General features: G+C 33.9%; 4 protein-coding genes and 1 long non-coding RNA gene across 22 annotated transcripts; 3 read left to right on the plus strand and 2 right to left on the minus strand.

Moving 5' to 3' along the window:
• The first annotated feature begins 4,768 nt into the window (after positions 1–4,768).
• Positions 4,769–39,873, plus strand: LOC143246436 (uncharacterized). The gene is made up of 11 exons (XM_076493148.1): positions 4,769–4,895; positions 12,467–12,756; positions 15,087–15,213; positions 16,765–16,892; positions 18,326–18,452; positions 20,325–21,056; positions 25,094–25,216; positions 26,491–26,700; positions 29,917–30,016; positions 31,091–31,166; positions 33,514–39,873. The coding sequence occupies exons 1-11, from the start codon at positions 4,893–4,895 to the stop codon at positions 33,536–33,538; spliced, it is 1,941 nt and encodes a 646-aa protein (XP_076349263.1). The 5' UTR covers positions 4,769–4,892; the 3' UTR covers positions 33,539–39,873.
• Positions 34,946–36,334, minus strand: LOC143246439 (uncharacterized). The gene is made up of 2 exons (XM_076493159.1): positions 36,052–36,334; positions 34,946–35,076 (listed from the first exon to the last, which is right to left on the minus strand). Exons 1-2 carry the CDS (start codon positions 36,332–36,334, stop codon positions 34,946–34,948), a joined length of 414 nt encoding a protein of 137 aa, XP_076349274.1.
• A 956-nt stretch (positions 39,874–40,829) lies between the features above and the next one.
• Positions 40,830–91,284, minus strand: LOC143246440 (uncharacterized). 10 transcript variants are annotated; one of them, XR_013025963.1, is made up of 4 exons: positions 53,292–53,400; positions 47,971–48,025; positions 47,523–47,583; positions 40,830–43,126 (listed from the first exon to the last, which is right to left on the minus strand). It is a non-coding gene; the product is annotated as an uncharacterized LOC143246440 (long non-coding RNA). The 10 variants fall into 10 exon arrangements; XR_013025968.1 differs by lacking the exons at positions 47,523–47,583; positions 53,292–53,400 and adding an exon at positions 90,978–91,284; XR_013025970.1 differs by lacking the exons at positions 47,523–47,583; positions 53,292–53,400 and adding an exon at positions 82,827–83,021.
• LOC143246435 (uncharacterized) lies at positions 64,176–77,329 on the plus strand. The gene is made up of 2 exons (XM_076493147.1): positions 64,176–64,377; positions 74,639–77,329. Exons 1-2 carry the CDS (start codon positions 64,364–64,366, stop codon positions 76,443–76,445), a joined length of 1,821 nt encoding a protein of 606 aa, XP_076349262.1. The 5' UTR covers positions 64,176–64,363; the 3' UTR covers positions 76,446–77,329.
• LOC143246437 (aquaporin-11-like) lies at positions 83,790–102,590 on the plus strand. Of its 9 annotated transcripts, none has more exons than XM_076493149.1 (6): positions 83,790–83,957; positions 95,914–96,097; positions 96,666–96,867; positions 98,464–98,548; positions 99,364–99,517; positions 101,225–102,590. In XM_076493149.1, the coding sequence occupies exons 2-6, from the start codon at positions 95,926–95,928 to the stop codon at positions 101,404–101,406; spliced, it is 795 nt and encodes a 264-aa protein (XP_076349264.1). In that variant the 5' UTR covers positions 83,790–83,957; positions 95,914–95,925; the 3' UTR covers positions 101,407–102,590. The 9 variants fall into 9 exon arrangements, with proteins under 9 accessions (XP_076349264.1, XP_076349265.1, XP_076349268.1 ...); XM_076493150.1 differs by lacking the exon at positions 83,790–83,957 and adding an exon at positions 86,945–87,106; XM_076493153.1 differs by lacking the exon at positions 83,790–83,957 and adding an exon at positions 88,870–89,370.
• The last annotated feature ends 3,833 nt before the right edge of the window (positions 102,591–106,423 follow it).

Consider the following 106,423-nt stretch of genomic DNA (forward strand, 5'->3'; position numbering starts at 1 on the left):
TGACCATCAATCCTACTATTCGTTGGAAAAAGAGTAACCCAAGAGTTGACGGAGGATGGTGATGATCACCTGCATTCTCTCTAGTCTTACCCTGCTAAATTATGGACGGTTATCGCAGACAGCTCTCGTGTAGCTTTGCGTGAAATTCAAATACAAATCAGTACAGTAAACAACACAGTATTAACGTTCATGTGTACAAAATAATTTTATTTATATAATGGTGGAAAACACACTCTACATGCTTCAGTGGATAATATAATCCTCCATCTTCAAGAGACAAAGAAAGACACGTGAGAGTCATTTATGTGCTGGATTGTTTCGTTGTTTTAAAGCAAAACCACATTGAACGATTTACTGTGTCCAAACTCCAGATTTTAGTGTTGTAAGTCCATTAACTTTCCGCTGCTTCACCGGGGCATATGTACTGGAGTAGTTGAACGTGTACAATTAGAGTTCACAAAATGCAATTCTAAAAATTCACTCCTGTGACATCTGGCCCTAAGCCTTTATTCAAAATGATAAATTTGTTTAACAATTTCTTGTTGTTTTTTTAAGGCAAATAAATGCTGGACTATCTGTTTTGCCTGTCCCGGAGAATCAAGCCTTGGTTTTTAAGATTCTATATTTAAATTTACCACTTGTCCACAAAACTATTACGGGGAATCGAACCTCGGATTTTAACATTCTGAATATAAATTTACCAGTGGCCCACGGAGAGAATAAACAAATTCTAAAACTTTCTAATATTAAACTCGTTCTATAAATATTCCCATTTAAATAATTTCACATTGGCGTAGTCAATAGTGCCTGAAGAGTTAGCCACGTGTTTAGCCAAGGCTGAATAGTTCATTTTCAATTTGTCAATTTATTTTTGTATTCTCTTATTATAAATTTCAAATTTCTACACGTCTGCCTAATATATTAGAAACAACAATTACGTAAAATTGTACGTATTTTACATTTATACTGAAGCTTAAGTTTCTCCTTCAATCCATAAATCACATTAATTAACTTTATTTAAGGCTTAAGAATTATTTGACAATCTGTTTAAATCATGAAAACAATACCTACTTGTATTGACCATGGTGGAATACGTGGCAAATATATTCCTTCTCTGTTTTCCTTTTTGTGTGTTTGTGACTCAGTAAACGTAAATACTTATAATTTGTTTTATCCTCTGTCATTCGTTATATATTTTTAAAATAATTTAATTCTAATATTACATCATCCTTACACGAATAAACATTACAAAAATACACTGTCACTGTTTTTACAGAAATTTACAAATCATCCGTTCACCTCAGCTCCTAAAGTAAATTGTATCGTAGGATTGATAAATTAAATGTGATCCTTAAAATAAATCAGCTTGTTATTACCACACCAGAAACCTGTCATCCTCGTATCTTATCTATATGTTGGGTTTCTATCCTGTGTTTTTAGTTTTAATATAAAACATGAATATTTCCTCTAGAAGATGGTCCCCCAGAGACAAACGTTTATTTTGTCTATAACTTTCATTTTTCACCCTGAAATAATTATTAGTTACACCTACAGTCTTGTTGCGTTTATAATAAAATATCAGATATTTCTAAACACAAAAATAATTTACCAACAGATAGTCTATATTTAAAACTATGTAAAGCGTCCTCTTCTGGTATATTCGTGAACAATAATACTTCAGCAAAAAAATAATAATAACAATGATTGCCGATCGTTGTTTCAGTATTAATATTCTCAATCTTATTCAAAAATTTAGATGAATTTTTAACTGTAAACATTCTTCAGTTTGCTGAAAACAAACATTTTCTAAACAGTGAACTTGGCAACTAAATGCGACTCTATGTTATCGATAATTAGATAGAACGGTAACAGCCTTCTGGATGGTATAAAAACTAGGTAAAACAAATTGAGCTATTGTATTTATTATACAACGAAGTACCACACTTTTTAACGAACTGTTTTTACTTTATTCTGTACTACATTCGTTTGGTTTGTTTTGACTTTCGTGCAAAGCTACGCGAGGACTATCTGTTAGCGTCCCTAATTTAGCAGTGTAAGAAGAAAGGGAAGGCAACAAGCCATCAATGCTCACCGCCAACTATTGGGCTACTCTTTTACCAAAGAATAGTGGGATTGACCATCACATTATAATATCCCCACTGCTGAAGGGCAAGTATGTTTAGTGTGACGAGAATTACGAGTCGAATGGTCTTTCTTTATTTCAATATATGAACCATCGTTTAAAATATCATTGTCGTAATTACTTGTATCTAATCGTTATGTTTGAGAAAGTGCAAGGTTCTTATTTTTAATTTATTGAAGTTGTTTAACTTCATAATTATACAAATTACATTTTTATCTAATCAGTAACAAAAGTTAAAATATTAGTGTGTTTGTTTTCTTACAGCAAACTACTTCAGGCTATTTGCTAAATCCACCAAGGGGATCGAACCCTTTATTTTAGTGTTGTAAATCCGTAAACTTACCGCTGTACCAGCGGAGGACTAGAATATTAGCAACTGCAGCTACTGAAGCTCTTGAATTTTCTACAATATTAACTTTAAGTTGTTTCAAACTAGTTTCGATCTAAATAATTAAATTTTTTCCCCGATTAAGAATGCTAGTTTCTTTCGTTGTAAAATTTTCCTTTAAAACAGTATTATTTGTATGTTATTCAGAAATATTTTTATTTACTAAGGAGTTGGTAAGTTTGTCAATTCATTTTAGAACATTTATCTTTCTTTATCAAGTTATTCAGTTTCTCTTTCAAATTAATATGTTGTTTAAGTTTGTCATTTTCCCGCTTCCACCAGCTACCTACTTCAAATGTATCTCTTATCAAACTTTGCACCTTACTAACTAATTTTGAATGGGCATAATATAGTTTAGCGTCACTTTCTGCTATTACCCTTAACAATAGCTCTGAGAGTTGTAAATCGAATTATTTTAATAATATCCGCCTCCAGTGGCACAGCGTTATGTCTGCGGACATACAACGCTAGAAACCGAATTTCGATACCAGTGCTGGACAGAGAACAGATAGCCCATTATATAGCTACGTGGTTGACTTCAAACAAAGAAAATAATAAACTTTATTATTTGTTCAATTTAATTTGATTTTCTTACTATTTCCCATAATTCTTCTTCCACTAAAAATATGGTTGGTTGTCTTCTATGTAAACGTCTACGCTTATTTGAAACTCAGTCCACTTTTCTCCATCTTCCGCTAGTCACTCCAGTTATTAATGGTCGCTTCAGTCTTTCAAATGTTGTTGTTAGTTATAACGAGAAAGAGGTTTCTTAACTATGTTATCCCAAGTTGTCCAGGTTTTATACAATTTGACGTCATGACAGTGTTCTAGATTCTATGTACATTTCGGATTCTTCTGTACACTTCCTGTTTTGATGCTGTCGTACACGTTCGTTAATAGAAATACTGAACTCTTGAGGTTGAGAACAGTTGTGCCTTTCTTCAACAAACATCGCGATATCAACGTTTCTACATAAGCAATAATGTTATTTGTATATTGTAAAAACAAAACACACTTTATATGTTTTGTTTTATAATTTAATCTACAGTTTTCAGGAGACATAAACAAACCTGAAGATGATGGATCATGTTGTTCCTCGACACATGTGAAGTGTGTTTTGTTTTATAATTTAATCTACAGTTTTCAGGAGACATAAACAAACCTGAAGATGATGGATCATGTTGTTCCTCGACACATGTGAAGTGTGTTTTGTTTTATAATTTAACCTACAGTTTTCAGGAGACATAAACAAACCTGAAGATGATGGATCATGTTGTTCCTCGACACATGTGAAGTGTGTTTTGTTTTAACATAACACAAATGAAATTATTGTCCATGTAGAAACATTGATGTTATGGTGATTTTTGAGAGTTTGTACACGTGATTTCAAAATAATATGATTAATAAAATTCGGGTTTGAAACAGACATTTTTTGTTCCTGCACGAACAACAAACCGAGTATTATAAATAATATATCCTTATGTTACCTATAGCAGAATATCAGACACTGTGAACAGTCTCAAAAATACTGATTTTAATTTTAATTATTTGTGATTTTAAACAACTGTCCGGGAACAATTTTAAAATAAATTAGTTAATTAAAAGTAGCATACAATTTAATTATACAGGGTGTTCGGAAAGTCACTGTGCACTTATATATTTATTAACAGACATGTTTCAATATAGAATACAGGAGGTAAATATGAAAGACAATTATAAACAATGTCGAAAGTGACCCAAGTTGGCATCAACACAAGCCTGGATCCTTCTTATTTTGTTTCTAAACACCGCTATCAGTTGCTGGCTTGAAATAGACTGAATAAAATATAATTACAAAACTACACAGTGACTTTCCGAACACCCTGTATATATATTTTGACGTTTCAGTTGTGAATAGGAACAGTGCTTACGATTTATTAAAAGGAAAGTAAAACTATTTATATATTCTTCAAATCTGAAATATTATAGAAATGTAGCTTAATTCTATACATGATCAGAATAAACAAACTTTTCACCAAACACAATTACCAAATGTTTTGTGCCATACAGTGGGATACTGAAATAGTTCCGATGCAAAAAAACAAAACAAAACAACAAACGCGATACTGGGGAAATAACACAAATACCCAGAAATACAGTTTTAATATTTGCTGACAATCTACATTTCATGACGACGTAACTCAATTCTCAGTGTTGTTTGTACATGATTATATTAGCGCAGCAAGTATAAACCGGTTTCTATTATTATTGTCCCTCGTTCTGTCTAAAATACATTTAACTAGTAAGACAAGGTCTATTTCTTCACTCCGCCAAATCGCCTGGACGTATTTCATCTCAGATCCAGCTGCGTTATATCCCAAGATGGTATGTTTGTGTATTATTTAATATTTTCTAGAAAAGGAAGCTCCTATCAGTAGTCTTTATTAACATTTTTTTATTATAAATATTGATATCTAACATAGTAGTAGATTTTGAAAGCTCTGCGGCTATTTTTTGTATATATATATTTTAATAATTTTCAGCACATAAAGCTACTCACTTGATTTCAGTTGTCGCAAACTAAAACTACACAATATGTCTCTTCTTCAAAACATTTACAAACTAAGTAATCATTAAAAAAAACATGTTGGTAGTTAAACGATGTTTATTTTTCTTGCTTATAAACGTGGCTACTACGTGGCGAGACACGTTTTTTACCAGGTGTTGTTTTTTCACGCACTGCTCATGAAACACTAACTTGTAACAACACGGTAAGTTAATGAATGCCGTGGTCATGATAACTTTGGTTAATTTATTGGATGTGAAACCTTTCTTTGTCTCAGTATGATAACGTTAGTCAAGGCACAAGTTGTGAAATATTTACTCATATTAATGTGATAACGTTGGTTAATTTATTGGTTGTGAAACTTTGCCTGATTTTAAAAAAATGTATCTCAGAACGGCTTATATGGGTATTAACACTTTTAACGCCCATGCTAGCCGTTCTGTGATATATTTTCATTTCAGTTGGGTTTCTCGTCATCCAAGAATTGCCTTGTTTTTATATGATAATGTTAAAGTATGGACCAAGTAATTATTTTACTCTAACGCTTCATGTGGTGATTCAGTGCAGAGCATTCTTGACGTTCATGAACTAAGAAAGTTAAATTTAAGTGCTCAAATACATTATATTAGTACGTAGATTATTGCTTTTATTTCAAAAACATTATATGTTTTCTAAGTAATATGTATGCATACGTGTTTTAGTGTATAGTTTTATCTTTAGATAAAGTCACTTTGTTAAACACAATCTTCATAAAGCGCTGAACGTTTTTCTTGTTTATTTTAGACAAACGTATAAATTCCTTCAGTAAAATTTCAAAGATGGCGTTAGAAACTGCGTTGTATGTGTAATACAACGATGTTTAATTATTTGTAAAGAGTTGTTTTACCATGTGGGCCATTATTTGAATGCATAAATGTTCTATATTCTTTCCCGAAAGTTTTCATCTGTTTAGAATTTTCGCGCAAAGCTACATTTGTCGCTAACTTTGGAGCTAATTTTGTGTCATAGAGACGCGAACCCTTAAATACAAGGATGCGCTGCGCTTGTTCCTCTCGAAATTTACTGAATTTTTCTGAAAGGTATGTTGCCAAGCATACAAAATAATGTTATAATATAATAATCAGTGTCTTTAGATTATACCTATCTTTGAGGGATACTTTAGTGATCAAATTTTATAATTTGCAGCTATGAGTGCAGTTACGTCATGAGAGAAAGTTGCAGTATTACTTATATATAATATTACGTTTTTCACACAGCTGTCTCTGCGTTTATAACGTTCTAATTCGTAATCTTTCCCATCAACATTTGGTTTGTGATATACATTTATTGTTTTCAAACTTTAAGGAAGAAATGTTTATAACATTACTTCTTTCGTTACAATGTGAGCCTGCAGATAACAACATTGCATTTTATGCTCAGGGAGTGAAAAAACATATTATCAAGACATGAAAATATAGCCATAAACACTATTCACATAGTGAATAAACACATCACTAGATGATGAAAGAGCAGTATACTAGTAGTGTGTACAAGGGGCCAACTCTTCATCATAATTAGTGACATTCAGAGACATCGATTTTGATACCTGAATAGAGCAAGCTGTAGGTAGTTAGAAAGTCCCTGTTTTGTTTAAAATAGTAATCAGGTTACATCAGTAAGTATTGGTGCATGCCTAATAAAGTATTAAATGTACATGTGTGAGTGTTAACTGAGCATATCTATGAGGTTTTATCATCAAGTTTTACAGATTTCTGTTATTTTCCTGCACCTTTGGAAAAACGTTTTAATAATTATTTTTATATTACTGTACCACAGTAAAATCTCTCTTTACTAGATTCCTTTTATTTTCCTTGACCAAAGCAAAAACATTTTAATCTATTCCTTTAATTTTCTTCTGTCTCGGTAAAATCTTTTACCAGATTTCTTGAGTTTTCCTGAATCATAACAAAAACGTTTTTCACTAAATTCCTTTTAATTTCCTGTACCGCAACAAAAACGTTTTATTGGAGTCCTTTTATTTTCCTGAATCATAGCAAAAACGTTTTTCACTAAATTCCTTTTAATTTCCTGTACCGCAACAAAAACGTTTCATTGGAGTCCTTTTATTTTCCTGAATCATAGCAAAAACGTTTTTCACTAAATTCCTTTTAATTTCCTGTACCGCAACAAAAACGTTTTATTGGAGTCCTTTTATTTTCCTGAATCATAGCAAAAACGTTTTTCACTAAATTCCTTTTAATTTCCTGTACCGCAACAAAACGTTTTATTGTCCTTTATTTTCCTGAATCATAGCAAAAACGTTTTTCACTAAATTCCTTTTAATTTCCTGTACAGCAACAAAAACGTTTTATTGGAGTCCTTTTATTTTCCTGAATCATAACAAAAACGTTTTTTACTAGATTCCTTTCAACAAAAACGTCTTTACAAGATTCTTTTTATATTCCTGTACCACAATAAAAACTTTATTACTAGATTCCTTTTATTTTCCTGCATCATAGATAAAAAGTTAATTTTAACAAGTTTTTTTACTTCGCCCACAGTAAGAACTTACTGCTTTCGTTTCATTAACTCTTCAACAAATGAACAGGAATTGTCTAAAACATACAGTTATATGGAACTTACCATTTGATAAAAGTATCTCTGTCTATTAATGGTGTATGTAGTTGTGCCAGTTTTCTCTCACAGTTAGCTCTATATAACTCTATCCAAGATAAGCTCATTCGATCGGTTGAAAACGTTGTGTTCCTCAAGGCAGTCCACCGATGGTACAGCGGTAAGTTTACGGATTCACAACTCTAAAATCATAGGTTCGATTCCCCTTGGTAAACTCAGCAGATAGCCCAATGTGGCTTTGCTATATGAAAACACACACACCCTCAAGGGGGAAATATTGTTTAGGAGGAAGTTTTAATAAGTTACTCTTGCATGATGAATTTCATGGCTCATAGTTTTAAGTTGCTCGTCAAGTAACGCAACTTCCAGTATTCTGTCGAACATGTACATGTATTTATAGTTTATCACTAAATAGTGTTTTTCTTTTTTTTCATCCCCTCATGCCCTTAAGTCGATTAAAATTTAGCATGCCACTTTCTACCACTGTTAGCATGCCACGTTCTACCACGGAATCCCTTTCTTTTTCATTTACTTGTATAATTTCCAAATTAAGATCACAAAATAATTTTAAAGGGTTAATTTTCAAATTCTTGATATAACTTCATGCGCAAAATATCTATGTATATTCATCTTTTCGTATTTTCCACGCGCAAAAGACGAGCTAACTGCACTCGGTACTTGCTGTTGTTTCGTGGTAGTTACAAAGAAGTTAACAACACGTTTTCTATGCATGTACAATCGCATGTGAAAAGTGTAAAGACGTAAAGCTAATTCCTAATCTAATGCTCCTATTGTTATAAAATCTAAGACAAAAGCTGAAAGTTAGTTTGATTAAAAATATTATCTTCAACTGTTTTTTACTTTTCATTTTTATGTAATAAAATGAATTTAACTATAAAATATCTTATACTAAATTTGATAAACAACAAGCTTTCATTTACTTACTTACTATTTGAGTTTTGTTCAGTTTAAACCAGATTATCATGGTTTTTCTACTGTGTTTTCCACAAGAAATCGAACCCTGGAAATCTCACAGTATATTTATCATCTTTTCAACTATATTTTCAATTACGCCTCACAGTTGATAACTCGTGTAATATACGTTTGTGTGTTTTTTCTCTTATAGCAAAGCCACATCGGACTATCTGCTCAGCCTACCGAGGGGAATCGAACCCCTGATTTTAGCGTTATAAATCCGGAGACATACCGCTGTACGTTTGACACCTGAAACTTTCTACGTTGTGTTGTATTAAGAAGTGTTCTACTACAAATATATTCTTTAGACTTACTAATCAGATATTAAACAAATGAATTAAATCAGTCTTTCAAAATCAGTAAAGTAGTTTGCTTAGAAACGTAAATACTAATACATCATTAGAAAAACAAGTTTAAAGGTAAATAAGAGAAACGATATCAAAGGTAAACTAAACCAACTACACAACGTTTTCAGACTATTATACAACTAGAGAAACTTTGTTCAAGGTTGTTTTTTTATACCTACATTACTTTTATTTGGGCCACATATTTTTCAACAAGATTTTTTAAAAGAAAACGTCTTGCTAGTGTAACTTAAAATAATATCAAAATTACCATAATCTCTTTCTATATGTATGTATGTAGAAATCCAACCCATTCGTCAGTTATAAAAAAGCCAACATTTTAGCGATATAAACTAATGGCGCTTTTCCATGTCCTGCAGTAAATACTTTTCAAACTAGTTTTGTTGTTCACGCATGAGTGAACAGTAAGTGATGAGACCTGGTGTGTTGAAAAGATTACATCTAATCTATAATCATTAAATTTTCTAAAATGTTAATATTGTATGGAATATACCAAAACGTGTAGAATGAGAGATACGTCCAAAGTCAAGGGTTAAGATGCTATTGAAATCGTGAAACCGCTTAGAAAAAAGATAAAGTTGGATGAAAATGTTTTAACTGCTGTAGGCAACCTTAAACACATTATCGAATTAACGATAAAGTGCTCGTTAACTGTGCTTTAAAACATGAAGTGTGTGTGTTTGTGTTTTCTTATAGCCAAGCCACACCAGGCTATCTGTTGAGCCCATCAAGGGGAATCGAACCCCTGATTTTAGCGTTGTAAATCTGTAGACGTACCGCTGTACTAGCTGGGGGCAACATAAAGTGTCAGAGAAAATGTTATTACATATAGTGGTTTGGAATGACCTTCTACAGTAAAATGCATAACAAGTTATTTTTTAATTCGACCCTTGTCTCAGGGAGGATTTGACTTTTTGGAAATGCGAAACGGCAAGTTTTAATGGAAGACACATAAAACAAACCCTTTTATTTTTGAATATTAGTGATCACATTTGGTGCTACTTGCAATAGCAATTACATTCGAAAGGGAAGTAATCTTTTTTGTCGTGAAACATTTTATCAGAAGAAATTATGAAGGAATCTATAGTGCTGAAAAGTAGGATGTACACAGCTCAGACCCGAAACTGGAACAGTACTGTATTCTATTACTTCCAAATATATCTCGTGTAATAGATTTTGAATGTAACCTGAGGTTGTACAAATTTGAACAATAAAACCTTGTCAAGGTATGCAGGCATAGCGTGATATAGGCGTAAACTAGATGTGAGCAAGAATAGTTAACAATATACTGGAACATTCACACAGAACAAATGTTCATTATCGCACTGTAATAATAAGAGTGGCTGTCAGCGAAATAGAATGGACGTTCGCTTCCTAAGTTTCCTAACTGTTTGACAGTCATGCAGCTTTAAAAAATGAGAACTCAAATTACTGTCTTACTGCAATCACCAAAGACCGATTATATTGAGTTCTTGCAAACCTTTACAATCTATATACCTTACCATTGCTGTTAACAAAGTTAAAAATGGGTTAATTTGGGTATGTATGTGCAGACAATATGACACATGTTCTAGGTTGGTGTTGGCACATCCACTGTATGAACATATTCGGATGCTAGATAAATCTCTGTGAATGATATTATGCGACAGAACTTTAATTTATAAAACACATCAAGAGAGAGGACTTAATTTTTAAGTACGTAAGCTTGTTCGGAGGTTGTTTGTAGGTGATCGATGAGTATCCATACTTGTTGTTGATACAAGTACCTCTAAGTCGAGAAAAGTAACAATTACAAGTTCCGATACAGTAGCTACAAATCGATACATCTCCAATATCTTGAAACACTCTAGCTAACCAATAACTAGAACAATGATGCCTTAGCCTTAAAAAACCGTAATGTCACCAAAATCTAACGTTAAGGAGTAGCTTTAAAAGGGCATCTCTTCTTTGTATCAAGGTTCTGAGAGAGATATTTCTTCATTGTGGATCAAGGTCCCAAAAGAACTTTTTTTGTGTGTGTGGATGAAGATTTTATGGCAAAATAGTATTCTTGCAATAAATGAGTTTCAGAATGAAAGTGCCAGATTTCCTAAAAAAAAGGGCAAAAATAGCATTCAGAGAATATAGGTAACAATTTCGAATGGCGATAAAGGATAGATAGGTTGTTGATTCTATAAATACAATACCTAAGTAAGAAAAATCCTACTTCGAATATTTGTTACCCTGGAGATTATGCCAGAATTATTTTCGCAATGTGAATGACATTTAGCAACATCTATAAAGGAGAAGAAACTTTTAGGTGAAAAAAAGCTTTCATTTAATTCAACTGAGCTGCAGGAAAGGGTTAAGCAGAACAAACTAACAGTAAACTGTGCTGTATGACAGTATACTAATTCTACTGCATCTCTGGATCTTTTTTTTCATATCTTAAAGAACTATATACGTAACTTAATCATCTGACATACAAAGTCTACAACCAAAAATCCTCTCTGGAATTCATATCTACCATCCTTTCATCACAATAATCTATTGTGTACCAAACTCTAATGATCCAAGGTCTAGTCACTGTGGTACAGCATCTGTGTTTCCTAGAGCGTAACTTGAATCGACACTGTCGTCCAGAGATGAGGACAACAGATTGGCAGTGTTGGCTAGGACAAGGACAGTGGAATGGAAGTGTCGCTCAGGGAAAGGAACAATGGATTAGTGTCTTCACGATTAAATGCATTTACATAGAAAAACTATCTGCAAATATTCCAATTCATTTAACTAAGCAAAAGACTAATATCTGTTCTATTTTTAAATAGTTTCGATTTCTTTGTTTTAATGCAGAGCTACTCAGTGGTCTTCTATGCTGTGTCCACTGCAGGGAACGAGCAACAAATGTAAGCATTTAAGGCTATCGAGCTTTACATGGAACTTATAAGTTACTAGTTTTTTTGGTTCTTTCTTTCCGTAATCAACATGAACCACGTATAACTTGACATTAAAATACAGCATTTTTATGTTTAATTTCATACTCTTACAAAGTGGTGGCCCGGCATGGTCAGGTGGTCACGGCACTTGACTCGTAATCTGAGGGTCGAGGGTTTAAATCCCCGTCGCGCCAAACATTCTCACCCTCTCAGCCGTGGGGGCTTTATAATGTGACGGTCAATCCCACTATCGTTGGAAAAAGAGTAGCCTAAGAGTTGGCGGTGGGTGGTCATGACTAGCTGCCTTTCCTCTGGTCTTACACTGCTAAATTAGGGACGGCTAGCGCAGATAGCCCTTGAGTAGCTTTGTGTGAAATTAAAAAAAACTTACAAGGTGGTTTATCAATTTCTGGTTTGCTTAATATATCTCCTCATTCTTCTGTAGTAAATAATGTATAAAATGAAGTGTTAATCTTATGTACGCATTTCGACGTTTCACATCTCCTAAGTTTTTTTCTTTAGGCAAACTTACTGGAGAAAATACGAAAATGCAACAAACAAGGAATGTTGACCATCTTTGGAGGGTTTTTGATCCACGTAACTCTTGGTCATTACCTCACCTTTGGCAATATGAATACATATTTGACGTCATATATAAAACAAAGGGTTGACAATAGTTTTAATTATGGACGATCTATGTGGATCCAAACCTCTTGTATTATTGGTAGAAGCATCCCAACCATGATTGGAGGTTTTCTGTTACAGAAAATAGGACCTCGTTGGACTCTCACAATTGGAAGTGTTTTATTGAGGTTAGTTAACCTGACAAATATAGATTATTTTGAAACAAGACCTAAGTAAAGCCACTGTTACCACTTTAGTGCTAAAGTAATTTAACAAATACATGAATATTCGTTTTTTTGTAGAACCTCTTTACTTGTTTTTAAGTGTAATGATACTGTACTTACACACATATTGGATAATCTGAGGGTCGCAGGTTCGAATCTCCGTCGCACCAAACATGCTAGCCCTTTCAGCCGTAGGAGCGTTATAATATCGCGGTCAATCCCACTATTTGTTGGTAAAAGAGTAGCCCAAGAGTTGGTGTTGGGTGGTGATGACTAGCTGCCTTCCCTCTAGCTTTACACTGCTAAATTATGGAGGGCTAGCGCAGATAGCCCTCGTGAAGCTTTGAGCGAAATTCAAATACAAACAAACACACCTATTGAAAATGAGCCTTCATACCATTCATCTAAATTGTGCTGTAAAATTTTTTTTCTTCATCGAAACCTCTTTAAAAGCTATCATATCATACATAAGCCATTCACAACGTGTTGATAATGGCGTCATCTGAAAAATAGAATATTACGAGGTTCATAAATGATTTTAGAAACACTCATGGGAATTATGAAAAAAGTCACTTGTCAAGATGTATGTGAAGAGCTTAGAAATAAAATATATAGTTTTGCTAATTTGCTGTACAACTGTCTAATCAGGAAAACGAAACGAAATAAGTAAATTAGGTTTTAAAATTTACCTATAATGAGGGTTCTAATTTTAGGTTACGATCACTGATTAGTTAATTAAAATTTGGAATTCTCTACACGTCTATTAAATTTCAGTCGTTAGTACATTTGTATTTGTTTTCATATTGTTGCCAAATAATGAATAAATACGTGTATGTGCATAACCTCTCTCAACTGTAGGTGTTAACCTGATTCTTGAGCTCTTCCAACAAATAACAGCCAAGACACAATGTCATATAGAATCCACAAGATATTGGAAAGTGATCACGTTATTCTTCTTTATAAATACTTTAATACTGCATGCAATTTATGGTGCTAGATAGACAGTTGATAATGATGGTGGATGCGTCTTCCCCGTTTGTCCCAAAGATTCTCAACTGAGTTGAGATTCAGGAACTTTGGTGGCATAGAAGATGCCTAAGGTCTCCGTTATGTCCCTCAAACCGTGTACACACAATGTGGTCAAAGTGAATGGAAGCACTGTGGTCTTGGAAGCAGATGACCCATAAGTACACACATGAAGCATCGCTGGATACACTTGATCAGAAATGATGTTCATGTCATTTATTCGTCATTCTAAAAGAACCAAAGGTATTAGCTACGAAATGATGTCTCGCACAATGATTCCGTGATCGCAAGTTGAACTTGTAGAACCACACAAGATGGAAGAGTTATTCTTTTGTCCTTTTGCAACTCTTTCTTCTCACGCTTGTATAAAAAATGTAGGTAAAATTTGGTTTGTTGAATAGTGTCATTTTTCAATTAGTCCATATTAGATCAATGTGTACACTCTATACATCAATTAAGCATTTTTTGTTGTTGATAAATGTGTCTAGCAGTTTGTACAATGGACAAAATTCTCCCTCGTACCAGAAATTATGTTCAACTTTATCTACATTTATTAAACTCCGAAAGCCAATGTCTTGGAGAAGCTTACAAATGAAACCGTCTTGACCATTGTAATACCCAGTAGGCATTCACTCATTATCTTGTCTCTTTTTAACGCTGCAATATTTTGGCTTTCACCCCATGCCTGTTAGACTGACTATATATGTGCTTACCAAAACCAGTATTTTCGAACTGATAATACACAGTCCTTCATCAGGGATAACAGGGCTCAAAGAATCAATTAGATAAAGCAACAAAAAAGTCATCGTAAAATCTTACTAAATTATTGTTGAATTATTATTATTTGTATAAATAAGCGTCACTATGTGAGTGTATCTTTTTCTTATATATATTTCCATATATTATATATTATATAATTATATAATATATATAAGTCATATATAAAATATATATATATATTATATGACTTATATTTTTATAAGTCAGCACCAAACTTGACACATTTCTACAAGGTGAAATGAGAAAGATCATGAAGGGGGTTGGACTCCCATTTAATTGCATATTGATAGAATTATTGAAAGCAATATGCCTTTCTTTTTGCTTTCGAAGCTTCTGTAATGTCTGTACTATCGTAGTTTCTTCAACCGTAAATACATTTAGCAAACACAATATTTTAAATATATTCTTAAGCCTAATTTTTTTACAAATATATCCTAGTTATAATGTTATAAGAAATTTTAAATTTTGTTCACATCTCTGCTATCTAGTATATCCGTTATTTTGACGGCTTGGACCATCAATGCTGGATTCGAAGCTGTGGTTATAAGCTACGGATTGTTGCAAGGAGTCGGACTAGGAATAAATTACGTACCCCCTCTTGTGATGCCATTACAGGTATGCAATAGTCTTGTTATCAGGAAACACTACTTAATACACTTATATTTCACCTCTGAAAACAGAATCGTAAGCAAACTGGAGAACTGGGGAAAGCACGTTTAATTAGGCATTACCTTTCACTGGCACGTTAAAACAAACATCTGACACAACAAAGTTTAGAAAAATATTTTTTTATCTCTTTGTAGAAGTGGTTATTACAGAATTAATTAGTTTTACATTTTTGTTTTCTTCTTATTTCGTGGAAAGCTACACGAGAGCCATCGGCGCTAGCCGTTCCTAATTTAGTAGTGTAAGACTAGAGGGAAGGCAGATAGTCATCACCACCCACCGCCAACTCTGGGGCTACAGTTTTACCAACGAATAGTGGGATTGACCGTTACTTTATAACGCTCCCACGGCTGAAAGGGCAAGCATGTTTGGTGCGACGGGGATTTGAACCCTTGACCCTCAGATTACGAGTCGAACGCCTTAACCCACCTGGCCATGCCGGGTCAGTTTACATTTTCATACTGCAGCTTACGATGCTCCAGTGGATAGTCCAGCATGACCAAGTGGTCAAAGTCCCCGACTCCTCATCTGAGGAATACGAGTTCGAATCCCTGTCATATCAACCATATTCACCCTTTCAGTCGTGGAGGCGTTTTATGTGACAATCACTCACACTGTTCGTTGGTAAAATAGTAACACAAGAATCTGCGATGAGTATTATTAACTAGTTGTCTTCCATCTAGTGTTACACTGCTAAATTAGGGACGCTAATTCTGTGTTTCGATATCCGTGGTGGAAAAAGCACGCATATTCCATTGTTCAGCTTTGTGCTTAATTTGGAACAAAGAACAATAAACAAGCAAATTCAACTTGCTTCTAGACTACCTGGAATTTTATCTCGTGTTCACATCTAGACAACCTCTCAAGAAAAACAAATGCATACAATGTGATTCCGATAAGGTAAATAAGAGTAATGTTAATAATGTTTAACTACTGTCAAAAAGAACATCATTAGTGTTACAGGCTTTCAGCGTTTTGGATAAAAAAACTAAAATTTTCAGAAGATATACATAATGATTTAGTTCAAAAATTAAAAGGTATTCATTTAAAATCCTCGATTGCTATATCAACACCATCTACTGATTTTTTTTAAATGCAAATATTTTTAGTTGTTTTTATAATTTTTAAGAACCAGCAGATGTTAGTTTTCCATATTTCGGAAAAAAAAGTTGTTTTTAATTATAAAAGAAAAATAACATATAAATAACAGTAAATTTTATAAAGCACTAAACCAATCGAATACATCTAGAATTATTTCTTTATGTAAGTTAGTAGAGCCAGTTAAATCTAAGCGACGTTTTTATACAAGCACTTTATCATTTTTCTTTACCCTAAAACCAGATCAACAGAATTCAAAATGCCTAAAAAGGCTTAAAAACGGAACACTTCAAGTTATCTTCTTTCGCATTATGATACATAAAAATGTTTTTAAATATTTATCAGTGCTAATTAGAGTAAGAAATGTTGTAATGTTAGGACTTTCTTTTTCTGGGCAAACAGTGGTTTCCTCAAAAGGTTGGACTTGCAGTATCCTTTGTTTCTTGTGGTTTTGGTGTTGGTCCTGTTATATTTAACAACGTTATAACATCTTACCTTAACCCTGAAAATGTTTCTCCGAATAAAGATGGGTGAGTTTTTAATTATTCAAAACTATTCTGGTGTTGAAATATTTTGTTTTAAATTCTAAAAAGAAAACTTTCTAAGCGTGTTTATTTTTCAGTTATAATTTTAAGCATGTACAAGAAAGTAGTATATGTTTTTTTACTGCGACATCTTGAAAATAACATAATATCATGAACTATACATATATATACATTTTCCATATACATAAGTCATTTTGCTGTAGCTGACCGATTTACAGCACTACTTATTAACTTCGAATCAGGGAAAGTGAGAATTGGTCTTCGCAAGCCAAAGTTCTCGTTTCGTTTTGTTTTTCTTTTTTGGCTTCAATATCCGATCCCTATTATGGTTTTTTCAGTTAGCCACCAAGTGGCCTTGCAGCAAGCCTGAAGGCCTTAATGCTAAAATTTGAAGGTTTATCTCTGCTGGAGGGCACAACTTAAGTAGTACACAGTACATCTTAGCGATTTATAACAAATTCACTATTATAAAAAATAGAAAATAACAGTATATAATTAGTCTTCCAATTACATTACTTCGTACAGTATCGATAATCCCAAAACCAAAAGCTTAGATGGTCATACTGTCGTCTAATCCATGAATATGTTTCTTATTATATTCCGACATTTTAATTTATACTGTTCACACACAGACTGAAGTGAAAACAACACCTTCATTTTTTTTTTGGTTGAACGTAATAAAACTTATATAAATGTACTTCAACTATCGTATAACTTATTAAAAGTCGTACTCAAAATCATATCAAAATTGGTTTCGCATAGCTGCTGTAATAGTTACACCATCTAGTAGACCTGAGAGAGGGACTGTTACTTTTAGAGGTTGCTGATCACTTGACAGAATCCATACGCTGTATCTGTACATCTTAACATTTAACAGCTACGTAGATGGTCTTAATCATGACATCATAAGAAAATTCACCAATCGTAACGAAAGAAGTTCTGGTAAGGATGTTTTATGATCTAATGATCTAATATCAAAATTTCTCGTTGGGATAGCGACAAACTTTAAATGCTTACAATTCTAAAATCCGAGGATCGCTTCCCCACGATAGCCATAGTAGATAGCCCACCTAATAGATAGCCCAAATTGACTTGACTCTAAAACAAAGAAAAAGATTATTCTCTTGTGTAGGTAACGAGTTATGATGTATAGCAGTGATTATTAGATTCTTATTTTGAACAAAAGCTGAGAAAAATTACCTTTACACTCGGGATAAAAAAAAGAACACATTTTCATTTAAAACTAACGTTTCGCTTTTTCGGCTTATTCAGGATTGATGTGCACTTGACATTGGAATATTATATATATAATAAAATATATAGTGTACTACACATTTTGAAAGACTAGATTCTTAAGCCTATATATATATATATATATATATGTACTATTCTTCTTTTTTTTACTTTTTTTACTGCAGATTTTTTACTGATGAAGAATTGTTAGATAGAGTTCCCACCGTCATGTACATTCTGACTGGAATCTATGTGTGCATACAAGTTATTGCATGTATACTTATTAAGTCTCATCCAGATTTTAAAAAAAAGGTGAGTGTTTTTTTCTTTAGGCGGAGAATTCATGATGAAACTTACTTGAATGGACAGCAAATGCCTGTTGTACAAACACAGTTGTACAGGACGACGTGTCGTATGTATTCCTCGTGTCGTCTTCAGTTGTATAAATGTATGGGAAATATTATGCATAACTTACTCATATTATTACAAGCGTGCAAACGTTTTACAAGTTTTTTTTTTTTTGTTATACGTCGTTATTAAAATAACCAAGCAGCGCCATCTCTTAGTAAATTAATCTTTTGATAGATCAAAATCTTACGCCTTCAAAGTTAAACTGGCCGTAAAAAAGTCTTCGGAGAGCTCAAATATCGGAGTTAGATTCTCACGGAAGACTTTGTGATAAAACAAAAACTTACTCACAACTGCTTGTTTGAAGTACAAAATTTGTAACTTATATAGATTGTGTGTTTGTGTTTTCTTATAGCAAGGCCACATCGGGCTATCTACTGAGTCCACCAAGGGTAATGAAATTCCTGATTTTAGCGTTGTAAAATCCGTAAGCTTACCTCTGTACTAGCGGGGGACCTATAACTGATATAGTTCAGGTGGTTAGGGCGCTCGACTTGTAATCTGACACGTGGGAGTGTTATACTGTTAAGGTAAAACCCACAATTCGTTGGTATAGAAGTAGCTCAAGAGTTGGCAGTGAGGACTAGCTGCCTTCCCTCTAGTCTTACATTGCTATATTAGGGACGGCTAGCGCAGATAGTGCCCGTGTAGCTTTGCGCAAAATTCAGTTATTACACATTATATTACTTTTGTATATTTGTTTTGAGAAAGAACACTGTGTGTTGCTGTTGTTGTTTTGAAGTAAGCTACTCAATGGGTTATCTGTGCTCTGCCCACCACGGGTATCGAAACCCTGTTTTTAGCGTTGTAAGTCCGCAGATATATCGCTGAGCCACTGGGGGGCAACGCTGTGTGTATCAGTCTTGTGGGCAAATATCATAAATTTGATACATATTGACACTTAATCAACTTCTAAATCTAAATTATCATTTAACTAAGTTTCATACTATTTAAAATTGTAAAATGTAACAAATAAATGTTAATAAATGACAATTTCTTTGAGAAGGCCCCAAATGGTGAGAAAATATATTTTTGTTGTATGCCTATATCTGTTCTTACTGCATATGAGAAGCAAATGTTTTTCTATGTAATTTTAACTTAAAGAGAGAAAGCTTGTTGGAAACTGATCATGCAGTTACACAATGGGCTGTCTATACTCTGACCACCATTTATATCGAAACCCGGTTCTTAGCGTTGTATGTCCACAGACATATCCTTAGCAATAATTTTTTCATAATAGAAAAACATTTTTAGTAAAATAAGTTGTGATATGATAACACAGATCACAGAGATGGCAAAATAATAAAAGAAACTGACTAAAATATGGCTAGGGTAGTATCTTTAGGTATAGCGCTTTCTAAAGAGACATCACATATTTCAGCCACGAATATCTTAGTCTTGCTCTGATTGATTGGCAATTATTGCAGTCTTTGATATATAATTTAGAAGAATCAGTATTTTGTATTTACGGCAAAGAAACTAAGGTTTTCTGCTCTAACTTGAATTATAATGGCCAACGGAAGGCAGCGAGATAGCAACAAACCTACCATCTACTTTAATGAGCTGGTTGTTACTGTTATGTTAATTAAATTCTTACCTATACATTTTCTGAGCTGAGCTGTATTAGTCGATCATAAAATTTTTTTTTTTTATTATTCAGTAAACATTTATCTATAAAGTTCAGTTAGTTCACTCTAGGTGGGCTTCGTAATAATAATGTGAAGTCATCGATTTAGGCTTATTAGAATGCCATACAATATATAATTCCTTTTTTAGAAAAGTTCACCTGTTAACAAGCTTCAAGACTCGTCGTTAAGGAAATCAGTCTCAGCAATTTCTATTGAAGTCAGTGTCAGCGTAAACGACTGTTCCAATGAAAGCAATCAGAATTATGACAGTGGAGATTGCTCAAGTCCAGTGAAAACACCAAACAACAGAGAAGATACGAAAACATTCTACAAAACCTCAGATGGTTTGAAAATACACAACATCAACAATTATTTCAGTCCACCCCTTCGATCTACACTTAATAACAAAGATCATGAAAATGTTGTACAACGTTCAGAAAACAAAGAGTCAGGCCAACAAGAGAATTCAGATTTTTCAGTACATTTAACAGAGGAAAGTGAGAAGTGCAACATGAAACGTTCTGAGCTTTCAGAAAACTTAAGTATTAAAACTTCTTTTGAAAAAGATAATTCAGCAATCACTGCCTTGTACCACTCTGAAACTGGCACCAAACTATCGAGGACCTTACATGAAGAGGAGGAACCAAAACAGAATAATAACGACAAATTAGGTGAAAGACATGACAGTAATAGTGTATTAGGTGAAAGGCATGACAGTGATAGTGTTAGTGTATCAAAAGAAAAAAACACACTTCCACCTTTTAGAAACAACGATTATCTTACAGTTCGGGAAGCTTTAAAGACGCGAGAGTTTTACATTCTGGCAAGTTCTATGTTAATCCAGATTCAAATCAATGCTTATTTTGCTTCTCTGTTTAAGGTAAGCGAGTTTTTATTGTTGTTTGTTATGTTATGTACTATAATTTATCTCGTACGTTAACATATTAAGATTTCAAATAACTATGAATTTTAATTTGGAAATTAATTGGATTTCGATAGGTATGAAATTTATGACAACTGCCAACAAAATTGATACACACAGTTTTCTTTCTTAATACAAATATATTTTAATATGTAAATAATAATACAACTTACAATAGCGGTTATTAAAAACATAATATTGGATTATATACAAACAATTTTACAAACTCACAAATAGTATTCAGTATTGTATCTGGTCTGGAGCTGAATATTTTATCAACGGTCCAGGTCCATGAGACACAAGTTGCTTTTATGTTGACACACAGATACACTTCAGTTGAAGGGAATGCTGGCTAGCTCTATTCTTGTTTGGCCTAACGCAGTTTACAAGGTCAATTTTTACCAAAGATGGTATCTGATGTCCTTGCATAAAATCTAACGTCCATAGTTGAATGGTTTGTAATGTTAACAATCTAGAACCGTTCCTGTTCAAGTTCTGTAGTTTTCTGATTAATAAGTGTTAATCACAATTATAACTTTCGAGGCTTATAGTAGACTGATTTTAGCTGACCAATAATATTCTTTCTCTTGACGTTTTGTGATGACTTTCTTTTATATACTGACACTAGATTTTAGAACATTCAACAAAGTTCGAAAACACGCTAGTATTTTCAGAAATAACATATTGTTGATTTTTGCTCTCGAAAATCTTATATAGATTTAGAAAACTAACGTGACTTGCGCAACACACATCAATAATATAGTCACATGCATAAAAAACTACTGAAGCAAATGTAGGTATTAAAATAAATGTATAACAGTAAATATGTTAAAGTTATTAAACACAAAGCTACACAAAGGACTATCTAGGCTCTGCAAACTATCGGTATCGAAACCCGATTTTTAGAAGTATAAGTCTGGAAGGTAAGCGAAAACTTATCATCAGTCTATTCTTTTCCTCTTCTCTCCGTGTATAAAGAAATAGCCCGGCATGGCCAGGTGGTTAAGGCACTCGACTCGTAATCTCAGGGTCGCGGGTTCGAATCCCCATCACACCAAACATGCTTGTCCTTTCAGCCGTGGGGTCGTTATTATGTTACAATAAATCCCACTATTCGTTGCTAAAAGAGTAGCCCAAGAGTTGGTGGTGGGTGGTGATGACTAACTGCCTTCCCTCTAGCCTTACACTGCAAAATTAGGGACGGCTAGCGCAGATAGCCCTGATGTAGCTTTGCGCAAAATTCAAAAACAAACAAACATATAGAGAAATAGCCAATACACAATGCAATATATTATTAACCATTCTACTGCATGAGGGGGCTAACATCTCACTTTAGGGAATAGTTAGAAACAGTGTTGCCATGTGCTACTTTGAAAATTCCCCAGTGATGAGTTAATGTCCCCCACTTTCAGAACTTTCCCCACATTTAGAAAATACCCTTACCGGAAAATTATGGTTGCATATTTATTATTGACCACTCTGATTTGCTTTTCATAAATTCTTAAACATCTCATGAATTTGTACTAAACTGGTGAAATACTGATAATAGTAGCAGGAGCAATTGTAGTAAATAATAATAATATAAGACGGCACAGATTTTTAGTGAATGTTGAGTTTTATGTATGTGTGAACCAGATTATTTATAGTAGGTGTCTGTGATTGTTGCCGATAAATTTCAAAAAGAAACAAACAGCAAGCACGTAGTGCACTTGTTTTAGAATAGTATATACAACTGTTCGTTACATATTTAATTACCACTGTTGTATCTAGAGCTTCATATGATTGTCTCTTTTCGTCAAAAGTCCACGTAGACTGTTTCAATTAATTTAGAATATAACTTATAAGACAAATTATTCGTCTCTGTTCTGTTATTACAAAACAACCTGCGATAATTTCACTTTAACTAAAACAGAACTCCACGATACGCTCTTTATGACTACTCACAAATACATAGTCTAGATTTTTGTATCTCTAACTAACTTTGTCTAACTTAACTTGAACTACATTTTGTAAGTATGACTTAAAACTTTCTAATAGATATTATGATATAACAATACTCAGTTAAAGTAACGAGAAAAATTCTGAATGCTAATATTAAATTTAATCAAGAACCACACAAATCATGCATGTTACTTATTATCTACTATTTTCGATGCACTAGAATTATGTTTATTTTTGGGAAGCGTGTGTTTTCTTATAGCAAAGCCACATCGGGCTATCTGTTGAGTTCCTCGAGGGAAATCGAACCCCTCATTTTATCGTTGTAAATCCGCTGTACTAGCGGGGGACTTTTTGGAAAGTGAACAAGTAAAATGTAACGTGGAACTCAATCTCAAGTTTCGTGTACATTTGGCTGGTGAAATTTCCATCACTCTTAGAAAGCAAACTTAATATCATGAGTGCACTATAAAAACTTTCAAACTTAATATCCTAAAAGGTCATGAGTGCACTATGAAAACTTTCAAAGGGCATCATTAGAGAGCGCCTCCAGTAGAACTGTGTTCATAGAATATTTAAGGTGTTTTAGAACTGAATAATTTTAATTAAAACTCGTATTATAAGATCTTTTATAGAATGCCCCCAGTGGAACAGGAGTATGTCCACAGACTTGACACCGGGTTTCGATACCTGTGGTGGGTAGCGCACAGATAATCCATTGTGTAGGTTTCTGCATCATTCCAAACAAACAAACATTAGAGAGGAAATCAAAACCACACCTCAATTGTTAGCATTAGTATCATATTTAATTTCCTCTCTCCAACGTTTACCACATGTAACACTTCCACCATGGGTTTCGATTTCCCCCTACAACTGCGAGATTTATCCCAATATAACAATCTTCATTAAACACTGCCTATGTAAATGAAGTAATAATGATTGAGGAATATTTGTGAACATAACATATACAAATTCAACAGCTTAAAGTAACTTTTGAACCTATTATCTCTGATCTGGATAATGTATTAATGCTTAATACTTTGAATGCCAACGTTGACTATAAAGTATCTGTTTTACGTTTTCACCGTGTACGGTGTATGGATTTGTACATTTCAATGCAAGATATCATGTTTTATTGAAGTTTCACTTTCCAAAGGTCTAAGCGCTGACCCTTGAAGCTTTGTAATAACTGCCTGATCCAAAATAAAATATCAAATACTGTTATTTGGTAAATTTAGCCCACTATTACCTTATGTAACACATGGACTAAACGCACATGTTAGAGAATTCAAGATTTAGGTGTGATTATCTGCAATTTATAACATTTACATCCAATTAAATAGCAGGGTTGACTGATACGATTATAAAACTCAAACACTTAAAATTCTGACCGTGTATAGAAGCATATCGTGGATCAAGTCTTCAATATTCGGATTACAATTTATTTCTATGAATTATTTATTTGATATAGCCCGCTACTAAGTGAGGCATCGCGAATAAGAAAATAAAATGTACCTGCAGAGGATATACAGTTTAAAATAACAATTGGTTAAACCCGCTGTAAAGTATAAAATACTATCTTTTCAACCATTTTTAAAACAGTTTACAAATACTTTGAACAATACTTCTTTTACAATGAAGTTATTTATATTTTTGTTAAAATTCGTTCTTTTTTGTTAACCAGATTCAACGTTGATAATGTTTTCCATAAAATGTCCAACACGAAGGTCTATATTTATACTTTCAGCACTAGCTTTGTTTCATGGAACTTTGCTTTTTACCTTGCGAGACAGCAGTTTGGTTCTCTAATATGATTATATAAAACCTATTCCAGTTGGTGAACACGTTAATCGCTCAACGTATCTATATATTTCCTGATCCTCTGGGCAAATATATATTTCTATTAGCTAAATACAGAGAGATGATGACAAAAACACTTTTCCTTTAAAACAATGTAAACCGTGTTCTCATTTGTTTAAAATGATTAAGCAAGATGTGAATATGAATTATATTAGAATGATATTCATGACATAGTTTATATTTCAAATAATTTACAGGCCTTCGGACAACTGTTCATCAATGACGATTCATTTTTAGGAGTCATATCCGGGTTTACTGGGTTGATGAATGCCGGAGGAAAGTTTTTTTGGGGTTTTTTGTTTGATAAACTTGGATTCAAGGTAAATATAGAATTTTACGAAAAGTAATTCATGTAAGTATCACATAACGTTCCTTTATTTTTCTCGGCCTATGTAGAGTGTATAGAAATGTGAAAAATAAATAAAACACATCAGTTGTACAGCTGAAAGGTAATAAAGTCGAAACACATTCCGATATTAAAGTTTGATGAAAAAGGTTTAGATGTTTTAAATCTTGTTTATGCACAAAGCTACACAATGGACTATCTATGTCCTGCCTAACACGGGTATCGAAACCTGATTTCAAGCGTTATAAGTCCACAGACATACCGCTCTGCCACGGGAGGGGACTGTTTTATATCAAGTTTAACCATAAAACATTCACTAATTTTCCTGACTTTCACGATGTAATACTTTAGGTTGTTTCGTATGGGGTTCATGCATGTTAATGCTATTTTCAGTTTCATATTAAAATAACAAAAGTTCAAACTGACTCTGTTTTCGTTGGTCTAACAAATTACTATTTTCTAGAACGTCAGAAGTAAAAACGTTATTGCAATTTGATAATATAAATAGTATCTCAGCCATTACTGATGAAGCCTGATATTAGATGAAAGACCTCTTCGGCACTGAATGTAGCAGATTTAGTGTAATTAAACTGTAGTATTTTCACTCTCCTTTATTTTCACTCAGAAGTTCTTCGGATTGTAATAGTATTCTTAGTCATATCTAACAGTACCTTTCACCTTCTCAGACTTAGAGTGGTCTAGTTATCAGCATACTCCAACTGTGAATCTGAGGGTTCTTTCCCTATCAGCAACGACCTACAAGAAATAAAATGTCGTTGGAATGGCATTAATAAACTTTTTATGTTAAAACTTCTACTGGACTAGATGAGGATAGAGAATGCCACATCAGACTATTTAAAATTAACCTCCTAATTATACTCGAAATAGTGGATACAGTATTTATTCCCTTTTTTTGAGAGAGCAAAGCAATACTAGACTATTTGCTGCGTCCACCCCGGATAATCGAACCCCATATTTTAATGTTATACGTACGTAATATTATCTCTATCCTATTGAAGAACGAATGGCAGTCGAATAATAAACATGGTTATCTATTTTTGCATACTGCATTAGCTATTGCATCGAGATTAATTAATGAAGGTTTGTCATCTCTTCTGAAAAAAAGTGTTTTTCCAAACGTTTACAATTTTATATTTCTTACTAATGGACAAATTGGTGTTTAATGTGTTTAGAGGTCCAAGAAAAAAAAAAACTGACAGATGTACGAACAATTTTCCTCTATAACAGACTGTAATATGCGTCATCATCTTTTCATCGTCCATTATTATCGGAAGTTTTCCTGCTTCTCAGTACGGAGGAAAACCGATGTGGGCCACATGGGTTCTCCTACAATATTTCTTGTCATCCGGAATCTGGCCAACATTTCCTGCTGTGACATCACAGGCCTTTGGGACCAAACACAGTGGAGCCATTTATGGACTTATTTGTGGACTACCGGTAAGTAACAATTGTCGAGTTAAAGTAAGGAACGTGGTCAATTTCACTAACTTTTCCAGTCAAAAAGTCAGAAACCAGAGGATCCAAGGGGAAAAGGGGGTCAAGGGTCAGACACCCTAACTTGATAGCCTGTTGTTTCTTATAGCAACGATTTCTTTTAAAGTATAAAAATAAATAACTTGACAACGTATTTTATAACCAGTTTATGCGGTGTAATCATTTTAACTTGACCTCGCCAAAACATATTGACGCTTAATATCAACACTACGCATGCGCACTTGCAACCTGGGACAGGAGTCTATAGTAAACTGATATGGGTGAAGACACTTTTGAGACCAAATAGTGTTTTGCATACTGCCGTGAAATGAAACCTTCCAAATATTTAGAGTCGAAAAATCTAAAACAAACATGTAGCCGTTATTCATTGAAATTCCTACTTTTTCTGTTTTCAGTATTTATTTTTCCAATAATAAGTTTTCAGGCAGTGTGAGCAAGCTAAGTTATTTACAGTTTCAAAAAGGTAACACTTCACGCGTAGATGACCAAATTCACTTTGATTGAGTTAAACTGTAATTTTTGGATCCACTAACGAACAGACATATATAACTGTCTTGACATTGAACATACGTGCAACTATTGACTTTTATTACATAAGGAGTATACATTGATTATGTGTATGTTAAGCAATACCGCCTTCGTTAGTGAGGTGTTGAGCACTTCTACTGCAAAGTGGTTCAAGGCTCAAAAAGTTAGGAAAGTGTTAGAGATGGTTTCCTTTTTTTTCTTTTATAACAAATTTGGCACCATGATACTGAGCTAAAATACGATCTTGTAGTTCTAATAATGGATCAAAATATATTAAATAAACACAAAATAAACCAAAGAGTCTTAAAACTATTCAGTTCCTGAACTCCATGTTTTGTCGGCTTTTACCTTGCTTAACTTGACGGCTTTGAAATCATTTTAGTTTAATAAGATATGAATCCATTCTCCAGTTAGATAAGTTACAGATCGATCCCTATATTTTATACAGATACTTCACTAATCAGTGATGTCGAGAAAACCCACTTGTAGAGAAAAATATATATGTAAAATCAACCAACAAAAGTAAATATATCTCACGAATCAAAAAATCACGAAACCATATACTGCTGCATGCCATATATTCCCGACATAAGCAGAAAAATAACCAACATTTGGCAAAAACTAGTAACAAAATATGACATTCCAGTTAATACCAAATTTATTGAAAAACCAGGCACAAAACTGAGGCCTATACTACGTTAAAACTACACTGACAAACACCACACCAACATTATTTATAAAATACAATGTGATAACTGCCACAACTTCTATATTGGAGAAACAAGTAGAAAAATGGAAACCAGATTCAAAGAACATAAAAAGTCACCTTCACACGTTTTCGAACACTGCGAGTCAAATAAACACAACATAACCATAGAAAACATTCAAATACTAAATAAAGAAACAAACATAAACAAACGCAAAATTAAAGAAGCCTTACTTATACAACAACTCAAGCCCAAAATAAACCAATACAAAGGAACACCTTTATACCTGTATTAAAAATAATATAATAAATAATAATAATATAATAAATAATAATAATATAATAAATAATAATAATATAATAAATAATAATAATATAATAAATAATATGAAATTATATATTCAAACATCTAAGCACGCCCCTACATTCCGACACTCAGTTACACGACCCCTTTCAAACATGTGGTCAGCTTCCGGTCAGTTACCTCTTCCTTTCTTTGTGAACCTGACGATGATCGAAGAAGGTCGAAACGTTGTTCACTCCTCTACGTAAAACATTTTCTCAACCCAAACGAGCCGTTTTTACACATATATATTTTGATACTTCACTACTTTATACTAAAATGATTTTGAATATGCAAATCAATAAGTCATGTAACAACCGCAGCCTGTAGAAAGGCACAGTTGAATGGAATAAATTAGAACTAAATTTCGATGTTGGTTTTTGTTTCATAGATAATGTGATGCTATTAAAAATTGGTCGCTTTTTTAAAAAGGTGTGGATGTAAGATATTCATAAGCTCAAATCTTGAAGATATGTTCAGATCGGAGATTTAGAATTTCCAAGACTAAAATATCCCTTGCACTTCACGGCATTGGAAAACACAGGAATTATGAATAGATTTAGGTATTAGGAGGACCAGCAACAAAACGACTTGTAGCAAGTCGTACCCTAGTCATGTTGAACGAAGCTAAATATTTTATAAAAGATGAAAATTACTAAATACGAATGTGTGTAGCAAAAGTATCTATGTGTTTTAGGCAACGGATCATAGCAGTAGGATATCCATATATGAAAGCGACACAGGTTGCTTCCTCGACATATCAGTTAAACTTTCATGTACCTCAAGTAACTGGAGAATGAAACGGGTAATCATGCTATTTTGTACGAAGATTATGGAAGTCCTGCATGGAGGTGTGATGAGCTTTCGACATTTTGAATTTCAAAATACTCTTGGCCCGGCACGATCAGGTGGTTAAGGCACTCGACTTATAATGCGAGGATCGTGGGTTCGAATCCCTGTCGCACCAAACATACTCGTACTTTCAGCCGTGGAGGCGTTATAATGTGACAGTCAATCCCACTATTCATTGGTAGGAGAGTAGCCCAAGAGTTGGCAAAGCGTGGTAATGACTATCTGTCTTCCCTCTAGTCTTACACTGCTAAATTAGGGACAGCTAGCGCAGACAGCCCTCGTGCAGCTTTGTGCGAAATTCCAAACAAACCAAACCAAAATACTCTTACGGTAAGTGGGCAAACATTCATAGGAAGAAAAAATATTTCAAAGTTTTAGGTTAAGAATTCAGCTAACTATGGCTTAAAGTAACTGAATAGTAAAGGCTAAAAATCACTGATTACCAGCGGATTGATAAACAAACTTGACTTAAAGGCAGTCTGAATGTGGATTTCTCCGATTAAGATGAGATTTAGAAATTCAGTATACGAGAAGTTCAGGGACAACAACATCTTATCTTTCAAGTAAACAAAATATTTAGTTGATTTGTGTTTATTTATAAGAAAACTTAATCGCTTAAAAATTGTATTTAATTATTACACACGTAAACTATGTTTGAAAGAAACGAAGGCAATGCTTTGTTTTAAGAAATGGTTTTAATAATATAACTTTATCATATTTTGTTTTTCAGCAAAGTTTGAACATCCTGGGGACAGTAATTATTACAAAGCTTCAAGATGAGTTTGCATGGTATGGTACATGTGGCTACGTTAGTGGGCTTGGATTCCTAAGTAAGTGTTTTTCAAGTGAGAGGTTTCCGTATCTTTTAAGCCTAAAAGTTAGGTCACATCCAAGATTCTAGTTTGAATATGTTATATTTCTTGTATTGGTGCGTAAAAGGCATTGACGAAGCTGGAAAGGTTATTGTCGTTTTACGTCTTTTCAACCGTTATGTTTTGGTTGGATAACAAAATCAAACAAAAAACACGCAATACTTTATTTGTGTACTATATATTTAATGTTAAATATTATAAGTGAAACATATCGGTAGAAGTATTTCAATAGATAACTACTATATTTAACACCCATACAGTTACTGGATAGAAAATTGTCTATTAATGTTATAGTCTGAGTAACTTTTTTATACTCAGTCACTAGGGTAAGTGATTAATAATTTAAAATCTAATTATTATTGAGTTACCAATAACTAGCTAACAATTTCAACTACAGGATAAAGGAGTGACCCGGCATGCCCTGGTTGTTAGGGCGCTCGACTCGTAATATTAGGGTCGCAGGTTTGAATCCCAATCGCAACAAACATGCTCGCCATTTCAACCGTGGAGGCATTATTATGTAACGGTAAATCGCACTATTCGGTGATAAAATAATAGCCCAACAGTTGGCGGTGAGTGATGATGACTCGCTGCCTTTTTCTGGTATTACACTGCTAAATTATGGACGGCTAGCTTAGATTGCCCCTTTGTAGCATTGCGCGAAATTCAAAACAAACAAATAAAACAAAGTGAAAGAGAAACTTGAAGATCTAATGGTCTCGGGTCTCTAAAAAACAGGTCTTAAAATATGTCTTCCGTAATTTATTTTTCGTTATAAGTGTCAGTGCCTAAAGAATAGAATTTTTTTTGAAAAGGATAACTACTTTTTCAAATGCAATTTATTTTGACAAATAATTAAGAACTAAACCCGTGAAACTTAACTTTAAAATGAACACTCGCTTTAATCCTAAGTGAATAAAAATAAATATAGATAACTTAAGAAAGAAAGCTAAAAATAAAAACTTGTCTGGAGATGATAACTTTACATTTTTATACTCTAAAAAAAAGTCACAATCATTTTCGTATATACAGGCTTTATACTGATGCTGTTCTTCCCGAGGGACCCCGAAGCCAAAAAGAAGTTATTTCTGGAAGAAAAACGAAAGAAGTAATAGTAATTTACATCTATATTTTGCAGCCAAAATCCTCTCTCTTTTTTTTTCCTTTACCATAAAAAAAACCTTTTTTAAGCCATTGTAATTTACATTCGCCAGTTAGATTTATTTTTATGTTTGTCATTCAGGAAATTATAAAATACAAAACGAACGAACAAGTAATGTTTCAAAGCAGCTTAAAAACGTATTTTAAATAACTCTACATTTATGTTGTTTGTATAAAAAACGACGGATGCTCCAAAAGTTTTGTTTTGTTTTATGATCACATGTTTACAGTTTTCTAATGTTAGGTTACTTTAAATAGAAATCGACATTTTTTATTTCTATTTCGAGATTCATTTTATTTTAAAGCTTCTATAGCAACGAAGTCCGTCTTTCCTGAACAAACAATTCCATCAAATAATTCGTTTAGAAATTAAGCTTATGGTCATAATAATTTTGTTTAAAATGTACCATATTCTTTAGAAACATCTATAGCCTGAGCATAACTTTTAGGGTAAAAACATGACGTACTTTTCCCATTAAGCTTTCAGTTGCCTGTCTTGGAGTTTTGTTTTATTTATCATGTCATCCTCCAATGTGGGACAACGGTAAGTTTATAGACTTACAATACTAAAATCCGGAGTTCGATTACTTGTAGCAGACACAGCAGATTCTCCTGTGTAGCGTCGCTATAACACAAACAATATATTACAATATTTGGCTTTCTCGACCCTCTTCCATTTCGCAAAATGTCCATTGAAATTAAATAAGTAATAAAATCTAAGTCGATGAAGAGTTTAACAATGATTTATGCATACTTACTAAATTATTTATTGAGAAATGTCGAATGGTTATAAGAAGGTCAAAAAGTTAAATGAATCTTATCTGAATATAAAATTGTCTTATGTAGGGAAAATAATTACCTAAAGCTTGTCTACAGTACACACACCTAAAGTAGGTCGGTCATCGTTGAATAACCTCGATAAAGAAACTGGAAAACAATACTACATTTCTTGACTTTATTTTAACATGTTTACGGTGCACTTTATCTTGTTACTACTTTTCAGCAGCACATAATAAAAGACATATTTACTAATATACACATCACATAGGTAATACAAAATAAATTTGAGCTGTTTTCTTAAAATTTTCAATTTTCCGTCCATTCATCTCGAATCTTTTAACATTATAGCTTTAAATATTAAATTAATAACTTCCTATGTAAGTTTAGAAAATTTAGAAAAAGTACGTTTTCTGAAACTATTAATCAGCTATTTTAATTCTAATTGGATAAAAACATTAGTCCATGCTTCGAACCCACGTACAGCTCCCTCGAATCAAAAGCATTCTGTGATACCAGAGTAATTAGAATCTTGTTTAATGTGTGTGTTTTCTTTATCGCAAAGCCAAATCGGGCTATCTCCTGAATCCACCGCGGGGAATCGAAACCCTGGTTTTAGCGTTGTAAATCCGGAGACACACCGCTGTACTAGCGGGGAGCAGAATATAAAAAGATGTGATTAAACATAGGTTGTTTTTTTTTTTACTTTAATATGATAAAATTTCTGTAATAATTTTCTCTACAAATAATTTTTATGTGATTATCTTACTTAAAGATAAGTTTTACGTGATAACTTTTTATATACAATGCTTTGTGTGATTACATCCTGTACAGGTAAGCTACTAACTTGCAATCAGCATTACCGTTAAGCGTTGAGAATTTCTAAATTACGTAACTAAATTGTTATTTGCACTATTTTTCAACAAGCTTCTCCAAAAAAAAATTATTTTGTTTAAAATTATAAGGTATAATTTATATCATCAGTTGATGTTTATATTGAAGCAATAACTCAAATAGATTACATCTATATAAATATAATAATACTGTATGTTATCTGACCACGTAACTACATCGCAAGGTGAGAATGAGCCTTCACCATAGTTCGTAGAGAGGTTCATTGGGTTGATGAGAAAATACATACAAATTTTCAGTTTTGTGGTTTTTAAGAGCGGTTTCTTTTTTTTTTTTTTAATAACATATAATGGAGGCAAAGTTTCCTATCCTGGGATAATGTTTCATTAATTACGAATTTACATAACTCCGTCCAGCTGATTGGAAATAGAGTACTAGCTTTATTTAAAAAATGTGAGTTTACAAGCAAGAATTCGTGTTGTGTAACGATTATTCGGAATCAATTAAATATTTGCATATATTATAATTTCAAAGTTGCAATTTGTGTTTCTGGTATTATTTAGAGTTATACAAAGTGCAACAGCAAGAAATAATATATACTAAATATTGACATATTTAACAACAACTGTATTTCATTTCTGAAATATATTTATTAATTGTTTCAGGTCGGAAGATAAGAAAGCTGAATAGGTTTCACCAACGGGTTTGAGATATTCCTTGTTATTTTACAATAATTATGTAATAAATGTAATCAATCACCAATACATAAACAGCTATGATGTTTCAGCTTGTTGTTTGTTGTTGTTCGATAGTAAGCACAAAAGTTACAAAAAGGGCTAACTGTGCTCTGCCCACCATGAGTATCGAAACCCGATATAAATCTTCAAACATACCACTTTTCCACTGGGGGCTCATCGTTAGCTGTGTATATAATAAAATTCAGAACAAGGGCTGAATATCCCACATTTTGTATATTGTGAGCACTGAATTCTCAATTTGAAGAGTTTCACTACGTGCAGGCCCGAGGGCTGTCTGTGACACCCATCCCAAATTTAGCAGTGTAAGTCTAGAGGGAAGGCAGCTAGTTATCACCACCCACTGCCAACTCTTGGGCTACTCTTTTACCAACAAATAAGGGGATTGGCTGTAACATTATAACGTCCCACGGCTTAAAGAGCAAGCATGTTAGGTGTGACGGATATTCGAATAAGTGACCTTTAAATTAAGAGTCGAGTGCCCAGTGCCCTAACCACCTGGCCATGCTTGGCCCACTTCTCTAAAATCAGAATTAATTCGCTCTTCATAAATCGTCGATAAAATATTGAGTTCCAAACCAGATAAAAGACTCAATGTTGTTTGTACAATTGCAAGACCTTTGTATATAAATCATTATTTGTAATAACCGTTATTATAAATTGTATTATTATTTGTTATGTTGAGATATATTTGTATTAAGAAAGATTGCTTGTTTTTGTTGTGTTTTTTATTTCGAGCAAAACTACACCAGGGCTATCTGCGCTAGCCGTCCCTAATTTAACAGTGTAAAACTAGAGGGAAGGCAACTAATCACTACCACCCACCACCAACTCTTGGGCTACTCTTTTATAAAAAAAATAGTGGGATTGACCGTTACATTATAACGCCCCACGGCTGAAAGGGCGAGGATATTTAAGGTGACGAGGATTCAAACCAGCGACCCTCCGATTACGAGTCAAGTGCCTAAACCACCTGGCCATACCGGGTGGTTAAAAAAAATAGTGAATATTAAATTTAAAACTTTGTAGAATGGACAGCAACTGCCTGTTGTGGAGACACGAGTTTAGAGGACGACGTTTCAAAAGTCTTCCGCCTTTTGGCTTCAGGTCAATGTGTGTGAAAGACAAACAAACCCGTGGCAGGTGTTTAGTTTTACAGAAAGATGAACTTCCCAACTGGGATGTTCAGGAATATTGATATCCTTCTTCGCCCCGCTCGCGATAGAATTTTGATATAAACATTGAAGATTTGGATTAAATTTTCGGTCAGGCTTGTTTTCGTTTCGACTTGGTTGATACTAAAGATTGAAAGTAGTGAATCAAGGTGGCTGAGAGAAAGCAATCAAGGCCGGTGACGTAAGGTTATCCTTGCGTTGTTCGATGACGTGGATTCGGGACTGACTTGTCTGAAGTTCGGAAAAAAACAAGTCGACGAACTACCACTCAAATGTCCCATGGTCAGAGGACCAAGAGCTGGAATGTGAAAAACATCAGTAATAATTAGTAAAGTGAGTACTGTGTTCATTGTTAATTTATGATGTTTTGGAAGCCAAGTATGTATTGTATGAGGATACTGTTTTGTGTGGGGTGCTTGTCATGGTGTGTAATTTAGCGTTTTAGGAACTACGTGTCTTCGCGTTCTCATGATAATTGTAAGCTACTGTTATAAGACGATCCTCGCGTAGAGGTATGTTGCAAACTTCGTGTATGTAGTTAATTGAAGTGTATTTGGGTAGCCTGAAGGCCATTCTTAGGACTCTGTTCTGTTAAAGTTGAAGTGTTCTGTCTATGGATTTCAGTGCATGTTGTATGCGATTTGAGCGCCGTATTCAATCAGAAGGCGAACGTAGACCTTGTAAATTTTGATAACATATTGGATGTGCATTCTTTTAAGTGCAGTGATAAGTTTTAAGTGATAGATCCCCTTACCAACAGATTTGTTGACTATTTTGAAATGTTGCGTCCAGGAGAGTCGTGTGTCAAACATTGCGTTCAGGAGAGTCGTGTGTCGAAAGTTATTTAACATAGGAGTTCAACTTAATTGTGTTGTTGTCTAATTTGAGATTTACTTTTTCAGGTTTTTATGGTGTTTCTTAAGGCTGTGTCTGAGTGCAATGGCAGTGGTTTTGTGTGGGTTTAACAGGATTCTCCAGTTGTTACACCAGTTAAGTATAGTATTAAGTTATTCTTGTATTCTGCTGCTTGCAATTGTTGGATTTCGCGAAACACTCTAGACAATTATGTCGTCAGCGTATTGTGAAAAATATGTTTATGTCAAGTCCTGGAAAGGTATGTTATTAACAAAAATTATGTACAGTAGAGAAGAGAGAGCCTTGGGGTACACCCGCAGTGATATTGAATGTTTTATATAGAGTATTGTTTATGTTAATCACTTGGAATGGAAGACAAGAAAAATCAAAGAATCATTTTATATTAACACTACTAAACCTTCACTAAACAGAGATTCCGGATGAGACAGAGGGAGTTGTTGTCTTCGGAGTTGAGTTGCCTGAATCTGGCAATTCTTTCGTGTTCTTTCTGGCTGGTTCTGGACTCGGCGGTATTTCTGTAGTTTTCCGTTGAAAGTTGTCCGTTGATTGTCTATGTTGTCTGGGCACTTTATTTGACCACGAGTTGAAGGATCGGCGATGCGGGCGTTCGGCTCTAAAGTGAAATATGTGATAGTAACACCCGTCACGTAAAATATAGTCACTATCTTCATGAAGTACATAGGTAGATTGGTGTTCCTGGAGACAATTTGATATACAGCATGTAACTTGGCCTGAATTTGAGATTCTATGGCTTGTTTGATTTATTCTGGCTGTATGGTTGGGTCGACGCCTCTGAGGAATACTGAGTAAAGGCTGACAGGACTTTTGGTTGGGGAACAACTGACTTTAATATCAGTGTTCCATGGTTGGCATAGATAAACTTTATCAGAGCGAGTAGCGGGCTGTATAAGAATTCTGCCCCGGCGTAAGATTCGTGTCCTGGAAGGTTCGATGGTTGCTCTTGGATTGGCTTGGGCGATGAACGAGGCAAATTTTAGCGGCGTAAGGTGTGACGGTAGACCGTCGACAATTACCGGCGGTATAACTGGCGTAGTTGGTCTTTGCGTCTTGAACCATAGAGATATCAGTACGTCTTGCTCGCTCTGTGACTAGCGTGGAAATCTCTCCTCCTGTCATTGTGTTGTGGCCTTTGTAGTTTTTATCCCAGTAAAAATGTGATGGGTGGAATGTTTCATTGTGTCGTGGCATATGTAGCTCATACGTGTAAATTACCCTACTTTTGTTTTATATATCGATTATTTCGTTTTCAAAAATAAATTGATCAATATATTTTATAAAGACTCGCTTATGCAAGTAGACTTTCTTGCGACAAGGATTTTAGGTAATGAAGTAAATTTTAAATTGTTATTCAATGAGTTTACTTCATAGAGAAATATTCATTATACAACTTGTCTGTTTAAGCATTTGAAAAACACAGTGTTTTATAATGATCATGGTATATATGTAAAAAACGGCTCGTTTGGGTTGAAAAAATATTTTACGTAGAGGAGCGAACAACGTTTCGACCTTCTTCGACCTGACGATGACCGATATATATTTTTCTCTACAAGTTGGTTTTCTCGACATCACTGATCATGGTATGACCTACATGAGGTACCACGCTGAAAAATACCCACTTAGAACTTTAACTGTAGATGTAATTAATGGGAGTAGTTTAATATGTATTTAGGGTTAATGATTTCTCCTCAACTCTTTAACTAGCTCTTTAACATTTAGTTAACAAATGTTTAGTTATCAAAAATCAGCTTCATGTAAAAAGTAACTTAAAGGAACGATCCCAAGTTTCCTCAACACCACGATCTTCCTCATCCTACATTATTTTAGGAAATCCTAATTTTTTTAACATTAAAGACTGCCCTGATAGCATAACATTTCCAGGTCATTAAAATATCGATAATGTAGTTATTATTCAGTTATAAATAATATTTGAAGATCCAATAAATTTCAAGAGATTAAAACAAAAACTGAAGTTTGTGCAGTGATAAATATTATAAAATAGAAATAATTGGCATCATAACCAAAAAAGAATCATCGTAGTCCACACACATAGATATAATCACTAAAATGCTGTAATACGACACCGAAATAACTTTCGCTTGTGGTGAAGATTTGGAGATGGCCTTGATATGTAATGAGTAACGTTATATCACTATAGATAACAGGGATGTGATCAAATTCCACATCCACTCCTTCACGTCAATAAGACCCTGACCTTCATCTTTACACTCTATTTCCTCACTTTTTTCTAATATCAACATGCTTTGACCATAAGAAGTACAAAATATCAACGTCTCCACAATACTTTATGAACTTACCCAAAATATTTTAAAGGCATTTACTATCACTGGATAGCCTTCATGTGAAAAACACAGTCAATTGTAATGGCACTAATTTATTAAGTGGTTCAGAGCGAAACGACCATGTGGTTGATTAACGCCGATTAACGAATTTTAACATTCCAAAATAGAAACGCAGATAACTGTTGTACGTTAATCATCAACGTAAGTCAACCAAGATTTATCTACAACGTATTGTTATTGTCTTGTAAGCAAAGATGTACTTTAAAAGTTGCGATTTAAATGCCGAAGCATTAGAGACCTAAGGCTTAAAACTTGCATAAAAGTAATGTTGATGTTTAAGAACACAAACAAGTGAAACATCTGTATTTATCGGCCGCTTGATGTACGTTGAAAAATTGACTTAAAAACTCGAGTACTAATGAGCTTAAACGTAATTAAGAAGAAGACAGTGGAGCTACCTTCAAAATAACGTACAAATTAACTTCAGAGGGCTAGTAACCTCCCTATACAAAAATGAAACTTACCAGCACAAGCTTTCCACCTACAACAAATGTTCAAAATATAAATAATCAACTAGACCATCAGCCGTGGGGTCGTTATAATGTACGGTCAATCCCACTATTTGTTGGTAAAAGAGTAGCCCAAGAATTGGCGGTGGGTGGTGATGACTAGCTGCCTTCCCTCTAGTCTTACACTGCTAAATTAGGGACGGATAACGTAGATAGTAGCTTTTCGCGAAATTCAGACAAGAGCACAGAAACCCCATTGTGTAGCTTTATTATTGACTTCAAACAAATCTAAGCCTATATTATTTTCACTCGAACAGATCGTTTGAAAACCATCACCCGGCATGGCCAGGAGGTTAAGGTGTTCGACTTGTAATCCAATGGTCGCGGGTTTAAATCTCTGCCACAACAAACATGCTCGCCCTTTCAGCCGTGGGGGCGTTATAATGTGACAGTCAATCCCACTGTTCGTTAGTAAAAGAGTTGGCGGTGAGTGGTGATGACTAGATGCCTTTCATTTAGTCTTACACTGCTAAATTAAGGACGGCTAGCGTAAATATTCCTCGTGTAGCTTTGCGCAAAATTCAAAAACAAACAAATATGTTCTCTTAAGAAAAAGAAAGGCAAAAATCGGTTATGGTACTTTACATAATTATCTGGGAACTGATACGATAAAGGCCTCTGATTTCTTTGTACTGCATTCTAAACATAGTAGAACGAGAGGACACAGGCTTAAAAAAGAGAAGCTAAGTTTCAGTTAAAAAATTTTGTTTTTCTAACCGGATGGTTGACTTATGAAATGAGTTGTCGTCGGCAGTAGTGGAGTCCGGCATTTCACAGGAGTTTGAGAAGAGAAATCGGTGATTTTCTGAAAAGTAAAGTACGGGTTTAAATTTTTACTTTTCTTAAGGATGGGTCTACAAGGACGGTCTTATATTTATAATGCCCCCAGTGTCACAGCGGTATGTCTACGGACTCACACCGCTAAAAACCGGGTTTTAATACCTCTGATGTGCAGAGCACAGATAGTTGATTGTGTAGCTGTGTACTTAATTCCAAACAAACAAACAAACAAAAATATTTTCCAATTATGTAACTTTATTATTATTTGTTATTACTTGCACTCTATCTCTTCTACAAAAATACAGTGGAAGGGTCACATACTGAGTGATCCAAGTTGCTTTATCTAAATATTTACTAGTGTCCTAGCCACCGAACTTTTTGTAGTGACGTAACGTACAGAGTGGAACAGCGTATTTGTAAATTGAAAGATATTATTTTGGACAAGAAAAAACAGTTATTCTTATAGTTAACCCAGGTAAATATTCACGCGAATAAACTAAAGTGTGTATAATGACAGAAGAATAAATGGGTCGTTAGTTTGATGCTGAACAGTTTTATATTTCTGAAGAAAATTTTGTTTTCTTCCCAATGCATATATTACCCTTCCTTTAATTCATTAGACAGAGCAAGATAGTGGCATGTTGCTTGTCATTCAAACAGAGTAAGATATTTACGTTATCTCACAAAAAATAAAATATTATTATCTAAATATTTTCGAAATGTAAATTAAACATTCTTCGAATCCAATACAAAAAGCTTATCATATTTAAATTATTTCCGTAATTAATACTATTCTGCAATAATCCAAGGACAGTTGTTTTTTTTGTATTCCAAAATCTACACATATTAAGTAGGTGTATATATCAGGTTTGGTTATAATAAAATAATACAACGTTTTTTGTTGTGTTTTTTTTTTCTCCACTACTTTTGCGAGAATGAGACCAATAGAAAGCTGTTTATAACCTTATAAAAACTGTGGTCTCAAACCCAAAATGAGTTGCAAGGTTATTGTAGGGGGTCACAAATCAAAAGAAATATAACAGTAACATATTTTAAAGTATGTATAGTAACTTCGTGTCATTTTGTGCGTGTGGGAAAAGGGGTGTGTGTTTTCTTATAGCAAAACTATATTGGACTGTATGCTGAGTCCATCGAGGGGAATCGAACCCCTGATTTTAGCGTTGTAAATTCGTAGACTTACTGCTGGTGGGAGAAGGGAAGAGGAGGATGGGCATAACATCCTGAAAATTTACAAATGATGGCCCAGCTTAATCCTTTGAGAAATACTGATTATATACCATCTATTTTTAAACTGTTCTATGCATCATATAAAACATTAATCTAAACACTAAAGTAAATTATTAAAATATGACAAGAAAAAACCTACTTCCTATAACCTTGATGAAAAAAGATTATTATTCGGCGAAAATCAATATTCAATTATATATAAAAAAGTATTCTGTCAAAATTCAATACGATATTAACAACAAATCAAACAAACTTCTGATTTGAAACAGTTTTTATTTATAATTTTCTTTACAGGATGGCCCGGCATGGCCAGGTGGTTAAGGCGCTCAACTCGTAATCCGAGGGTCACAGGTTCGTATCCCCGTCACATTAAACATGTTCGCCCTTTCAGCCCGTAGGGGCGTTATAAGTTACAGTCAATCCCACTATTCGTTGGTAAAAGAGTAGCCCAAGAGTTGGCAGTGGGTGGTGATGACTAGCTGCCTTCCCTCTGGTCTTACACTGCTAAAGTAGGGACGGCTAGCGTTGCAAAAGTTAGCACGACGGGGTTGCGAACCCGCGACCCTCAGATTACGAGTAGCACACCTTAACACGCTTGGCATAAAGCGCAATGAACAGTCATTATCGATTTTATCATATTCTTTGTACGAACAATTTACATGTTTAATTATTATTTTGTCATATCCAAGACTCTCTTAAATATAAAGTAATTATTCTTTCTTTAATAGTTATTTTAAAACATAAGATACAATTATTTAAAGTATCATTTCCTTTTGCTTTCCAAACAATTACTTCATTTCCTTGATAAGCGCCATCTGATAATCAACTATTAGAATTTAGATTTGTCAATATTTGTTCAACTCGAAATCCGAGAATCGCGGGTTCAAATCCCGGTCGCACCAAACATGCTCGCCCTTTCAGCCGTGGGGCGTTATAATGTGACGGTCAATCCCTCTATTCGTTGGTAAAAGAATAGCCCAAGAGGTGGCGGTGGGTGGTGATGACTAGCTGCCTTCCCTCTAGTCTTACACTGCTAAATTAGGGACGGCTAGCGCAGATAGCCCTCGAGTAGCTTTGCGCGAAATTCAAAAACAAACATGAATATAGTAAGACAACATTTCATATATTAAGTATTAAAAAAAACTTTCTTCCTTTAAAAGTCTTCCAAATAAAATATTTAAAAAACAAGTTTGGGTTATATGCCAACAGGAGATATCTGTTAATTGCATACGTGTTTCGTAAATAAAAATAAAATTATTTATACAAAACACATTCAAAAATATGCAAAATTTGAACAAGAGTATTTGTAAAGAAAATAATCAGTATATTCTGTAAAGTGCAACCAGTACTGTGTTGCAGCTAAAGAAAGTGATATATACATGCATATAGTAGTGAATGATACCTGTATTCATGTTTGAAAGGCTAACTTAATGCTTAACTTGAAATGTTACAATACGAAGCAAATTCCTATAATCTTGGAAGCAAAGTTTCTATTGGTGTTATTCAATGAAACTTTTGATATTTTGTTGGTTCTGACCATACCAGTGATTCTTTAACTATGCAAGTTATTTTACCTGATATCTTCCTGAAGCTGTTTTCTCAGTAAATGTTTGTTTTGTTTATAAAGATGATTCATAGTAACATTATAAGGGAAGAAAATGCAATATTCATCAAAGCCTTTATATACCATAATGACATCTTTGAATAGCTGGTTGCTTTCCACAACCTGTTTATCTGTTGCAGATCCCTCACAAGCAAAAGATACATAGGTGACAAGTTCACAAAGATGTGCACTTTCAACAGACCATTGCAGTTTCTATTTTTGTAAACTCTAAAACTTGTTCTCTGTGCACTTCAGACTGTTTATGTTTTAATGTTGCTCTCAGTTCCATCAGTAACAAGTTTAGGTGATAGAAAGTGCCCATTTACAAAAGAAAGACATTGAATGGTGACTAAATTTTTTTATGGTTACAAATATAAATCTCCTGATTTCCTGAAGTAGAAATGTACCCAAATGATAAAAACATATTCAACAGCAAACTCTGAACTCTTGTATATTTTACTGAAATAAAAATCAGGGTTATGCTGCTTACTTGTACACACATTAACATAAACTGGTCACTTGATGCCAGGTTCTCTACTCTAAGATGTTTTATAGTTAAGATAAATGGTTTAATGCTGCTCCTAATAAATGGAAACCAAAGACAAAATTACTGTAGTTTTCTAAACCTCTGCAACAATAAAGATCATTACTGTGCTGTAATATTCCATGAAATATAAAATGACTTTGATGTTTGATAACAGTACTGCTGGTATTAAGCTCTGAATATGATGGTTCACTTTAATTTTAGTTTCCTCAACCAAGTCCATGTGTTGATCACAGTGGATTTTTGAAATGTCCACTTCTTCCTCTTCTACTTTAACATTCTGCTTCTTTATTTTGGCTGCTTCTACTGATGTTTTTCCTTGTCTCTTTGTATGTTCATCTCTTATCTCTCTCAAAGTGGTGTCAGCAAATACAATTATGTCACTGTCATTCAAAATCTTTGTGTCTCTACAATGTACAAAAATGAATAAGCAATCACTACAAAGGATAATTCTTTATCAAGCAGCAATCTGTTAACTTCTTTTGCTAAGAAAATTACTTTTAAGGGTTTCTGACTACATTAGGAATATAAGATGTATAATATAAAAGTCACAATTAAAATACACTTTAGAAGTATACAAACTAGTGGAAAGGGTCTAGCCTGTAGAAAACCTCAATAGTGATAAATATGTGTATTCTACTCTTGTTTGATGATGACTTCCACATTAGTATTTTGAAATCAACAAAATTGCAAAATAGTAAAATAAAATTTAACACAAAATATCAATTACACATATAATTCTATGAAACAATGTTCTAATAAACATACCATAACCAGTTTGATCACCCTGAAAATTGCTTGGTTCAAAGTGATACATATGCACAATGCTGTTAGCATTCTGTTGTCAATTATTATGTCAAGCACCATGGATCCAGTTTTCATAAAATAATTCATAATATGAAAATTTGATATCCTCTGTTAGAACAATAAGGAAACAGCAACACATTCCAGACATTTTTATGCTCAAAATATGCTTATAAATACCATTTGTCAGTAAAGTGTTTGTATCAGTTAGTTGCAGACACATTGGTTGTGGACAATAACACAAGAAGCATCTGTTTATCACAAGCCATCAAAGTGTTTCTAAAAGTAAATACAATTTAATTTGTCATTATTAAGATATTGAAATTGTATTTACAGCAAGTTTTTCAAGCTAAAAAACTGACAAAACAATAACTTTTATATAAAAATATTTGATATTTTCAACGTAGCTCACAACTTATGTGACACATGGGTTACACAGCCAAGTCAAAAGACCACAAACTAAATTGGCCTATGCCAATAACTGTAGTGGCTAAACTGTGCCTAACAATCGAAGTTCAGAAACAAAAATGTTTATTTCTTAATTTAAAAACTTATGAAAAGTATAGTTTGTTCACAAACATCACACCTCACCTCAAAAAATAACGACTAGCAAATTGTGTTTAGCACTTTTGAGTTTTCCAAATGGCCTTTTTTCATGTGCAACATATGACTTCTAAATAGGTGATCATACATGTAGCTAAAGAAAATTTGTCTTTAGTGATTTCAAATTTCAAATTGGTACTTGAAATATGTTATCAAACCATTACTTGTACAATTTATTTTATTAAAAGTTAAATCTTTGGGTTCCAAATTATGTGTGCTAAATAAATGTCTTAAAACAAGTTTGTCATTCATTCCAGAGAATCACTCGATTCTAGTTACATATATCTTACTACATTAATTAATTAATGTAATACTTTTAATTTTACTCAACTGAATATAGCCTGGAAGAACCTGTCACAGTTACACAAGCTTCCTATCATGTAAAAGCCAGTTTATTCTTAAATGATGTTGTAAGAAATTTTTCTGTTTACTTTGAATGAATGCCCCACAAAAAAGGACCAAAAGTTGTGTGATAATAAAATTACAGTTAATCTCTATTACTTACACAAGTTTCTACAATTTAAAACTGTAATTATTACCTAGTTCCTAATATCAGTTCAGTTCCATATTACAAAATTTAAAGATTAAGAGATGGGTAGAAAAAGGGGTTTTAGAATGAGGAATCATTAAAACAGATGTATAAACAAAAAACTGACATTAAAGACCACAGTCACATAATTCTATATTGATATATATATTTCCTTGACTAAACTGGCTGACGAGAACTGAATATTTCTTAAACTGGCAACTGTCAGTCATCTTGGAATAAACTTTTGTTACTTAACATGTGTCGTGGTCTAGTGTACCTACCATGATAGGTATGTCACAACATTACCACTTAGATTGTTTTCCTACTCGTATCATTTATTAAACATGTATATGATCAAGAAATTATAGATATATAATCTCAGATTATGTTATAAAATTCTGCTACTTAACCAAATTTGTTTCATTTTAAATACATACATCCTGTTATTATCAATAAAAAAATAACAATATTTTCATGTAATTATTCGTAATTTTAAGCTATGTTGAATAGGTAGGTGATATAGAAATTGTTTGTACACAAAAACATACATAAATAATATACTTGAAATATACTGTCATTAAAATTTTATGTTTATGGGAGCATAACAAACACAGCCTTATCACACAGTAAGTTTTGTCTACATGAGTAAAGATTACTTCAACTTCTTACTTTTAATAAGTCTATGATCACACTTTTCATGTCACAAGGCTTCTACCTTAAAATATCTAGGTTTAGTGACAATTTTTCACTTTTTTACTATTTAGATGTTTTGGGTTCTTATATTAGTTTACCAAAACAAGTTGTCAATATGGAAACAATTTCAGTAATTGACTTTATTAAACTGTTTTGATTTCTAAAATTTATTGCAAATTAGTTGAACTAAAAACAAGCTCACCACTTGCAAATATTTATTTAAAAATTGTGTACCAAAATCAATAGCACTATGTCATAAATTATAGAGTGCATCAAAGAAATATGCTGTCAATTGTCAATGTATATGAATCATGAAAGTCATTCTCTGAGGACTGAGAATGTTATATCATCCCAAGACCTAGCATGCCATTTAAAACTGCCAAAACTTATTATAAACATATAAGTTTAATTTTATGGGTTGTTTTTTTTTTTTCAAATAAATTACAAATATACAGTACCCTAATTCAGTTTCATCTGCTTCTCCATGTTGACAAATATACCATTTTTCAACACATTTCTCTTGAAACAAACTTAACAGAAACTGCTTCTTATTAATAAAGTATTCTTCTTCTTTATCACAGTATTACAGTAATAACAATCTATTAAGTATTCTTCTTCTTTATCACAGTATTACAGTAATAACAATGCATTAAGTTTTCCTGTGATGTTAAAATTTCATGAGCAAACAAACTAACTTTGGTAGGAAATTTTTACATTAGGAAAATCTTAAACAACTGTCAGTTTTTTTGCTAAGTTATCTTCTTTTCTAAAACAGTACCAGCACTGTAATTCTCACTTATTGTCAAATTTAATAACAGAAAAAAAAACAATCTATAAAACAAAACTGTAGACTCAAAAGCTTCGCAGATGAAGCCAACAGGTCAATAACCCTTTTGAAAACAGCAACCTGTCTGCACTATCTTCCTGCCATCACACACTTCAGCACAGTGTTGTTGTAACAATTTACTCTCTATCATGTTCCAACCTCCAAAACAAATTGTTTGCATTATATTGTTTGATTCATCAGTTTTAGCTTAGTTCTCAACAGCTAATACAAAAATGTCAGTAACTTTCTGAAAAAACAGTAAGTTTCCAATCTCACATTTATGTTATCTTTTGCCTAAACAATAAATGTTGTGAGTGAATTTCATGAGACAAGACCTTCTAGATTTTTGCTCAAGTCTTCTGTTTTCTTTGATAACTACCATTATTTTTTATACTTCTCCTCAAACTTAAGCTTTTTTATATCTTTGTCAACCACAGAAGTGAAAATTCACTGCAAAATATAAAAAAATATTGAAGAATGAAACAAAATTAATGATATGTAATGTGAGAAATTAAAACATTTTGCATGATTAAAAACGTTTAGTTAGGCCTAGTTAGGCCTACCTCCTGTAAGTTTAGTGTTTTGTGAATTTCCATTTGTTTATACAATAAAACCTCAAGTTATATTTCACAGCTACAATACTTTATGTTAGAGATAAAATATTTGCAATACCATTTACACAAAAGCTTTACTGGTTACTAGTAGTTAAAATACCAACTGCCATGAAATCATATTCTATTCATTAATAAAAAAATATAAACCATCAAACATATAAAACACACTCAAATGCACCTACCTCAGAATCAGTGGAGAACGTCAAGGTAATATGACTAGAAAACCAGGTGCCATCCAAACATTTTAAGAAATGATCCTTAACTTTTACAGAAAAGTACAAGTAGTGATATTTAAATATTTTATTTATCTTATTCTTATCTGTAATTTCTATATATTTTAACCCTAATAAAGCAGTAAACATGGACATTATATCATTCTCAAGTATTTTAATATTTTAAATACCAAAACTATTCTTTGGTTACTACAAATGATGTCCCATCACAGTAAATTATTTAATTTATCACTGTATTTTTTGCAAATAAAATCACCCTTGATGCATTTCTAAAATCTTGTTTTTTACATCTACATCTCAATTTATCATGTTAATTCTTCTTCAGTGTCTAACGTGATGACAAACATAATTAGCCTTTATATTAATATTGCACTGCCAATCCACAGAGAGATCCAACTTATTTTCTACACATGTATTACATCATCTTATGAAGACTTACACACAGAAACAAAAATGCCACTGGAAAGTTACAAGGAATAATAAGAATAAAATTACTTTAACCTTTAAACAGCTGGAATATAGTAGGTAGCAGCATAAATTTATGATGGCCTCTGTTTAAGGGCTAAAATATGCAAGAAAATAAAATGTGTAGTTGTTAAGATATCATTGTTGTTCAGTTTCAAGTACAAACTAAAAACATACTGATATAAACAGGTAAAATTTATATTTTTTATATCTTATTATAAATGGATTTAATAAAAAAATAGACTGAAGATTATTTTATATTCTTCTGTAAAACAATTTATTTCAGTACAATGATAAAGACATTTTAATCAAACTGACAATTTTTATAAGATAAATATATGCACTTTTGAAGTTACAAATTATTAATTTATTACTATAAATATTAAAAAAACAACTCTGCTACAACATTTAGCTTTCACAATCATTAAATATGCTAAAATTGTTTCAGCATTAAAAGATTCATGAAAAAAACTCAGAAACTTACTCTTATAGTTCCTGAGAGGTTTCCTTTCTTCAATTTGAAACAAATATTTTCAAATCTGTGGAGAGAAGGGGGTTCCTGTAAACGTGTGCCCTTTCATTTGATAAAACTAAAATTGAAATAGGATATAACATTTGCAGATTATAACATATAAAAGAAGAGCTCTCAGTTAACTCAACAGGTACCTACTTACAGAAGTTTCTAGTGAGCAGTCTTTGCCCAGAAACAAAGGTTACTGTACGAGGGCTGTTCAAAAAGTACGTGGACTGTTTGAATTGTGCGGCTCCAGTTGGTTCTGGGGGAATCCGCTTGGTGTCGCTAGGTTTGCACAGATCAGCTGATTACGACGCCATTTCCTGATTGCAGATATCTTCATTTGTGTATTAGCTACGCGGTTTTAAGTGAAGTGCGATTTTTTCGTTTGGCGGATTTCAGAATGAATGACCTGAAGGAGCAACGACTTGCTGTGAAATTTTGTGTTAAACTTGGAAAATCTGCGACTGAAACTTTTGCTATGCTTAACACGGCTTACGGTGATGTTGCTATGAAGCGTATGGCATGTTTCAAGTGGCATGAACATTTTAAGGATGATCGACAGTCCATTGAAGATGATGAGCGTCCTGGACGTCCTTTCACGTCAACTGACGACTCACACGTCAACAAAATCAACACCCTGGTGCGGGCAAATTGACATCTGACTGTCAGGGAGCTTGCTGAAGAGTGTGGGATATCAGTTGGATCTTGTTACGAGATTTTGACCGAAAAATTGAAGATGCACCGCGTTGCTGCGAAATTTGTGCCTCAGAACTCGTGGGTGTTTGGCCAAACACTCGATCACTGTTCTTCCCCACCCACCCTACTCACCTGACCTTGCTCCTTTCGATTGTTTCTTGTTCCCCAAGCTCAAAAGACCCTTGAAAGGAAGAAGATTTGAGACGATTTCCGAGATTAAGGCAAATGCGACGAAGGAGCTGGAGGACATTACAAAAGAAGCGTACCAGGACTGTTTCAACAAGTGGAAACACCGTTGGGATACGTGTGTGCGTTGGGGAGGAGAGTACTTTGAAGAAGTCCCAGACCTGTAACTTCTAAATAAAGTACATTTGGTTTTATGACGTCAGTCCGCGTATTTTTTGAACAGACATCGTACTTAGAAGATATTCAAATGAAACAAAATTTTAGTCATTATATCCCATACCACCTGATATTTATTAAAGAGATTACTAAAAAATCCATATAACCCAAAATTAAGTCATTTGAACAGTCAATACTCATGAAGTATTATACAAGTCTAACAAAACAATGGCCTTTGTATAATCTTACAAACAAACTACTGGTATGAGAGTAACCTTACCATGCTTTGAAACTTGGAACTGGTTTCCCAAATACTACATTAGGAACCTTCTCACACAACTCAGTGTATTGAACTGTATATGAAAGTCATAAGACACACACACACATATATATGTATATATAAAAAATATATATTGTAAAAAGATATATACTTAAATCATGCAATATTTGGATTAAAACAGTTATTAAACTCTGATATAGATGAAACATATAAGCTGCACTTGTGCTATTTTTTTATTTAACAATACATTACTAAAATGCCATTAAATTATTCCATACAAAAAAACTAGGTTAACTCTTGTGTATTACAAAATTCTGCTTCATCTATTCTAGTAAAATGATTTGCTTGTAATTCCTGAAAGTTACATATGAATATCATCCAGTATATTTTGCTTTTTTTTTGTTAACTAACTTTTAATTTCACTAACTTACATGTGCAGATGCATATTATAATTTACATTTCATTACAAAATATTTAATGGCATTTTAGATCAACATCATAGGCATAGAAAGAAAATATGACTTAAGGGACAAACGAAACAAGGAACACAAAGAAAGTGGTTTAAACAGATGTAAGGTGAGGTCATCAAGGACCACATTAATGTCCTCAAGTGAAATGGCAGAATGCTTTAGAAACATCAAAATCCAGAAGGAACGTATGAGCATGGTATTAACAGGGAAAGTAAAAATCCTACAGTATATAGAAAAACGGAGGGTATAGGAGAGGGCCATCCAATATCCAGAAAGCAAGGAGACTGAAACCTGCAGTCAAAGACCCAGGTGAGAAATTTCACCACTCAAGTCACAAACAGAGGAAGAATTTCCACATGCATTAATACACTTCCATGGAAGGTGGACATATGGAAGTAGCTAACAAGGATGCAACTCTGTGTGAAACTATAACTTATTACTAAGACCAAAACAAAATCCAGGCAAGAAGATGCAGGAGAGGGATATTGGGATGTAGAAAGTGATATCTTTGCACTTAAAAATAAACAAAGTACTATAATAAGCCTAATTTAAAAATCCAAAACATCATAATTAACAAAGGCTGCTACACACAATACTTTATAATAGCAATAACTTCAAAACATAGTTGTACTTTTAGTTAGCTGAACTCTGGCTACTGTGATGCCTGAAATGTTAATAGAACAAAATTTATTATAGGTACAATAGTAAACAAATTTACTATCATTTGGCTCTGGAAGAAAAATATTTTATTTCAGAATTATGCCTCAGTTTTATTGCATCCTTTTTTTTTTTACACCTCTTTGAAAGGTTTTCTATTGCACAAAGCTCTCTTAGCTGTTGTATGTCCCATCTAGAGTGTGTAAAACAATGTACAATAACTTACTTAGAAATGACTATATACATATGAAAGTTGTAAATAGGCTGTAACAGGAGCAAAAGTACTGAATAAATTACTAAAGAAATACATTGAGTTTTTGTTAGACCATAAAAGAATCTATTTAAACTGAAAGATTGCTTTTTTTATATATAAAATGTTTCTGGCAGTTTCTATAAATCTTATTGTGCAATTTAATTTTCTCACATTAAAGCATGATCACTGTGACATTAAAATCTTCAAATGAGGAGAAAAAACTGGAACAACATAAGTCTAATCCACCAAAATTAACACAGAAATTCCACTGACAAAAAAGCAATAATTGGTGGATGAATCTGGCAAAAACTATATAAAAGTCTCAAATTCTACCTTTCCATGTGGAACATGTGTAGTTGTAAGAATTGATTCCAGGAAACAACCTAAAGTTCCCTACATCCCACCATAAAGGAAAAAAACTACTGACCACAGGTCTTAAAAACAATTCCAGTTAGATGTGCATTACTTGGTGGTTCACATATGTAGGCAAACCCAAATCCACAGAGAGTTCAATTATAAGTAACTACCTGGTTAAAGAGAGATGTTAGTAATTCCAGGGATAATTAGACATATACTCAACAATCTTGAATGTCTTGTGATATCAACATCATTTTTGAGCATGAGGCAATACAGTGCAGTTACATAAAAAATAAGAGTCAAGATTTTTTTCCCCACTCTAACCGATATTACAGTTTCAAAATGCTCTACTTAAGTTGAGAACACTGTAAGCTCACTGCACAATTTGCTTGTACACCTCAAGAACAAAAGACCATATTTTATACATTAGGGGTAGTAGCAAAGAAATATTTTATAAATTTGTCACCCCAAAGAAAATTTTTTTTTCTTTAATGAGGAGCAATATGGTCATCCCAACTCATACTGGTCACACTGTTCTCATTTGCCAAATGATCCATCCAATTACTTGATCATTAGCTCATATTTTATCAAGTGTCATCTGCATTCAACATTTGTAGTATCTGAAAACCGATCTTCATGAGGGACTTATTAGATCCAATTGGTTACCTGTGGCTGTACTTGAACTTCATAATTTTTCAACAACTACAAAAATCACTTAAGCATACAGTGACAATCAACAGAGAGCAAACCCATCAACTTCTGATGTTTGAACATCATCCACACACACCTAAATATATGTAAAAGACACTAAAAAATTAAAATTAAAAAATAAAAACAATAAATCTATTTATGTTAGAGGTGTAGAGAATATCTTATTAAATGTACAGAAGTTAATTGAATATCAAAAAAGAAACTAATGAACCAGTTCATTGCATATAACAGTACAATCTGGTAGCAAGAAATCAACTGAAGACTAGGTGTTCTCTCAAAATTTGAAATGGACTAAGAGGGTCATGAAAAGTGAGATGGCATGTTTTTAAAATAATGCTGAATCTATATGTATTACAAATGACCTGGAAACAACTGCAATATGTCTTAGTGTCACTTGTAAATGTGAAAAGGTTTGGAAGCACACAAAAACTGGGTGGAAACCACTCGTACAACAATCTGCCAAATTGAGATACACATAAAACACATGGTGTTTTAGGGTGAGATAAGCCATTTTGCATACAATAATGTGAGAGGTTATATCTTAATCCCTAGTACTTACCTAATAGTTTACGATAAGTCATGAAGAACAAAACAGGTAAAGTCTTAACTATTTCCAAAAGGCAATTTTCATCTCTAGCAAAAACTACCCATACACACAAGTGATATAATATGAATATCCACAAAAAACAAGTGTATAAATATATATGCAGTTCTAAAGTCTAGTGGTTCTCAACCTTTATAAATCCACAGAGCTCTTCTTGTACACTTATAGTTTACACTTCATTTTTCTGCAAGGACAAGATCATTTTTGGTATATGTAACTGGTTAACAATTACTTTCTAGGGGGATATGATTCCTAAATAACCAATATGCAAACTTTGAAATGGTAGTAGCAGTCATATATATGGTAAAATGCTGTTTAAGTGGTTTTATACCTTCGAATGGATGTACCAATCTTATTTTTCCAACGTCATTAACTATGTTACAGACAGCTGTCTTAAAACCCATTGTGATTCAAGTTCTTAATCTCTCCTCCATATCAATGCATACATATTATTTCTCAGAAAATACTATGGTATAGATATTCCTCTGGTCATAAGTCTTCTCTGTCTCACCATCATGACAGATGAGAATTTGCTGCAACCAAATACTTAAATGCTAAACATGTTGCCTGTGGTATTGTGGCTTGGGTCTATGGGTGACACACAACTGTATGAGAATATGCAAAACAAGACATTCTCATAAAGTGTGATTAACTCTTTATACAATGTACAACAATCTTTAACTTATATTTGATTATTATTCTGGTGTGTTTTTTTTTTTTTTTTTGTTAGTCTATAATTATTATTAACAGTCTTTTTTCCTGTTATGGTGACACAAGCAGGCTTAAACATTAGCAACATTTAACCAAAATATAAAAAGTTAAATAAGTATGTAGGTTAATTCCACAAAATAAACTTTGTAAAGTATCACTTATATGTATATGCAAAAACGGTTCGTTTGGGTTGAGAAAATATTTTACATAGAAGAGCGAACAACGTTTCGACCTTCTTGGGTCATCATCAGGTTCACAAAGAAAGAGGTAACTGACCGGAAGCTGCCCACATGTTTGGAAGGGGTTGTGTAACTGAGTGTCGGAATGTAGAGGGCGATGTTAGATGTTTGAATATATAATTTTATTTATTTTATTAATATAGTTTTGGTACTTAACTTGGCCACTACAGTAATCTAGTTTAAATGTCATCAAGTTTGTATGATTAGATCTCGAAAGCAAGTTTATAAATAGAATTTCATTACCAACGTGACTTCAACTATTAGAGCACTTAGCATTGCCCGGTGGTAAGGGCTCGACTCACAATGAGCAGGCTCAAACCAAGTCAACCAATGCGTTAGCTCTTTCACCCGTGAGGTCATTAGGACCAATCTCATTTCTTGTTAATAAAGAGTAACCCCATGGGACGGTGGTGTTGACAAGCTATCTTTTCTCTAGTTTGCCACTTCTAAATTAGGAAGGCTGGTGTAGTAGTGTTCGAGTAGCTTTGTTAGAAATTCAACAAACAAACAAATCATAAATTAGTAAAATTTTTGATTGAATAACAAACTTTATCATTGGCTGATGCACAACATCTTGTTTCACCAACCTCAGGTCGTGTTAATGCAGTATTACCTACTCGTGTTGGACTGACCCTGTGTTCATAAATAAGATCTATAAACTAACATATATTTCCACACACATTACAAATTTTTAGCGTTTCACAAAACAAAATAATTTACATATTCATTGTATTGAGAATACTATCTGTTGTCGTTGATTTGTAATTCTTACAGGATTTAAAATTCCGTTAAAATAGAACTGACGAATTTATGCCTTTAACAAAATTTTATGTTGAGTATCAATTTAACTGTTGCGCAAAAAAATAATAAAAAACGTTATTTTTAATTTATCTTTAGATTGAGGGAGAGTTTAAAGTTTAACAAATATCCAAAAAATAAATCTTTATAATAATCATTTGCCATTATTCATACTAAGTTTGTACTAAACACAAGGTGATAAGTAATAGAGAAAATTTAAACCCGTACGTGTATTTGATACACGTGTGCTTTTTGCTTCTTTTAAAAAAAAAAATAAAGTCACGAACATTGAAAAATAGTATGTGCTAATTACGGTTTTATATGAATCTGAGCTTGAAGATTAAGTCAAGAAACTTGACTGTCATAATTCCATTACTTGGGGTGAATGTTTCTAGTAGCTCCGCCCTCTTCTTTAGCCGATGGAGTGAGAGCCATAAAACAAACTCCATCCAGGCCCAAAAATAATTCTTGCCTTTCTTAAGTTTAACCATTTCTTTGCGACAGTTTTGTTTTTTATAAGTGATGACAGATATATATGTTTTAAGTTTATTTTTTGCTATTACCTGGACAAAACATGTTTTAAAAAAGCACTGTGACGTTTTTGAAATAACCAAAACATTGTCCAACGAAATAATGAAATCATTAAATACTGCAGCTAAAGCTCCTTGTTCAACTATTCAAAGTAATTCACCATTACTATACTAGGATAAACTGATTCAATACTTCAGAAAGGTAACTTGATACTTATAGTATATTATTTTCCTTCACACAGCTGAACTTGAAGCAGTACAAATTCAGTATGAACGGCTGAAGTTATTTATTAACACATGAGCATAGACTGAACAACACGCATAAATAAGTGTGTTTTTCTTATAGCAAAGCCACATCGGGCTATCTGCTATGCCCACTGAGAAGAATCGAACCTCTGATTCTAGCGTTGTAAATCCGTAGAGTTACCGCTGCACCAGTGGGAGACACGTATATAAATATAAAAACATGTAACATGATAAAAAAACTAGTTTAATTTAAAACTATTTTTAAGACGATGCCAATAATCGCACTCCACATTTTCAACTATGGACGCGTTATAAAAAATGGCATTTAATCCCACTATTTGGTCCCAAGAGTTACACAAAACACTTGTGGCGACATGTACTATTGAGTGGTTATCCTTCGCTTGACCAATAGGCCTAGATCAACAGTCAGAACAGCTATTTCTGAACCCTATGAATTTCTGCCCCGACCGTTTAAGTGCATAAGGTGTAATTCAGATTGAACTAAAACCCTTAGTTAAAAAAATAAAAAAGTTACGTAACAGCAGCAAATATGACAGAGTATTCAAATATTCTATATATTTGATAGATAAAAAGTCTTTATTAGTAGTGTTACCGATCTGTAAGCTGGTATAGCCTGTAGAACGAATTTCACTGTGTCTGTATGATTTAAAAGAAAAGGTTACAAGTTGTCTTTCGTCTATCTTACCTCATATCGATACCTGACGAGTAAGTAAAAAAAAGAGGTTACTATTAAAGTTCTCTTTCTTGAACATCTAAGTGTCATTATATTAACCCATAGAATTAATCTACTGAACACTTGCCATCTGTGGCTCAGCGGTAAGTCTGAGGACTTATAACTCTAAAAATCACTGGCCTTAAGAAAAAGGCACATACAGATAAAAACCCTTGTTTTGTAATTTATAGCGGTTTACACTGCTGCTTCTAATGATGTTTTCTTTAATTTGTTTGTTTTTCTTCTTTTTGTTATAAATAACGACACTGAATAACAACCCCTGTCTGCAGTACGCTATCTTTTCTAACTCTGACTTAAGGTTGGTTTTGCGACTACCATATCAAACAGGCCCAGTATGGTTAGGGCGCTAAGCGATTTTCGCAACTAGAATCCTCTTATAGTTTTAATTAGTAATGATTTTATTTTAATTTATTTAATACGAGGAATGTAAAGTCTTTCTACAATATGGAGGAACATTCACAAATTAAAATATTTTTGGTTTTGTTTATGATATTCGTGCAAAGCTACTCAGGCCTATTTGAGGTAGCAATCTCTAATTATAGAAGTAAGAGACTAGATGGAATGCAATAAGTCAACACCACCCGCCGCCAACTCTTGGGGTGCTTTTTACCAACGAATAGTGGAGTTCACTATCATATTATAATGCCCCCTCCGCAGCTGAAAGGCCGAGACGACGGCCCGCCATGGCCAGATGGGTTAAGACGTTACACTCGTAATCGAACGCGGGTTCGAATCCCCGTCGCACCAAGCATGCTCGCCCTTTCAGCCGTGGGGGCGTTATAGTGTGACGGTCAATCCCATTATTCTTTGGTAAAAGAGTAGCCTAAGAGTTGGCGGTGGGTGGTGATAACTAGCTGCCGCCCCTCTAGTCTTACAATGCTAAATTAGGAACGGCTAGCCCAGATAGCCTATGAGTAGCTTTGCGCGAAATTTATAAAAAAGCAAAACAATTTTAACATAAATCTACACTGACTAACTAGTTTGTTATTACTTTCATTGGTACTTGATTGGATTACCTTTGGCCCAACCTGAACTGACTGTGGCATAGAATCCAAAGGATAACATGTTAGTGTCCCCCAACCAGTCGACTGTAATTTTACGGACGTAATACGCTAAACTACTGTGGTGGACAAGACACAAACTGCCTGTTAAGTAGCTTTGCTCTAAAACAAAGAGCCTTGTTAGCTTGTGGTCCATTCGTCGAGGAATAGGATCTGCAATAATTAATACCACAAACTTCATAATATTTTAGAGTGGGGAATATTATGTTGATTCATGTTACTGATGCCTAGTTAGGCTAAAATAAAGTAATGATGCGAACTAGTTAAAGAAGAAACTCTATCGAGCATGTAAAAGTTATTTAAGCATGACGGTTCTTAATAGTCAGTGGGATCTCTGACTGGCCGTATTGTCTTGTAAACTGATCATGGTATAACTAAATCTTTGCATATGAAAAAAATAGTATGTTTTATAAATCTTAATGTGCGCGAGCTAATTATAATTAAGTTACTTATCAGTGAATAAGTATCACTATGGCATTTTATATTTTATTATGCAATAGGCGTATTGCGTAGTGTTTGTTTGTTTTTTTAATTTCGCGCAAAGCTACTCGAGGGCTATCTGCGATCGCCGTCCCTAATTTTGCAGTGTAAGACTAGGGGAAGACAGCTAGTCATCACCACCCACCTCCAACTCTAAGGCTACTCTTTTATCCACGAACAGTGGAATTGACCATAAATTACAACGCCCCCACAGCTGAAAAGGCGAGCATATTTGGTGTGACGGGGATGCGAACCCGCGACCCTTAGATTACGAGTCGCATGCCTTAACCCACCTGGTTATACCGGGCCCGTTATGCAATGGGTACATTAACACTTTTCAATGACCATTGTTTCAGTCTATTATCCACACCTCTTTTAAAAACAATAAAACTCATTTTTTCATTCATTTTGTTGCCTCCCCAGTAGATCAACCGTAAATCTAAGGGCTCACACACCACTAAAAACCTGTTTTCTATACTTGTTATGAGCACAGCACAAGCACCTTTGTGCTTATCAATAAACATTTCATTGATCAGTTAAGTTACGATGCGTATCACTGAACAGAAACTGTTTGGTTAAGCATTAAATTATTGTAATATTGCACTATTGTATTCGCCCCCCGCTAGTACAGCGGTAAGTCTACAGATTTATAACGCTAAAATCTGGGGTTGGATTCCCCTCGTTGGACTCAGCAGATAGCTCGAGGTGGCTTTGCTATAAGAAAAACAAACACACGTATTATATTTATCACTTGTTTGTACTAACAAAATCTAATCCTTCAAAGATTTTTAAACTAACAAAACAAAATCTTTACAGTGAATGAAGGTTAGTTCATTTACAATGAATAATAATTTTATTAAATTGACATTACGTGGTTTTGAATAAATGGATCCGGTAGTTTCGAATGTTATTTAAGGATTTTCGCAAAAAAAAACCAACAACTAAACAAGGGCCACCTGTGTTGATTTTAAACTGATATACCAGAAGGAAACTAATAAATAGCACTCACCGCCAACTCTTGGGTTATTCCTATCTAACAGACTGGTTTGGTTTCACTGTCACTCTTATAACGCACTCAAATCTCCTTAGTGATGAATGCGGTTTTGTGTATATGTGTGTGTTTTATTTTTGTTTTTTGGGATAAAAGGACACAAATGTAAGATGTGTTGTAGTACTCCTTTGGTATGTCACGATAATCAAAGAGCTATGCTCAGCTGTGTTACAGTCAAATTTACCATCTTAAATATTTTTGTTAAGAATGATTGCAATTGTTTTTAGATTTCTTGAGAAAAAAAAATGATAACCAATATCCATTACGTAAGTTTCATTAAAACACTTGCAAATAAAATAATGTTAAATAATCAATATTTCAAAATTATAAATCATATTTTACCTAGTAAGAGCCCTACAGTGGATATCGGTAAGTTTCCGAATTACAACGCTAAAATTTTGGAATTCGGTTTCCCTGTTCTGAACAAAGAAAATAGCCCACTGTGGCTTTACTCTAAAACAAACAAATAAATACATAGATAGGAGAATTTTCTTCAAGTCTGAAATGTTCTATTTATTATTAGGAAATATAAAATGTACAGTGTAATTTGTTTATTGTTTTTTATTTATCATTTCACATCAAATCTAAATTATTTACTTTTGTGATTCGCAACTACTGCTGTACCAGTCCTGGACTAATAAATTCGTTTTACTTAAATATCATATCAAAGATATTTACAGCAACAGTTTCACAAAATGTACTAATTGAGAGTAAAAGGAGAAAAAAAAACAAAAAAACTGTTATATCTCCGATTGTTGTGTTTATATTTGAGTTAAGTGGAATGTCAGCTCCACGAAGGTAATATACAAAACTCAGTAATTAAATATGTACATAATTAGATTGGTATAATAAGATAAGGTAGTAAAAACAGTAGCTATTACCATTTATCTGAAATCCGTTTCTTGTATATATATTGCCTTGTAATATATGACCTTTTATCAATAAGGAAGACATTTATAGAATAATTCATGTTCATTTCAAATTACTCAACATAATTCAGTTGAATTCATTTTAAGCTAGGCCTACCGTGAGGTGGTGGTTAGGATACTCGAATAGCAATTCGTTCGCCCTTTCTTCTGTGGGTGCTATAACGTGACGGTCAATCCTACCTTTCAGTTACTAGTGTGGCTCAAAAGTTGGTGGTGAATACCTCTTATTAATTGCCTTCCTTTTTGATCTATCACTTTTAAATTAGGGGCAGCTGATGCAAGTATCCCTTGAGTGGATTTGCATAAATTCGACAAACAAATCATTTTAAGCTCAGTTCTCAGAGAGTTCTAGGTTATTTCTAGTATCTGTTTGTCTCTCTCCCAGAATTAAAAGTATTAATTTTGATGTGCTGTTATTGAGCTAATTTGATTGTTGTTCTCGTTCCAATTTAAAAACAAAAACACAAAAGTATTTCTATTGTATAACAAGACACAATGAATATATGACAAGTACCTAAAATGATTCACAAGTCATTTTTATTTATGTTCAATGGCTTGTTTGAACCTTACATCATTTGTATATGGGAATTTGAACGTTAATTCGCCCTTATAGAATCTAACTTTATTTTGCTTCGGGAAATTCACTTGGACAATAGAAACGTGATGTTAAAATAAACAATCTACTCCTCTTTACGATTAATTATGAACTAAACTGTTCCTGTGAATATTTTTGTTCCAAAATTGATGACGTTAAAATTTTTGTTAATATATACTTTACATTAATCATGGAATTCTTCACAAACAAAAACCATATGTCAGTCTCATACGGAAGATAACTACATGAAATTTAAAACTCCTTTAATTGGTGTTTGATTATTCAAGTTTATCTCAAATAAACTTTATAAGTGATTTATTTAGTTAAGAAAAAACAACAAAAATTAGATTGACCAACAGTGTTAATAACTTCATACAGCAAAACTTTCATGTTGCTCTCTCTCTCTCTATATATATATACACACAAACACACACACACATATATATATACATACATACACACACACATATATATATACACATATCTGTGTGTGTGGAGAGATTGTGATAGAAAATAAAATTATTTTATAGGTCCCATCATATCTCAATGCAATAACAGCCATAGGTTATTAAAGCAATTTTCTATATAATTTTGAGTTGTGTAAAAATTATGGGTCATGTATAGTTGCATTATCACATTAATGACAAATTTATTGAAGAATATTAGAGAGCGTTTAGGGACGGCACTGTATATTTTGTGTATATTGAGGCGAAATGATTGTGGGAACCAGAGTTTGGATATAATTATTATCTTACTGACCTTCAAATTATGCAAAGAGGTTATGTAGGTAAAGTTTATTTTAAGATCAAGAGGCGACATCTTAGCCTAAAAAAACGTTTCCTCATCTAAAAATTTAATAATCTCAGCTATATTCGGTGTGATACAGTCTTACTAGAATGTTCACTACCGTCAAAGAGAGAGAGATAAATCCTGGAAGCATAAAAAAAATCACATTTTCGTCCACCCCACCCCCACTTAGGTTACTCATTGGTAAATTTGAGGACTAATAATACTCAAACTTGGATTTCGATATTCGCGGTGGGCAGAACACAGGTAGATCCATTATGTAACTTTGCGTTAAACAACAAACAAAACATTTCGTGTACATTTTATGACCTGTGTATAAAACTGCCTTGAAACAATATATAAGTATACAAGTTTTGGTGCCCTTAAAGTAAAAAACAAACAAACAAAAAAACTGTCATTAAAACTTATAAGTAATAGAAATATAGAAGGAAAACCTAAGAAACTCAACTTGGGCGTTACATGTGTTTGTTTTAAATTTCGCGCAAAGCTACACGAGGGCTATCTGTCCCTAATTTTGCAGTGTAACACTAGAAGGAACCCACCGCCAACTCTTGAGCTACTCTATTACCAACAAACATTGAGATTGACCATCACATTATGACGCCCACCCCCGGCCGAAAGGGCGAGCATGTTTGATGTGACGTGGATTCGAACCCGCGACCCTCGGATTACGAGTCGAATGCCTAAACCACTTGGCCAGGTTGGGCGTGGCCGTTAGAAACAAAGAATCAGGGACAATAAAACACAATAACTTATTAACAAAAAGAGATGTAAAAATAACTTGTTAGGGTTCGTCAAGAAAAGATAATGAATCAGACGACGAAGCAGAAAGAGAGAAACAGGAAGTGTCAGAGATTTTTTCGAAGTTTTTATGAATGTTTTCCAGGGTGAACTAGTTTAAGGAACCCACATAAGCATATCCTGGCAGTTCAGCAGTGTCGACACACATGTACAATACTAGTGCAAACCGGTCTTCTGAATTAAACATTAAACACAGTGAAGATTATTTGATCCTTTCATCAGAAAGGTTGTCTTCTTTGTATGTTTGAAACTTATTAAAATTCTTTAGCTCGGAGTATATTGTTGCGTTGTTACTTTTCGTAATTATCAATTAATATTGTTCGTGAATGACATTTAAATCTGCAAGCCTTTTTTATTTTTAATAAACTACTTCTTTACGATGGTGGTAAATGAAACAATGTGAATTGTGAAAGAGAATTTTGAAAAAAGTGTCTGGGCTAGAGCCTCAAAAACTTTGCTCCCGGCTAGTACAGCGGTATGTCTCCGGATTTACAACGCTAAAATCAAGGGTTCGATTCCCCTCGGTAGGCTGAGCAGATAGCCCCATGTGGCTTTGCTATAAGAAAAACACACTCAAAAACTTTATTTTGGCGAAAGAGTTCAATGCCCCAGCCCGCCGGTGGTCAACGGCAAATCAGAGGTGTAACGCTAAAAAAACTGGCTTTCGATACTCGTGGTGGGCGCAACACGAATAACTCATTGTGTAGTTTTGTGTTTCTTTGTTATTAAGCACAAAATTACGGAATCGGTTATCTGTTCTATGCCAATAAAAGTTATAGAAACCAAATTTTTAGCATTATAAATCTCCGATATTGAGGCTGCTTTGAAAAAAATATTACATATTTTTATTGTCATTACAAAAGCTATAGTAAAACTGATAACCGTATTCTCATTTCTGATCCTAGAAGACGTATGAGTAAACAGAACCTTGAGATCTATTGTTTCAGAAACACATATATTGACGACAACAAAAACAAGAAATAATGAAATGTTTTAAATAACAGCAACGCCATCATAATCTTTAGAGTACAGAACAATCACACGTATCACTTTACTGATATAAAAACATATTTAGTTTGAACAGTTGAATAATTACACGTTCTTGTAATAGTTTACACTTAAGTCTTTTATTACTTTCAAAATATTCAAGAAAAAACTGTTAAATACATTTTTCACCATTTAAAATGGTATATCGAAAATTATTTTCGAATCTGTTATTTCACGATAAATAAAACAGACTTGCAAATAATGAAAATACATTTCCTAAGTTCTACTTAAAATTTCAGTGGTGTATAAAATAGAACAGGAAATCAAACAAAATTTTTACACTCCTTATAAGCAGAAAATCACAATTTTCTCGGATTAAGATCGAGATTGTATATTGAGAAAGTGAGTTTGCTGTCATCGTGACGTCGCACTATGATTGGTTCTCGGCATGAATAACTTGAGTCCAAAAAGCATGATATTTTCTGCTTTAAGCCTGATAAAGATCAGACATCTTGATAATTCTTTTCTTATCTATTACTGTAATTTTGCTGTGCCTAATAGCATAGCCTCCCCGTGCCAGAGCGGTATGTCTGCAGATGCATACCGCTATAAAACGGGTCTCGATACCCGAGACGGGCAAAGCATAAATAGCCCATTATGTAGTTTTGTGTTTGATTACAAAACAATTAATCAGCAAACACTTAAAAGCATGGCACATATAAATAATTAGATCTTATCATTTCAGGTTTCAAGATTTGGGGAACGATGAGGGAGGTTGGTCTTAAGTAGCTACATAAAAACTAGAAGGTTACGTTGGCTCTCTAGTGGCTCTGCGGTATGTCTGCTGACTTAAAACGCTAAAAACCAGGTTTCGATACCCGTGGGGGGCAGAGCCCAGATAGCCCATTGTGTAGCTTTGTGTTTAATTCAAAACAACGACAACAACTTTAGGTTGTGATCCCGAAAAACTGGTCATGTTCAAAGAAAAAAAAACAAGAAACGAAAGTGATTTAGTGTATCTGGTGACCCACAATAAACATATAAATTAAGAAATTTGTATACGTGCTTTTATAATCATTTAAAATTTTCAACATCAATTTAATAGAAGAATACTTGTTTTTCGAAAATATGTGAATTTTAAACATGTTCATTTCTAGAATTTATTATTTCGAAAAGTGGATAAATCAAAGTGATAAAATCGTGTGAAATAAACAAAAAAAAACGTCAGCCTAATTAAAATTCGTTCAATCATAAGATTTACGAAGTAACCATTCAAACAAGAAGCGTAACCATGACAATTGTCCTCTGTAATCGACCACATTTTTAAATTATGCCACTAGTGCAGTCGGCTGCCCTGAGGTAAAGTGAACGTCCCAAAACTATGTCAGTAGCGCCAGACCTTTTATTGCTCGAGTCGGCCCTTGCGAATTATGATCTAACGAAACTTATCTTTTTGAACCAAGAAACCGCCCTCTGATTGGTTAAGTCACCTGTAAGTTAGCCATCTAGTAACATCCGCAAAGGAGATGTAAGTTTCACACGTTTCTTCATTCGCTTTGCAAATCTATTGTCAGATGATTACAGATCACTTCTCATTAGGCGTTTGATTATTGCAATAATTAACTCAATAATAACACTGACCAAAAACATGTACTAAATGACCAACTTTGACAGTAACTAGCAAGATCAAGCCAGCATCTGAGGCGCATGATTCTACATTCATACCTGTGACATCCGAGGACAGAACAAGGTCAAGCTAGTACCCTATATAAAACACGCTACTTGTATACGTCATCAACATTTAAGCTATTGGTCCTAAAGAACAGACAGTTCATCCCCAGCTTCTTTTGCTAGTTTCCCTTCTATTTAGCTAGCATATCGTATCCAAGCCTAAGATTAACAGGTCAGAAACTTGAAACTCAAAATCAAAGTTTACCTTGTGTCGAAATATAGAAGAGAGAGTTACGTTTTAATCTAATTAATCTGCGCCCAGACTTGGAAATGATGTGGTTCAGGTAAATACGAACAGTTCATTTCATAGAAATTTAATAACGAATTTTTCAATAACGCTCAGCTATACAGTCGAAAAACATAAAAATACTAACCTAGTCTATCGATAGCACTTTATATACATGAGACATAATTGTATTTATTTGCAAATGAAAGGCAGACTTCTTATGCCATTTTTGTTTTGTAAACATTTTATTGAGTCAATCTAATACTCAATGATTGTTTCATGAAAAAATCCTAAAACAAACTAACTTTTAAAATAATAAGTCTATTAGATATTTCAGCTTTAATATCTATATATTGTTTCTTAACCCAGATGAGAAACATAATAAATAAATTGCACGCATCAACATTTGTGTCTTTAAGAGTTTTATTACAATAAAATCATTGTGAGAAATGGAACGAGGTTAAAATATTTATTGTAATATTATAATTTCCAGGTATTTATTTTGTTTCCTTGTTTTTTTTTAATTTCGCGCAAAGCTACTCGAGGGCTATCTGCGCTAGCCGTCCCTAATTTAGCGGTGTAAGATTAGAGGGAAGGCAGCTAGTCGTCACCACCCACCGCCAACTTTTGAGCTACTCTTTTGCCAACGAATAGTTGGATTGACCGTCACATTACAACGCCCCCACGGCTGAAAGGGCGAGCATGTTTGGTGCGACGGGGATGTGAACCCGCGACCCTCGGATTACGAGTCGCACGCCTTAACACGCTTGGCCATGCTGGGCCATCCAGGTATTTGGACATAAAAGTGGAAAAACTAATTTGACATATGGCAGCTCAGTGACGTAACTCTGGGCTTAAAAGTTAGGGGACAATTTCTGTAACTGAAGCATGTATAAAAGTACTCTATAAAAAAAATTGCAAGCAAGAATTACAAAAAAGTACAGTCCCCCGTAAAATTACCCCTGTGAAGTGGCTCGTATAGCCAAACAATGTCAGACTATAAATTAGCCCTTTTATGTGCTAATACATTCTAATTATCAATAATGTTTTGTGCACAAACGGTAAAATGAAACGAACCACAAAATGAAACGAACTTAAATAGCAAGAAATTGTGTGGTATGACAACGTGTGGGCCGGGTACGGCCAGGTGGTTAAGGCACTTGACTCGTAATCTGAGGGTCGCGGGTTCGAATCCCGGTCACATCAAACATGCTCGCCTTTTCAGCGGTGGAGTCGTTTAAAAGTTATGATTAATCTCACTATTCGTTTGTAAAAAGTAACCCAAGAGTCGACGGTGGGTAGTGATGACTAGCGCGGATAACCAGCCCTCTTTTAGCTTTGCGCGAAATGAAAATCGAACATAAAGCTCTTGTCGGTGGCATGTGTCGTTAATATTTTAATGGTTTTATAAATAAATAGTGATGAATATCGTTGCTCTTCAGCCAATAGCAATATATAATTATAAAAATACAGGACAAGGTAATTCAGTCTGTAGACTTCACATTAGAAAACTTCTGCAAAAAAAATGCGCCGACTTGTAAACACGGGTAATTAGGTATTATTCTAAATAATAAAAAAGTATCGTTTGTTTATTGATAAGCGCAAAACTACACTACAGGCTATCTGTGCTGTGTCTATTACGAGTATAAAACTTGGTTCTTAGCGTTATATTCCTTTCGACTTGCTGCTGAGTCACGGGGTGGCTCAGCACAGATAGCCTATTGTGTATCTCTGTGCTTACCACTAACAAACGAGAAAACCATAAATAAATACTATAATATATATATATTCATCATATCTTGTGCAGCAACTTTGAGTATCGAATTAGTTTCTTGCAGTCAAGTTATCCCCCCCCTCCCTGGCACAGCGGCATTCCTGCGGACTTATAACGCTAAAATCCAGGTTTCGATACCCGTGGTGGGTAGAGCACAGACAACCCATAGTGTAGTTTTGTGCTGAACTTCAAACAAGCATGCACTCAAGTTATATAGCTAACTCCTCAAAATCTTCTTTTGAGGGTGTTTTTGAAGTTATAACTTAGTTAACAGGGATGGCGAACCTTTTTGTGTGTTTCCAAATAGGTGATTCCCTCTCTAGTACAGCAGTAATCTACGGATTTACAACGTTAAAATCAGGGTTCGATTCCCCTCGGTGGACTCAGCAGATAGCCCGACGTGGCTTTGCTATAAGAAAACACACACACACCCAAATAGGCGATAATCTTGTAAAAATTCACTCGCGTGCCCATGGTAGTATTTAGCAGCACATTATCATTTATTATTATTATGAATTATCTTAAATGAAACAGCTTTAGGAATTACATGGTATTAATAACTACAGTAATTCACAAGAAATAACATTAATGAATTAGTGGCAACAATAATGACCTTTTTTTAAAGAAAAAGAAGGAGACTTCTTACTTATTAACGTTTGTTTTACTATTAACAGAAAGCATTTTGTGAAATGATACGCTTTAGTTCATATTATGCAACATAAACAAATCAAAAAGCCAACGAGAGGAAAATAACCATATTTTAATCTTAGTAAGACTTTTGGTGCTGCATCAACAGGCCCGGCGTGGCCGGGTGGTTAAAGTACGCGACTCGTAATGCGAGGGTCGTGGGTTCGAATCCTCGTTACACCAAACATGCTCGCACTTTCAGCCGTGGGGACGTTATAATGTGACGGTCAATCCCACTATTCGTTGGTAAAAGAGTAGCCCAAGAGTTGTCGGTTGGTGGTGATTACTAGCACTAGTCTTAGTGTTAAATTAGGGACGGCTAGCGCAGATAGCCCTGGTGTAGCTTTGCACGAAATTAAAAAAAAATGTATACCAACGATGACAGATATTTTATATGAGACTTGTATTTGGTTGTTTTGCGAGCTATGCATGCATCACTCGTTTCACCAGTGAGTCTATTCATGTAATTACACTTTACAAAGTTAATCACAAAAAATAATGTCACAGTCAATCCCACTATTCGTTGGTAAAGAGTTGGCGGTGGGGATTTGGACAAGTTGCTCTTGTCTATCATTTCTAAATTAGAATAAGCTATCACGGATACTTCTCGAGTAGATCAGCGCGAAATTTTGAAAAAAAAAAAAACAACGAATTTATGATAAAATTTTATTTGAAATAAAGTTAACTTCAGTGACGTATGTATTCAACTGGACAATCTATATTTACAGCAACTCTTCTGCGGTATAGCGTATACATTTTTTGTTTTCCTGTTACGCTTTAATTTAACGTATCAAGTCGTGATTTATTTACTTACACACGTAAGTTAAAGTCTGAAACACACTTTAACATCAAAATACATTAAACTTAATCTTACACTTGACGAACAGCTCAGTATTTTCAATCAACACACTTCAATCACTTGTAAGACTAATACAACAACATTTTACACGCAATGCCCTTTTTAAATGTTTTTATCTTACTTTGAAACTAGTGTGAGCTTTTACCAGGGAGAGTCAGGCCCGGCGTTAAGTTACATCAGGGTTAACTACACTAGTCGTCCCTAATTTTGGGATCATCGACTAGACATAAATTAGCTATTCAACACCACTCACAGCCAACTCTTTATCTATTCTTTTATCAACAAATAGTGAGATTGGCAGTAACGTTATGATGTCCCCACAGCTGAAAGAGCGAATATACTCGAGCAACGGATTTGAGCCCGCGACTCTAAGCGAGTCGAGCGTCTTAACTACCAAGCCATGCCATGTCCCCGTCTAATGTTAATGATGTTTGATTGTAAGCGTCTATCATCATATTTTTCTACTTTCAAGGTAGCTATCTCCTAATAACTAAAACTTTATTTACGTCTGTCCACAGATTCATCAGTAGGTTTAAATATTCTCTTTTTCCGTTAAAAACGAGAATCATACAGAGTCGTATGCTTCCAGATCTGAAGATAAAAGCGTGTCAGCAGAGACACGCGCTTTAAGACCAGTAGATAAAAAATGAGTCAAAGGAGACAACACTTTCAGATCTGAAGGCAACGTATAAACAAGAAAATAACATAAAGTATCAGACTTACAGATAAAGCTGAAACAGAGAGGAGGCGTGTATCTTCAAATTCATAAAAAAGTGAGTCAGAGAAAGGGAGTTAAGCCATAAGATCCGTATTAAAAAAAAAGTTAATCAGAATAATATACATACTTTCAGACCATTAGAAAAAGGTCACTTGGAGAAAGACATGGATTTCTAGATGTATAAATAAATATAAGTTAAAGAGAGACAAGCGCCTTCTTATTCACAGTAAAAGGATTTCAAAGAGAGATATGAGTACGTAGAAAAATGCGAGTCAAAAAGTAAATATGTAAATATGTACCTTCAGATTTATAAGAAAAAGCAATAAGAAAAGAGACGTACATCTTATATCTGTACCAAGGTAGGTTAGGAAGAATGGTGTGTGTATCGTACATCTTTTATCTGTAGCAAGTTAGGTTGGGAAGAATGGTGTGTGTGTCGTACATCTTATATCTGTAGCAAGGTAGGTTAGGAAGAATGGTGTGTGTGTCGTACATCTTATATCTGTAGCAAGGTAGGTTAGGAAGAATGGTGTGTGTATTGTACATCTTATATCTGTAGCAAGGTAGGTTAGGAAGAATGGTGTGTGTATTGTACATCTTATATCTGTAACAAGGTAGGTTAGGAAGAATGGTGTGTGTATTGTACATCTTATATCTGTACCAAGGTAGGTTAGGAAGAATGGTGTGTGTATTGTACATCTTATATCTGTAACAAGGTAGGTTAGGAAGAATGGTGTGTGTATTGTACATCTTTTATCTGTAGCAAGGTAGGTTAGGAAGAATGGTGTGTGTATTGTACATCTTATATCTGTACCAAGGTAGGTTAGGAAGAATGGTGTGTGTATTGTACATCTTATATCTGTACCAAGGTAGGTTCGGAAGAATGGTGTGTGTATCGTACATCTTATATCTGTAACAAGGTAGGTTAGGAAGAATGGTGTGCGTATCGTACATCTTGTATCTGTAGCAAGGTAGATTTGGAAGAATGGTGTGTGTGTCGTACAACTTATATCTGTAGCAAGGTAGGTTAGGAAGAATGGTGTGTGTATCGTACATCTTATATCTGTAGCAAGGTAGATTTGGAAGAATGGTGTGTGTATCGTACATCTTGTATCTGTAGCAAGGTAGGTTAGGAAGAATGGTGTGTGTATTGTACATCTTATATCTGTACCAAGGTAGGTTAGGAAGAATGGTGTGTGTATCGTACATCTTTTATCTGTAGCAAGGTAGGTTGGGAAGAATGGTGTGTGTATCGTACATCTTGTATCTGTAGCAAGGTAGGTTAGGAAGAATGGTGTGTGTATTGTACATCTTATATCTGTAGCAAGGTAGATTTGGAAGAATGGTGTGTGTATCGTACATCTTGTATCTGTAGCAAGGTAGGTTAGGAAGAATGTGTGTGTGTTTGTGTGTTTTCTTATAGCAAAGCCCCATAGGACTATCTGCTGAGTCCACCGAGGGCAATCGAGCCACTGAATTTAGAGTTATAAATCTGTAGACTTACCGCTGCACCAACGGGGGACGAGTTAGGAAGGAAGACGTGTGCCTTCTAATCCATAGAAACGGTATAATTATAAATGCCTCGCCAGAGTGGGTTTTATTTTTTTTAATAATGTTGTATATGGACGTTGATACTAACGCGAAATCCCAATAGATCAACGATAAGTTACGGATTTACAGCGCTAAAGATTCCCCGCAGGATAACAGAATAGAGATAGACCTCTTTGAGTTGAAAAATGAAAACAATATATTAAAAGGGAAGCAAAAAATCTAATTTATTTTTTAACCTGAATCGAGACTTCTACTTAGTGAAAAGTTGGATAGTGCAAAATAACATTAAATATGACGTCACATCCTGGAGATAACGTGAACGGTCAAGTCACACGAATGTTTTAACGTTTAGATATTCTCAGTTTTATTATTGTTATCATTGCAAGGTGCTGCACACTGGTGTTTTATTAATTAGAAATATATGATCTACAATATTTTGAAATTACAAAGTTTTACACGTATACTAATCCTAAGTTTTTTGCACAGGCTAAAAGCATATTGAAGCAATCGTTTTTATGTAATATTTACCCACTTTAAGCAATAAACTGTGACGAGGGCTAGTAATATTAGTTGGTTGTTACTAGGGTAGACGAAGGAGTCGATTTCTATAAAAGCCAGGATTTGGCAAAATTCATTAATGTAGAAAAACGAAACAAAGTCACGTTCTTACGAATTCATCCTAACATTTTGTAGTCACAACCGAAAGTTCGTGTTTTCGTTAAAATCCACCTCATATATAGGTTTATACTTCTAAGTTAATTTAATATCATTACAAAAAAAAAAGAAAGACGTATTCTATCAAGTCAAATAACAGCTGTTCAATTACACTCGTAAGCTTTCTGTTTACTTCTGTAATTGACCTCCATAGGAAATAAATTGTACTAAATACGAGGTCTCAGCAAAAACAAAAATTCTTTGTAAACATTGTTGAGTCGTTTTCATTTCGACACAAGTGAAACGAAATACGGTTGTTGTTTCTTTGTATTGAGGACTTTTTCTAACACTAAATTGTTATTTGACATCTTTAAAGGTAAAGTTTATTTCTGGTTTTCATTTGTAAAAGCTATTTGAAGTCAGTGACCTTTGTTTAAAGAAGCCTTAAGTTTACACATATGTCTTGTTTGTACAGTAAAAGGTAAAGCGGTCGACACAATTGTAATTGTTCAGGTTTATTATTACGTCACGAACTAGTTGTGAGAAACGGCCTAATAACATCACCACAAACCTCAAGAACAATAGGTGTTATTGGACTGAACACGCTGCTTCTTGTGTGTGTGACAATGGCAGATTAAGGTTGTGTAGGTCCGTCAACTAATAATTTTTGTGAGCCCTACGTCTCATGGAATTTTACATAGAATAAAATTATCAATGGTCCTCATTAAGACCATGAACCCTAAGGCTAAGCCCCCGTCTAGACCATACCTAAATACGCCACTGGTGTATGATGAGAAACTCCGATATTATGGCTCGTTATTAATATGGTTTATGATCGTGTTTGTGTAAACATAATTTTAACTAAGGAAGCGTGACCAAATGGTAGACTTTATTAAGCTGGGAAGTACTAATGAGAAAAACTGAAAATAGTGTATACCCAAGCATACTAATACTTGTAGCTCAGTTGTAATAATTGGAAAAACGAGGGCAAAGTTCGAATATAGGTCGGTTGTGTCACGTTCCGCAAGAAACCGTTGGTAGTTCGCTGATTACTCTATCACTGTGCAATAATTAAAATGTTAATGTCTGCTACATAACCTCGCAAAAATTAAATTTTAAGTAAACTTAAATATCATACAAAACGTACAGATTTCTTCGTCATCTAACTGTTACCAAAAACGTCTGAGCAGAGCAAACTATCTATACAGGACAGGATTAAAAGTTAACCCAGTAAATAATGTTGCTAATTTTCTATACTGGTCTAACTAAGAACATGCATTGTTATAAAACAAAACGGATTATGATTACAATGCACTAAGTTACCATTTCATACCCTTTATGTTATCGATATATTTGACAGTAATAAAAATAATATCTTACAGTTTAGGAGAATTATAGTCTTATTAATTTAATGTAATAAGCTAAAACTGCTATGTAATTGCCATTCTAATAAAGTATATTAAATTAATGAGAAAATAATAATGTTTCTTTCAAAATCTCAACACATTTAGAATTGGAGTAAGAACAAACCGGTCCTGTTATCAGAGAACCACACCAAGATTAATGAGAATATCGTACCATTAAAACAGCATAAGGACAGCACCATTTCTAAGATTTTTTATTATGATAGAAGAAGAAAAGGCTAAATCTTGGGGCAGAAAAAAATAACATTTTCATGTCAACGAAAGTCATAACGTGGAGATAATTTTAAAATCTGAAGATATTTAGTTATGATATATCAAATGAAAGGCTACTCGTGAGGAATATCTCTCAAACAGAGGTCTGTCCTACGTCACCCCAGTGGGCATGCCACTTTATAGAGCAAGATGGTTACCTTAACTTTGAATGTAATTTTCACCAATAAAGTGAGTATCGTGAAAAACATATGGCTGTAAAATCTACCTTTTTTATCAAAAATGACATTTTAGTTAAAACAAAGGTTCAAAATATAACCCTTTTTATAAATTAAAATTATTACTTTGTGATTGGGTTGCGTTTTACCTCTAAAGGTAGATCTCCCCTTCCCTTCACAATATGGAGTAAAAAAATTCATCTAAGTAATAAAAAATTCACTTAACATAAAAGATGAAGTTTACAAGTTAACTTAAATCATAATTTAATTAGTCTTGTCAAGCACTCGGAAGGTTATGCGAAAGTTTCATATTATCTAACAAAATGGTACAAAAGAACTTGGGTATTAGTGTGAAGCAAACATGTTGTGTATTGTAGCCAAAAGTTATGGTTAAAATATACATTGGCCAGGTAGTTAAGACACTCGTAATTCGTGGGTTCGAATCTCCATCGCACGAAATATCCTCTTACCCGTGCGGGTGTTATAATGTTACGGTAAATCCCACTATTCGTTGGTAAAAGAGTAGCCCAAAAGTTGGCGTTGAATGGTGATGACTAGCTGCCTTCCCTCCAGTCTTACATTATTAAATTAGGGACACCTATTACAGATAGCTCTTGTGTAGCTTTGCGCGAAATTCAAAAGACAAAAACAAACAAAAGCTGCACCAACGATGATAGATATTTTACATCAGGCTTGTATTTGGTTGTTTTGAGAGCTATGCATGCAGCACTAGTTACGTCAACAAGTCTATTCATATATTTACACTTTACAATTAAAGTAATGAAAGGAGTTAATATCGCAAAAGACCAAATTTAAGAGTAATAAAAAAATATTGATTTTAAGATTAATTGTAGATTTAATTCAAGAGCGCCCCCAGTGGCACATTCGGATGTCTAAAGACTTACATCGCTAGAAACTGTTTCGATACCCGTGGTGGGCGGAACCCAGATAGCCCTTTGTGTAACGTCGTGCTTAACTATAAACAACATTTAAATCACTAGCAATCGAATGGTTCATTTCAAGAGTAGAGTGAACAGTGAGATTCGAAATTAACAAGATTATTTAACTTCAGTATATCTAGTATCAAACCCGTACACCACGAATATCTTGTTTAATTTTGTTTTGTTTGTTTGGAAATTTCAGCTACTCGACTATCTGAAACAGTGTAAGACTAGAATCATCACCACCCACCGCCAACTCTTGGGCTACTCTTTACTAACGAATAGTGGGATTGACCGTCACATTATACACCCCCACGGCTGGGAGGGCGAGCAATCTTGTTTAACATTTCAGAACTAGAAACTGGAAAATCCAAGAATTTCTTTGTCATATGACTTTGATTTTTTTCTTATTCTATAGCTTTACCTTCAGTCTATTTGGTTAAATTTTTAACCCTTAAGATAAATGCAACGTTCTGTTAATGAAGCTCAAGTTCTCCTTAGAATTATAGAGAACGCGTGAATGGTTCTCCCACTGGAACCGGTTTTGTTTTGTTTTCTCAACTACTAAGCCTAAGAAAACGAACAATTGTAGCATATTTTAAAATATATACATATTTCACACTTTTTTCTCGTTGAATAATTGGTTTGTTTATTCATTTGTAGTTAAGCACGAAATTAACTACACCACGGGTATCGAAACCTGATTTTTTGCGTTGTAAGCCTTCAAACTTACCGCTGTGCCACTGGTTGGCCTCGTTGAATGAACTGTTTCAGAAACCTGATAGCACGAACTACTTGCAGCAATCCTTGTTTATAAGAAAACATTTATGTGGCAGTTTATGACAAAGGAAGGAAGACTGCGAGTCAAGTGTCCAAATATAAGAAATAAGTAACTGAGAGGAAAAAAAGAGAGCAACAGAACATTCGAGTGTGTTTGTATAGTTTTACATGCTTTACCAAGAAATAAGTCTAGATGTGATACAGAAATTTCTTTCAAGGTGGCGTAACTCAACTTACAATTACATTCACATTTCACAATGTATATGCATATATCTATTTTTTACGTGTGTGATTAATCATGAAGTGGAATATAAATAAAATATTAATTAAACTTTTAGCTGCACGAATTTATTAACTGTTAGTTAATGTCGATGAGTTATATAGTTACGACCATTGCAAGATTTAGATAAAGGTCAGTCTCTATCTTACGTAGATTTTGAAATAGAGTATATTTACGTTTCATTGGTTGGGTCTGACACTGAAACATGTTTATTTTTTAACAGGTCGTTACTTATGGTGGTGTCGCTTTTATTAGTAACTCGTTCACATGCATCACGACAAAAACGTCAAGAGCCACTTCTGAAGAACATTCAAGTGTACATAAAATCGGATGAAAATCCAAAGCAACAGGATCAAAATTCAGATCGATTTCAGATTTCAAAATACCCTCAGCAGCTTCATAAACCTCATTATGAGCTCCCTTTGCCACCTCAACCACAGAATTGGCACTTACCGCCTGAGGTTCGATACCACATACATAATAATGTTCAATCTCCTCCTCTTCGATCTCAGGACCAACAGTATCAACCGCCATTTCAACTACTTAGTCAAATAAGAAACGGCCCACAGTATCAGCCTCCTATCCTTTCCCAACAGAGTAACACTGAATCTCAACTCAACACTCAAAAACAGCAACAACAATATCAGTACGTGCCACAATCACAATTTCAGTCCTCTGACCCTCAACCTAGTGTCAGCCAACAAGTAATTTACATTAATGGCCAACCAGTAGTCACGAATACTTCTCAAGGCTCAAGTTCGACATCACCTGCAGGTCAACAGCGATCTGAGTCGCAAGGTATCTCGTTTTCTACTTCTCATTCTACTAAATCAGTCCATCAAGAACCAGAAAAGACTAGATTTGTGCAACCATCTGTACAGTCTGTGATCCAGAAAATACAAGCCTCAGAAATTGAATATGACAAAAATCCTATCGCTAAAGACAAAGCCAATAACAAGGATGACTACGTTATTTATTATTATTATTATTATGAGGATGAGATAGGAAACAAAACTAACCCTACTCTGAGCTTTGACGATATTCCAAATCTTGAATCATATGATCATTTTCGAGATAGCAATGCCAAAGACAAGCCAGAAAATAGTAATAGAAGACTTAGCATCCCACAAAACGCGACAAACAATGCCTTCAAAGATCATAGCAGATTCTCGACTTCAAAGCCTCTAAACTTACCTTACCAGACCTCTGCTCAATATGCAGCAGTAACTGGAGTCCTTAAAACGGATACGGATCCTTCTGTATCAGTCTCTATATCTGACAACTTCACTCTCTCTAGTAGTTACCGCTATGGAAACAATGTTCCCAAGTTTCCTATTCCACCAAATTTAGCAAACCATCAAACAGATGGTCAGATAGAATTACCAAGTAGGAGAATCAATAATGATGAAGAATCTTCTAGTTCCAGAGGTGCCGGTCCCAGCTTCTCGGGAAGTATTCCTTCACCAATATCAAATATCTCAGAAAATAATAAGTTAAACAGAGGGAAACAACTTGAAAACATAAATGAATTAATTGTCGTTCAAGCAAAAACAAAATCAACAGTAGCACCTTTTATCACAACTACTGAAGTAACAACTAGAACTGAAAAACCTACCACCACAGAAAGGAGCCAACGGCTGACTTTTGGCTCTCGGCGTGGATTTAATACAAGAATACGGCAACCAATATCTTATTATCCAAGACGGCCAACATTATCTACAACAACTACAACTGATTTCATAACCACTGAAGAAACTACAACTAGAAGAGATCAGACACGCGCTGGAAGCAGTTATTACAAAAGAAATCAATTTCGATCGTCTTTCAGAAGAAATCACTTCGGCAATTTCAATGATGACGATCTCGAAGAAAACGAAAAGAAAGTACAACTACGACTGAATCTTCTCGCTGGACGACCAATCGACATTTTGGAAGTTCCAGGCATTATGGAAATAGAAGAAACTCAAATCCCAGTTCTACAGAAAAAACCGAAGACACGTCTACTACTGAATCCTCTAGTGCTCGGTTAAGTTTTCTGAACCGTAAACGAAACTCAAAAACACCTTCTTTGCTGTTTTTGCTAGGTGATCGTAGAAGATTTGGACACCAGAATGAGGAAGAAGGAGAGGTTGAGAATGGTAGAGTCTCCTCCACATCATCCACTGATACTCCAAAGATCATTGTTACAATCCCAGTTGTTAAGGGAGCTCTTGAAGAAAATAAAGACATGGATTTCGTTGTTAAGGACGACAAAGAAACTATTACTACTGAAAGCAGTCGTTTTTCTGGACTTTTTAGGCAAAGAAAACGACCATCTTTCTTTGGTAAGCGACCAAGCTTCTTGAGTAAATCGCGTTGAAAAGAATAATAAAAACAAGAAAGTCCATATACAAAATGCATAATATGACTGACTTTTATTATCTCTTTTTATATATTTCAATTTTGATTTAAATGTGCGGTGATTAGAAAATATTCAATTTGGTTTCAAAATTGTTAAAAATTACTCCTGATTAAGAAATCCTTTAAAAATGTAATTAGTTTTTCCGTGTTTGTTTTTAATGTTGATAATAATAGGGCCATCTAGTTTGAATATGTTAATGGTGATAAATTATTATGAACGAGAGAAAAACACTGCCTGAACAATAATAAGTTGTTCTTATATGAATGCCAAGAAAGATCTTAATAATTGTAGAATTTTCACGGGAAATTTGAGTTAAAGTTATTTCGTAAGTTACGTTGACTTGAGCTGTATGATATGTGAATTTCATTTGTACAGTACAAGGTGAATTCAAATAAAGTAGGCCTTGCAACAATAAATGCAAAATAAAATTATATCAAAAATTACATTGTACACACAACAACAAATGCCTCTATAGTTCTTTAAAATATTACTGATCGTTTTGGTAAAAATCACGTAAACTGCAGATTATTTCAACGTTCCTCTGAAGTTGTCCAATTGTATCGGTATTAACAATTTTAGGCTGCACCTCTCGTTAAGGTTTAATAAATATAATCTAACGTGATGATTTTTCGCAATAGCTTATGTTGAGCTTTTACGGAAACATTTTTAGAAAGGAACTAAATAAAATATTCACGAATCGAAAAATCAAAACTTAAAGAGTAATATGTCAATTCGTTTTATTCTTTCACTTAATTACCTAAGATGGCAATAAGATAGACATAGGCCTAGTATAATAAAGAAACAGAATTTTACACCAGTAAATAAATGTAAGTTAAATTGATGTTAGCGACGAATAAAATTATGTGATTATCTACCCCAAAGCATTCGAATAATGAGCTTTTACCCTACTGTATTTTTCTTAGTTCGCATCTGTACAAAATGCAAGGCTTAGGTAACCCTACATGATAATGTTGGCTTCCAGTGACATCATATAAAATACATCTCCTTCGTAATGATGTACGGTACTTGCGCATATGAAGAACATATTTACTCATATGATGTTCACTTAATTGCAATGTTGTTATTACTTCAAACAAAATAATGTGTGAACCGTTAAAACAAAGCGTTGTTTAAATACATTATTACCTTACCGTCTGAATGAAAACTAACACCCACTCACTTTTATGAGCACGTGCATTGGTCAGCCGTGGCACACCCCAATGGCTCATCGGTATGTCTGTGGACTTACAACGCTAAAAACCAGGTTTTGATACCCGTGGTGGGCACAGCACAGACAGCCCATTGGTAGCTTTGCGCTTAATTCAAAACAACAACATAGACTAATAATTAGAAATGGGCCATCGGGCCATACAGGACACGTGCCGGACGTGGACTAATAATTATGTGCCAAGCTTCTTATCGTAAAATCTAAAGTTCGAGGTCCGATATGCCGATGCACCCGCTCAACACTTTCAGCTCTGGATACGGTGTAAAAATTTATAAGCGGAAAGGTTATTTGTGTAGGCGGTGAGTACTGCAGACTGGTTGCCTTCCTTCTGGTTGTCCGACATGCCTAGGTGGTTAGGGCGCTCTACTCATAATCTGAGGGTCACGGTTTCGAATTCTCGTGACACCAAACATGATCGCCCTTTCAGCCGTGGGGATATTATAACCTTTCAGTCAATCCCACTATTCGTTGATAAAAGAACAGCCCAAGAGTTGGCAGCATGTGGTAATGACTGGCTGCCTTCCCTCTTACATTGCTAAATTAGGGACGACTAGCGCAGATAGCTCTCGTGTAGCGCTTTACGCAAAACTCAAAACAAACAATCCTTCTGGCCAGCAGTTCAAAATAAGAGACAGCTATGCCTGAACTTTGAGGTCTTTGGCATGATGGTTTAGTCAATAAAGCGCCGCCGTTCCCGCTGAATATATCAAATGTAAACTGCTAAATACAGAAATAGAGCATGTAGTATTTATTACCAAAGTTCTTGTCTTTTATACGCCAACGTGAAATATACTATGGAATACCTTATACGTAAAAAAGAAATCTATAACCTGTTTTTTACAGTTTCTTTACGTTATTCGTCCACTTGTGGATAATGTAAACTAAAAAAACAAAACTCATAAAAACATGTATACCAACTAAACAAATCAATATAAATATGATAGTACTGTCTGTTTTATGTCCATGTAATTACTTCTCAGCATCTAAATGGAGCTCCACCAAAATTGATATGATTGTTCATTAGATTCATGGGGAAATACATACAAATTTTAAGTTTTGCAATCTTAAGAAGCACATGTAAGGGATACAACTTTTCATATCGTAAGATAATCTTTCTTTAATCATGAATTTTCATAATTTCCGTCTAGAAGACAGATTCTCCAGCTTGTGGTTTTAATTTGTTTGTTTTTTAACTCGAAAATAAGTCAACTGATATATAGATTAATGTGAAACCTTACATTTCTTTGTGCTTTTTAACTCAGTCTGTCAATACTCACGCGTGTGTATATTAAAATTTTGTTGTAATCATTTAATATAATTTCTTAAATGCCACAGCGCAGCGTTTATGTACATATAACGTTAAAATTTGCCTTTTCGTACCAGTGGTTAACACAGCACAGATAGCTCATTGTGTAACTTTGAGCTTAAGTAAAAATAAATAAAACTTCTTTAAAATACAAATAAAAACGAAACTGTTTTGTTAATTATGCATGCTGTACACACTTATATGACGTGTTTAAATACAGTTGGTATTTTAAAAGAAAATAAACACTATTAGAAGTAACACAAAAAAACTTCTGTATTTTTTATAATAGTCTTTGTATATAACTTAGTAAGTAGAGACGTATCAAAATTTGTTGTTCGTTATGTCCCAAAACAGCATAATAAAGCACGTAACATATTATATCTGTGATTGAACATAAGAAAAATGCATCAGTGTTAACCGTGAACATTACTCGAACATTAATAGGCATTACCATATTTTATAGATAAGAGAAGGTTAATGCATTAACAACACAGTACATTTCTAAAGTCGAAATAGTGTAAAAAAGCAACCCGAGTATTTTAACAACATTTTTACGTAACTACACAAAGCTATATAGTTTTGCACTCAAGTGTTAAACGTGTCACTGTAGTTACATTAAATGAGCGTTTAGTTGGTTTGTTTTCTATATTATATTCATTTTTACAACATCAGGTGTGAAATGTTAAAATACTAAAATAGTTATAGACACAACATAAAATGAAAATACATTACAAAACTGTACAATTATGAACAGGTCAAATGTTAAATATTAAGATACCATACAATTATGGTTAAATGTAATTTGAAACAATTTTAATGCTGTATAGTTAAGGTTACAAGGTTAGGCCTAAAATATTAAAATATTATACCTGTGTAATTACAGGTCATTTGTAAAATATTAAAATACGATACAGCTATACAAGGTCAGGTGTATAATAAAGCCACAATCGACTCTTTGCTTTGTCCACTGCAATGAATTGAACCCTGGATTTTAGCTATATTATCGTCTCAAGATCAAGTGAAAATATTACGATGCTTTATTATAAGTTCAACTCTGAAATATTACAATGTTACACAGATGTCGTTATAAGCTCTGGTATCTAAAATATTACAATGTTATACAGATGTGGTTATAAGTTCAGATCTAAAATATTACAATGCTATAAAGATGTCGTTGTAAGCTCAGATCTAAAATGTAACAATGTTATTTTGTTATGATTGCAACAATAATTGTGCAAAATATTTAAAGGATATACCGTTATTAGTATAATCCTGTTAACTATCCAGTTTTACACATTTTACTCAAATAACATTTTATTTGAATTATATCAAAACCCGGTTACTAATGGTGGGAGTCTGTCGACATGCCACTGTGCCATTGAACCCCACAAGATCAACGGTACGTTTAAAGACTTACAACGCTAAACTTCAGGGTTCCTGTTGAGTAGCATTGCTATAAAAGAAAACAAATCGTCTCTTTGAAAAAGTGTGAACAGTTATAGTCCATTGTAACACAATAATACTACAATAGCACTGCACAACAATTTTTTGTGAAGAGTTTTGCTTCCTGAAATGTTTTTGCTGATTGTGACAGGTACCTGGTGGGTATGCACAAATATAGTTTTGGTTTCGCTTCATCACGTAGAAACTCTGAGAAATAGACAGTTAACTGTTTACCAGCAATAACGTATTTAATTGCGTTTATGTTTCTAATACGTTATTAAGTTCTACATAATTAAAAGTGTTTTACTACTGATTTTCATTTGTATTCAATGTCCGGTGCATCACGTTGCAGTGTCCAACAGTAGTCAGCAAGTATTGACAGATTCCAGTTGCCCTGATATCCTTTTTCCATTGTAGCAATGTCCTGGTGAAACTGAAGATTTTGATTAAACGGTACGTGATGGACAAATTTGGATGTGATTTTTGTGATCAGCAGCCAAAAATCTATAAGGAACACCCAACAGTGTTCAAGAAGCAAAATCTTTGTTGTGAAATGTAAGTTTTAGCATGTCAGCTGATTATTATTTTATATTTTAAGCTAGAAAGAAAAACTTCACATTCTGTCTTTGTCTAAACCACTTTGATATTTCATCGTGTTAATATTATTATGCTACCAACAACAACAAAAATTATTCTAAAATTGTTAAGATGTAAAATCAGAAACTTGTTTGTTTGTTTTTGAATTTCGCGCAAAGCTACACGAGAACTATCTGCCCTACCCATCCCTAATTTAGCAGTGTAAGACTAAAGGGAAGGCAGCTAGTCATCACCACCCATCGCCAACTCTTTTACCAATGAATAGTGGGATTGACCTTCACGTTGTAACGCCCCCCACGGGTGAAAGGGCAAGCAGGTTTGGTGCGACGAGAATTTGAACCTGCGACCCTCAGATTACGAGTCGAACGCCTTAACCAACCTGGCCATGCCGGACCAGTCAAAAACTCAAGAGAATTTTGGATGGAAGTAGAACCTGCATTACCTATTCCTGCATTCATCTATTTACAGGATTGGTACACATATAAGTTATTTGATGTAATGCATGTTTTCCTCCCATTTGAAATGCTCTCTACTTTCTGATTTTTTTCCATCTCAACAGTTTTAGAATAAAAGCTTTTATTGCTAGTTACTGGACCTTTTTAATCCTCACTTTTTTTAACGATTAGTCGCAGCTAGCGCCATCTATTAATTGATGTGCGTATTGGGCAATATTAAACAATCTTATTATAATCATCATTTCGGGATCTGTGTTGAAAAGACACGTCTTAGGGAGTAGCGAAATGTTTAGTGTGGAAACAGTAAATAGGCACACTGTAGTTTATGAGTTACAACTGATGAATTGGAAGAAAGAGAAACAAGAACCAGGCTCATCAATACATAAATAGCCATTGATACCGCGCTGTCTGATAGAGACGCCATCTTAGTCAGTTAGTCAACGTTTTTGCCATCTAGTGCACAAAATAATAACTATTTAAATCCAAGTAGTTAATAAACTTTTTAAAGGTAGGTAGATAGTACTATCAACACAGTTTCAAAGGAGCAACATTTAAGCTTTCGGTCTTCAAAGCCTCGAATGAAAATTCTTAATTTCAACATTGGGTTTATAGTCAGAAAAGTCATTTTCACTGTTTACTGACTATAATACTAATCCAGTTTTTATATTTATAAAACTATATCAAAACGTGACAAAGACATTATTGACTTTAAAATAAGGTGTTTAGTGTTAAGTGAAGTACTATAAGCGCTAGTGACTAAAAAAATCTATCAAAAATATTAGAAGAAAAACGTGTTTGATTACAAATATCGTTTATAGCATTTATTGTGTTACGATGCTATAGTTAAGCTATAACTGTATAGTCTCCCAACTAGAAACAACGTTTTATAGAAGAATAACACTCAAATGTTGGGATGACTCCAAACTTTCATTTTGCGAGGGCTGAAGTTTGTTACGTAAAAAGCATCTAACATATACCAACCCACTTACGAGCATGTGCCGTCCATAATTTTGAACTAAGGGTTGAGATGAAGGTGACCATTAACAACAGCAACACAAGCTCTCGGCTATTCTTCTCCAATTCAATAGTAGAATTTGACCGTCAGTCTCACAGAGCACTCACAACCTTAAACTGCAGACTGCGTTTTTCGACAACAGAACGAGAGCTACCAGTCCTCGGATTCAAACTCCAACACAAAAACACTAAGCTACGCCCGGCAAGATTTGAAAAGATAAAATAATATATATATATATTTGCCTCATATTTCCTCTTCTTGAATTTTTGGAACTTTTAGCTTTATAGTTCTAAATCCAAGTTTCTCCTTCTCAACTTATTTATAAACAATAAACGTTTAGAACTAGACTCAAGTTCCTTTTTCTATGCTTGTTTATAAACAATAAATGTATAGGACTAGACTTAATTTATTCTCTGCTTCCCGCCCTATTTAGAAATAATAAATGTATGGCACTAGTCTTAAATTCCTGTTTCTCAGTTTATTTAGGAACAATAAATATACAGGACTAGCCTTAGGTTCCAATCCCTCAGGTTATTTAGAAACAATAAAGTAGCATATTACAACAGATTCTTCAAATATAACCATAAACATATTTTTATAATAATATAAACTTCGAACGTTTATAAAATGCTTTAACTACCAAAAATATGTATTTCTTCAATAAGATTTTATTAATATATTAATAAATGTTTGGTGCGCTTGAATAAAAAAAGAAAGCCTATATTTCTCTATCTAAAATTATAAATTACACGTACAAGATGTCGTAATGTAATTTATCCGTTATAACAGGAAAAAGGTATACAAATTGGTACAACCTGGTCGTCATAACAAACAAATATTTACAATTTACAAGTACCTTTGATAAGAAACTGGTTTATGAACCTAATGTAGCGGTATAAATCCCACGACTAACTTAGTCATTCAAGCCAGTCATTATTAGAGTGTTACTTTCAAATGGAAGGAAGATATGGTTCTTCGTTACCTTCATATGACTTTAAAAATAATAATAATCGTAACTTTCACGCGACTTAAATGATTTGGGTTTTTTGGTAACCTTCGGGTGAATCAAGTTTATTAGACTTGTGCGTAACCTTCAGGTGAGTTGAGTGAATTTGATTTATGTGTAACTTTTATGTGCAAATGGAGAATATATATATTTAATCTTAACATATTAAAACTTAGCTTTTGTTTGTTTGTTTGTTGGGAAATTTCGCACAAAGCTACTCGAGGGCTATCTGTGCTAGCCGTCCCTAATTTAGCAGTGTAAGACTAGAGGGAAGGCAGCTAGTCATCACCACCCACCGCCAACTCTTGGGCTACTCTTTACCAACGAATAGTGGGATTGACCGTCACATTATACACCCCCACGGCTGGGAGGGCGAGCATGTTTAGCGCGACGCGGGCGCGAACCCGCGACCCTCGGATTACGAGTCGCACGCCTTACGCGCTAGGCCATGCCGGGCCATTAAAACTTAGCATGCTTGTGTTCGATCTTGAACAGATGACAACTGAGCTTGTATGCACTAAATCTTCAACAGATGAGAACTGAGCTTGTATGTACTCAATCTGCAACAGATGAAAATTGAACGATTATGCACTAACTCTTCAACAAATTACAACTAAACGTGAATGTACTAAATGTATGCACTAAATCTGCAACAGATGACAACTGAGCTTGTATGTACTAAATCTGCAACAGATGACAACTGAGCTTTATGTACTCAATCTGCAACAGATGACAATTGAGCTTGTATGTACTCAATCTGCAACAGATGAAAATTGAACGATTATGCACTAACTCTTCAACAAATTACAACTAAACGTGAATGTACCAAATGTTCAACAAATAACAACCTAAAGTGTATGTACTGAATCTTAAAACGATTGCAGGTAGACGTTTACGTACTAAATCTGTAACAGATGACAAATGGAAGTGTATGTTGTCTAATCCTGCCGAAAAAGAATTTCAAGTGCCGAGGTATTGAGCATTCGTGTTTTGTTGGGTTTTTTTTCTACAATCACGTCAAACACAAATATCTAAGAATGATGGCATAGTTGGAACACATGTTTTTCTTTATAATTTACCTTCTCTCTTCGTAATGAAATTCAATGGAATAGCTTGTCTCCTAACTTTGTACAATTGAAAGGTTTCTAATAAATGGCTGAAGTATTGTACACAAAACCGTTCTGCCCGGGTCAAGTTTCTTAATGCTGAAACTAACTCTAAAAGCCATTTGAAAACTAAATTGCAACGTTTTTGTCGGATTATCTGAATAAATGGAGGTTAGTTTTGTTGATTTTATCAATTTATCTCAAAACACAGAAGTTCAGAATAAGAAAACGTTTTGTAAAATTAAAATGTTTCAACTTAAGGAAGTAAACAGAATGAAAAATAATATGATATTCGAGATTACTTAGTTGGTAATCCTTATAAAGGTAACGCATATTGTATCATACTATACACCGCCCAGAACAAAAAGAAGAGTTTCTATCTCCAAGTTTTGGGCGTGTTTGTGTTTGTTTTTTCAATAGGTTCAAATTAGATTTTGAAAAGTTCTTTTCCTCCCTTTGAAAGATTTTGAAAGTTTAAATAGATCGTTTGACAAGAGTTCAGGTTTTGTATTGAATGTTGCTCAACATAAATTACCTGCCGAGGAATTAGCTGCTCTGAATAACTGAAGTCTTGTAAGTTATCCGTAACGTTACCTTTATATAACTTTTTAACAATTGGTATTTTTAAAACTTTAAAAAAGCAACGTTACAGTTAACTTGGATAAGAATTCACGTGTACATAAAATCAATCAGTTAATATAAGGTGTACGTAGTTGTACTCTGACCCTATTATCCGAAGAGCGTACACATTATAATGACGTCTTTTTAAACCTTAAAGCAAGTGCTAGAACCTGATACAAAACATTTATTATGCGCAAGTGTGAAATTACTATTTTACTGAAACATAAGGCCTATATCACAGATAAAATTATTTTATAATTCAATCTTTTGTTTAGTTTAGCTTTTTAAGTAATAATTGATTGTTTAGTTCTGCTTTTGATTTTAGTGTTGGTTGACTAATAACTAAGTAAATAACTAAAAACACATGTAACTATTGCGAAATGCAAGAAATCAAAACAATGTAAATACACGCCAGATACGATTTTTATTGAAAAATATATATACTGAAATATTTGAGAATTTAAAGCATTTTTAATAGAAAAAAGTTCAACGAAGTCCCAGCAGTCCGATTGTTTGTTTTTCAATTTCGCACAAAGCTACTCGAGGGCTATCTGTGCTAGCCGTCCCTAATTTAGCAGTGTAAGGCTAGAGGGAAGGCAGCTAGTCATTACCACCCACCGCCAACTCTTGGGCTACTCTTTTACCAACGAATAGTGGGATTGACCGTCACATTATAACGTCCCCACGGCTGGGAGAGCGAGCATGTTTGGCGCGACGCGGATGCGAACTCGCGACCCTCAGATTACGAGTCGCACGCCTTAACGCGCTTGGCCATGCCGGGGCCCCAGCATGTATTAGACTTTATATCTAATACATGATCAAAATCTCCTTTTTCTGGATAATATTTTCAAAAAAAATTGGGGAGTTGTGTTAAAGCTGTAAAAAATGGCATGATATAAATTTTAAAATATTCCAAACAATGTCACAATAATATGTTCCAAAACGAATTAAAAGTAAAAAAGAATGTTATATCTGACATCAGTGTTTTAGTAAAGCCCGAGGACAAGGGTTGTTATTCTTAGCAAATAAAATTATACCACTGAAGCTTACTGACAAACTGAGAACACTAATTTCCACAAGAAACTCACACAGGACCTTGCACCTCAGTTTACTAAAGCCATCAAGCCCAGCATGGCCAGGTGGTTAAGGCAATCGACTCGTAATCTGAGGGTCTCGGGTTCAAATCCCCGTCACACTAAACATGCTTGCTCTTTTAGCCGTGGGGTATTATAATGTGACGGTCACTCCCACTATTCGTTGGTAAAAGAGTAGCCCAAGAGTTGGTGATAAGTGATGATGACTAGCTACCTCTCTTCTAGTCTTAAAGTGATAAATTAGGGACAGCTAACGCAGATAGCCCTCGTGTAGCTTTGCGCGATATTTGGGAGCCCACAGCACTTCAGGAGTTACGTGTCATATGGAAAACTTCTACTGAAACGAAAGATTCGAAAGACGGATTATATCTAACAACGCTTCTGGAGATACAGGATTTACTGAATAGTTCTGTTAAAAGGTTTGTTTGTTTGTTTGTTTTTTAATTTCGCGCAAGGCAACACGAGGACTATCTGCCCTAGCTGTCCCTACTTTAGCAGTGTAAAACTATAGGGAAGGCAACTAGTCATCACCGCCAACTCTTGGGCTACTCTTTTACCAACGAATACTGGGATTGACCGTCACATTATAACGTCCCCACGGCTGGGTGAGCGAGCATGTTTGGTGTGATGGGGATTCGAATCCGCGACCCTCAGATTACGGGTAGAGTGCTTTAACTACCTGGCCTTGCCAAAAGGAAGAAATCAGATGTGAAAGGAAAACCGTAGTATTTTATAAACATTGTGAGCAGTGCAATGTTTTTTATTCTGCTGCCATAAAGGAATTGTGTCTCGGAATACGTAGAAATCATTGTTCACGCGACACCCAGGTTTTCTGTTGGAACTAACGCTATAAGTTTATACCATACTCTGCAACACTTCGGAACCATTATATAAAAGGTTTCTAATGGAAAGAGAAAAGAAGCGTAACTCCAAATATTCACTTGTGTAAATTTCACGTGTAGTTCTAAAACTGCAACAAGTGTGAAGTTATAGACTTATAGAATGTTTTTTGCAAGGGAGGTAAAATATGTGATTCGCAACTTATATTGCATAGAAAAGTGCATACAATTCAGAAACGTTGCTATTTTATTCCATTTTATGTTAATTCTGGAAAATTGATTGAAATAGTAATTAATTAATTAATTATGCAGCTTTTTCTTTCTAATATTCTTTGTTTTTATATAAAGTTAAGTACAGAGTCACTGTATAAAGACACCAAAATTTGATTTGGAAAACATCAGAAGTTAAAGTTAATGATCATTCTAGTAAAAATTATTCCTTAAGTTGACAATGTATATAGCATTTTAGTGGTTTTACTCACGCTCTCGGTAAAATTGCAAAAGAAGTGTTACAATGAATTGCCCTTCAATATTTTCTAGAAATAACAAAACACTTCGTTATAAATGGTACATTTTATTAACGTATACTAGATACCGAACACTAATAAAAGGAATCTCAACAAACTGTTTATCTTGCACACCCTAAAAATAATTAACGTTTTGACCTAGATCAAGATTTGGGGGCGTGATCACAACTTTGAATGAGTGCCATCTAGTTGCAGTTTCTTCTAATTTTAACTAGTTGAAAAGTAGTAGCTCTTATTTGTTGTTTATTTGAAATTAAGCAAAACGCTACACAATGAGCTATCTGTGCTCTGCCCGCCACGGGTAATGAAACCAGGATTTTAGCGCTGTAAGTCTTCCTGTGGCCGTGGTTTCTTTAACAATAAAAGAATCCAGAAGTTGTTGTTTTTTACTAATGTTACGTCCTTGATTTACTTATAAAAACGGTTAAATCCGTTGTACGTTTACCGAGGTAGTAAAATTGCAAGAAGTACATTGATTGGGTGCTCATCACCAATCACTAGAAGTAGAAGAAAAGTAATAAACTTGATGTAAATAATTCACGAAGTCCCAGTGGGACAGCGGTGAGTTTACAGATTTACAGCCCTAAAATCCGGGATACGATTTACCACGGTGAATAAAACAGAGAGCCCAAGGCTTTGCTCCGAGATAAATAAACAAATTTGACGAATCATGCTGATTGTTTCTGCATTTTTTGTTATTTAAAAATTAACGCTTTAAGCTAGAACAAAAAACAGTACAATTATTCAGAAACGTATTTGAGTTTCCCAGGCGCCCTAGCTACACTTCACACTAAAGCACAAACCTGAAGCCAGAAATATCCAGTGAGTGCTCATGCAACCCAAAAATAGGGGCTCCGCCCTATTCCTCTACATTACTGCTGCACTAGGACAGAGCAATCGGTGTACGCTGGTTTCTATAGCAACTTAACACTGTAAATTTTGTATAGTCCGCAGCCTAAAACATAAAGGAATTTTTACCCCGTTCAAACGTACCAATAGGCTTTATAGAACTAATTCATTCCACTTTACAGTAAAACCTGGCAAGTTTGGAAGACGACAAGTTACGGTGGGCATGAATTAGTACTGATTTACTTTGTCAACGGTATTGTAATTATCAGTTTACGTTTACAACAGACCAGGTAAGATATGCTAGGTGATCATAGAACTATCGTATGCAAGCCCATTCTGTCTGTTGTGCAATATAAAATAATTAGCTTTAGAATACCTGTGTGAATTTTGCTGAATTTGATCTTGATTGCGTTGCTTTTGTGGACTTCACTAAGAACAAGCATTTGGGGGTATCTTATTTCATTCCTGGTAAGATTGTTCCTCTATGGAGAGTGATGATCATTGTTATAGAAACAACTTCAGACGAAACCTAACGGTTATTTTGAATATAAGCAGTAGAGTTATGGTTTTTTATTGTTTATTTGTTGTTGTTTTGCTTAAGAACAGAGAACTTCAGAGTTTGAGAACTTTTTCAAAGTATGTAAAGTCGTTTCACTTGAATTTATGAATCCACCTACGTAAGAGCCCATCTTTTTACAAAACAAATGGTAGATAATTAGTTTTACTATTAACAACAACTTAAACTTATCAAATGTTTTTATTATTTTATTAGAAGTATCTTATGTTTATCACTCTAACTAAAATTAACGTTGATTTAGGTAAACTAATTAACCAGTTGGAGAATCGTTAACCAAGAGGTGTTAATATTTTTCTAAAGCTTAACTTGAAATCAAAGATAGAAAATGATACAGTGTATCCTTGTGATAGAAGCATAAAAACAACTTTTATAACAAAATATGTTGTTCCTTAGCTGGTTAGGGTAAGTGAATACCTGTTTCACTTGTGTAACGTATTTATAAATGCTAAAAAGTTTATCTTGATCTACTGAAAAAGATATAAAAACAGGAAAAAAGGAAGAGAAACTCAGAATGTGTTTTAAAAATAACCTGACCATAAGGAAAATGAATCCAAGAATATTTTGTCCGCTAGGAGTCTCTCAGCGAAGTGTAGAAGCACTTATGTAATATATGAATCTACACTATATTCTAAATCCTTGTAATTTAATTGTTATAGGATTTGTTTGCTGGAAGTCAAGCACAAAACTACACAATAGGCTATCTGTGTTCTCCCCACCACAGTTATCAAAATCAGGTTTCTTTCACTGTGTCTGGTAACGAATGAACCTGGAATTTTCTGCGTGTTAGGTGTATGTGATGTCCACTACACCACAAGCACTTATGCTATAGGAAATGAGCAGAGTAGTTGAAATTTCACATGTTCTATACACAAGTTGTCAGTTTCATGAGTGCTTGATTGTCTAATTTTTCTACTCTGTCTCTAATAATGTAACATTTGTATAATATTATAAATGTTTAGTATTGTGTTGGATATAATATCTTCGTTTATCCACAGTTTTCATGCAATATCTTGTTTTATTACTACTCCTGCTTTGCTTTTGTTGACAGTAAATAAATTACGACGGTAAGAAAACATTGCAGAAGTATTTACGAATCAGAACGAATTAATCATATTCGCATACCCGCAAAAACATACTAAATAAATGTGTGGATTTCAAACCTTCATTTTGAAGGTGAGATTACTGTTTAAACATAATTCTTTTCTAAAATGGCGTCATATATATTAACTCTTGAAAAGCCTTCGTCTTAAATTCTCAACGATAACGAGATTTTTTAGTCCTCAGAGCAATAAAGATTTCTTTTACATCTGTCATCCGTTCTTATTATTATTTTTATTTAGTAAAACTAAATTATTAATCCGCAACTATTCTAAATCTTTGTCACTTCCTACAGTTATTTTAACATCTACATGTGAAATATCATACCGTTTGAGGTGTGTAAAGAAATAATATACCACTCAAGGAAAATAAAGAGAAAGAATAGAGATCTGTACTTTACTTGATATTTGTTTAACATGTGTTCCTGTAGTGAAGAATGGGTGTTCCTGTGTATTTTCATGTTTTAATAACATGAAATCAAACACACAAACTGCTTCAGCCTCTAATGTTTCAAATCTGCTATCCCTACATAGTAACGTACGCGTAGAAACTTTAAACTGTAAGATTTATTTATTATCAAACTTCACATGAAGTAACAGCTTCGCAAGTCCAAGGTGGAACCTATGTTGAGGAAACAATGATATGCTGTGTATTAATGGTACAGCAGTAAAATATCTCGTGGCAAAACAGCTGTTGTAAAAATAAGTGACACGTGCGTGGTAATGTTAAAGAATGGATACAAGCCACAGAGGAACCTTTACAGCTACGTATAGAATAATGTCTATTTTAGTTGTAACTTAAGGGGTTTGTTTACATGTACACTTCCTCAAAACTAAAGATACTCTTAATACCTTTGGGTGTAGCGATGTGGGATGCTATGTTTTAAATACATCACATTATTCTAACAGTATGGTTTCAGAATAGTCTTCGTAATAAAAAAAAACACATTTAATTACTTTGTGTTAATATAGCGATGGTTAGAATGCTTCACATGCTTTTTGTTGGACGTGCAAACTCCTTACTTACCTATTTATTATCCAATATATTTTCCAATGGCTATCTTAATATTACTTCGTCACTTATGTCTTTAATAACTAAATTAAACAGTTGGTTTCGACAATACCACGTGTATTCATATTCTACTTGTTATATTTACATTCACCCTGGGTTATTTTTAATGTAATATTCACTCCATTATCGCTGGTGTATAAAAATTTTAATAAAATCAAAATCTTGCAGTTCATCACTTGAAACCTAACATTTTAGCAGCGCGTTTCTCGTAATTGTAGTTAGGCATATGTGTAAGAATTATGGGTTTATACGTATAATCATGACATTTGGAGTAGTTGTAGGCTACGGACCAGAAAATACTTTTAGAAATGGAGCCATCGCAAAAAAGGTTTGCGTTACCCTAATCGGCCATTTTAAAAAAAGTTGCTGCCAAATATTTTGATGACGCTAAAAAATTGGCATTATATATTATATATTATTATATATTAATATTATATATTACAGGTAAATATACTTAGATGTTGTCAGACACAATATATCATTCAAAAATATATTTTATTTATACAAAAACAACAAACAATATATGTTTGTTTGTATTTATTTGTATTTTGCAAAGCTACTCAAGGGCTATCTGCGCTAGCCGTCCCTAATTTAGCAGTGTAAGACTAGTGAGAAGGCAGCTAGTCATCACCACCCACCGCCAACTCTTGGACTACTCTTTTTACAAACGAATAGTGGGATTGACCATACATTATAACGCCCCCACGGCTGAAAGGGCGAGCATGTTTGGTGCGACGAGGATGCGAACCCGCGACCCTCAGATTACGAATCGCATACCTTAACACGCTTGGCCATGCCGGGCCCCTATTTTTGCTCTGCCCACCACGGGTATCGAAACCCGGATTTTAACGTTGGAAGTTCGCAGATATACCGCTGAGCCACTGGGGTGCCAAAAAAAATTTTTTTTTTTTCATTTGAATCCAAAACTTCGATATAAAAGTGCTTGGTCAGCAAAAATGTAAAATTGTGAATTAACATAAACTTTAACAGTCACTGGCTGTGATGACGCATAATTTACAGGTCACAAGGTTGATTCAACGCAGTGCATTTTTAATGCTGTTTCCTTACAGGTACAGCGACCTCTGCAAGCTTTCTTGCACTACAGAGAATGAATTAAACAAAAACATTAGAATTAAATACTCGTTCCAAACCATTGGATTTGTCATGAATGGGTGAAGAGGTGAAAACCATTTATGTTGTATTACTTCACATGATGAAACATTTTATCTACAAGGAACTCAATTACCACTATGCAACTACTAGACATAATATTGGCCACATATACTAATCTGATTGGGAGTGAAAAACACTCCAGATACAACGTGTTTTAACTGCTCAGAATATAGACCAAAAGGAGTCCTCCAAGTGGGCCAGCGGTAAGCATTTACAGCACTAAAACCGGGTTCAACTTCCCATGATGTATGATGGATACAGAGAGTCTACTGTGTAGCTCCGCGCTCGATAAACAAACAGGTAAAGTTCAAAAAGACATAAAATTATTTCACAATTTTTGTGATGTTAGAGTTTTCCAGTTTCTCGGATATAAGTTATCTTTTGTTTGTTCTAAAACATTTCAATGTATATTTGAGTGTGAAATATAAGTAGAATTTGATTTAGAAGTTACACCTTTTCCAGTTTCTGCAAACTACAGTACTAATGATTTTTTAAATCTACGTTATTAATTGTCACTTGTGTGAGAGGAAGATTTCAAGGTACGCCATTTTGAAAACAAATACTTCTATGTACTAACAAAGGCAATGAAGATATTACCAATTATCAACTATCTTTTAGTTTTGAAATACACATACACACATACATTCGATAATTACAATGGAAAATTATTAATACTCTATTCGAGGAAAGCATACACACTGAAGGATAATCTTATATCTTTTATTGTTCTTTTTTAGTTACTGCAAAGCTACACAGTGATTTATCTGTATTTTGTCCGAAATTAGGAATCGAATCCCAAATTTTAGCGTTACTAAGCTCACAGACTTTCAGCTGAACAACAGGAATACCCTTTATTGTTAAAAATAGAGTTGCTAGAAAACCAAATGTATAGGGGCCCGGCATGGCCAGGTGGTTAAGGCACTCGAATCGTAGTCCAAGGGTCGCGGGTTCGATTCCCCGTCACACCAAACATGCTCGACCTTTCAGCCGTTATAAAGTGACGATCAATCCCACTATTCGTTGGTAAAAGAGTAGCCAAAGAGTTGGCGGTGGGTGGTGATCACAAGCTGTCTTCTCTCTAGTCTTACACTGCTAAATTAGGGACAGCTAGCACAGATAGCCCTCGTGTAGCTTTGCGCGAAATTCAAAACAAACAAACACCCCTCTATGAAGATTGTGCTGTCCTCGCACTTTGCTATTTCTTCTTATATCCATCAACTTTATGTAAATTGTATTATTTCTTTCATGAATTGAGTCATACCAATGTAAACATAATAAATTTCTGTTTTTTACTATAACTAATAACACATAAATATAGAAGTATATTTTGTTTCTTACTGGCGACATATTACTTTCTTCTTTCGTCTCTCTTAGTTTATTTGTTTCTATCACATTCTTCAGTCTTCGTTTTTCTGTCGTTGAATTCGTTGAATTATATTCCTTTTTTTAACCCTACGCTTGACAGGTCCCTTTCTTTTCAATCACTCACATCTGTTTTCCCGATATAGGGTTATAAGGTTCCACGATCATATGGATACACAGTCTCTACATCGGGTGAAGAAGAAAGATGGATACTCACTTTTTTCCTTTTTGATTATACTGCTATATTCCTAAGTTTTTAAGAGAAACTGACCAAAAGCCGGTCGCTTTTAACTCCAACTAATGTTCCTGACACCTAATTTAATAGTAGTAAATATATGATTAACAGGAAATCCATAAACACCAAAAAAGGTATAGGTAATATACGAATAACCCAAACGTCTTTCACAATTAACCCAATAGAATTTAATAACTTTAGATAATACTGAAGTGAACGTTAAACGCGGACAGTGAATTTTTTAAGAATTTTGTCGAATATAATGAGAATAAAAAGTACATCTTTAGAAATAATATATTAATAAACAGATTCATTTTGAGGCTATTGTTTATGGCACTCTATATTAATGTGGGGCGCCGTTTATTTCACATACACTATATGTTCATAGTAATATATGCCGATATGTGGCACAATTTATGACCTGCATGTTCACATGTGTCACTGTTTATGGGGCCATACGTTAACAAAGGATACGATGTCAACAATTTAATACCTATTTTATGTTTTCGATTCCATATTGTTCTAGTTAATATGCTGCAATAATGTTACAGTTATACAGATATGAGACACATGGAAGCATTTTAAGGCTACTTTTACATTCGAGTAACGGGACAAACTGAGTGCACTTTCCACACCTTTTGTTTTCTTCACTTTTTATAAATTTTGCTTCAGATGAAATACCAATCATAGAATAAACATAAATATATCTTCTTAATTTTTTATCAGTAACATGATTTGAAATATACCGTAATCGAAAAAAGATTGTATATATTGAACAATATTTTTCCAGGTTAAGTTATATTTTGTTTCACAACACATTGCCTATCACTCTCTTCTGCTTACAAAATAAAATCTCTAACAATAAAATATATAAGATTTGACAATGTTTGAATTGAAAAGGAAAGGACATGAATTCCATTCTCGTTCTCTACAAAAACAAAAGACCCATCAAGGTCAGGTGGTTAAGACGCTCCACTCGTAATCTGAGAGGCGTGGGTTTGAATCTCCGTCCCCCCAAACATGTTCATCTTTTCAGTAACTGTCAATTCCCACTATTCGTTGGTAAAAGAGTAGCTCAAGGATTGGTGGTGGGTGCTGAAGACTAGCAGCAACTACCTTCCTTGCAGTCTTTCACTGCTAAATTAGGGATGGCCTTCCTGTAGCTTTGCGCAAAAGTTCAAATAAACAATCACAAAAAAAACACAATTGAAATTCTGTCCGTCCAATACTCGACTGTGAAAATGTGCAAGTATACTTCAGGATGCCTCCTTTTTGTTTTATTTTTTACATTACGAGTGTTAAGTAATAAGTAATAGACTATTAATTAAAGATTATGAGCGATTTATTCTTTGAATAATATATTTTAACTCTAAAAGCATTATGGTAATCACTAGAGAAAATTATGAAACGTGTTCTTCTATTATAATACTCACAACTGATATGAAAGTCATGAACTTATATTCTTTGTTTTCGAACTCACTTTTTTTCTTTTCAGACCAAATAAACAATGTCCGTTCCTGTACCGGAAGCTTTTATTCCATACTTTGTATTGGTGTTTAACATATTTTTTTTCAAAATTATGCGGGGTATGACGTTTGCAGTTATACCTTATAATTTACGTCCTCTAGTGGCAGAACTCATATCCACTCTAGAGCTTTGCAGTGATTGTGCAGAGTTGGGTAAGTAATAAATCCTGAATCGCTCAACTCTTTTTCATCAAAACTTATACAAATAAAAACAGAAATAAATTAAATCGTATTGGATAAAGTTAATAAATAAATATAAAGTGTCTATTTAAATATTTCAAAACGGCGTTGTTGTTTGTTTTTAATTTAATTACTGTAGAAATATGTAAAAGGCTTACATACAAGTAAAAGTCATTTTTAAAAGCATAATAATTTTTTAAATATCATAAAATTATTATTGACTTGTTTTCTTTTATTGGATAACAATTATTTGCAGCTTATTTCGGCAATTATATGTATTCGTCATTACCCAAATTTAAGTATTCGTATAAATAAGATTTACCTTTCCTTTTTAAAATTAAAATGATTTTATATTTGTGATGTGTTGAAGATAAATTATTATAATTATATTTTTGGTATTAAAATCCAAAATAAAAAACACTCGGAATACCTTACTTAACAAGTTAAAAGAGATTTATAGTTAATTTCCAAACTACGACAGCGTAGTTTTGCTTGCTTGTAATTAAGTACAAAGCTACACAATTTAGATATTTATTTTCAGGTGTAGTTTATGAACGCCACGGTTCTATTGCGCTGGGACTAGCTCTGGGATTGGTATGTTTTTGGTGGTGTCAAGTTTTCGAAGACACCGAGGCTTGTCCCTGTGGTCCTATTGAAGAATACGTACTTAGAATTGCATCGCCATCTGGTGATATATCAAAGAAACTGCTTGGTCAAGTTATAGGCGGAATTATCACAACATGGTATTTGCTTTTATTCTAACCATACATTACTAGTTATAACAACAAATTACTTTGAGGGAAATGTCATTGGTCATTGATCTGATTTCCTAATTATACTCACGTAAGAGCTGATCAGTTAATCCAAAAATATGAACTTAGAAAAATTCGAAAAATGAATACCTTTTTTTCGTACGAAACAATTCAAATTACACACTCGCACATTTTTTAAAACTGACTTATAAATATAAAAACACAAGAATGTATGTAAGATTTTTATGTGAGTATAACGTAATGTAAATTAATAATCAATCTTGCTTTGTAACCAAATATATACAAATAAAAAATAATTTTGTTTGTTTGTTTTTCATGAAGCAAACTTACGAGCATGTATCCGCCTTATAGTTTTTTAACCATAAAAAGTGTTTCGTATAGAGTGGAGAGTCTTTAAAAGTTTAAGTATAATAGAATTGATGAGCTATTTAACTTCTAGAACACAAGTCAGCCTATAGCGCGTGTTTCAAGAGATCATAGACTTCTGAGAATAATGAGATTTTAATTTGTAAGTAACGTGTTTAGAGGTTTGAAGTGGAAGTTTTTTAAATCCTAATATTCATATAGATATTATTTTATTTCTGAAATCAGTTCAAAAACTAATTTCGTATTTAAAATTTCAGTGAGTTATAAAATGAAAACCGTTTCGAAAACATGGCATATAAAGAATTGTAAACGTACAGTAACTCACAAAGTTTTTGACATATTTTAACATGTGAATGGATTGTACTTCTATGACTGATGTGTCTACTATATACCAACTGTTTACAGGAACTTTAAAAGTACACTTTATATAACTGTATGTAATTGTAGAAAGTTGTTTCCACGTATATATTACTGTACTAATATTTCATACATTTATATACACTATCAGAATTTTTTAGATAACTTAGATGCAACATCATGTTTAAGTTATACGCTAAGATATTCTGTAAAAACCATTTAAAACTCAAACATTCGAAAAACACAAAAAGGAAGTAGACGCTGACGTAAGCCTTTGAAAGAAAAACGAAGGAACTTATTTGTTTATTTCGGATATTTGAGAAAGTGATGAGGACTATCTGCGCCAGCTGTTTCTAATTTTGAACTGGCAGAATAGAGGAAACGCTTTGTTTGTTTTATTTTTGAATTTCACACGAAGCTACACAAAGGCTATCTGCGCTAACTGTCCCTAATTTAATAGTATAAAATTAGAGGGAAGGCAGCTAGTCATCACCACCCACCGCCAACTCTTGAGCTACTCTTTTACCAATGAATAGTGGGATTGACCGTCATATTATAACGTCTCCACCGCTGAAAGGACGAGCATGTTTGGTGTGACTGGGATTCCAACCCGCGACCATCAGATTAAGAGTCGAGCACCCTATATTCCCGGCCATGCAGAGCTAAAGAGAAGACAGCTAGACAGTAATAACCCAACTATTAAAATACTGTAACTGAATAATATTATTTGACTATCGATGTTTTTATACAGTCCTAGCCCAGAAAGTGCAAAGCGTGTTTTTGTATCAAAAGTAGAGGAACAGTCAAGCAATACTGACTTCAGTTTCATATTGTCTTTATCAGGTACATAAAATCGATCTGGTCTTTCCATTTAATAACTGAACACCGAGCGCTTCACACAGCTAAGCAATGTGAAGCTGGACTACAGGTAAATTCTAGTACCATATATTTTTAATTTAACTTAAAACCGATATTTGCCCGAATGCGTTTAAAACGACTAGTCTTCTGTAACTATATGTGATTAAATGAAAGGCACTAAATGGCAAGAAACCTATGACTATAATTTATTTATTTTTGAGCGTTTTAATCCGAAAAGGCTTTTCAAAGATCCTCCCTCCAAAAAAAAATTTGCTTGGATTAAAGATTATCATTTCCAAATGTCAAATTAAACTTTGTTAGTACTTCTTTGAGAAAGTTTTGTGTTCAAACTTAATCAGATGAATACCAGTATAATAAATATTTATAGAAGATTACATAACAAATTGATACTTTTCCTATTTTTCGGAATGTTGGTACTGTGAAAATTACATTATTAAATATGTTGCAGATGTAATTATGTTGTTGTTTTCTCGTACTTGTGTTTTCTTATAGCAAAGAAATATTGGACTATCAGATGTTTGCAAAGGGCAATCGAACCGTTCATTTTAGCATTATAGATCATACTATCAAGGAACTTTTTTCTTGTATAATAAATACGTTTATACTAAACATAGGTATATGATTTCAAAAAAAAAAACTCTTTGCATTTATGCTCATTTTAAAGATTATAATAACAGAGAAGTATAATAGGTCCTGGTATTTTATAAGCTATATTTGTATTAGGCTAAAACAAACTTCTAAAAACTAGATGGAATGAGTATTAGAAACCTTAGTCAAATTTCTAACTTGCATTGTTAGATATCTCCAGTCTAGATTTAGCACAATTTTGAAAATATTTGTGTATATATGTTTATATTATTTCAGGTAACGATATTATGGGGAGCTTTGATTGAAGGTTTTATTACTTTCATTAGTCGACTGGTTGCGCTTCAGTCTGGAAAGTGGGATGCAAGAACTGCAGCAATTGCTAATTCCATCACCACTGTGGTTCTAGTATTAGCAGGTTGGAAGAATCTAAGTATATATTTTACGTTGGTTAACCCTTATACATATTTATATATGCTGAAAAGCAGTTTAAAATAAAAATACTGAAAAAAAAATAGCAATACATACATATATACACTGCTGGCCAAAATCTTAAGGCCAATGAACATAAAGAAAAAACATGCATTTTGCGTTGTTAAACTCAACCACTTATTTGAGTAGAGCTTCGATAGATGAAAATAAGAAAAGGGAAAATAAAAATAAATAAACAAATTTTAGCATTTAATAGGGAAATGTGAACACTATGAAATTAGCCTAAATAATAGCTGGTCAAAAGTTTAAGACCATACCAAAAAGAAGTCCTAAACAGGGTATGAAATGCCCAACAAGAGGTCTCAGTAGTGAGTTGCACGGCTATCATTGCAAATAACTGCAAACATTCGCTTTGAGATGGTCGATATAAGCGTTTGCAGAAGGTTGGCTGGAATGTTATTCCAAGTGGTGAAGATGGCTTCACGAAGATCATGCATTGTTTGGAATTGATGTCCATTTCTATAGACTTCCCTTGCCATCAATCCCCAAATATTTTGAATGGGGTTCAGTTCGGGAGAACACGCTGGATGGTCCAAAAGAATCACGTTATTCGCCATGAAAAAAAGTCCTTTGTTCTGCGAGCATTGTGGATTGCAGCGTTGTCCTGCTGACAATGATTTCCACACAAGCGAGGGCCTTTAGTCAATAAGCATGCTCTCTCCAACATGCCAATGTAGCCAGCTGCTGTTTGACACCCCTGTATAACCTGAAGCTCCATTGTTCCATGAAAGGAGAAAGCACCCCAGATCATGATGGAACCTCCTCCACTGTGTCGTGTAAAAATGTCTCCGGTGGGATATCCTTATCGTGCCAGTAACGTTGGGAGCTATTTGGACCATCCAGGTTAAATTTTTTCTCATCAGAGAACAAAACTTCCACTTTTCTACGTCCCATGTTTGGTGCTTCTCAGCAAAGTTTAACCAAGCTGTTTTGTGGTGGGGAAGGAGGCGTGGCTTTTGAAGACGTTTATGGTTTTTAAAATCTTTCTATCGTAAATGCCGTCTTATTGTTATTGAGCTTCATTCTGCGTCCGTAAGAGCCTTAATCTGGTTCGACGATCGGCTGGTGTCTTGCCGCACAACCGTCGAATCCTCCTGCTCGACGCTGGCGAAATTTTCTTGGGCCGACCACCTGAAATTGTTGTTCCGTATCTATCACGGTCTTTTAAGAAAATTGCAACAGCAATTTTACTACGCCCAATCTCACCAGCGATGGCATGTTGAGAGAGACCTTGCTTTTGCAGCTCGACAAACTCGTTCAAACTCTGTCAACTTTCTAGCCTTTGCCATGTTTTTACCCAATGTAACACAGTAGATGTCAGTGGAAGATGTTGACAACGCTAATGCTTGAACACAAATGACTAGATTTCGTTACATGTTCACCGATTAACGCTTCGTTTCAGTATGGTCTTAAACATTTGACCAGCTGGTATTTAGGCTAATTTCATAGTTTTTACATTTTCCCTATTAAAAGCTAAAAATGTTTTTTAGTTTTATTTTCCCTTTTCTTACTGTCATCTTTCGAAGCTTACTCAAATAAGTGGTTGAGTTTAACAACGCAAAATGCATATTCTTTCTTTATGTTCATTGGTCTTAAGATTTTGGCCAGCAGTGTATATATATATGTATATATTCTATTATTATTCCAGCACTAAACACGACGGGAGGATTCTTCAATCCTATCTTAGCATCTGCTTTGACACTTGGTTGCCATGGTAACTCGATTATAGAGCACTTTATCGTTTATTGGTTAGGAGCTCTTATTGGTGGATTGATTGCCAGGATACTTCATCAAGTACTAGAGGGTGCTACGAAAGAGAAAGAAGCTTAAAAGATATTCGTAATAAGTCTATACTTTTAGTAACCCATTTATATTTAAAGCATGTTCACTATCATAAAATGTAAAGTTCGATGTAAGCTTTTCTTCTTTACCTAATTAGTTAACTTAAAAAGATTGTCTAATTTATTGTAAAGATCAACAAGGAAGAATATCTTACTGTTTTGTTAGTGTTTTTGTCGCTGTAAGACAAGGATTTCTTTTAAGAAATTGTATACTGTTCCTGAATCTTTATGCTATTACAGTTCTATCTATAGTATATTAAAATATAATACTTTAGAACATCATGTATTTATACACATACATATATATATATGTGTGTGTGTGTGTGTGTGTGTGTGGTTAATAGAAAAGGATAGATTCAAAAGCCGTGAATGGTGTATATTTATTACTGCTAAAATATTCAACATTTGGAACAAAAAGAAAAGATGACAAATAATATACATAGCGTTGAAGTGTATATATGTTATTCATGTTATGATTATGAACACTAAATTATAGAAAATATATAATCTATAGTAAATTTAATATACTGTTTTCAGCTGCATAAGTCTAGAATATTTAAAGTATATTTGTAATATTTTGTACTTGCAGTGCTGCCCTCTATAAGCGTTAATGTAAGTTATAAAAACTTTGTGATGAGATAATAAGTGATCCTTAACAAGACATTTACCACGTTTTTTATATAATTAAGTTCCCTTGTAAGTCAATTTCATAGTAAATAATGAGTTATCTATGTTCTGTCTATAACGGGGAATCTAACCATGGAATTTAGCATTGTTAATAAAGAAACTTGCTGCTAGCACTCCAAGGAACTTAATAAAATACGAAAAATTGGCTGGACATTGTCATTTCAAACACAAGAAATGTAAAATTCAAGATTTAATTTTACAGCAGTTACTAACTTCGAAGAAATATATTGATTCTATGTCTTTAAAAATATAATGTTAACTCAATTCTGTTTTTGTCTAAAATAAAATTCAGTGTTGTTCCAAGGACATACATTTCTGTGCAGCTTTTTCATGGTATTTAGACGAACGATTTTATTTATAATGGTAAATTTAATTCAAAGAAGTTCATGAACATGCATGATCTAATTTTATTTCTAGATTTTGTGTAAAATCCATAAAATATGCAATTTATGTGTAAAAATTATTAATAAATGCCATTAGCAAAAATAATTTTTGACTGGGTCGACATGTAATAATCATAGAAAAAAGATCCGATAGAAACAGTAAACTATTAAAAGGTATTCGGTCAAATAATAGCTTGTGCATAAAAGGATATCCATCAATTACATCAGTAACTACATTAAGAAAAATTAGCAAAAACTGTCTATACAGAGAGAATTATCAAATATAAAGTAAACAAAGTGAGCTATCAATCAAACAATAGTTCCACAAACAGTTTGCAATCAAATAATCGATATACAACGAGTTGTTGATGAAATAATACCTACATGGAGAGGGTTATCAAACAACAATCTACACCATGCGGCACAACAGTAAATCTGAAGGGCTTGTAACGTTAAAAACCGGATTTCGATGCCAGTACAGATATCCCACTGCGTAGCTTTGTACATTAACTATCAGTAAAAGGTATACAAAGACAGCTATCGATCAAAAAGAAAAAATTACCAAGTAACAAGTATACGACTAGTTATATATCAAACATTATATATATTTTCTATAAATAAACTTCAAGTAAACTAAAAATATAACAAATGAAAAATATTTTTATCTATTTTTTCAAACAATGCACGCATGTCATGACCCTTCTTTAAGTTTTTGCTCTAAAGTTTGCTTGTTTTGAACTTTGCGCAAAGCTACACGAGGACTTTTTTCTGCGCTAGCTGTCCCTAATTTAGCAGTATAAGACTAGAGAGAACGCAGCGAGTCATCACTACCCACCACTAACTCTTGGGCGACACTTTTACCAATTAATAGTGGGATTGACCGTCACATTTTAACACCCCCACGGCTGAAATGGCATATTTGGTGTGACGGGAATACGAACCCGCGACCCTCGGATGACGAGTTGAGTGCCTTATGCACCTGACCATGCCGAGCCATTTGCTTTAAAGAAGCTACAAATAATTTGTAGTAAGATTGTTTTATTTTGGTTTTTTTTCACTCGAATGTACTAAAGAAACAACAAAACAATCAAAATGACAATCAATGTTGCAATCGATTTTAGCTAAAGCCATAAAAATCTCAAATCTGAAGAAGACGGCCCAAAACTACGAACTTCCTTTTGGGATGCATAGCCAAGGCAAATACATCTGTGCAAGTATATTGGGAAAATTAACGTATGTCACCGATTCTAAAGCACAATGCAGATTAAAAACAAATGTCATATCTTAGGCTTTATGGCACAACACAACAAAAACGTTTGTTTTCCCAACAGAAACTGCCGGTGAGACAACGGAAAGTTTGAGGGTTTATAACACTTAAAATGAAGTTTTTATGGCATAGCACCATGCGTCAACAACAAACAAACCTTTCTAATCCCTATTGGATTAATGGTATGGATTGACACTGTGAGCTTTGAGCTATAAACACAAAAACAACAAACTTTGCCTCCAGTGGTAAGTCTTGGGGCTCATAACATGCACTGGCTTTCATACACTATCTTACTTACACAGGTGATGACAGGTTAGCTTTTTTTTACTATTTGTTCTTACATTTTGTGCAAAGATTCACGAGTGCTATCTGATCTAGCCTTCTCAAATTTAGCAGTGTAAGGCTAGAGGGAAGGTAACTACTCATCACCACCCACTATCGACTCTTAGGCTACTCTTTTACTAACAAATAGTGGGATTGACTACCACATTATAATGCTCTCACAGCTGAAATGGTAAGCTGGTGGGATAGGGATTCTAAATGATGACAAAAATTTTAGTTTGCCCTTTGATACAATCAATAACTTCAGATCACGGAAAGCTATCTACAAAGGTCAATCTTAAATTAAACCCAGTAAAACAACTTACTTGATATAATTTCCTGGTGTGAATACAATTATTCACATTTCAAAACAAAAAACTTAAAGGTATTAAATATGCTGATTTAGCCTTTGTTCTATCGAAGCTGAGAATTTAAGACAGAATTAATAGACTTATAATTGAAGTTTTCTATTATAAGAACAATAAAAAAGGCACTTCTAGTGTTAACAATAAATAAAATACAATGTGTTTTCTTATAGCAAAGCCAAATTAGGCTATCTGCTGTGTCTACCGAGGGCAATCAAATCCCTGATTTTAGCACTAAATTCAAAGACTTACTGCTGTCACCACGTGTGACAATAAAATACAATAGGCTTTATTAGATGCAACGTATGGACTGCTTGGGATGATGTCTTACTGTAGTAGAAAGGACGTCTCTAGATGGTGTTGGTCATCCAGTTAATCCAGGGATCAAAATATTACATTTCTGCATTCCTGAAGAATTTCATCTTTTTAGTCAGCTTTCTTAATCGTGAATGGATGGTCCATTCACATTCCATTCATTACAATCAATGAAAGTGAACATACTAAATGAATTAAACATAAAACAATTCATTAGAAAATTCAACTTTACATGAAGGAGTGTAATCTACCTGACAGCTTTCCCTCAAGGAAATGTAATTTTATTTCCCTATTTCAATTCTTGTAATTTTCACATATTTGAGTTATGTGTTGTGTAACAAAAGTAAAAGTATTACTCAAACAGATAGGTAGAAAATATTTGGCCATGATGTAACTGAACAGTCTACGTTTTGTATTACACCTGTGAATGTTACAGTAAAGATAACACATCATTGCTACTACTAAACATTCTACTTTAATTGTAATACAAATTGTTTCTAGCAAAAAATGTTGATGCATAGTTTTTATATATATAATTTTACTGGTTACGTGTTGAAAGTATTAATTTATTCAGAAGGTTAATAATAAGTTGTCCCACTAATGTTCTAGGAACTACATTGCTCTTAAAACCACTTTATCATTGTTCACACTCAATCTGATAATTATTCATACACATCGCTCAATACTGCGATTTCCATTGTAACACATTTATAGAATATTTGATGTGATTAGTTTTAAACCACACATCTTGAAAAACATTTCTACTCTACACAAATGTCATCAAACTAAACAACCGAAGGTTTACTGGAATTGCACTAGGAGACCACAAGTATGGGGTTACATGGAATTATTTTGTTACTGGTATCAGAATAATGTTCAATTTAATTGCAATGATCTTTGTATTCAAATGTTCCCTCTGCTGTTGTTTTTTTTTTTTTAAGTCTTCACTATAAAGATGAAAGCGTTTTTCCAGATTAGCATGAAATGCAATTGTTTAAGAGATTGATGTTGTCCTTCAAATTGGTAAACGAGACTTTCTATTTGTATAGAGGCCTCTTTTATTAAAACATTATGTACTTTGGTACTTTAACAATATCTTATCACAAACACTTTTTCCTCAGAAATGGTTGCGTCATATTTCTAAAATCATGTGTACCTTTAGCAGTACTGCACTGTCCAATTATCTGGAATTCACCACAAACAAGATATACAGATGCTAAAAATGTCAGTGATACAATGGTTTGCATCTGCATCAACACACTACTCTCAGAGATGCCAACTATTTCAAATGACTGAGCGTAATGATTGTAGACAGAGCCCTTCATCATTTGTGGCTACTAGGCCTAACCAATGTCTCTAAGCTGTTTATTATTATAACTATTATTATTTATTATTGCTATAGATTGCTCATTTATGAGTTTTGTGTATTTAATAAATAAATTTTAAATAAATTCTTTTGAATTATGTTGGCGAGATGCCGATTATGTATGTCTGGAACAATCGTTTATCCCGCCATGCGCCACAGAAACATCGATGTGACAAACTGTACAAAACGCATGAATGTCACTGACTTTTGATGCAATGACCGGATATTTTGCACTATATTCTTTCCCAAATTTTTGATTCACAGTTTTAGTCCTTTTAGAGTTGCCAGAAACAAGACAATCT

The sequence above is a fragment of the Tachypleus tridentatus genome, chromosome 3 (genome assembly GCF_004210375.1).
Source record: "Tachypleus tridentatus isolate NWPU-2018 chromosome 3, ASM421037v1, whole genome shotgun sequence".
Taxonomy (NCBI): Eukaryota; Metazoa; Arthropoda; class Merostomata; order Xiphosura; family Limulidae; genus Tachypleus; species Tachypleus tridentatus.

Excerpts from the sequence above, each read along its gene's own strand:
- LOC143246439 (XM_076493159.1), bottom strand. The coding sequence starts at position 36,334 with ATGTACTTCATGAAGATAGTGACTATATTTTACGTGACGGGTGTTACT. Across the intron at positions 35,077-36,051 it reads GGAATCTCTGTTTAGTGAAG|CTCTTGGTCCTCTGACCATG; the intron begins GTTTAGTAGTGT and ends TTCACATTCCAG.
- LOC143246436 (XM_076493148.1), top strand. Across the intron at positions 21,057-25,093 it reads ATTTTGCTTCTCTGTTTAAG|GCCTTCGGACAACTGTTCAT; the intron begins GTAAGCGAGTTT and ends AATAATTTACAG. Across the intron at positions 26,701-29,916 it reads GACTTATTTGTGGACTACCG|CAAAGTTTGAACATCCTGGG; the intron begins GTAAGTAACAAT and ends TTTGTTTTTCAG.
- LOC143246437 (XM_076493149.1), top strand. The coding sequence starts at position 95,926 with ATGTCCGTTCCTGTACCGGAAGCTTTTATTCCATACTTTGTATTGGTG. Across the intron at positions 96,868-98,463 it reads GGCGGAATTATCACAACATG|GTACATAAAATCGATCTGGT; the intron begins GTATTTGCTTTT and ends TGTCTTTATCAG. Across the intron at positions 98,549-99,363 it reads AATGTGAAGCTGGACTACAG|GTAACGATATTATGGGGAGC; the intron begins GTAAATTCTAGT and ends ATATTATTTCAG.